The sequence below is a fragment of the Thalia democratica genome, chromosome 8, assembly GCF_965202585.1.
Source record: "Thalia democratica chromosome 8, ktThaDemo2.hap1.1, whole genome shotgun sequence".
In the NCBI taxonomy this organism is placed as follows: Eukaryota; Metazoa; Chordata; class Thaliacea; order Salpida; family Salpidae; genus Thalia; species Thalia democratica.
Window position 1 is genome coordinate 9,409,575 of NC_139172.1, and position 121,896 is coordinate 9,531,470.

At 26.3% G+C, this 121,896-nt stretch overlaps 6 protein-coding genes and 1 pseudogene across 6 annotated transcripts in view; 3 read left to right on the plus strand and 4 right to left on the minus strand.

Annotated features, from left to right (window-relative positions):
• LOC145841963 (acyl-CoA synthetase short-chain family member 3, mitochondrial-like) overlaps positions 1–6,589 on the minus strand; it is a 12,633-nt gene extending 6,044 nt beyond the window's left edge. Inside the window, exons 1-8 of the mRNA XM_082949281.1 lie at positions 6,457–6,589; positions 6,156–6,292; positions 5,272–5,416; positions 4,039–4,122; positions 3,709–3,818; positions 3,437–3,566; positions 3,073–3,294; positions 37–132 (exon numbers count right to left, since the gene is read on the minus strand). Coding sequence (XP_082805407.1) covers positions 37–132; positions 3,073–3,294; positions 3,437–3,566; positions 3,709–3,818; positions 4,039–4,122; positions 5,272–5,416; positions 6,156–6,292; positions 6,457–6,552 — 1,020 coding nt within the window. The 5' untranslated portion in view covers positions 6,553–6,589. The remainder of the gene's footprint in view (positions 1–36; positions 133–3,072; positions 3,295–3,436; positions 3,567–3,708; positions 3,819–4,038; positions 4,123–5,271; positions 5,417–6,155; positions 6,293–6,456) is intronic.
• Positions 6,590–23,909: 17,320 nt separating this feature from the next.
• LOC145842377 (mitochondrial ribosome-associated GTPase 1-like) lies at positions 23,910–31,963 on the minus strand. The gene is made up of 7 exons (XM_082949804.1): positions 31,764–31,963; positions 28,960–29,114; positions 28,140–28,256; positions 26,624–26,833; positions 25,000–25,178; positions 24,342–24,604; positions 23,910–24,237 (listed from the first exon to the last, which is right to left on the minus strand). Exons 1-6 carry the CDS (start codon positions 31,957–31,959, stop codon positions 24,346–24,348), a joined length of 1,116 nt encoding a protein of 371 aa, XP_082805930.1. The 5' UTR covers positions 31,960–31,963; the 3' UTR covers positions 23,910–24,237; positions 24,342–24,345.
• A 26,217-nt stretch (positions 31,964–58,180) lies between these two features.
• Positions 58,181–76,779, minus strand: LOC145842218 (uncharacterized). Its single transcript, XM_082949632.1, has 9 exons — positions 76,584–76,779; positions 72,219–72,522; positions 70,948–70,986; positions 70,401–70,691; positions 70,046–70,276; positions 69,657–69,860; positions 61,065–61,139; positions 60,595–60,705; positions 58,181–59,217 (listed from the first exon to the last, which is right to left on the minus strand). The coding sequence occupies exons 1-9, from the start codon at positions 76,748–76,750 to the stop codon at positions 58,912–58,914; spliced, it is 1,728 nt and encodes a 575-aa protein (XP_082805758.1). The 5' UTR covers positions 76,751–76,779; the 3' UTR covers positions 58,181–58,911.
• An 11,215-nt stretch (positions 76,780–87,994) lies between these two features.
• Positions 87,995–90,184, plus strand: LOC145842886 (ubiquitin carboxyl-terminal hydrolase 14-like; annotated as a pseudogene).
• Positions 90,185–104,297: 14,113 nt separating this feature from the next.
• LOC145842887 (ubiquitin-conjugating enzyme E2 2-like) lies at positions 104,298–104,981 on the plus strand. The gene has a single exon (XM_082950362.1). The coding sequence runs from the start codon at positions 104,298–104,300 to the stop codon at positions 104,979–104,981; it is 684 nt and encodes a 227-aa protein (XP_082806488.1).
• A 5,473-nt stretch (positions 104,982–110,454) lies between these two features.
• LOC145842888 (ubiquitin carboxyl-terminal hydrolase 14-like) lies at positions 110,455–111,924 on the plus strand. The gene is made up of 4 exons (XM_082950363.1): positions 110,455–110,538; positions 111,029–111,233; positions 111,564–111,671; positions 111,890–111,924. The coding sequence occupies exons 1-4, from the start codon at positions 110,455–110,457 to the stop codon at positions 111,922–111,924; spliced, it is 432 nt and encodes a 143-aa protein (XP_082806489.1).
• Positions 111,925–116,083: 4,159 nt separating this feature from the next.
• On the minus strand, positions 116,084–120,667 carry LOC145842890 (ubiquitin carboxyl-terminal hydrolase 14-like). Its single transcript, XM_082950364.1, has 5 exons — positions 120,584–120,667; positions 120,351–120,443; positions 119,888–120,092; positions 119,443–119,550; positions 116,084–116,235 (listed from the first exon to the last, which is right to left on the minus strand). Exons 1-5 carry the CDS (start codon positions 120,665–120,667, stop codon positions 116,084–116,086), a joined length of 642 nt encoding a protein of 213 aa, XP_082806490.1.
• Between the last annotated feature and the right edge of the window lie 1,229 nt (positions 120,668–121,896).

Genomic DNA, 121,896 nt, shown 5'->3' on the forward strand with positions numbered 1-121,896 from the left:
TACTTAAAAAACCTGTTTACAACTGTTTTTTTTTACCTCAAGAAGTACAGATTTCGTACCTGTTAAAAGAGTACCATAACATCCATACGAGTGTCCCACAGCCCAGCCTAAATCAGCAGCTGCCCAAAACACCTTTAAATTACACGAATTAAACAACACTTCAATTGATTGTTATCAAACAAACACTTTAAAATTATGAATTTTACCTGTTTTCATGATAAAATTATTGGAACGCAAATTATTGTCATAATAAATTAAGAAATTGCAAAAATCTACTTATTAGTATGATCTGTTTTCCAATAGAAAACAAAAAATACTTATCCCCATAATAAAACAATAGCCAATTAAATTGCTGAATTATTCGTCATAACAACTTCATACATGCCACGTAACCAGTGCTCTGCAATATTGCTAAGGAATAACTTATTCTGGCCGCTTTAAAAATTAAATGGACATTTCTACATGTTTTTATCTATAAAGTTTCGATTTCTCTTAATAAGTCTTTTATTTCAAAAAGTAAGTGAATTTCTTGTTTGCGGAGCAAATTAAGCCCAAGCAGCTACAACAACCAGGCAAGATGCAGCAACTTTCCAAAAACCTCGAACACAATGGAAGTGTTTCCGTTAATGAGGGGAGCGTGGCAGATGTAGGAGTGACCTACCGTCCATCCGAGGTCGGACGCAGCCCAGAACACCTGCGATTGCTACGTATTCAGTTGTTGTTTATAAATTGTTCCGGTTTTAACATAACTTTTGTTTGCTGTGAACTTTTTCGTAAGCAAGCAGTTAATTGAGTTAATTTTAGTGTATCTTGTCTTTTGGAAGTTTAAACGTAACTGGTTGTACATGTGACAAACTTCGTTTTTATTTTATTAATATAAAACAAATGTATGAAAAAATAAACCTTACTGTTTATTTAAAGCAGAATTTTTTTAGTGTTAAAGTAACAAATGGTTTAATTAAAATACATAATAGTCGAGTTGATACATATTTATATTGAAAAAACTTTTTTTATTTACTAAAACTATTTTTATAGGGTATATATGAGCTGAGATACCTGGATAAATATATATTATCATTATATGCTTAAATCTGTTAAGTCTTATTGAATTTAAAACTACTTAAGTTTTTATAACAAGTTATGTAAAATAATGACAAAAAAGTTTGCTATTTCAAAAAATTATGTGTACTTTTAAAAGAACATTTTGTATTTAATTTACTTATTAGTTTTTTAATAAGTCTTTTGTTATTTTTATATAATTACATTTAGTTTAGTCTCTATATATAGTTTTTAAATTAATAGTACAACCTTTAGATTTAGACATGATTTAATAACATCTCAAAAAAACACGAAGCTATTTTCAAGTAGTTTAAACTCAGTTCAACTTAACAGTTCAACAAAGTTTATTAACAACAACAACTTTCAACAAAGTTATTAAATAATTCAGTTAAGTCATATTTAATAAACTAGATAAAAAACGGTCATTGTTACCTTGCAAAAGTTGAAAAACAAGTTTATTTTAGAAATTAGCTTTAAAAAATTTAAAATTCTAGTAAAATTTTCAACACATTGCAAAACATTTCATAATTTCGTACGTATGCAAAAAATTGCGGCAATAGTGACTACGCATATTTGTCTTTTGTAAACAATACAGCTTTTAACAATATATATTTACAATTAGTAGATTTTTCTCGAAAAGTAATGTTGAAATTGTTTCTATTTGACAAAGAACAAAACTTGTTAAATCTATATACTTATTTTTAGATTTTTTAAGTAGAATTATTTTAATAATTTAGTGATTTTAAAGACAGTTGTAATTAAAATGACACATATATTAAGTTAAAAATAAATAGTGGTCATTTAGAAACCATTCATTAACTGTATAAAATATTATATCAAAACAAACAGTTAGATTTAATAATTACTAACTTTTATGACATTAACAAAACCAGGCTTAATAGATTTTATATTAAAGTGAAAATTAACTTGGCTTTTTTACAAGTAGAAAAAATAATTAAATGTTGTAAAAGTTTTAAGTATTGTAAATTAATTTGTATTTTTAAAACTTATAACTAGTTTAATACATTTTTTTTAAATAAAAACGTAAATTTCTAATCTAAGAAATGCGTTTATAAAAGTATCAAAAAACCTAGTTAACATTGCTTAGTTATTTAAAAGGTTAACACAAAAAAAAAAATATGTTATTAAAACTGCTCTTAAAACTGTTGGTCGTTAACACAATCATAAAAAGCTATAAATAAAAAGTATGTTTTCTTATAGTTATCAATAAAACCCGAAAGATGATTGTAATTAAAATAAACATATATTAACATAAAGTTCAAGTTTAACACAATACTTAAATTACATACGATTGTATTTAAAGTGAATAATTCTGAGAAGTTTTTAGAACACTGAGATTTAGAACAAAACAAAAGTATTGAAAAAATGTAACTATCAATATGCAAATAACAACTACATATAAACTATAAAGAACTTAATCTATTTAAATAATACTTTACTTGCATTTTAAAACATCAAAATGTCTGTAAATTATACTCAAAACTTGTTTATTTTAAATGAGCAGTTCAGAAACTAAGGGGGTTGTTTGGAATTATATGAGTTAAGGTAATGCTTACTTTGACTAATTACTATTAATTTATAAGAAGTTATAACACTTTGATGATTTTTTTCCGAAAAGTGGACGCTGTTTTCCCGTTAGGAAAACCTTTAGTAAAGTCTTATGACTAAATTTAAATTTTTAGTGCATCATAAATTCTTTTTTACATGATAAGAATAATAAAGATTATTTATTTAAAACTTTTCAAATATTGGTTTTGTTTAATATATTACTTTTAATTTCAAAAACCTGATTTAAATTTTAACCGAATAAATTCGTAGCATTATTAAAGAATATAGATAACAAAATAAAAACACTAAGCTATAAAACTTATACATACAAAAAGTTAAAACTTGAACTTTTTTTTAAATATTTACGCTCTATCTTTTTTTACAGTGATACAAACATTTCATTAAATTCATGTTTTGAAAATTCATACAAAACTTAGAACTAACTTCACCAGGCTTCACATCGTAAATAGCTTCCATGGACCAATGCAGCCTGACGCAATGCGGTCCCGTGGGTCGGACCGCGCCCTTCGGCGTTCCGGTTGTGCCTGAGGTGTACAGAACGTACAATGGGTGCATTGAGTCGACCGGAACGCAGTCGTGACCTCTGGCGGTAGCCAACGCTTGTTGCCAGGAAATATCCCTGCCTGGCAGCAGTTCCGCATCGTCCTAGTACGATAAACTTTATTAGACTTCTTACCAGACATTAAAACTCTAAAAATACAAACTTGTGCAAAAGAAAAACGTTTTCATTTTTGAAGTTTTTATTTAATCATAGCTAAACTTAATAAAAAAAAGAATTCTAGCAAACCATGCCCGGTCGTTGATAAATGACAACTCGCTTGGGTTTGTGTTTGGAAATTTTCAATGCCTCATCGAGTATAGGTTTGTATGGAACTTTTCTGCTTGGTTCGATTCCACAACTTGCAGATATAACTGCTCTGATTAAACACAACACGTATTAAAACAGTTAGCTTAACCGCTAAAGTCAACTTCAAACTATTGTGTTTACAAAGAGTTTTTTTGAAGCTGTTCAATATTTTGTAATATCTATATCAAATAAAAACTTTATTAAAGTCTAACGTTGGTTTACAATGGTCGATTCTCACAGAAAGCTCCTTGGCAGCAAAACCACCGAAAACAACTACATGAACCGCACCTATGCGAACTGTGGCCAGCATTGCAGCTATTGCCTATAAAAAACATAACCTTAATAACAGTTAACAAGTATAAACATGTTAAGGGTCAGGCTTATCAAGTTAAAGCTTAATGATAAGCTCTATATTAAAATTATATTTTAGATTCAAAGTTACTTACAAGCGTTATAGGTAAAATTACTATTTTTTTTTAACGTAGTAAAATTTTTAGATATTCTTTTTCAAAATTTGTATCTTCAAAATTTAAATAAACTACTTGAGGTATCATGGGCATGTAGATTAAAACTCTGTCTCCCGTTTTCACGCCATTTTGTGCCAAGTCCCCAGCTAATCTTGAAACCTGGAAATTTTATGAACTAGAATAATTTCAAATCAAAATTTTAAGTTTTTCTTAAAAAATTAAATACAGCTGCAGTAAAAGTTAGAAAACTATTTTATTTAGAAATTTAATATTAACACATTATTTAAAACATTACTATACTATAAAAACAACTTGGTCTTAAATTTATAACAAGTTTGAAATCACGAAAGTTAAGTTTTAAACGTATGATTATAAAAATAAAAAGAAACATTTTTCTATAAAAAACTTTAGACAGATTTAAGAGAGTATTATTGAAAAGCATTGTAAACATACTTTTGGTTAAGACCTTTGAATTAAACTTGTTAACAACTAAAACAAAGAGATAATGCAAGTAACTACTATTTGTCATAATTGAACTGATGCACGTTTCTTTGTGATAAACTAATAACACACAAGTTTTAAGTACTTAGACCTGCATTATGAAAAGTTCAGTTGATTGTGTTATTAGTTTAAAACAGAGGAACGTATATCAATTCAATAAATCAAGTTTTTTGATATTTCTTTATGTATGAAAAAACACTTCTAAAAGCAATATAACCAGCAAAAATAAAGCTAATAGCTATGATATATAACAGTTTACTATTTATTTTTATGTATTAATTTATAACGAATGTAATTGGAAAGTGTTAACCAAAAATATTTTTAAAACTCTCTTATAGAAATGATTTTAAATACTATATGCCTAAAATTAACTGTTACTTAAAAGTTTAAAAAATATTTAAAATAAAAAATTGTAATGAAATAAGCATTAAATAAAAATAAAAATTTTATAAAGAAACAGCTGAAAACAATTTGTTTAAAAAATATGCTATTAGTATTGGTAAGAGATTTCTGCTTGGTAGGCCAGATCTAGCTTATAGGCTGTAGATTGCCCATTCCTTAAGTAAAAGCAATTATACTTTTATTAAAAATTCTTTTTATCAATAGCTTTTAGCTTTCAATTTCAAACATTTGAAATTGTTTATGTTTGTTCTAAAAGATTATATTAATAAAAGCATGATGTTTAATAATCTAATATAAGAGTAAATTTAGATTAATTAAATAAACTCTCCTAGGAATGATTTTTATTTAACTTATACATTTTTTACATGTAAATTATTTAGGCGAATGCACAAAAAATAAAATTACATCATGTAACAGTTGATTGTATGTAATTTTAGTCATAGAATTCGTGACAGGACTTTCGTGAATGATTGCAACCTGATCGCCTCTACCTTCATCTACATGCCTGTCTATCGAGTTGTAGCAGTGATTTATTTTACCTCCAGTAAACCTTTAAAAAAATAGTAAAAACTATATGGGTAAAAATTGTTAATTTTAAACAAATTTTATAACATACAACTTCTTATTATAACTTAATTCTGCTAAGCATACTTGGATTTAATTTTTAGAAATCTTCCCATTTTTAAAAACCGATTAATAAACCAAAACACTCTGCTTAAGAGCTACCACAGATATAAATAAACTCAACATTTTTTTATAACACTTAGCACAATGCAATAAAAAATTTAGTGAATAAACTTTTTATTAGTTAAGAAAGCATATTTTATAAAATTTCATAAAGTGAGATAGAAGTCTAAAATTTATAGTTTGAGTATTTAGAGTTAAACGGTCAAGTTAAACATGCAGTAGCTGTTATGAAAAACAAACAATCAAACTCAACAACAATTAAAATGCAAATAAATTGTTGTTTTGATTTATTTATAAAAAGGTTAACATAGTATTTTTTACTAAAACAGCAAAACAGTTTTTTATAAATGAGAATTTTATTATCTTAACCTAACAGATAAAATTTTTGAAAATTTTGTACAGAAAAACAACAACTTATTGCTAACAAACTAAAATTTTAAAAAAATTTAAAAGTTTCAACTATTCTTAAGAACATATCTATATCAATAGGTTTGATAACTAATGTATACTGTCCAACACCATAAACCTTTGGAAACCTTTACCATAAGCAATTTATTTTTATTAAATAAATACCTAAATAATACAAAAACAAAGATTCTAACCATTTAGTAAAAACTGGACGAGAAGTGTCAATAACCTTGTCCCATTTGTTAAACCACACAAGTTTATCTGCTGCTTCAGCCCAATAGTCACTAGGATTTTTTATACTTTTTTCATACTCATCTCTGTATTTTGTTGTCTGAAAGTAAGCTGAAAATTAATATAAGAAGACCAAAGTTAAGTAAACTTAATTTTAGATATAGTAAAAGTTGATAACTATAAAAGTTCAAGATAAAAAATCTGTTTTTGATAGTTTTTAAATATATACCATTTTTGAACTTCAAAAGTAAATTTTTAACTAACGGAACTGTAAAACTTTTTGGTAGAATTAGTTACTCTGGTGAACTTCTTTAATAAATGCACCTCGTTTTGCAATCTTGATATTTGTTTAAATTTCATTATGTTTGAACTAACTTTTTAGAATAATCTAGTTAATTCTAAAAATAAAACATTTTAAATAAATTACTGAACTATAAGTGAATGTCATTTTAAATAACAATGCAACAAAGTACTGATTTTGAAAAATATTTTGTTTGCTATATTTTAGCATCCATCTGGTTCCAGATTCTGATGTATTTTTTGAAAATTGGATCCAGCTGTGGATCAAAAAGCTAGATCCTGTAGACCCACTATTACAAACTATATACACAGACTTAATCAATATACTCCAAAATTATTTTTAATATTTATATATTAATACTTCAGATTATATGTTGTTTTATTAAAACTGGTTTAAAATTTTCTATACTTTATAGGCCAAGTAGAGGATATATTTTAGAACAAATGTTTAGTATTTAAATGCTTCATATGTTCAGAGTTACACAAAATAAAATATATTTAATCTTAAAGAAGCATAAACTTTGTTCAGTTTGTGTCTAGTCTAGTTGTTGTTATTGAAACATTTGATTTAAAAATGTCAATCTATCTAGTTAAATATTTCAAACTATTTAAGAAGTTATGAAAATAGTTTTAAAAACTAGGGACAGTAAAAAATAATTAAAAAAATATATATTATTAATTGTTTGTAAATATAAAAACATATAACATATTTTTCATTTTAAGAACATCTAAAGTTAAAAATTTTTGAACAAAATATAGGCCATTAAAAACTAAAAAACAATACTTTAAATTAAAACATGAGCTTCAAAAAAATTTTTGAAAAAACAAAATGTATGAAAAAAAAGCTTTCTCAAGTGTTCTAGAAACGAAGTAGTTATTTTTCATCGCGCAACGAACTTGAATTTAGATATTTTTACATTTAAAAGATATCATGGTAAATATTACTTACAAGAACTATTATCATTTTAATAAAGTTTTCATTATACTATTTCATTTATTTTAATTTGTTTATTCCATTTCTTTTTTTATTGTACTAGATTGTATAATTAGTGGTGTTTTCATAATTAATTACTTTATATTACAAGTAGGTAAAAGTAAAAATCTAATTCAATATTTAATTAAATTTTTTTTTTCTTTGTTTCAACTTACGTATATATTTTTTTAAGTATTTTGATATTTACTAAAAAGTTTTATTGAACTAAATGCTTTTTATTACGTATTGGTTTATCTAAATTTACAACAGCTGATTGTGAGTTCACAATGATAGCAGAAAGGTTGTTGATGTAGTTTTTGTTGCAGTGTCAGCAGATACTTGCTTATGAATTTGAGCTTGATGATTTAATCAGACTTCATGGTTTTTAGTATTAAAATTTAAACCTTTTTAGTATTTGCAAATTTGACATTGGCAAAAGCAATTAATTTAGTTATAATATATATAATCTTTTTTTAACAACAAACAAAAACAGTAGTATTACAATATAACAAGTTTTTCAAATTACTAATAACATGTTTGATTTTATAATTTGTAGATTGTTATAAATTACAACTATTAATTAAAGCTAAATATATTCTATCTTATTTTTAAATATAATTTGTTTTTCTATCTTAAATGTATAACATAGTTTAATCTTTGTATTAAAAACTTTTATTTATTCATTTCAGATATCTAAGGAGGACACTGTGTGGTGCCCACTATGGTTTCCATAGTCAATATTAACATTACTGAGTTTAAAAAATCTTACCATTTTTTTAAATTAATCAGTTGCTCTTTCTGTTTAATTTTTAACGTCACGCAAAAAATTTAAGTTTAAATTTGAACAATTGACAAGAAAATATTCAATGTTACAGTTTTTATTTTTATTACTATTAAGACTGAAGGAGCTCAAAAAAGTTTTTATAAACAAATCGTGTTTAGCTTAATGACAAAAAGATCTTTCTCAAGTTGTAGCTGTAGTTGTCCTATCTTGGATGAAAGTCTGGGAGGAAATTCCAAAAAGCTTAAAAGAACAAAAATATCTTATTGCATTTAAATCTGGACTAAAAAATGTATTACATAAAAATCAATCAGTAAAAAGTCAAATTTAATTTTCTGTTTTATATAATATCACATAGAATGATTTCTTGGTTAATTAAGTTTTTACTCTCTATTTTTTTTAGGACTAATCAATGGCAGATGTGTTTGCTGGGTTTGAGCGTAGATGGTTTGGTCTTATAGTTATAGTCTTTGAACATGCAGTTTTTCTTTTACTAAATTATTTTGTTTTATCTTTTTTTTTATGTTAGTTTTATAATTATGTATAATTTTTTTTTTTTTTTTCTAAACAATTGTTAAGTTTATTTTTTAAGTAATAAAAGTTTTTAAACATGTATAGTTTAAATTTATTTTGTTAATTTATACTTGTAAGTGAAATTTATTTACTAAACTATTTATTATTTACTAAAGTAGTTGTAAAGTTTTTTTAACATTTAATTGTACAACTATAAGTTCGATTAATTTATTTTAAATTCTTACATGTATCTGGTATTTATTAGTGTGAGAACTAGTTATTGTTGCTGAGTAATTTATGTTTTAAAAAAGTAAAAGATAATACTAAATATTTTTACTTCTTTGTACTTTTAAGTACATATATCTGTAAATCTAATTAGAATAGGTTGTGCTCTACATTCAATGCTTATACTCATGTTTGTTTTTACATATATATAAGGAAAAATATCTTAGTTATTATATCAACTTTACCACTTTTTCCTTTTTTTTTTATTATTGACCTTTCATTTCCATTTTAGGGTTGCTCTTGTAAAAAGGGCAACAAGAAAATATGATGTAAATGATCATAAAAACGAAATCTTTGGGAAGAGATACTGTGGTACCCATGGCAGACTATGGTTTTCATAGTTAATATTTGCAGCAATGGGTCTAAAAAAGAGTGCATATCATTTTTTATTTTCTTTAACAATTAATTTCTTTATTTAATTTAAGTAAATAAAAAACAAAATTCATTTCTATTGTTATTAAAGTTAAATTTTATTAAAGTTCTAATTAAAACTTATCAAATTTATTTACAAAATATATAGTGTGAGGCTTGATAACCGAAAGGTCTTACTCCAGATCAATCTATTGACCATAGTTGTGAGCGCTCTAGACATTTTGTCCAGGACGTTTTGTCCTGGACATGACTTTAAACTGTATCCTGGTGTATGACTTGATAACCAAAAGATTTTTTTGTACACCAGGTCCTAGAACCAAATATTTGAGCCCATTTTTTTCGTTTTTTTTTCGTTTTTGTTCACATTTTTCTTTCTTTCTTGTGAGCATTCACATTTTAAAATAGTTTTTTTGATGTTTTACTTTGTTTTAGAATAAAAAACTAGTTCATAACAATAATAATAATTATATTTTGTTCAACAAAGAATAAATTTTTGTTTAAACAATCACCAACAGAAAATATTTTGTAAAAATTAGTTATGTTTTTGGAATAGAATATTAAGTACTTTAATTTTTAGCTTCTTCTAGTAATTTGTAGTAAATAGTTTTCTGCATTGGTTATTTCTCTAAGCTGAATGTTGTAAAAAAGGTACTGTGAATATCATATTGAGTAAAACTTTTCAGGTGTGCAACAGCAGCAGCAGATATTTATTATCAAAATAAAATGTAAATCTATTTGAAAAAAAAATCTCTTTTTATTATAATTAAAATACGTTGAAAATTTCTCTTAATAAATAAAAAAGGTATTTCATAGTTTTTTTTTTGAGCTAAATGTATTAGTTATTTTGAAAGAGTTTACGTTTTTAATAAGTGACAAAACAATAAGTTTTCAGGTTTTTAGTGATCTTAAAAATCACTAAACTACTTTTTTTTAACTTGAGATTCGTCTGAAACTAAATCTTTTATTTATTGAATAAATATCTGATCAGCATCAGATTTTTTTTTCATCAAGATTTAGCTAAACTCAAATTCAAAACTAAAATTGTTAAGCAAGGTTCGATTTTTTTTTGTTTTCTACCTATCAGGGGAGACACATTTTTTAGTCTCTAAGCCAAATTTACCAGAAGAAAAATTATTTTTGTCTTGTCGTCATGTAAAAAATAAGTAATGACTGCCGTATGATTTTGTAAAATAATCCAGTTCCAGTAAATTTATTTTATCTCTCAGATCAAAATCGTAACTTACTAGCATTACTGTGTACAAAAAATAAGATTAACGGATTATTTGTTATAAAAAGCTCAGTTTTAGTTGTTTTGCAGAAGTCATTTTACGTTTCACATCCTTTACTTATAAATGTGTTTAGCTAGATTAGAGATCGGTAGGCATTTGGTGGTTGCGGGATAAAATAAAAATATGCACGGGCCGTAGTTGTAGTATTTGCTCTGCATAAAACTCTCGAAATATCTAATGTGAATTAGCATATTTAAGACATTTTTTTTTACTTTTCCTGTCAGATATTAAAATATTAAGTTAACATGCTCGTGTTTTCCCTTCGTGAGCCGCACTCCAATTAGAAAACAGACATGCTAGTTTTCCGACTTCTGACCTATTTACTATTTAGTACATAACAAAAATTTCAAAAAAGAACTTTTAGACTAACAAGGCTTGAGATTTTTTTCTGTAAAAAACTAACAGTTTATTATGAGAAAAACATTCAATAAATTCAGATACAGTACAAAATAACACATACTTATACAGTTGAACAATACATATGAGAATTGCAATACATGTGAGAATGGATAAAATTTGTTACTGCTATACTACTATAACATACTAAAGCAAATATTATTTTGTTTGCATTGTAAAACTAAAAACTTCAACTACTTTACTTTTAAAGAGTAATATATTAAAGCAAAAATTTTAGTTTTCAAATTAATCCTTGAGAACCACATACTTAAAAAACTCAACTTGGTTATGTCTAACCAAGATTAAGTTATCTAAACATACCAACCCAACTAATAAAACAGTGTACTTAAAATACACGCAAAAATATAAAAGTTGATGATAAATACAGCACAACCAAATTAAATATTAACAACTTTAGAGTTAAAAAATTAATAATGTAGTAAGAAAGTAATAAAACATAAAAAGGTCAAATAAATTTATAAGATCGTTAGTTGTAAGATGTTAACTTTTACACTAAACTTTCATTAAATAATTCAATTGAACAAATTTGTTTATACTCTAGATCAGGGGTTGGTAGCCTTTTGTAACACGCGAATCAAAAAAAAAACTGCTTTCGGGCCGCACTGTTTAGAAAAAAGTCTTCGAGGGCCGTAGTTTTCTTTAGATAATTGTAATAATCAATATAAAAATAATGTTATAAATCAAAAATATGATAAACTAAGCAATATTAACGCACTAGTAAAGAGTATTTATTCAATTAAAAGCCTAATTCTAAGATTTTATTACAAAACCAAATATTTTTATGCTTTAAAAAAATATTTAAAAAGTACCTCGCGGGCCGCAGTTTGCCGACCCCTGATCCAGATTAGTTTACTTATCTGTATTAATTAAAAGATTGCTACCCGAATGCAATATGTTTTCTAAAAAATTCAAGCTTTAGTAAATCAAGCTGTTGTTAATAAAATATTTTTTTTTATATAGTAACAAGTCAATCAAGCGTCATTTGTAAAAGTAAATTTACACTAAATTGATTGAATTAAAAAAAAAGTTCATTTAGCTCAGGGATCATCAAACTGCGGCCCGCATAGGGTAAAAAGAAAAGCGACCCGAAAGCATATTTTTATTCTTCATGGGATGCGGACCAAGAAAGGTATAACCTGCGACCCGCAAACACCAAAATAAAACACTTTGAACTGTTGAAACGAACAATCTATACGTTTGAAAGATGGTACTGAGATTTGAGGTGATGAGGAAAACGGTCTTAGATAAATCTACGGGAATTTAGATACTTACATCAGATAATTTAGAAGCGTTAAAACTGAAGCTATGACTGGAATTTACAAAATTTAGTCCACGACCATCAAATACCTTTCCTGGTCTAAAACGAACTTTTTAAGTAATTTTCTTTTGCAATTATTTTTAGCTATTTATTAGGAACATTAGAAATGTATTTATTTTTAAATGCTTTTTTTAATTTCTACTAACCAATAGAAAAAAAATAATGAGAAAAACGGTTTGTTTGTTATTTATTTTTTGTATGTTTATTAACTTGTTCAAAAAAAATAAATTTTATACTCTAAGTTACGTACATGTTTTTTATATATTACATATGTATAAACAGTTATTTTGTTTTGTATTTTATTAGTTAAAGAAGTAATTTTTAGAACTGTTTTAAGCAGCATAGTAAAATATAAGATAAGTGAGAGATTTTTGCATTTTATATTTAACCATATTTTCAAAATTTAATTGAAAATTCAACTAGCTTAACTACTAAATATATTGTCATTTAAAGGTTACTGTAATTTTCTCAATAATATTTTATATCTGTAAGTATACTTAATGATACTTTGTCTCATAAAAATTGAAATTAAATTATAAAATATTGTACTAGCAGCCTGAAACTTTTACAATAAAAGTTTTAAACATTTAAGATATGAGTTTTGTGTAAATAAAATCAAGTGTCTTTTTTTTTCAATAATAAAATATCATGGGTGAATTTAAAATAATGATAACATTTTTTATTACTCATTTTTCTTAAAATTTTAAATAGTATTAAGTACTATGTTTAACTATACTAAAAATAAGTTTTTCTAAACTTCTTCTGAGGCTTTTGGCTACAAAACAGAAAGTACTGAATTAAAAAAAAAACAGTAAGATTGTGGCAAAAAAAAAGCGTGAAACTATTATTGTTGGAAACTAGAATTTATTCAAGATCAAAAACGAAAGAAACATAATAACTCGAAACGAAATTGTAAAATATCAACTCAAACCTTCATCGAGCAAACTTCAACATGCGCCTCGCCTCCCAAGTAATTCTTAAAACACTCAACCAGCCGCTTAATCGACGCTTCGAGCCTTTTCTTCGACCCGACCACCGATTCGTTTTCCTCGGCAAACAGCAAGCGAGTCTCCTGTTTCTTCCTTTTCTCTTCACGCGCGTCAACTGCCGCCATTGCGCAGTACACCGAACAAGCGTGCGCTGTCTGAACCACGTCAACGGCGTGTGACGTCACAAAGTACGCCGCAACAACAACGATCAAGAGCTCGAAGCGGCTGAAGTCTCTGAAGAGCGGGTTGTCGCCGGTGATGTCGGTCGTCGTGTGCGGGGCGAAAAAGGCGATGGCGAAGGTTGAAGAGGCGACGGACAGGATGGGGACGCAGACCCTGAGCAGGGTGTAGTAAATTTGGATGGAGTCCTTCCGCGCGAACTTTCTGTTGAGCTTGACGCACCTGTCCAACGCACTTCCGCCGATAACGTCGTCGCCGAACAACGCGTGTGGTATTATGACGTCACTGCCGATCCTGGCGGTGTAAAGCCAGTTCGGAACCTCGGCAAAGTTCAATCCCATCTTCTTCCACGGCACGATGTTCAGGACTTCGAAGGCGATGCAGAAGGGAAACAAAAGTACTTGCCGGTAGACGGACGTGATCAGCGCCAGAAAGCAGGGCTCGTCGGTGTCTCTGCGCGAAAGAAGCGGGCTTGTTTTTTTTAGCTTACTGTAGAGACAACCTGCAATCAGTTTCTTGTGAAAGGTTCTCACACAGCTTGTAAGTATTATCGCAGTTAGAAAATTATAAAGTAGGAAGTAATAGAAAAACCAACTTTTTCCATCCGTGTCATTGTAAAAGTCAGAATCAAAGTCTTCTTGCAGTGTTCTTATCAGCATAAAAAGCGGTAGAGCCGCACTCAGAGGCATTAAAATAAGTGTCAGCATCAGCGAAAACAACAGCTTAGGTGTCGCAACCACCAACTTGTTTATTTTCAAGTCCGTTTCTGCAACGAGCGACTGCTTCTTCACGTAAACCGCGGTCAAGAAAATCCAAAAGAAGTTAAACATGATCCAGAAAAAAGCCGCCAGCGCGTTACATTCGTTCGTGTTAAACCGAAACTTTTCGCTGATTTTCCAATTTAAAACCGAATCCCCCACCGCGTATAAACAATCCCAGTACGCACCAACCGGCACATACTCAACCATAAAGCGCAACGATGCAAACATTGAAATGGTCAATGACGTCACAACAGCCGCCACCTTGGTATGCGATCCATTGAAGAGAAATATGCCGCAAACGAGCGCGACGTTCATAAACGCTATGACTGAGATGCACGAGACGTAGCGCCACCTTGCGGTTAAAATAACGACCAGCTGCTCGACGATCTGGTAAACTTTTGAGTCTTCTGGAACTGCGGAGCATTCTGCAGGCAGTTCTGCGGTGGTTTCGTTGTTCTGGTATTAAAAAAAAGAATGTATTAACTATGTTTTAATTTTAAAAAACAACTGTATATAATAAAACAATTGTAAAAAATATAATAATTATACCAATTCTTGTTTGTGTTTTGTATTATTTTAAGTTGAACGTAGGCACAGTAAAACTATTTTTAGGAAATAGTACTTTGTTTTATTCATAAGATTAGAGTATTTTTAAAACATATTATATTGATACTGACTTAATTATAATTGATGGGTTAATAATATTATAAAAAAGAAACAGGTAGACTACGAAGAATCTTTTATAAAATTCAAAGTTATTTCTATTTTAGATTTCTTTAGTATGATTTGGTATCAATAAAAACAAGTCTGTAAAGAATTCTATATATTAAGATATGCATTATGTTCCAGATGACTTTTAACAAGACTTCAGATTTTCGTCTCAAATTTTTAATACTATATGCTATAAAGTTATTTTATCTATCAATATAAGTTTAATTTATCTACAAAGACACTATTAAACTTCAATATATAAAAGTAAAAGTTACAGTTTTTTTTTCATAATAAGAATAAGTAGGCTTTTATCTAATGAACACATAATATTAACAGAACTGAAATGTTAAGTCTAAGTATATGTAGTAGCCATAGAAATTTTTGAAGAAAAATATGAAGTTAAGATATAAAAACACTTAGATTTAGTTTATGTGAACTATTTCGATACTTTACTGAAATTAAAATAGAAACTCAAGTTTTTAAAGGTTGCAGCTAATTATTGAAATAAGCTTCGTTATCAATTTTTTTTCTATTATGCATCAAAAACAGATAATGTTGTGTATAATTAAAAGTAGTTTATGCGAAATGCATATTCCAACAAGAACCACTTAAATATGCTTATTCAATCTTCAAACCCAAATTTAATAGAATTACCAATCCCTAATATATTTAGTATTATAATTACAATGATTGAGATAAAAAAGTATAAGTGATTATATTACCGTTGCTGGTAAGGTTGACAAAATTCTAAATGTTTATTAAAGTTATTTAGTTACTATAAAGTGTATGCAGAAAACTTATAAAAAAAGTTAGGCCACAAATTAACAGTTTTTCTGCTCTATTTATTTAATTGAATTTGAAAAAAATACAATAACTTGTATTTTATACACGTTTAATACACGTAGTATTGTTCAGCATGAAAATGTCAAAACTAAATATATTAAAAAGTAACTTTTTTTTATTTTAAAAAATTTCAAAGCGCCACTAAAAGAAAATGCGTAAAATTTGACTGTAGGAACAATTTTTGGAACAAATACATCTGTTGAAAAATACATCCAATAAAGAATGATTTAACTGTTTTCAAAAAACTTTTAAAAATTAAACAATATAGCAAGTTTCCCTAAATATATTTAACAGGATTTATTAATATTTTATATTTATTTTATACTAAATTTTATATACCAAAGAATTTCGTAGCAATCCTGAATAAACAAGAGTTAGAAAAGTAAAATAAGTAAAAAATATCATTTTTACTTTTTTGTTTGTAAGGTTTATCGTCACACATAAGTTATATCTACTAAAACAAAAACTTATTCTCTAATTGTTAAAACTGTTTAATTACAAAATATATAAGCTTATCTAAAAAGCTGCACTACTTTGCTTAGTTAAACTTTTTGTGGTGCTTATACAAACATACAGTGTTTTTAAAACAGATATATGTTAGAAGGCATAACTTAATTATAATTGAAGTTGTAAATATGGTCATCTTGACTTGAATAAGAATTAAATTACAACTGAAAAGCCATACAAAGGGAAGAATTGCTTTATAAGAGAACTCTTTGAAATACTAAATTTTTATTTATCTTTTTGAACTGTAGTTGTTGCTATCAAAATAAATAAAAAAGTAACAAGTATTTAAGTACCTTTCTTTACAAAATGATGCACAAAGAAATTTAATTGCATAATATTTTACAACTAATGCTTACAAAATTGGATATGTCTAAAGAACTGGTAAGTTGTATCTACATATATGAAGTAACAAGTGGCAAAATATCAAGTACTAAATTTAGGTATACTTTTTTTACTATTCAAAACATAAATTTAAGTGTTTGTTTACAAAAGATCCAAGTGAAACAAGTTTACTGGAACATTATAAAAACAAATTGTACAGTAATCTTCCTATACTGTACCAACATATGTTTCTGTATGACGGATTAACACACTTTAACTGGGTTATGAATGGAAAGGAATAACTCAAACATATTTCATTCATGACCCAGTTGAAGTGTGTTAATCCGTTAACACACAGAAACATATGTTGGTAAAATATAGGAAGATTACTGTATAATTTGGTTTATTTTTCTATGTATTTTTTAAATATTTACTTTAATGTACTTGTTGACGTATTTCAAATTTACTTTAGGATATTAAATTAAATTATTTGAATGTAATTTAAAATAAATTATAGTAACATACAAAAATATAAAAGATCAAAATATGGTTATACTGATCTTGTTTCATCTTATTTCATTAAAACAACAAAAAATTAAACTACAGCATTTGGTGGTATAGTTATCAAAATTTTTATCAAATGAAGTAAGCCATTAAACCTAGTAAATTTTAAGTAAGATACGTGAAAAAATAACTGTTCTAGGTTATTTTTGTTATGTAAATACTTAACAGAATAAAGTAACATTATAATAAATAATAATTTAGCCATTTTATGTTTACTATTTCATATGCTTATTCAAAAAGTAGACTGTAAGCTATTTAAATTTAAATAATAAGAAAAACTTTTAAGCAAACTTGCGAAAACTTGTTTTTTTTTTCACTGCAATAATTACAAAAAAGTAGTAACATTGCGAAAGTTACTTTTAACACAAATATAATCAACAATAAATTGCTTTCAAAAACCACCTTGGCATGAAAAACTATTTTCTAAACAACCAACCTCATATAAGTATGTAAGCCGTGAAACGTACCAATACTCTCCTTCCATCTTGCACCTGCCTCCTTGCAGCCCGTAAAATCCGACGGAATCGGGAATGGTTCCGCACAGGAACTTGCTCGTGTCGTTGCTGTGGAACTCGAGCAGATGGCCGTACCCGCCGTCGACCAGCAGCTCTGTGGTGTTTAGGATGTAATCAGGGCACTGAGGCACGCAGAACGATATGTATTGAGCATCACTCCAGCGGGCTTGCGGTACGTACGGCAAGTTCAACTTGAACTGCTTGCCATCTGCCAACCCGCATGCCTTGTTTTTAAAGTCTTTTCCATAAATAAAAGTATTTAAGTTCCCTTCATTCACGAAAGAGATGTTGTAATATAGAGTTGAAGCTACGTTGAATAAAACTAGGATCATAAAACATATGTTGAGCACTTTGAGTACTTTGCAACCCATTTTTTGATTTACAAGCTCTTTAAAATTGTTACTCAGAGGTTTTTTTATATAGACCTAACTTAATTTTCAAAGTTAAAACATGCACAAGCTATTCATGTATAAAATGCCAAGTTTGTAAAATGTATTTTGTCCAAGCTTGAATTATTACGTCATAATATAAACGAATCTGAAACTTTTTCTCTGTAATCCTAAGATAGTTTGCATAAAGAGTAAATAAACTCTAATTTTTTCTCCTTTATAGTATATTTTATCCTGTTAATTCAGTTGTAATAACAATTATAAAATCTTTATTTTATTTTCATGATAATATCTAATTTTAAAGTTTAATTATGGTTTGTGTTGTCTTAAGTATATTTTTAGTTATAAAACTGTTTTTTACTTACTAATAAAACATTTAGACAATATCTTAACGAAAAACATCGGCGAAAGTCTGCAGAGTCGAAGCCTGGACTTTCGTATGCCGTGAGACAAGCTCATGTTTAATAGAAGTTTTGATCATACCAATTCGATCATCAGACCACAAGTGTTCGGTGATTGAGACCGGTCTAAGTCTACCGAGGGCTTGTGGTCTTATGGTCGAATTGGTTTGATCAAACCTTATATAAATATCCAATATTTATATACAAATTCCTAAATCAGTCCAGGACACAGTCAATTTTTTATTAGTGATTTTTCTTATGCATCAATAATTAGAAAAATTAAAAAATAGTTTTGAAAAATCTAAAAATTTTTTGCATATTACATTAGTTCAAAACCTTTTCAGGTATAAAGTCTGAAAACGTTTTGAACTAATGCAATAAATTTTTAGATTTTTCAAAACTCTTGATTTTTTCTAATATATAGACAACATCAAAGTTATAATTTTTGTGTTTTTGGCAAAACTTAATTAAGTTTTGCGTAATTATAGTAAATAAAACATTTAAAAATAAAAGTTTTTTTTATAATATTTATCTCAAATATTTTTATTATAAACCTTAAATTAAACTTTTCAAAACTAAAACTTCATCTAAGTTAGGGGTGGAAAACTTTTCTAGTTGGGCCAAATTAATTAAACAAATATTTAAACAAAATTTAAAGTCTTAGTAGACCGCTTAATTTTAAAACTGTACTACATTTTTTTGAAAGGAAAATTAAAATGAAAAAACCATTTAAAGAGCACTTCGTGTGGTACAAAAATAGAATTTAGACGATTCAAAATATTTGTTGTAACACAGTTCTATTTGATTTGCACAAAAATTTTAAGCTAAAATACGTCGCGGGTTAGTCATTTCTGTTAGCGGTCCGATCATTGTCCACCCCTATTCTAAATTAACAATTTCTAGGCTTTCATGTATAGAATGAAATTGTGATTACTTGCTGTAGTTTGTGGTAATATCAAAGTAGTTTTAATAGAAAAAAAACATACATTATGTTTATGTTGTGTACATGTTTTCAATTTGTCTTCATACTTGCTTAAACTTTTTCAGCCGCGTTATAACGCTAGTCTCACCTACACTCAAAATCTTATTTACGGAAATGAACATTGTTCTTTGAACAACTGTTCATTACAACTCCTGCAATTTGTATTTCTCATCGATGTTAATGATTACTTGTGTAAAAGTATGTGCTTTGTATAAAATTTTTCAACTTATTTATATCTAGGTCTGAATGCACATGGGTATTTGCTAGAAAAATTTAAGTTTGTAAAAACAGAAACTTGCTTACAGTAATTTTTATTAGTTCATTTTTTATTGTGTATGTATATGGTAAAGTTTAACTAGAATTAAGACCTATCTATGTATTGTATTTTACCGCTTTACCTTCTACTAACTTTTTAATTGTGTTAAACTTTTGTTATATTTTGCATTCATTTGCTCAGAGTTAATTTAGATAATTCAATATAGTGCACAGTGCCAGCTCTTTTTTTTTTGCGTAATTAGAAAATAATATTTTTGAATATTAACTTATATTGATTTAAGCATGCAGACTTTGAATATACATTGTGTGAAAAATACAAACAATGTAAATTATAACCTGTCATGGTGTACGAATCAAGAATTTTTTTTTTTTTTTATTAATATCCATAATTCAGTTTACAGAATAAGTACTGTTAAAAAACGGAAAGTTTAAATTAATAATTTAAATAACTATACTTCATTTCTATTACGCTGATGTTTTAAGAAAATAAAACAAAGAGTACGAATACGAACTATTACCATTTTGTCAAATTATAAAGTTAATGGTTTTATCTTTTTTATTTTGTTGTTGCAAAATCTTTAAAGTCTTAAAACTATTAAAAAAAGTATTTGAAGAAACAACAAAATAGCAGGAAAGTTCTACATACTTAATAACACACAACTTTACCGTTTTTTTACTGAATAAAAATTAATATCGTTTTACTAGTTAAAAATAATTATTTAGAATGACTTCAATAATAAATAAATATTTTTTTTAAAAGCTACTTAATCTCTTTTCTTAACTAGTGAAAAAAAAAATTATGTAGTTTAAAACAGAGATCGGCAGCTTTTTCTAATGGCCATTGGTCAAATTTACAACAAAAATTTTTGCGAGCCGCTTTGTATGGTAAATGTCTTCCGCGGGCCGTAGTTGTTAAAATTATTGTTAAGTCCATAAAAATGGTTTAGTTTTCAATAAAATAAGCAATACTAAAGCACTAGTAAATACTAACAACAAAACAACAGTATAAATGTTTTGTTTTAAATAAATGTACTAGGTTTTTATCTGGAAATTAAGTTACATGGCGCAGATTTTTGCTTTAGTGGTCGCATTTTTTCCACGGGCTAAAGTTTGCTGACTACTTGATTAAAACATGTTTGTTTCACAAAACTAGCATTTAGATTTTCGTCATAAATAGCATACAACTTTATTTGAAAATTTTTAATGTAATAAAGTAAAACACTAGAAAATAACATTTAGTTGTTAGATTAACTTAGAGTACTTTTACTCTAAATAAAAAAGAAAAAAATAAGCTTTAACCAGTGTGATATTGAATTTATGTTTCGAAACTAATGCGTACTAAATAAGTAGAACTTTTTATTAATTTATATTGCAATAAAGAATTATATAAAAAACATTAGCATGGTTTTCAAAGTGGCTTCTTTTTTGCTTAAACAATATTGCATTATTTATAAACGAGCGTTAACTTAGCTCAAGCGTTTTTTGCAATTTTTAAAAATTGTTCAAGTTTAAGATCCAATTATTTTCCTTATCTTTAAAGTTGACAAAGATTTTTTTTTTTAATTTTAGATAACGCTCCTTTGTCTTTAACTTAAAAAAATTTATTGATTGTGGTTTGAATTTTTGACTTAGAAAAAATGTTATGGTTTGCAATTTTTACTCTAACCGATGTTTTGGCCAGAAAAAATAAATTTAATACCCCTACTTTGCTGTGTTCTCAAGGATCGTTGTATTTTTTATTATATACAAATATTCCCGATTGTAGATTTCAAATACCTTCAATTTTCTAACGGTCACTGAAGCAAAAAAAAAAATATTTAGCCTATTTTAATACATTTAGTTATGACTATTTAACTGGTCCACGCTTTTTTTTATCTTAACTGTTTTTATGTAAAACGTGACAAATGCAAGTTTTACTAAAATTATCATTATTTGAACATGAAGCCCCTTTTAAAAGAGTAACAAGGGATTTATTTTAGATTTGATTTCCATGAGCTTAGAGCAGGCTTTATCAAACTACTCAACTCAACCACCCAATTTTTACGTTTAAGAAAAGTCATCAGTTGAAGGAATGTACTTTAAGATTTTAACTATATTTAAAAATCGTACGGTTAATTCAATTAGAATCTTTTATAGTGAAATTGTGATAATTTACTTAATAAACAGGTAAACCTAAGAGTTTTAACTATCTAAGAAAACTAATTCCGAAAGGTTCTTCGTGCACCAGGTCCTAGATTAAAATATTTTGAGCGTTTTGTTTATTGTTCAATAATGATTATTCTTAATCATTTTAAGTATGTAAGGTTTATTAAAACTCAACTAATTTGTTTAAAGAAAATATTAACACTTATATAAACTCTAAACTTTTAAATAACTTGACAACTAATAAGATAATTAAAAAATTGTATATAAAACTTGATAGTTTCGGGTATAATCAGTGCTATAAATAATTACGATAGTAAAACACTTAAGTACATTTTTATAAGCTGTAACCTATATTAATAAACTATTTATTTATGTATTTATATTCCAGTGAACTTGTTTCACTAGGATATTTTGTTAGCAAACGATTAAATATATATTTTTGAACAGTTATTTTTTAATATATTAATACTAAAGGCTTAATTTTTTCAAAAAGTATTATGTTTAATAACAAAAATGATAATATAAGTACTATAGTGTTTACTAGTATAGTTTAAAGACTATTTTAGTTTTATTCCATAACTTTAGTACATCCCAGACTTTTTTTTTGAGTAATTTGTTAAATAAACTTATTAATATAAGTAATATACATCTAGTACTAAGGATAGTGTTTTGACAGCACAAGTGCAAAAAAAGCTCACTGATTAAAAGTTAACCTTTTTTTGCCGATTTAACATCTTAATATTACCGAAAAATGTATGTACCAACTGCATATTTTGAGAAACCCTGACATAGAGCTTCACACAAAATAAAAAATTTCATTCTAGTTAAATCGTTTGGCGCAAAAATAGTTTTATAGTTGTTTGCTTGAATCAAATTTCGATAACACATAAAAAAACAATGTTAATTCCTTTTCAAAACATTATTATATATAACACCAAATTATTTTTCAGTTTTAGAAAGACGTTTTAAAATCTATTTTTAAACTAAGTTAACTAATTTAAATATCAATAAACATAAAAAAAGCTCCAAACCTAGAAAATACTCAAAGAAAAATCAATATATCTTGTGATTTCGCACCTAACTTATGATTTAGGTACTTCAATTTAAAATAACAGCTGATAAGTCATATTTTCGCTTACTTATATATGGACGTCAAACTACATTATTTATTTTAAATTTCTGACCTAAAAATACTTTATTTTCTAAAAATATTATTCAATAAATAAAGAACGTCTTTTTTTATTGATAAAACCATATATTTACATCTACTAATTATTATTTACAAGCTAATAAAACCTACATATATAAAATTTCACTTTAGTTTATCTCTTTTTTATTTATAAAGCGTAATAATTTTAAAGAAAAAAGCATCGAACAAAAATATTTTAAAATTCTACTACTTTGAGTTAGGTATCTCATCTTAGAATTGATAATTTTTATTTACTTATTTTATTACTTTTTCTAATTAAGCTAAAGTAATATTAAAACATAAGTCTTCTAAATTTGCATATAATAACTAACAAAATACAATCAAGACAGGTTAGTATTAAGAAAATTCTATAGTTAGTTTTTACAGTCTTAACAAATTTGTAGCAAGTTTTGTATATAATTACTTTTTCTATTAAAAGTTTAAGATTAAATTACTGAATCTAAGTTAAATTAATAATTTAAATGACTTAAAAAAACCTATAAAAATTTATCTTGTTAAAAAAATTATTAAAAAAATTGTAGGATGATAGTTTTTTTTACAAAATTATAAAATAAAAACCCTTTCCAGTTAATCGCAACTATATAAACTATAGTACAAAAAAAACAACTAATTAACTAATCAAATACAATTTTTCTATAAAAAATTCCAAACTAAAAAAAAAAGTAAATTTAATTGTTCCATTTATTGAAAAAAAGTTTTACTTTATGAATAAGAATATATAAACAATGGAAAAAAAACCTAATAAATAATAAAATTCAACCAAATTAATTAATTCGAAGACATATTTAAAAATTCTAAATCGTTTTATAAACATTAAAGTTACTGAAAGAAATCTTCCAGTTCTTTTACGTTTCAATTCTTAGATACTTGGTAAAAATATACAAAAAAAAGTATTTTGTAATATTTTACAAATTATATAACCATCGTGTTGTCTACTAATAATGTTAATGAAGTATTTTCTTCTTTCATCTTTCATTTCGACTTCCAAACTTCTTTTTTACTTCTGCAAATTAAATGAAGATTTTAATAGTTCCAACCAAAGTAAATTTGTTTAGATAACATTAATATTTTTTTTTCTAAAACATTTAATGCACCAAACCAACCAACCCGCTCAATAGTGCCTGACAGCGAACGGTGAGCTGATGTGGTCGTGTTCGGGGCAGTCCAGCATTATCTTTCCCAGCTTTCCCTTCTGAAACGCCAGGGTCAGCCTGCTCGCTCCGTACTCCTGGTCCCATATCCGCACTTCCCTCCGCATCCCCCCACTGCTCTCCACTTTCGAGTACGACTTGTTGTGCTTGGAGGCGACGAACTTGGCCAGCTTGATGATGGAGTCCGTCGGGCCGGGAAGACCCAGGGCTTTCACGTAGCTGGAACAAGAATGAATCAACGCGAATTGTAGGAAGACTAACTAAAATACACGCCAACTAAGTGAGAAGAAAAAGAGTTTTAAACAACTCATGAAGATTAATTGAATTATATTTTAGTTTGAGAACTTTAGATTTTAAAAATTACATTTAAAATTTCTTTAGATTTGCACAAAACTAATGTTATTGTTTAATTGATAATATTTTGTCTTATAAACAAAGGTTAGATAAAAAGGTTAAAGGTGATTAACTTGTATATAGTAATTCGAAAAACCTTAAATGAAAAAAAAAATTGAAGTTCAAGCTTTCACTGTGTTATTATATTTGTAGAAACTGTATATTTATAGTATTTTTTTCTATAAAAGTTTAAGCTTAAGATTTTAACCATCTTAAACTACCTGTAATTTTTTTGCTTGTTGAGGTGGTGTAGCAGATAGTCTGCGACGGGAACGGGCAGAGTGGTGTAGTCGGGAATGGTGTTGCAAATTGCCATCCGCATGCTGGTGTCGTAATCACTCGCCTTCGAATGCAGCACGCCCGGAGTGTCGACGAGGTACGTCAGCGGGTTGTGACATACCTGTGAACAGTTAGTGAATGTGTTGTTATATTAGGGGTCGGCAAGTCAAAAAAGGTATGAATTATGTGCTTTAAAAAACATTAAAAAAAATTTTTTTTTTGAGCAAAAAAAATTAGGCAATAGAATATCCTTTAAAGATAACACAAAACTTAATTTCTGTTTTTTGAGAATATTAATATATTAAACTAGTTGAAAAAAAATTTAATGCGGCCCGCAGTTTGCCGACCCCTGTATTATATAGTACTTGTTTAAACTCGTTAAAATTCACTAGAGTAGGATGAGAAAAATTACTCTGAAAAAAGCTTTTCAATAACATCTAAACGCTTCTAGGTGTTTTTTAATAAACTTGTCTTTCTCAAAATTTTGCATATATTTATTGTATTACACGTGCAGCTGATTTTGTAAACAAAAAATAGTTAACTATAGTTATAGTATACTATGGTTATAGTTAACTATAAGGAAAAACTAAAGAAAGAATTTGTGGTAAATGAAACAATTATAGTTTGACTTTGGATTAAGTTTCAATGCTACAAAACGACCATTAACATTACGCTATAGTTTTAATTTAATAAAAGCTATAACGTTAATTTTAAGATAAAGTTGTAAATAATAGTTAAATAAACAAAGGTAAGCCTTAAATATACAAACTAAAATCAAACTAATTTATGTTTTGCAAAAAATAACTTCTTAAAACTAGTCTAATTCAGTCGGAGTTAAAAAAAGCTAAAAAGTAGATGAATAATAGTGATATTTTTTGAAATTTTAAAATTTAGTAGTGTGAATAGACTTAGCAATTGGCGATCTGGTGTTAAATATTAAAACTCCACAAACTATTTTACGCCACTTTACTGCTTTCCTTGTGTATTAATGTTACAATAATTGTTTCATAATTCAAATCATGCTGTACTATAAACATAAAGATACAAAAACTGTATATGATTTATTATCCTGTATTATCCTGATAAACAACAGCTTATAACAAGCACCAGATGTTATACATTAGAGGCAAGATAAACTTAATTTTTACATTAAATGTATTAACAGATGTTGTATAGATTTTGAGGAAACCAATTTTTATTAAAAATTCATGAACGTGTTTGTATATAAATTCATCAAAAATTCAATTATATGAGTTATAATTTATTAAACAAAAACATAACAAAATATTTGTTTCAAGTATATAGTATTGGTTATAAAGTAATATAAATATTAAAATTTATACTTTTTCAACTTATAAACACTTTTACTTTAGTTAGTATAATTACTGTTTTTAACAGTTTTAAATTAACAAAACAAACAATTGTTTTAAAACTATAGCTATCACACTTTGTATATTCAAAGTAAAGCATTGTACTTAATATAAACCAAAAATAGTGTTCTCAATTCATATGTGAAACATATTGAATAATCGTAGCTTAAAACAAATACACAAACTTACAAGTTACCTTTATTTTATTTTGTACAGCTTTTGTATGGCCCGGGTTGGCGCCAACAGAAACACCAGTGTTTAGGTGGACAAAGTGCCTCCTGGCAGCTTTGATCAGCGACGATTTTCCGACGTTAGGTACGCCAACAACCATAATGTTGATGCTGTTTTCACAAGTTCTGTCATACCTGTCCATGTTCTGAACCAAATCAATGCAGTAAGGTATCACCTAAACACGAAATAAACAGTACTTAAACTTAAGAACAAATACTAAAACTTTGATAGGTTTAAACGTTATAAAAATTACTTTAAAATTAAACTTGTAAATTTAGTAACATTACCGACTTATTGTTTATAAGTGCCACACTTAGCATAAATAAATAAGAAGTTGTTTATACTTAACTTAATATAACAAAGATTATAACGAAAATAATTGTTGAAAGTACAATTTTAAGTTTTACAAGTTACATCTTGATTAAAACTGTAGAATATATCAAAAAATGTCAAATATACACTGATGATTACTCTCAATTGCTTATTTTAGTGGATTTAGCAGTATTTTTGTCAAGTTAATTAATTATTAAATTTATAAACTTTTTATTTTCAATTGTAACCATTTCTATTTAAAACAAACTAATTTTTAAATAACTAATAATAGTAATTTTAATAGTAATTTAAAATATGTAATAAGCACTATTTGATTAAAAAGTATGTAACTATACCTTGTGAAGTATCACTTAACTAAGTATGAAAAATTGCAATGAAGTAGTTTTTAAAACTTTTTGAATATAAAACTTGTTATTGTATTAAAATTTTGTGCTTTTCTGTAAAAAATCTGTCTGACAAAAGTATTTATTTTTATTTAAATTATGCCACTAGTTGACAGCCTTGAAATTGTTTATTGTTTTTTTAAACTTAAACTTCTTTTTATGACTTAAGTCTTTTTGTAAAGGTTAAGCATAAACTAACGTTTTATATGTTATAGTTCATTTATCTATCATTGACTTGTATTAAACATCAATTTATAACATAGTTTTTTCATTTAATTACAAACTTGTTTTATTAATTTACTTTGTTAGTTTAGCTAAAAATTAGAAAAAATATATCTCCTTTCATAGTTTACAACTTAAACGTATTTATGAAATCAAATAAATAAATTAATTAACAAAAGGTAATTTTGTATGGAGTAAAAAATTAAATAGCGAAACGTTTTTTAGACTTGAAACTTACAAAAAAATCTGTTTTTAGAATTCTTTAGTTTAGATGTAGCAAACGTAAGTCATGATATATTATTAGTACTATAATAGTACATTTTAAAATAGTTCGTTTTACTCTAACTTTATAGTGTAACATTTAGAGAAAAACCTTATATTATAAACAAAACTTAGTTATATATTAGTTCAAATAGTTTTAAAATAACATTTTTTTAAACAGATTGTTACTTAGATTCTAAGTTTATAGACTATAAGTTTCTAAATTAAACTAACTATTTGTTACTAAATAAAGATTTTGTAAACTCTATTTATATAAAATACCTTCTTCAGCGATTTTGTTGTTTTGTGACTTTTTTCTCTCAAGCAGGTGAAAAATACGTTCGAAACTCCTTCTTGAGCATACTTTTCACGTATTAAACTTTTATCATTATCGTCTATCTATACAAAAATAATTAAAAAGATCTTTTTTATTATTAAATACTTTCTATAGTAATTGTTTTAAATTTTATTATTAATGTTAATTAAATACCAAACCAGGTTCAATTTTTGAAGTAAAACATAATTACTAGTTACTTAGTTAAATTTTACTTATTTTTACTTTGATTATTGATTTATATTTAGGCTTCAATTTTTTATGAAAAGGCCATGAGAGGTATCACAATTTTTTTACAAAATTACTAAATTATAAATTAATAGTCATATTGTATAAATTATACAACTCAAGTTAACTTTCAAAATAAAGTCTGTCTTGTAAAAATGTTTTTGTATAATTATTACCATTTTCTTTAACTAAAATACATGAATAAACATGTTTGTCAACAAAACCATCAGGGAAAGTCTGCAGAGCAGAAGCCTGTACTTTCGTATGCCAGGAAAATAGTTCAAGTTTAACAAAAGGGTTGATCATACCAATTTGATCATCAGACCATAAGCTTTCGGTAGACTGACAACTGTTTTGTCCTTACTAGGACACATCAATCAGTAAATGACTGTTCTAATAAGGATGAAAACAGTCTCAGTCTACCAAAAACATGTGGTCTGATGATCAAATTGGTTTGATCAACCCTTTTGCTAAACACTTTTGTTTATATAGCTAGAAACTTCAAATTTATTTATTTAATTATTTTTTAATAATATTAACATTAATTAAGTCGCTTTTGTTAAGAAGAAGAACACTAGGTTTTCCACCAGATATATGTTCTAAAAGAGGGTTTCTTCCAGAGTATGGAATTCTTGCATCATGGATCTCAATTACGCAGTCTATCTTAAACATCTTTCTTTTCATTTCTTCTTGACCTGAAGTAAAGAAATTTTTAATTGTTAGAGTATAAGATTGACAGTATGTAACTTATTTATAAAAACTGAAATAAACATCTTATAACCATACAAATATTAAATTACAAACTACATCAAGTATTTTGTTGGCACAGTTAAAATTTTTATTTATTCAGCAACTAATAAATTTACAACAAAAAAAAAACAATAAAAAAGTATTGAGATGTAGTTTTGCCATACTATTTAAATTGCTCTTTTAACAGCAAAAAAAAAAGACCAATTTAAGAATAAAGATACTTGTCAAAACTTACAAAAAAAGGTTCTTACAATCAGTTATCAATAGTATTTATTTACAGGTAGTAATCAAAACGCATTATAACAATAAACTTTAGGAAGTTTATGAGCTAAAGACTAAGGATTAAGGTGCAGTCTTATATAGCAACAATTAATTGTGTTTTTTAGAATTCCACTGGTTGACCTAAAAATTAAACTAAAAAAAACTAACTTGGGAATTATTATTTTTAGATAACCCATTTTACTTTTTATAATCAAATTAAATTTTAATTTTGTTCTATTTATATATTATATTTAGTATAAATGATATAAATTACTGAAAAGCTTCAACCAAGTTTAACTTGTGTATCTAATTATTTACTAAAGTTTTTTAAAACTAGTATTTGAAACCTGTTAAAACTTCAAAATATTTCAGGGTATTGTTAATTGTTGGATTTAGTAAAAAAATAAAATAAAATGTGTTATCAAACAGTTGTTTTTTCAGGATCTGATTTCTTACTAAACAAAATTTTGACTACTAGGCTTTTATATTAACTACTAATTAAATATATTTTTAAGAAGTCTATGTAAAGTAAATAAAAGATTAAATTAATGTTTTTAAATGAATACTTTAAAATTTATAAAATAAAAACAACTACTAGCTCCTATATAACTAGCACTTTTAGATGAAACAATAAGTTATTAAAAATAACAGTTTTTTTTGTTTGAACTAGAGAGATAGTTTAGAGAGTTTTGAGGTTTAAAATGGAAAAAGCTTACAAATTAGAATTTAATAACCAAAACAAAAAACAAAGCAAAAACATTAGTTTAACTTCAAAATAAGTAAATAAATTGTATATATATTGTATTTTCTTTAGAAATGTCTTTTTAAAACCATTTTTTTTAATAATTCTTAGACAAATACAACTTTCTTAACTTGATGATAAAACAAACCCTAATCACTAATTTCCTTAAACTTAATTAAATAACAACTATGATTATTGTGCATTTAAATTGATTTTCAAAATATTAGTAAAATTTATAACTAAACAAATAATTTTTATAGCAAATGATTGTAAATATAATTTAAACCTAGTCCAGTAATGAAGAATAACTCATTTTTAAATCTAATCTTCTTACTTAAACTTGGGTAGTAAGTGGAAGCTATTTAATGTGTAACAACCCAAACTTTAAGAAACTCTTATGTTTTACTAGACATAAATTCTAAACCACCATCATTTGATATTTACTCAGGTACTAAAAATAAATTTAAGTTGCAAGGCTCGTTGTTAACCCATGACGTCCTGTATAAGAAATTTGGCTGGTCAAGGAGTAAATACTTACCAGCCTGACAATATGCCCGACTACTACGAAATTATTTTAAGCGAACTAAAAAAAGTGTTACACTTAGAATTCCCACCAGCGCACAGTTCCCACCCAAAAAACTTTATATTTTCATTAGTTATTTGTTGTTATTTTCAATTTATTTTTTTGTTAATTTTTTTAGTTGATTTTAAATTTAAATTATCTGAGGAAACCATTTGAAATCCCATAAAATCTTTGAAAGTGAAAATCCTGAGGATAGTATGAAAAATATTTTAAAAACTCAACTGAAATTGTGAACCTGTGAAAAGCAACAAAATATATTTTTTAGTAGTCGGAAAATAGATAATACTTAAGGTTCTATTCTATATTACTGTTCTTAGAGCTTTTTTGAGATTCTGTAGATCTTTTTTTAAATTTATTTGAGAGCAGTGAAACGCCAGTAGTCGGAGTAAAGTTTTGACACAAAAACATCTGTGGTATATTTTCCAATAAGCTTAGCTTATCAGGATCTCCAGGAATTAACGCCTTTTAACGTTACATCTTGTAATACTTAGGGTAGATAGAAAGATAAAATTAAACTTAATTTTTATTTAGTAATGAAGTAAAAATGATAATATTGATTCTTATAAACTAGTTAAAAGCATAGTTTTAAGTGTGCTTAGCTATTAAAAACTTGATACAAAAACAATTTTAGTGTAATTAAATAAAAAATATTTTTACTTTTATTCTTTTATTTAAATTGTAAGTTTTTAAATAAACTAGTCAACTTGTTTACAATGTACTTTATAAAAATCTAAAAATAAATAAAATAATAAATAAGTACTTTTATATTTCTACTTGTTCAAATAAACTTACCAACTTAAGATAACAATAATAAAATAGATAAATATCTTAATAGATTGGTTAGAAAATTTTATTGTAGTAAACTACATACTACTACAACTAGTTATATTTATATAGTATAAAAATAAATTAAACATATTCAAATAATGTTGTGGTTTTTAACTTAAATAAGGTACAATATAGATATTTAAAAATAAAATAATAAAGAAAACTTTAAAATGCAACAACCTATAGACATATGCTTTGGAAACCATCTTAAAAAGTTATCTTTAGCTGAGTCATCAGTTTTTTCTCTCATGTCAATAGGATATCCATCATTGTTAAGAAATTTTTTCGTGTGTAGAGCGCAACTAGAACAAAATATAAAACCTGACTTAATTGTCTGGATTTTTGATGAGCACCTAATTAACATAGTTTTGAACATTAAAAGATCTATAAAAAAAAATTATATCTTTATTAACAAACAGGCTTCAATTTTCAAATTTCTACATCAAAGGTTGGTCACAGGTTTTTAGATTTTCTTTTATTTTTTTTAAACAGCAATTTTACATGTCCCTTTTTAATGAAAAACTTAATTAAATTTAAAAAATCAATCATGTAAAAAATTGAAAAGATACTGTAAGTTCACTATAAACTCTTTTAATAATAATTAAAACTCTTAATATTTTTTTATTTTTAACTATAGATACTTTTTTATATAATCCAGATTTCATCATTATACATACATACTTTTTGTTGTTAGTTTTTAACAACTTTAAACAGTTTAAATTCAAAAATTAATGAAAGGCACTATTCTAAAACTATTGCAGCAGTGCAGCATTATACTTTTATAAACATTTTTATATGATGTGATGTTATACTTTGATTTAAGTTTAAATTAAAATGTAAGAATGTAAATCTGAGAAATTTAATTAAGTTATAGGGATGCCACACACTCATGGTACTCAGTATAACATAGGATGTTTTGACTTTTTTTAAACTCTGGATAAATCAGGACAGTTTTGATTTTTAATAAAAATCTAAGGGTAGTTTTTTGAGTTAAAAAAAATACCAGGACAGATCTTTTCCTAGATCAAGAATGAGATTTAGTTGATTCAGTTTAAATGTTTAAAAACTTCAAATAACCAATTAAGAACATGGTTTTTATTGATTTTGAAATGCTTATTTCAAGTTTTTTTTTAGCCTTACTGCTAGTTTTCACTATTCTTAGAAATCATTAGTACAAACAACATTACCAGGTTTTGTTTTAAATCTGAATTTAATACTTGTCATGAATTAAGTTTGTTTATTCGAATGAGTACTTTATGTTGTAAGAATAAATTAAGTCAATTAAAATTTCCACAAAATCAAAACATTTTCTATTATATAGAAAGTTGAACATCATAATTTTTTTTTTATAATCTCAATTAGTTTAAACTTTTAATGTTGAATTTTTAAAAACAGTATTTCTAATAAGTTGAATGAACATGAAATATTAAATAGTGCAATCAAACTAATTAATTTCTGACTAGAATGTTTTTCAACTTTTATACTTTACTGAACAACAAAATAAGAAGCTCAAAATATTTGGTCCTACAACCTGGTGCACAAAAAAACTTTTTGGTTATCAAGTCGTACACCACCTTGATAACTTTAAAGTTGTCCAGGACATACACATTAACACAATCTTTGTAAATAGCCCTTGGTGGATTTGATAGTTGACATTGAAAAACTCATTTTATTACAGGATTAGTACGACTAACTTTAAACATGAGTAGTCGAACAACATTTATTTTTACTTTACAAAACTTTAGAGAGTGATTTATAACATATCAAACTTTTGAGTGAAAGTTTAAAATTGAAATTTATTTTTCTTAGAAGCATGTAAGTTAAAAAAATTCCCTAGCTTAGGAATAGCAAAACAAGTTTATACAAGGTGTATGTACAGTAGGGTGCATCTGTTGCCCCGACATTGGAATTTTGCTTGGTCCAATTTTTTAAAGGTGGGAAATCACATAAATAGACAACACAAAAAAAAGCTCACTAGGTATACCACCGTTACATTATTTACAATTTTCTGAAAACAACCCCTATGTGTATTGTATGGGACCTTAAAATTTCGACCTTCGAGTTTTTGGCTGAAAATTTTTTATATGTAGCAATCATCACAAAAGCACACTATGCATTTTCAGACCATTTAAAAAAAGTACTCCAGAGGTATTTTTAGATTTTTTTGTATTTTTTTTTATCATTTTTCGTCATTTTCAAGTTTTTTTTGAAGAAACCAAATAATTAAAAAAAAAAGAATTCAGCCAAAAAACCGAAGGTCGAAATTTTAAGGTCCCATAAAATTAACATAGGGGTTGTTTTCAGAAAAATGTAAATAGCGTGACATTAGAAAAAGCTAGCAAGCTTTTTTTATGTTTTTTTATGTAAATTGCCACGCACAGAAAGTAAGACTAATTCTACTACTAAGTTTTTATTTTTGAGGGGTAACAGGTGCATCCTAATGCAAAGTTTATTCTTGACAATTTAAGGTAAAAAAAAAGTAAACTAAGATAATCGTTTGATTTAGTAATTTATTTTATAACTGCTCTGTTTTAAAAGTTCAAACTGAAAAAACGCTTAAACAATTTGTATTATTATAAACTATAATAGTTTTTTTGACTACTTTAGGGTGAAAGTAAATTAAACCATGTAATGTATATATTTACATCTAAGCTTTACAATTTATGACTTAAACTAAAAAAAATATATTCTAAGATACGATTGTGGAAAAAAAAGGCAGTTTAAGTTTTTTACTAGTTAATCAATTTTAGACTATTTCGTTAGTGAATAGTTTCTACTATTTTACTATATAGTTTAGTACTCACTAGTATACTACCTGCATAAAATGGAGGCTTGAAACAGTAAACCGAATGCTTCAAACATCTCTAAACCGATACACTCAAGTTAACTCTGAATTTTTAAACGATTTGTTAAGAATTAGGGCAGGGGTCGGAAAATTTAGCCTGCAATCTACTTTTCATTTAAAAATTTACTTTATTAAAACGATATAAAACAGAACTTTTGAGGTATAAAACATAGTTAAAAAATCTAATAATAAAAATTCGATAGTGCCTGATTTCAGTATATAATTGAATTTTTTTGTTGAATAAAAAATTCAATCACTCTAAAATAAGCTTATACAACTCTGCTCAATTAAAAAAAACTTTAAATAGCTACAGATAAAAGATTCAGTTATTCTAAAACTAAAGTTTTGCAGTGGTATTGCTACCAGTGCTCATCAGTTAAAATAAACTTGCAAAATAACTACATATAGCTATATATATTAAAAACTAATTGGTTGTGTTGATTGTTTTTAAGTAAAGTTGATTAGTTTGCTATTGGTAATTAATATAAGTAAAATAGATTAGTAGATTACGTAAACAAAATTCACGGTAAAAACTTAAAGCATAAAAACTTTAACGGAAATTACATTTTACAAAATAAAAAAAGAAATTTGTGGTACAAAAACATAAAAACAGTACAAAAAACATTAAAAATTATAAAGAGCATTTTGATTTTTTCAGTTTTTAAGTAGGTATTTTGCTTGATGTCTACATGTGAAGATTGAACTGGTTCGTTTCTTCGGTTGATACGTTCTTTTTCTCCTCTAGAATTACTAGGGCTTCTGTTAAACATAGACATATATATGACATCTTATTTTCTACATTGATTATTTTTTAATGGACATTCGTTTTTTTCTGCAATTGCACATTTTAACTATTTTTATCTTTATTGACTTGAAGGATCTTGGAGTTGTGACGTTTTATGATGTTTTCAATGTTAATCATGCAGGAGTAGCTGATTCTTAGACTATTTTTATTAATGAGTTTCTTCATTTTTCTCTTATCGCCAAAATATTTATATATTATGTTCATGAAATTTCTGCCTATGTTTGTTTTTACTGCCTTGTCATATGGTGGGTTAATCCACGATACTTTTCGTTTTCTATTTTTACCTGATTAGTTGTGGTGTGGTATTATTCTTATCGATGTATTTGATGTATTTGCTGTATCCACTTCATTTAAGGCTTCATTGTTTACGCACTCTGATGAATCGAATAATTCTTTATTACTTGAGTTTTTGTTAGTCCTTTTTCTATCATACTTCGTATTTGCTTTATGATAGTGTGAGAGTAGTTTAAATTTACATCAATATATTTGATTTCGATATTTGGTTTTCGGTAGACGTGGAATGTTCCATTTTTGGAGTTTAGGTTGAGATCTAGGTAACTAATTTCTTATGCTGCGTTTTTATTTAATTATTATCCCTATTTTGTTTGCCTACTCTTGCATTCTCTTTTTGATTTTGTGATATCTGGCCCACTTGTATTTTTATCAATCGCTATAAGCCCATCACCTCTATAAATACACATTTTTATACCATTTATTTACTTTTTAAGCCATTCAATATGTATAAGCCTACTAATTCGCAAATATTCGCACCGTGCTTTCCTCCCAGGTTACAGTTGTTTTTATTGCTTGTTTTGATCCAACCTTACTGCTGATGGTTAAGTACGGATTCTGTTGCATTCATTATTATTTTGATATCGTGATTTTCTATCTTTTCATACAATTTTCCAAAGTTTATTGAACGACAAAAATAAAATTACTCAAAATATTTGATTCTAGGACGTGTGGTGCATTAAAAACCTTTCGGTTATCGAATCGTACACCACTTGGATACCTTTTAATGTCTTGTCCAGGACCACAAAGGTTAATGCTTTTCTTAATAGGCTTTCACTGATGCTAAGATAAAAATTGACGATGTCAAATTTAAGCAGTTTATATTTTCCTTTTTCTAAGCTTCTGAACCAGGTAAAGACTTCGTCATAGCTTATCTTATAGCTTAATCTTAGGGGTACGCATATTTCCTAATTTTGCGATTTCGGGTGCACAGATTTTGTTTAGCTTGACAACCTTTGGGTTGAAAAAACAGTTTTTGTTAATTGTTGACTAAATCGTAAACTTTAACCTAACTAATTATTGTCTTAACAGTAATTATAGATGAAGTTTTCTTTGCTTCTACTTGAGTCATTCTATTCCCAAAACTTTCTAAATTATTGAATTACATTTCCAAAATGCAAGCACAAAACTTTATTAAAAAAAGTAAGTCACTTCGGAACTTGTCATCAACTTTCTTTCGCTTAAAAACAAACTTTATCCGACGAACTAAAATTGAATTAATTTATATACTGTCCAAGTTCTAATTATTAAAAAATGTTACATGCTTCACATGTTAGAACTGAATACTTATAAAAGTCTCAACACCTAAAATATTTGAATCAGGTGCAGAAGATGACAAAAGTTGGAAATATACCTAGTATGAACGAACACATTTTTATTGTTTTATGTTACTTTTTACCACCGGATTAACACAGTAGTAGATCACTAAAAAAAAACTTTTTAAAAATTTTTAAATGTTTTTAATGTACTCTTCAGTATACAATATACTACTACTTATTAAGCTATCTCAAAATAAGCTCTTGAAAATAAGAAAAAAAGCATAGCTTCCAAAAAACATTTTATATCATCAAAATTTTTTATGCGCACTAAAATACTACTTTAAATAAATATTACAATGACACTTTGATAAGGACTGCTTTTAAAAATACTTTTTGTATCCATAATAAATTATTTTTCTAAAAAAATAGCTAGCAACATACAGTTTCTGAAAATGTCTTTATCTTTAAGTGTTTATTATTCACTGTATACAGGACAAGCTTTTTAAATGCTTTTAGGGACCCATGACCAACTGGAACCAATGAGCGCTGCCAACATGCGCCTTATCTTGGCAGAAAAAGACAAGTTGATCCAAGAACTAAGGAAGGCTCTGGGAGAAAAAGACGCGCAGATTAGAACGCTCCAAGATAAGGTGGCAGGAGTCACTGAGAATCGTGTCTTTGGTGATGTCAAGTTGGCTGCGCTGTCAGATGGGTTGGTTGCGGAAAATGAGAACTTGAAGAGATTGTTACAAGAACAAAAGTTTGATTCACCTACTTTTATTTAACTTTCTTTTAAAACACAGTTTAAATGTTTATAGCAAAAAAATTGACACGGGTAAAACTGCTGTAAAGTTTGAAGTTTTCAATCTAAATGAAAAATTAGAAGCTACAAAAAATATTAACAAGAAAAATGTAGAACTACTAGAGGAAAAAGGTAATGAGGTCAAAAATAGATTTATTAGCCGATAAAAATGAATGACATTAAATGTTGAAAAGTGCTCTGAGAACATTAAAGTTTGTTTTGTTATTATAAATCCATTCTTAACTCACTTGATAATAATAAAAAATTGTAAATTTATATTTGTTAATTATAAACAGGGATGAAAGTGAAGGAAGTATTTGCAAACTTTAAGTTCACTCAATACTAAAGAGTTTTAATCTTATTTATTAAATAGATTGTTACAAGCTACACGAAAAGTTGATGTGAAAAATTAAGAATTTCTAAAAGAAAGTGATGTCAAGTTGGCAGCGCTATCAGATGAGTTGGGTGCAGAAAATGAAAACTTGAAGAGCTTGTTAGAAGAACAAAAGTTTGTTTCACCTACTTTTAATTTTCTTTCTTTTAAAACACAGTTTTAAATGTTTATACCAAAAGTACGGACACGCATAAATTTCTTAATCTATCATAAATGACAGAAACGAACACGAAAATTTAAAGATGGATGCTGCATTCAGAAGGATGGACGATTTATAAACCAATAAAAATGAAGCACATGAAATGCTGAAAATGCTATGAGAACATTAAAAGTTGTTGTATTTTGTAATTAAAAATCTATTCTTAACTCACTTAAATACAATAGTTTTGAATCTTGAAAAAAAAGTGTAAACATTTTTTTTAATAGTTATCAGAGTGAAAGTGAAAAGAAGTTTTTGAAAACTTTAAATTGATTCAATGCTGAAAAGTTTCTAGTTTTCAATCTAAGTGAAAAATTAGAAGCTTCCAAAAAAAGTAATAAGAAAAATGTAGAACTATTAGAGGAAAAAGTTAATGAGATCAAAAATAGATCTAATAGCCGATCAAAATGAAACACACTAAATGTTGAAAAGTGCTATGAGAACACTAAAGTTTGTTGTATTTAGTTATTATAAATTCATCTTAAACTCACTTAAGTACACTAATTTTAAAACTTTATAAATAAACTTGTAAAGTAATGATTTTTCATAATTAACAGGAGTGAAAGTGAGAAGAAGCATTTAAGAACTTTTAGTTCACTAAGTTCTAAAAAGTATGAATGTCATTTACTTTATCAAATGTTAAAAGCGACAAAAAAGATTAACGAAAAAAATAAAGAACTTTTAAAAGAAAAAACCGAACAAAATGAAATACTGAAGAAGTTATTTGACGAAGAAAAGTTTGTTTGAACTAACTTTTAGATTCATTAGATACACTGTTTTTCACACGTTATAGGTTTAAATTTTATAGAATACTTTACAGAAGAGAAAGTCAGAATCAGGAATTCAAAATGAAAAAACTGCTAAAAGCAAAAGTTTTAAAAATTGCCGAGGTTGAGCAAAAATTGAATGCAGCCTAACAAACTAGCAACAAAAATGTTGATCTGATTCAGGAAAAGGAGAATGAAAAAAACGTATTTAATGTTCGCTCTTCGTTCAAAAAGACGTTAGAACTAGTTTCCGTGTTTCATGTTATTCGTGTCACCTTGTTGTTTAGTTTACCCGGTTGAGATCAATCTACATCTTCACTTTAAAACAAATAACTTTGTGGCTAAAAAGATTTAAACCGGCACAGCAACAAAAAAAGTAAAAACCTTTTCGTGTATGTTATAAATAAAAATTATAATATCTACTTGAAAATGGTTATCTTTAGTCGAAACTAGTTGTAGAATTTTAAGCAAAATAAAAGTATTGCAGATTTCTTTTGTAATTTTTGAAGGATAACTTCGAAAATAATTTATTCCGAATAAGAAAAAGAAACCCAATACAAAAAAGACTGTGCAGGAAGGAATAGATTTGAGGTAATTTTCAATTAATTTGTATTCTGTGCATGTTACAAGTTATAAAAAATTATAAAAAATCAAATGACAGATTTGAAAAATCTACAATTTTTTTTTGCACATTACTTAAGTTTACGTTTTCAATAAACTAATAGAGCTAAAACACATTTATGCAACAAGTAAAAATAAAGTGAAAAAACATATTATGACGTAGTAATTAAAACTGTGTATAAAATTAATTTTTAGAATGCTAGAATATTTTTAGTACATTATAATGATATTTTTGTATGTAAAAGAAAATTTAAATGAAATGAAAATAAAATTTAAAAATTTTCCGATATAAACCTAAAGATTTATAAATAATTCGCAAATCAGTCCAGGACACAAGTCAATTGTTTTTTCTAGTGATTTTTTCCCCTGCATCAGTAAATACAAAAAATAAATTAACGATGGTTTAAAAATCTACCAGTTTATTGCACGTTTTCTTCAAATTAATTTCGGACAACCGTCCTTCATCAGTGAAACTTTAAAACTAGTAGAACTAAACACATTCATGCAACAAAAAAATAAATAAAAGTTAAATAATATATTATGACGTAGTAGTTCAAAGCTGTGTATAAAACTAAAATTTTAAAAGCTAGACGATTTTTACATTGTAGTAATATTTTTGTAAGTAAAAGTAAATCCAAATGAAATGAATATAAAAACAAACACTTTACCAATATAAACTTTAAATTAAAACTATCTTAGTAAGGAACTGTTTGATGTTAGTTATTGTTAATAAATAGTTACTGCTATCGGCGAATTATAAATAAAAATAAAAACTTTTCCCAAACAATACTTAAAGTAATTATAAAAACTTTTAATAATAACAACAAGCTGTATCTTACAAACTTTTTATCTTAAAAAAATAGTTTAATCCCTGAATAAAAATAACTATTTTGAAACGAAACTTAAACCTAAATAAGATAATAATACAAAAATTATATAAAGAATTAAAATAACTTGTTTCAGCAGCAAAATATTTTTTCTAATATATTGTTTTTTAAGGTAAACATTTTATCAAATAAACAAACGGTTAAAAACTATTGAGAAACAAAAAATATTCTTTGTGAAACTATCTTATTAAAAACCGATTACTGTAAAATTTTTGATTTTATAAGTTTACTATTATCTATAAAAAGGCAGTATTGTTTTATTTATGTTTATACTTGCTTGTAATAAATTAACCCATTTACTCTCTAAATAATCTAAGTTCGTATGGTTGCTTGTTGAGTCTGTAAAAGTGATTGAATATGCTTCTTCAAAGGTTTTGTTCGATGTTGGATGCTTGTTGGCGTAGTGAAGTTTGAGTGCAGCTCGATCATTTGTCTCGCTGGTGGTCATGTTCTTCCAGTTATGTCTGTGAGAGCACCATCTTTGGGAAAAAGACGTAATTGTCTGTCCCACATAGTGCTCACCACAGATATTGCACTTTGCCGCATAAATCCTAAAATTTTTGCAATTCAAATTCTTTTTTAATTCAATTGTTTTACCACTTTTTGATTTTATTAAGTTAGTTTTTTTCACCATTCCGCCTACTCCCCCTCGGTTGCACAATAAGCATTTTCCACAAGGGTGAGATCCACCAATTGTTACACTATTTTCATAGGCTTGGATCTTATAGTTTGTTAATAGTGCCGCAATTGTTTGTGGACGTTTATATGCCACTAAAACATTCGGGTTTAGTTCTCTTTCTTTCTTAGTGAGTTTTAATAGTTTTGGAAAGTTTGTCGTCCAAACACTTATATTATCGTTAATCTCTCTTGCCTTCTTCATTGGAGGTCCAAACCGATTTTTCCATTCTACTGTGATATTAATCATATCCTCAACTAAAGCCTTACAGAAGCAAGATTTTAAACATTTATCTTTCAAAGACTTTATTGCTTCTAAGTAATCATTGTCACGTTCGCACAATCTTCTTAGTCTTATTGACTCTCCGAATACAATTGATTTGTAAATGGAGCGTGGATGGTGTGATTTTCCATTTACAAATACACGATTTTTTGCTGTTGGTTTTATGTAGTTTTTTACATAAAACCCGCTTATTTCTGTCTTGTCAATGACGTGGTTAACATCCAAAAACTCAAGTTCGTCACCATTATTTTTTGTAGATATTTGTCTGAAAACTAGCTTAAGATTGTGTTCTTCAAACGCACATTTCAATTGTCTTTTAACATTATCTGTAACATCTAATGTCTCAGACAAAAAGACAATATCATCAATGTAGCGTTTGAAGCGTTTTGTAGTTTTAATTGTAGTTGCAATAGGCATTATAACGTGGTGCAGTGCAATATTTGCAATTGACACTGAGTTGTTGTCACCAGTTATAATTCCTTTGGATTGTTTGTAGAAGGAATTGCCGTTTTTTACTACAATATTTTCAAGACAGAAAATTGTGAGGTCAATCAGGATTTTTCTGATTTCTTTGGTGTAATCTGTGCATTTTTGGAGAGCATTTGAAATACTTGCTTTAATTAGTTCTCGACACAAGTTAGGGTACAAACCTTGAACGTCTGCAGCTACTAAGTAAAGAGTTTCGTCTTTATTTTTTTTGTTGCTTAAATTATTTTTCCAGTTAGCTAATTCTTCTAAATATGTTTTACTATCCTTGCAATATTCATTAACATTATATTGACAAAATTTTTTTGAAATCGGTTTAAAAATTAATTCTAAAAAGGTGGTTACTTTTGTAGTGGTTATTTTATCTGCAGACTGTACTAGGCGTACGGGTATGTCAAGAACTCTTGTTTTGCTTATTTTAGAACTTTCAAGTTTGTGAGTTTTAAATAATGGGTAGGCGTAGGCTGGGTCATTACATTGAAAATTTTTTGCTAGTGTACCTTTGATTTTAGTGTAGATTCCGTTCTTAAATGTTACTCCGACTGTGTGTTTTAGGATATTTTCATCTATGCAATTGAGTTTGTGTAGATTAATCATAAAATCTTTAACTTTATTACGTATACTTTCAAAATGTTTTTCAATGTTATTTGAGTTTAATGTGTCGATCTTTTCAAACGTTTTAAGTTCGCGATTCATTATAAGTTTGTAATCATCATGGTTTAAAACAATTAACTTTCCGTCTTTGTCTGATTTACAAATCACTATTTCTTTATTTTTAACTTTTGTATTTAAATCATATAAAGCAGTTCTAAGTTTTGGATTCAAATTATTTCTTTTGAAATATTGTTTGTTTACTTGTTCTTCTAAATTTATTAGTTTACTTTTAGCCATATTACAATAAGTTTTAATTTTGTCGTCAAGTTGTACATTCAAAGGTCGATTGTACTTTTGTATTTTTAATTTAGTTGGTAAATTAATTTGCTGCTTTAAGGTTGTTTCGTTATCATTATTGTTGAAGACATTTTGCCACTCAACCGTTCTAATATGTTTCATAAGTCTTAACCATTCATTATCTTTCAGATTGTTATTCCACTTAGGGGTAGGTACAAAATTTAAACCATGTGATAGTAAAACTTTATGATCATTGTTTAAAACAATGTTCGATTTGATAACAACTGTTGAGTTTGCTTGTTCTAAAATACATTTATCTAAAGTTAATTTCTTCATTCTTTTACGGTATTTATATCTTGCATAACTTTTTTTGTTTTTAGCTTTTTGTTTAGTTTTTCTATTGAGATTAATGATTTGACTTTTTTGTTTGTTAAATCAAAAATTAAATTTTTGAATATAGTGTTTCTTATGTTTGTTTTGTAAATGTGCATAACTTAGTTTACCTGCTGTATCTTCTGGTAGTTTGTTTTCTTTTCTGATTTGTGTTTCATAGTTCTTGATTTCAATTTGTATTTGTTGTAGTTTAGTTTTTAAGTTTCTTTTTTGTTGGATTAGAAGTAAGTCTCTGTCTATTCCTTTCTTGAAATTTGATTGTAAAATTAAATTTGTTTTAAGAGTTCGTTGCAAGAATGTGTTTAGTTCTTTTAGTTTAGTATAATGTGCAATTTCTTTTGACATGTGTCTTTTCTGGAGATTTATAGTCTGGATCATCTTAAAGATTTATAAATAATTCGCAAATCAGTCCAGGACACAAGTCAATTGTTTTTTCTAGTGATTTTTTTCCCCTGCATCAGTAAATACAAAAAATAAATTAACGATGGTTTAAAAATCTACCAGTTTATTGCACGTTTTCTTCAAATTAATTTCGGACAACCGTCCTTCATCAGTGAAACTTTAAAACTAGTAGAACTAAACACATTCATGCAACAAAAAAATAAATAAAAGTTAAATAATATAGTTATCCGATATAAACCTTAAATTAGAAAACATCTTAGTAAAGAAATGTTTGATGTAAACTATTCTTATTGAATGGTTACTTTTATCGATGAAAAATTATTTTAAACTTTTCTAAAACAAAACTTAAAGTAAGTATAAAATCTCTCATAATAAGAAACTGTTTCTTAAAAACTTTTCATCTTAACGAAAGAGTATTATCGATTAATAAAAATTAAATAACAAACTAAAGTGTTTTAACAACAAATAATTTTTCCCAAACTATTGTTTTTAAAGTAATACTTTCTAACTTTTTGTAAACAAACGATTAAAATATTCTGAAACTAAAATTAATTTTAATAAAACTATCTTAATAAAAAATCGGTTGTAGTAAAATTATTCGCTTTATAAGTTTACCACTATCTATAAAAAGGAAGTATTGTTTTACTTATATTTATGCTTGCTTGTAATAAATTGATCCATCTACTCTCTAAATGATCCAAGTTCATATGGTTGCTTGTTGAGTCTGTAAAAATTGCCTCTTTTATTGGTTTTATTGCTAACTAGTAAAACTTTTGTTGAAAGTTTTGTTGAAAAACTTATGTTGAAAGTTTGCTACAAACTAAAGTTTTACATTCCTTAAATATAACAGTTTATTTATTCAATACTTTAATTAGCAAACTAAGTTTCGGTCTAAGACCTCGTCAGTACTCAAATAAAATCTAGAAAGGTACATTATTAATAATTGAAAATGGTATTCAAACAACTGAACAAAAACAAATTTTTACTCATAAACAAAAAAAGAAAATCTAAAGGTTTTAGTATTTTAAACTTTAAATTTTATTTAAGTTTCTGCTTAGTAATTAATAGTTAAAAAGAATAAAAATAATTATCTATTATTGAAAAAAAAAATTTCATACTTTAATCTAATCAATTATTAAAATTGTAAAATTTAAAGTTTGTTTAATAAAAAAAATTAGAGTTAAATACTAGCTTATAAATTAAAGCAATAATTATATATTGTTTATTGAACGATAAAAAAAGCGCTCAAAAAGTTTGGTCTAGGAACCTGGTGTACAAAGGAACCTTTCGGTTATCGAGTCGTACACCACATGCTTATAAATTTTAATTAAATGTTGAATCTTCAAAAATATTATTTCTAATAAGTTAAATAAGCATTAAATGTAAAGTTGTTTTGGCAAAATAGTTGATTTTTGACCAGGATGTTTTTTCACTACACAATTAACACAATCTTAGTAGATTGCCCTTGGTGGACTTGATAGTTTACATTGAAACACTCTTTTACCACAGGACTAGTACAACTATTTTCATAAATTAGTAGTCGAAAATTTTTTTTTTACTTCAAGATTTTTTTACAAAGATTTTGAGAGTGATTTATAACATAGCAAACTTATGAGTGAAAGTTTAAAATTAAAATTTATTTTTCATGTAAGTATGTAAGTTATAAAAATTCCCTAGCTTAGGAATTACAAAACTAGTTTATACAAGGTGTATGTATAGTTTGTTCTTGACGAGTTAAAATAAAAAAAAATTAAATTTGAATATCATTTGATAAAATAGTCAACTTTATAAGTGCTCTGAATTAGAAAATCAAACTGAAAAAACGCTCGAACAAGTTTGCTTTAATAATTTTCTGGCAACTATAAGGATGACAGTATATTAAACTATGTATTTGTAATGTATCTATTTCAGTCTAAACTTTATAATTTATGATTTAAATTTAAGAAAAAATAATATTTTAAGATACGATTGTGGAAAAAAATACAGTTTTAAGTCTTTTACTATTTAATGAAATTTAGACTGTTTCGTACGAGAATAGTTTCTACTATTTTATTACTTTTAGTACTCACTACTCACTAGTATACTATCTGCATAAAATGGAGGCTTGAAACAATAAACCTAATGCTTCAAACATCTCTAAACCGATACACTCGAGTAAATTCTAACTTTTTAAAAGATTTGTTAAGAATAAGGGCAGTGGTCGGAAAAATTTAGCGATCTACTTTTTAGCTAAAAATATATAAATTTTATAAAATTGATTTATTATGATAAACAGTTATAAGTTTTAATGCAAGAAAAACTCAGTTTTAGCTTAATTAAAACAATATTTAATACAAAGTTAATAACTGTTTATTATTCAAGTGCCTATTTAACTTTTTTATACTCATTTAAAAATCTTAAACTAGCTAAAATCATAATATGCACAAATAGTTTTGTATTTTTTTATTGCTGTGTCGATTTGGTGGCACGAATGATACACGGCAATTATTTCTTACGTCGAAGAGCAAACAATAGATATCCTATCTCATTTTCCTTGTTCTGAATTAGCTCAACATTTCTACTGTTAACTTGTTGAGCCTCCTTCAATTTTTGCTCAAGCCAAGCAAGTTCTGAACCTTTTGCTTTAAGCAGTTTTTGTATTTTTATTTCCTGCTTGTGACATTTTTTTCTGTAAAGTATTTACAAAATTTTAACCTATTATGTGTGAAAAGTCTAAGTGTGACTAATGAGTTTGAAAGTTAATTATATTTTCAGCAAAAACAAACTTTTCTTCGTCAAATAATTTATTAAGTATTTCATTTTCTTCTGTTTTTTCTTTTAAAAGTTCTTTATTTTTTTCATTAATATTTTTTGTCATTTCTAGCATTTCATTCAATAAATGACATTCATATTTTTTAGAACTTAGTGAACTTAAAGAACTTAAATGCTTCTTCTCACTTTCATTCCTGTTAATTATGAAAATGCATTATTTTCAAGTTTATTTAAAAAGTTTTAAAATTAGTGTACTTAAGTGAGTCTAAAATGATTTTATAATAACTAAACACAACAAACTTAAGTGTTCTCATAGCTTCTTTCAGCATTTCATGAGCTTCATTTTTATCGGCTAACTCACCTTCCATCTTTCTAAATGCAGCATCCATCTTTAAATTTTCTTTTTCGTGTTCCTTTCTGTCATTTATGCTAATTTAGTAACGTTTTACCCCTGTCAATACTTATGCTATAAACATTAAAAACTATATTTTAAAAGAAAGAAAAATAAAAGTAGGTGAAACAAACTTTTGTTCTTCTAACAACCTCTTCAAGTTCCCATTTTCCACAACCAACCCATCTGGCAGCGCTGCCAACTTGACATCACTGGAGACACGACTCTCAGTGACGCCTGCCACCTTATCTTGGAGAATTCTTATCTGCGCGTCTTTTTCTCCCAGAGCCTTCCTCAGTTCTTGGATCAACTTATCTTTTTCTGCCAAGATAAGGCGCATGTTGGCAGCGCTCATTGTTTCCAGTTGGTCATGGGTTCCTGAAGGTGGTTGGGAAGTTTCTTCCTGTGTAATGTGAAAGATAAACACTTATAAATAAAGATTTTTCTACGCATAGATAAGTACGCATAGAAAACTTTGATGATATAAAATGTTTTAGCAGATGTTCTTGTCTTTTAATAAAAAAAAAATACTTTGATACTGCTTTAGTATATACATTTTAAAATACTTAAAAAGTTTAAATTTTTAGTTATCTACTGCTGTGTTAATCCGCTGGTATAAAGTAACATGAAACAATAAACATTTGTTCATGATTACAGCAGAAGCTTAATCATTTAAGTTTAAACTTTTTATTAAAACTGCGAATCAAATTTTACTTGAGTTAATTTTATAACTAAGAAATAACTTTAAACTTTATCGATCTAGTAAATTAGTTTTATAAACACCAATAATAAGTCAAGTTTCATTTGTAAAAATAGTTAGGCTTTGTTCAACTTTAAATACTATTAGTCTTGTAAACTTGCTTAAACACGTTTTTCCAAGCTTTTTTTAAAATCAAGTATAAAACACTTATAAATAATTTATAGAAGACGTATGTAACTCAAAAATTTTAGTTTTTTACTTAATTTCTTCTGTATATTTTTTATAAATTGTCTTTTGAACCTTTAAAAAATTGATTCATAAAAAAAAAGACAGGTTTTGATCAAAATTAATGTATCACGTGTAGAGGTTTTAAAACTTAGATTTAAGATATAGTTAACTACTAATTTTTAAAACTTTATTCTTTATGTCAAAAGCAACTCACATTTTCATAGAAGTTTTCTGCTTGATACACCATCATTTTGCTTATACTATTTAACTTTTGATGTTAGAATAATACTTTCGATTTCGCTTTTATACTTGAAAAATATATATTTTAAACAAACTTATTACTCATATGACGCATAATTAGTTTCTAGTAGTTATTTTTGTTGAATTTATTATTTTCGAAGTTTTATATGAAAAATAGGTAAAAACTTATAATAATTAAACTTTTTTTTTGATACTATAATAAATTCTTTCAAACAATATAAATAAGACTTAATTTTTCAGAACAATACATATTTCACGCTTCTTTCATCAGTTGTATACTAAGCAGTAAAAATAAAATTTCAAATCTAGCTTATATAGTAATTAACTATAACTTATATAACGTAATTAATAATAAAGCAAAGAGTAATTAACACTACATAAGCACCTCTAATTACAATGCAACTAAAAATAATAATAAAACAGAGCAATAACTTATAAAAAACTTTAAGAAAACATCGAAACAGTATAATCAAAATCTTTATGTTTACACAACTTAGGTTTTCTTAACAAAACACAAATAACCTCAAGTTTAATTAAATCAGAAATGTGAAAACATTTTTATTAATTTTAAATTTTTTCAAATTATAATTACTAGCACAATCAAGGTTATTTACTAAGTGTTCAGCAATAGCAGATCTTTTTGAAACATTTATTACTTTAATAGATTTAGTTTTCTTATTACTCAAACAAAATTCATCGATACTTTTTCGAATATGTTCCTTTTTTATTTTGCCAAATTGTCTTGAGGTCATCCCGACATAACTAGCTTCACAGAAGCAGTTAAACTGGTAAACTACCATACTTTGTTTAAATTCTGCTTTTGGATCTTTGCCCCCAGGTCTAAACATTGGTTTGGATACGAAAATTGGGATCGGTTTTGCCAAATGATAATTCCTACTTACTTATTGACAGATATCTCTTTCTAAAACTCTTGAGTTTTTATTGACATAAGGCAGTACTAAAGGAATCAAGCATTTCTCCGGCCTTGCTGGCTTTATTTTGTTTAAACTATTAAGATGTAAACTTATTAGTTTGTTAACAAGCTCTTGTGGATAGCCATTTTTATTTAGTACCAATTTTATCTGCTTTATTTCGTCATCAAATAATTCTTTTGAACAGATTTTATGTGCTTGATGGCAGAGCTTTCTTATTAAATTTGTTTTTCTCTTCATTCTACAGAATAAATGAATGTTTAGATAGTTCCCAGTGAAAGTTTTCTTTCTATAAACAGATGTCAAAATTGGTTCTTGTGTCGTTTAACTAAAACGTCAAGAAAAGCCAATTCATCGTTATTTTCATTTTCTGATGTAAATTTTGTTGAAGAATGTGTTTTGTTCAACACACTAAAAAATTTATCAATCTTTTCCTCATCTTTTTCTAACACAAAACGATCGTCGACATATCTATAAAAAGTTACCTTGTACTTAGAGATCACCTTTCTTTCTATAAAGCCCATGAATATATTTAACAAAGCTGGCCCTAATGAGGAGCCCATGGCTATCCCATCATGTTGGGAATACATTTGTGAATTAAATGTAAATTGTACACCACTAGTTGATAACTTTAAAAGTTTACGAAAATTATTTTGCTTATACTGGGTGTTTCAAGTCTGTACAAAGTCAACTTATAATTTCTTTAATAAAAATATTTCATTGAGTTTCAATTTTAATTTTTATACAATAAAATGTGATTGAAATAAAGTGTGTTTTAGAAAATATGGAACTACAATACTTTAAAAGAAACTTTACGAAAAACGAATACATGTAGTTGTGAATTTGTTCACAATAAAATATGATATAATTATATTTCTTATAAAAAATCTAATATGTTTAATGCAAAACTTATCTTTTTCAATTTAATAAGTATAGACTCTAAGTATCAGTAAAAGTTTAAAAGCATATCTATTTATATTGAGGATAATAACACATGAGGCTTAAGTTGCTAAAAAATACTTCAAAAAAAAGGAAGTCAAAAAATATTTCCATAACAGTTCTAAATATATGATATGTTTTTGTAGATAGATTTATTTCTAATCAAAACAGATTAGATTTTTATAGCTTACACAGCTACCAAGAGTAAATTAATGGCACGATTGATAAAATTTGTAAAGTCATTTTTGATAGCAGGGACGTAGTTAGCTCAAAAAAATGTTAAAAAACTCCGGCAGTATTCCACTCGCCAACCACCTTGCGCTCACCCTCCCACCTTCCTACCACGCACAAGGAGTGAGGAGAGGATCTGGAATCCGAATTTAGGAGGAAATAAGTACAATTTTGACTTTTAAAATTTTTGTAAAATAATCTCTTGTTATTAAATAAATCAATGTTATTTAAAAAAAAAAATTTAATTTTTGAATTTGTAAAAATTAAGAAACAAATTCAATCAGTAGAGGTTTTAATTTTTTTTATTGTTTGGAACCATAAAAACTTAAATTGTGTTAAAATCTAGAAAAAAGTTGAAGGTATAAAACTTTTGTGACAACTACCAAGCATTTGATTTTTTTTTCCTTAAAGTTATGTTATGAAGTTATCAGAATTACATTTTACTAATCATCAATTTGAAAAAAAAAATGTTTAACTAACTCTCATAACTTTTGTTTTAAAAACTCTTAAAATTCTAAAAATTAACTGCATTAAAACTGTACAAAGCATTCTTAATTTGTTATATATTGTTAAATGTAAATCTGAAAATTGAACTAAAAAATGTACAACCAAAGTTTGAAAAAAAATTGATCAATGCTATTGTTCATCACATGTAAATATTAAAGCTCTCATATGCTGTTTATATTTTAAATAGACGATAACACACAAAGCATTAAGAAAAATTAAGTTTTCACAAATCAAATTCAAAACTTTAGATTTTTAAACTTTTACCTTAAGTTTTTTACAAAGTAATTTTTTTACAAAGTAATTTTTTACAGAATTAGTAATGAGTCTATTATGTAAAAAAACTGGTTGTTTTGTTAAAATTCATTTTTTCTTACTCAGTTATTTATTTGCATTTCTACCGCAATTAATTTAATTATCAAAGTTTATTCAACGATTTTTACTCAGCTGACACTGTTTCATCTAAAAAGATCTTCAGAGCTTTAAGTAACAATAAAATAACATGAAGCACACAAACATAATAAAGTGTGGTCAAGCAATGAGAAAGTAATTAGTGGTTAATTAGTCATTACAACTGTATATTTAAGTAAACTTAAGGGAAATTAATTGGAAAAAGATGTTTTTTTAAACTTTTCACCATACTTTACAAAAACCTAAGTAAAAATAATAAAAAAAATTTAATAATGATAACAAATAAAATAGTTAATAAGAAAAAATAAAATAAGTAAAACTTAAAGTACTATAATAAACATAATAAAAGGTAAAACTATAATTAACACAAAATATTAATTATTTTTTAATACTAAGTACCTTAACTCTATCCACCTCAGCACTGATCAACCTTTCTAGATTGCAAATTAAAAAACTATCTATCTTTCTAGGTACTGGGCTATTTGTTTGATGTAGGTTTGCCATTTAATTTCAGAAAATTTAATAATATTTGAAAAACCGAAAATAGCCAGGGCTGTTGATTGATATTTATTTAAAAAGTCTTCTGTTTCCATTTTGTTTTAAAAAAAAAATCCCGTTGAAGCAATGTATTTCTTATTTCGGATTGTGGCTTTGTAAATACCCTTTAAAAGGCATTCACCATTAATTGGACAATCGAGCTTAGCTCAACAACTGCACACTTAATCCGTTTTGCTTGGTTATTCTAAAACCTTTTTGTAGTGAGAGTTGATACAATTTTTCATGTTAGGTAGACAGCTAAACGAGATTTATATTGTTTTCCTGTCAAAAATCTTATGAAATTTATTGTTTTTGGGAAAGTGTAGGCGAACAAGATTCAAAAACTTCTTTCTTAATAATCAATTTAGCTTGTTTTTAACTAGCAAAAGTTGTCTAATTAAATTTTCTTTCATGACTAATTTCATGTATTATTTTAGTAAATTGTGAAGTTGTGACATAAATAAAGTAATTTAAAAGTTAAACTTTTGTAGTTTTTCATAAGTATGATACCTAAAATTTCATAATTAACAACAATAAATCTTATTAAAATTTCTAGTCTCTTACAGTCCTTTTAAAAAAGTTACTATTTAACGTACTTTTTTCTACATAAAACTTTAAAAAGTTTATAAGTGGTACTAAACTAAAATTATAGAATGAAGCTTAATATAAATGTATATGCTTTGCTTATTATTTGTTTTTAAGATAAAAGTTTAATAAAATTTATCAAGGTCTTTTCTAGTTTAAAATCTTTAAGTACAACAAAAATACAGTTATAATAATAACGAACCGTTAATAACTTATGCGAATTCACAACAAACTTATTCTTAAAGAAAAAAATCAACAACTTTTACTCATAACGAATATAGTTAATTTTTTACCAAATTTCAAAATGTTTGTGTTACTTCAATACTGAAGGTAATTTATGTGCTCAGGTGCAGTATTTTTAAAATTCTTTTTTATTTAACAGCTTTTTCTTTGTTTAATATAAGGTTTTTTTTTAATATAACTTCTTGTTAGATGTATCAAAAAGAAATTTAAATATGCACTAAACGAAACCCTTTAGTTACAAACAAACTAAATTTTCTACATATGTAGATTCTTTCCTTAGAAATATTTAAAGAAATTAAAACCTATTTATTATATTTATGACTACTTTGGTGAATATTTTACAAAATTGGTTAAGTGTTTATTATTTTAACTGTAATGAAAGGCTATTTTATATAGATCCAAGAAAATCTTTTCAAGTTGTTTACCTCTTAATCAAGTTTATTTTTCAGTAAAGTTTTTACTAAAAAGTAAACTTTTATTTTGCAATCATTGAAAACGGTCGTCATACTCAATAACTATACTTGAGAAACAAATTAAACAATATTCTTTTTTTATTACACCAACAAATGTTTCTGTGTGTTAACGGGTTACGAAACAAAAACAGAGCTATGAAAGTAAAAAAATATCTTTTGACTTTTATAGCTCCATGAAGTGTGTTGACCCTTTAACACACAGAAAAATATGTTAGTGTAATAAAGAGAGAATATTATTTAATTTGTTATTAAAACATATTTTAGTGAACTTTTTTTGCTGGGATCTCTTGTTAACAAATACTTAAATCTAAAACTTAAATTTTTGAATAGTTATATTAAGAAAATATGTTTTTCAAACTATTATGAGTAAAAAACACTTTTTGTATATTTTGGTTTCATTTAAGAAAAAAATCAATCAAGGTTATTTTAAATTTTCATTAATAATTCTAAAATAAAAGTAGAACGGTTCAGTGATGACACGACTGTAGATACTAACAAAAAGTCAGATTGTTTTATCTTTTATGTTAAAATATTTTTATTTTTCTACAACTTTATAAAAGTTTTACAGCCTTTTCTAACTCTTATTCATACATTTCTGCAGAAATTTTTATAACAAATAGTTATTCTAATTCTCTTATAACAGACTTAGACAATCGATTGTATAAAACAACCACGATTTACTTCTTTCTTAGGTTTTTAGGTAAACACATTAGTGTAAGTTCCAAGTCTTTAAAAGCAGTTCAACAGTTAATTAAGTTGCTAAATAAATATAAATTAAATCTTAAGATTCTATTTTGATAAGATTTGTTTTATAATTTTAGAAGTACAACTTCCAAAATAATTAATTACGATAAAGAAAAAGAAATACAACAGAGAAAAATATACTGTGCTGGAAGGAAAGATTTAAGATTATTTTAAATTAATTTGTATTCTAAATAAATATAAAGATCAAAAACGCTATTTAAAGATCAGATATTCAAGGGCCTTAGTTTTTGCTAATATATTATCCGGTTTAATTTTTTTAAGCTTTATTAATTTTTATATCAGATTAAGCTAATATCAGATTTAGAAAACTAAATCTATTAGAGTAATAAATGTTTCAAAAAGATCTGCTATTGCTGAACACTTAGTAAATAACCTTGATTGTGCTAGTAATTATAATTTGAAAAAATTTAAAATAATTAAAAATGTTTTCACATTTCTGATTTAATTAAACTTGAGGCTATTTGTGTTTTGTTAAGAAAACCTAAGTTGTGTAAACATAAAGATTTTGATTATACTGTTTCGATGTTTTCTTAAAGTGTTTTATAAGTTGTTGCCCTGTTTTATTATTTTTTTTAGTTGCATTGTAATTAGAAGTGCTTATGTAGTGTTAATTACTCTTTGCTTTATTATTAATTACGTTGATTGCATTTCACTATACATATAAGCTAGACTTGAAATTTTATTTTTACTGCTTAGTATACAACTGATGAAAGAAGCATGAAATATGTATTGTTCTGAAAAATTAAGTCTTATTTATATTGTTTGAAAGAATTTATTATAGTGTCAAAAAAAAAGTTTAATTATTATAAGTTTTTATCTATTTTTCATATAAAACTTCAAAAATAATAAATTCAACAAAAATAACCACTAGAAACTAATTATGCGTCATATGAGTAATAAGTTTGTTTAAAAAATATATTTTTCAAGTATAAAAACGAAATCGAAAGTATTATTCTAACATCAAAAGTTAAATAGTATAAGCAAAATGATGGTGTATCAAGCAGAAAACTTCTATGAAAATGTGAGTTGTTTTTGACATAAAGAATAAAGTTTTAAAAATTAGTAGTTAACTATATCTTAAATCTAAGTTTTAAAACCTCTACACGTGATACATTAATTTTGATCAAAACCTGTCTTTTTTTTTATGAATCAATTTTTTAAAGGTTCAAAAGACAATTTATAAAAAATATACAGAAGAAATTAAGTAAAAAACTAAAATTTTTGAGTTACATACGTCTGCTATTAATTATTTATAAGTGCTTTATACTTGATTTTAAAAAAAGCTTTAAAAAAAGTTGTTTAAGCAAGTTTACAAGACTAATAGTATTTAAAGTTGAACAAAGCCTAACTATTTTTACAAATGAAACTTGACTTATTATTGGTGTTTATAAAACTAAGTTATTAGATCGATAAAGTTTAAAGTCATTTCTTAGTTATAAAATTAACTCAAGTAAATTTGATTCGCAGTTTTAATAAAAAGTTTAAACTTAAATGATTAAGCTTCTGCTGTAGCTATGAATAAATGTTTATTGTTTCATGTTACTTTATACCAGCGGATTAACACAGCAGAAGATAACTAAAAATTTAAACTTTTTAAGTATTTTAAAATGTATATACTAAGGCAGTATCAAAATATTTTTTTTAATTAAAAGACAAGAACATCTGCCAAAACATTTTATATCATCAAAGTTTTCTATGCGTAAAAAAATCTTTATTTATAAGTGTTTATCTTTCACATTACACAGGAAGAAACTTCCCAACCACCTTCAGGAACCAATGACCAACTGGAACCAATGAGCGCTGCCAACATGCGCCTTATCTTGGCAGAAAAAGATAAGTTGATCCAAGAACTGAGGAAGGCTCTGGGAGAAAAAGACGCGCAGATAAGAATGCTCCAAGATAAGGTGGCAGGAGTCACTGAGAGTCATGTCTCCAGTGATGTCAAGTTGGCAGCGCTGTCAGATGGGTTGGTTGCGGAAAATGAAAAATTTAAGATATTGTTAGAAGAACAAAAGTTTGTTTCACCTACTTTTATTTTTCTTTCTTTAAAAATATTGTTTTTAATGTATATAGCATAAGTATTGACACGCGTAAAACGTTACTAAAATAGCATAAATGACAGAAAGGAACACGAAAAAGAAAACTTAAAGATGGATGCTGCATTCAGAAGTATGGAAGGTGAGTTAGCCGATAAAAATGAAGCTCATGAAATGCTGAAAGAAGCTATGAGAACACTAAAGTTTGTTGTGTTTAGTTATTATAAACTCATTTTAGACTTACTTAAGTACACTAATTTTAAAACTTTATAAATAAACTTGAAAATAATGCTTTTTCATAATTAACAGGAATGAAAGTGAAAAGAAGCATTTAAGTTCTTTAAGTTCACTAAGTTCTAAAAAATATGAATGCCATTTATTGAATGAAATGCTAGAAACGACAAAAAAGATTAATGAAAAAAATAAAGAACTTTTAAAAGAAAAAACAGAAGAAAATGAAACACTTAATAAATTATTTGACGAAGAAAAGTTTGTTTTTGCTGAAAATATAATTAACTTTTAAACTCATTAGTCACACTTAGACTTTTCACACATAATAGGTTAAAATTTTGTAAATACTTTACAGAAAAAAATGTCACCAGCAGGAAATAAAAATACAAAAACTGCTTAAAGCAAAAGGTTCAGAACTTGCTTGGCTTGAGCAAAAATTGAAGGAGGCCCAACAAGTTAACAGTAGAAATGTTGAGCTAATTCAGAACAAGGAAAATGAGATAGGATATCTATTGTTTGCTCTTCGACGTAAGAAATAATTGCCGTGTATCATTCGTGCCACCAAATCGACACAGCAATAAAAAAATACAAAACTATTTGTGTATATTATAATAATAGCTAGTTTAAGATTTTTAAATGAGTATAAAAAAGTTAAATAGGCACTTGAATAGTAAACAGTTATTAACTTTGTATTAAATATTGTTGAAATTAAGCTAAAACTGAGTTTTTCTTGCATTAAAACTTATAACTGTTTATCGTTACAATCAATTTTATAAATTTAGTTTAACTCTTCATTTCGTAAAAACCTATTTTGCCTGTTAATATTTGTTTATTAAACACAAAAACTTTATTACAACAAACATTTGTTACGATTACGTTAATATAGTTGGATTCAAATACTTTTTAAATTATTGTTCGTAACGAATACTTTTATGTTATTAATTTTTGCATTTGTAAGTGTGACAGAAATATTTACTTGTTATTAAAATGAAAAATAACTTTATCTCTTTTAGGATTTTTATACCTAATATGTACAATAGGGTTTAGTACTGTTTTATGGAAAATGAATAAATTTGTTTCTTTTTCCATTTTAAACCATTTTATTTAAAACCAAGTTTAACAGTCATCGTTTTGCCACAAAAATATCACTAAAATTTTATAAGCAAACTTGTTTGTCAATAAAAATTTATAATAAAGATAAGGAATTAAAAAGGGTTTTAGGCTTCTAATTCATGATACATTACACAAGAACTCAAATACTAGCTCAGTATTTTTGCTAAAAAACTTTAGATTATTCATTCAATTAATTGTTTTTTAATTAGTCGATTGCTTCCAATTGAATTGCTTTAACTTTATTCATAGAGTTGTTATCCTTTAGAAATGAATTAACATTTTAATGAGCTTTAAAGTACACTAGCAAAAATATTTTTATAATATAACTTTTAAACCTATTTTTTTTAATTACATAGGATGTTTTTAAGGCAATAAATACATTGTTGGCCAGTAATTTTAGTTTACGGACCGTACGTTGCTTAACCCTAATCGTTAAGCTGTAACAAAATACAATATATATACATTATCACCTATTTCTACCTTTCCGGCCTATAACGATCTGGATCCGGCCGGAACTTAACTTTTTTTAAATATCTGGGTCAGGTAGATCACTGCTTGAAAGTACAACTTTTTTAAAAGCTAAATTTTAATAAAGTTAAGTTTTTGTGATCAACTTATAAAGCTGTTCTAAACCAATAAAATTAAAAGCTTTAAGTTATGTTTCTTATTTGAAAATTTTCATAGGTTTCTATAAATATATGAAAATGCATAAATAATAAATTATATACTATAATAAAACAACATAATTAGTTTTAAAAATTTATACTACTTGTACAACTTTTTAAAAGTCTAGTTTTGCATTGGATAAAACTTTATTTACTTTTATGTTGAACAAGCCTTAACAAATTCGTAAATTTTAAGACAAAAAACATTCTGATAAAACCATATATAAGCTTGATTAAAAGCCAAACAAAAACGTAATTTATTATAATCAATGACTGATGCAGTTTTCATAACTTTAACTTTCGCTATAAAAAAAATTAAAATGTTATGTTTATTAATATTGATAATAAATTTTTAACATAATATTAAAAATAATACATTTAATTAAAACTAATAAGTAACTTGGCTGTTATTTAAGTTGTAGAGTAATTTATTTCAAACTTAATTAGCTTATAACAAGAGTCGGTAGTATTTTATAAGTAACAGATCCACTATAAATGTATTTTAAAGGCCTGATATTATTAAAAAAATAGTCGCAGGCAGCCATCATTTGGAAAAATTTTAGTAGTTATTATTTTAACTCTAAATTAAAATAGTCATTTACTGTTTACACACAACTAAGTCAACCGTAAACTTGTGTTTATTTTTAATGAAAAAATTGAATTTGCTTGTTTGAAACAATTTGTTTTCATGCTGATATTTTTGCTTAAAGAGCTGAATCTCGTCCGCAGGCTGTAATTTATCATCCCTTACCTTATGAAGTATAAAAAGCAACTTTTCAAACGAATAATAAATAACCAACAACAAAGCAATTTATTTTTATTTCGTTAAAAGCTAAAGCTTGAAAAAAGCAGCAAACAAAATGGCTGCAAAGAAGTTTAAATACAAATATATTTTAGCGTGTGTAGAAACAATTGTGCAAAAACTAGTTTAAAATGACAAATGGCACATTAAATATCTCGGCTTATGAAAGTACAAATTTTAAAGGACGGAGTATAAAATCAGTTAAAAATGTTTTCAACAAAAATTTAAAAACTAAATCACAAATATAAAAATCAACTTTGTAAACAAAATTGTATATCCTGTTTAAACTGATTAGCAAAGAGTACAGATTGAAAGTAAAAATAAGAAGCTTATGTCATTAGAGTTTCTAAACTCCATTTAACATTTCATTATGAACAGCTTTTAAAAATAATTGTAGTTTCAAACCGCATTAAACTTCTCAAACTTTATTGACTGAAAAAGGCATACTTTTACCGTTCGGAGACAGTCCATAGTTTTTCTCTCAACTGATTCTTCAGACTTCAATATTTTCTTTCAACTTGCTTCTTCGTTCAGTGAGTGACGCACTGCGTGTCGGTGCCGATGTCTTCCGCGTACTTCCTCTGCACCATCCTCCGCATCTCGTCCATCTCCCGCCGCATCTGCCGCACCTGCCGGATCCTCGCCCTCATCCCGTCGCCGCCGCCTTGCGGACAAACTTCCCCGTTGAAGTCCGCCGTCGACGTTCCGCTGTCGGGCGTGCTGCTGCCGTCTCCCGTTCGCTGGTTGGCCGACGTCTCGTTGATGACGTCGTCGACGGAGGAGCGAAGGAGGGAGGAGAGGTCGAGCTCCTTGCCCTCCATCGACTGCTTGACCAGCTGACAAATAATTTAGTTATTTTGCATCTTTATACAGCAGATAATGATGAAAACCTTTAATAGTGTATATTAAAAGTTATGAACAATTTTTAAAAGGTTTTGGAAATTTTTGTATTGCTTATTTATAAAAAATAACACAAAACGTTTACTTTTTTCATAAAATCAAAATGTTTTCGGATAGCGAGTAGTTTTAATAATTAAAACACACAGTATTTAAAACTAACTTTAACAGAAAATATTTTCAAAAAATAATTAGAAGTTTAGTCCTTTTTTAGTTAAAAACTTTATTATTATTTGCAAAGTTACACATTGTGACATTATGTTTTTAATAATAAAATACAATTCTAAACTTTTAAATATTTAGATATTCTATTGTGCAGTAAAAAAATCTTGATAAATAAGTATACATAATAGTTTATAGCTTTATGGTTTTTTATTCATCTTTACTTCAATATAGTAAAGTTATGTCTCGTAGCTCTCAAGTTATAATATTAAAGTTTTAACTAAACGTAAGACAATATAGTATTTCTATAGCAATTATATATTAAGTTAATTTAAGTTATATTTAATTTCATGAAAGTTTGTATTATGATATAACACATTATGTTCAGCTGATAAGGTAATATTAGAGGCATATATTTTAAAAAATACAAAAAAAAGTACAACTTATTACGGATGGGTTGCGTGTAAATTAAGGCTTGCGTATAAAACAATTAATATTTGAAACATTCAGTTTTTCACGGGTCGGTTGAACGATAACCGACACAATGATAATTTGAAATCCAACATTAAACAAACTGTTTCCTGCTTGATAACCAAGCTGATTATCATGAAAGTTCAGCAAGCTGCCTTATTTACAGCTTATCATAATCAGGCTGTGTTGTTTTTGTTGCAAAAACAGCTTTCATTAAAAACAAAGTTTTGCAAGTTTATATATACAGTTAAGATATTTGTAGAATTGAAACTATTTACATTTGGCAAATGTTGAAATTATACATATTTTTATTTTCTTATTTTGATACTTTGAAAGTTATGTTTACGATAGCTTAAAATAAATAACTAACGATAGTTAACAACAATTAAAATTTTACTTTCAAAAATTAGATTTATTTAAACACTTATGTTTAGTTTCTCATATACTTATTTATAATTCATTAATGATGACATAATATGTTTTTGAATCTGTAACGCTTAACTTTGTTACTAATTAAACATTTGACCTAAAATTCATACTTGTGACAAGCCCTAACTATTATAAATATAACTATTAGATAGTTGATAATTTTTGCAAGCTACTTGTCTGATACTAATAAAAGAGAAAAAGTTTAAATTCATAATAAAAGTAGTAATGAAAACGTATGTTTTTATTGTTACTACCTGCACAATACTCTTAAATTCATTCATAGAAGAAACTAGTTGTTGTTGGAGTTTTCCTTGTAAATTTTCGTTTTCGTTTTTATTATTTATTTTTCTTTCTAAAAGTTTTACCTAAAAAAATATTTTTAATCTATTTTATATTCTGTTTTTCATACACTCATAATGTAAGGATATAAATTTAAACAAATAATTAAGCATTGTAAAAGTTATAAATAATTATCAAAAAACTTTAACGTTAAAACAATTTTGAAAATGATATAAACAATACTTCACTGAGTAATTTTATGTTTAAAATACTTTTCTACAACAATTAAATCAAGTCAAATTGCTTACAAGCATACTAACTTGTTTACAAAACAAACATACTAAAACAGAAAATTGCTCACATTTTGTCTAAAGTATGCAACATAAACAAAAATCAATTATTCCAAACCAATTTAAAGTTTACAAATAAGGTAAAAGAAACAAACTTTTTCATGTAAAGTGAGGTTTTCTTCCATGAAATTTTGGTTTTGAGACGAAAATGTAACCATTGCGCTGTTCAACTGCAAAAGAAACTTGGTTATACTTCAAATATGATTTTCATGAATTTGAGATTTAAAGTTACCATAATGGTGCTCTACGCATTTTACAAATCAAACCATTAAAAAAACAAGCACTGTAACTTTTTATAATTATAAACATACTTTATTCTACATAAAAAACAGTAGAAACTATTTAAATTTAGCGCAAACGAACATAAAGAAGTACGTTTTTGTTCATCAAATCAATTCATATTAACTTCAGATAAAATTAAGTGCAAATCATGAATCGTGACACCTGTTTTCAGCTCGGCGTGTGGTGTAATCGTGCAGACAATGCGTAAACACACGGCGCAGGTGTTCACTTGTGTATTCCGTGTCGCATTATCGATAAATATTATAAAAATAATCGCACTCTGCGCAACTTTGTTACAAAAGTTTATTAAGTTTTATCACGGTATTGAAAATACCAGAGAGCTGATAAAAAACTAGTCGTTTATTCACAAAGCTGTAGAAACTTCAACAAAAAAAATTTGTCAAAATAGTCAAAACGTTTTTGAAATAACCGTTTAATGAAAAATGTATAAAGTGTTGTAATTAAGCTTATTTTCAAAATTGAATTTTAGAAATAATGTTTTCCTGTTTGTTAATAAAGTTGAAAAATTTTATCATGTTTTCACACTTGTAAAAACATTCTCGTTAATAAAAACCACTAAACCTTATTGACAGCCATAAAATAACCACGTAGTAAAATGTGTGAGTTTAAAGTGCATAGGTGATAGTTAAAAACATATAGTTCAAATTAAACAACAGAAGAATGTTTTACAAAACAAAAGTATGTTTTAACTGTTTTGAAAACTTTATTTGAAATATATAGTGTTGTCTAATAAATTGTATCAGAATATTAAAAAATACAGCTTCATATTTTTATTTACATTATTTTACATCAACAACTGAATGATAATAATCGTTTGCGTAAGTTATTTTATAAAATTGGTGCGAACTTATCGTTATGCAAACAACAAAATGTTTAATATACAAAAGTTACTGAGACCGAGTGAAATTGTGTAGCGTGACAGTAATCCGTAGAAAGTATTTTAAATATAAATTAATAATCTAAACGAAACACTCCTTGCAAAACACCAACTAACTTTAATTTGTATTTGATTTCTCTTCCTCGATTAAAAACATATATGCTACATTGAAAAATTTAAAACGCTTATGGTGAGCAATTTTTATTTTATACATAAATTACCACGATTGATTACGTTTGGTTAAATGTAGCAAACCAAGGGACCTGCATTTTTCTTTTTAACAAAAATTTTCGGAGCCAATTTCAGTCAACAACATTGACAAATGAGGCATAAATATTTGATGAATGGTTTTTCGGAAGAAAGAACTTTCATGTTGACGGTAATTAAGTAATTTACTAATTAAAAAAGCTGTACAGACGATCATTCAATTTAAAACGTACTTATAAATGTACGTTTATTAGAGGGATTTAGTTTTGGATATTACAAAAGCTAAAAATTTTAAGAAAATTATAGTACGGTTTTATTTTTTTATTTAATGAACCAAAGTTCACGTAAATTATAAAAGTAACATAATTCGTAAAAAAAAATTATAAAATTTAATTAAGCTATATAGAAAAATAAAGATTGAAATTAAACTATATTTAAGTTTAAACATACTCCAACAAAAAAACTAAATGAGATAAAAGTTACAAGTTAAAAAACTTAAAATCTTTTAATGCTTAAACCTCAAGTCTTTAAATACAAAAAAAATAAATGAAACTTAATAGAAACTTAATAGAAACTTCGCATTCTAATAAAAAATATTCTTTAAAAAATGTAATTAAAAACATAGTTTTACGGAGACTATTATACAAACTTTCTAAGGTAAGTATATAAAAAAAAAAACTTTAAGTTTGTTTTTTATTACAATTTTTTTTCGTTTATTTAGAAGTTTTGTTTATCATACAAATGTAAACATGAAAATAAACAAGAAAAAAAAGTTAAACAAAAAATACAAACAAAGCTTTTACTTAGAACTACGTCATGTACAGATGTCTATTTGCAGATTTTTCGTTTTTTATTGCAGCTTAAAAAAAATTTTTCAATTTAAAATTCTGCCTTTATAGACGTATATTATTTAAAATATAGTATGCTTTATAACAATATATAGATTAAGTACAGTAGCCTCTCGCATCTTTACGCACTCGTGACGTTACGCACTCTCGTTTAGTTACGCATTTTAGAATTCTATAAAATTCAAACAATGAAAATTTTATTTTTTTGAATGCACAAATTAGGTTTTATTGTAGAATTTTAATGTAAAATATGTTGTTAAAAACTAATTCACCTCTCTTTATCTTTATACTTTGTAAACTTATGTTCCTTGACTAATTAATATACATTTAGTTATATCTCAGTTTATCAGAAATTTTCTTAGCAATAACAGATTTAATTAAAATTCTGAAAGAAATATGACTGTGTTAAATAATGAAAGTATAATGAAATAATGAGAGTTTGTAATAGAAAAAAATAATACAGTACTCTTACCATATATATGAATAAACATCTAAAAAATAAATTTAATGAAACTTCCTAGCAAAAAGTAGCAGTGATACTTAGTAAATTTAAAGCTTACACTTAAAATAAATCTCAATCGTTATTAAAGTAAACATATCACTAATTTTCATTTAACATTTTTTTTAGTTTAAGTTCTTCTTCTGTAACTCTTGCTTTACACAGCAATTTGCTAAGTGGAATAGAATATAAATGTTAAGTATCAAATAAGTCAGATATAAGTAAAGATAAAGATAAAATCTACTTATTATTAAAAATAGTGAAAATTTTCTACAAGTATTATTATTTTATATAAAATTAAATTTTTCTTTTTTATATATGTATTGTTTTATCTTTTGTTTTCGTATTTATAAATTAAGTAAACAAATTATTAAAAGTAGGAAAGTCCTCAGTCTGCTTTAAACTAGAAGCAATATCAAAAAACAGCCATTATAGTAAGTATATTTGGTACCTCTCGTATCTTTATGATCTCTCGTATCTTTACGCACTTTTTCTGTGGACACAATGTGCGTAAATAAGCGAGAGGTTACTGTAATTAAAAAATAATACGAATAAAACTATAAGCTATGACAGAAATTTCAAACGAAAACAAAATGGTGTATGGCTGCAGTAACTGCTTGCCATAAAATTAATTTTTTACTATACTACCTTTACTATATAGTTTCCCAAATAGTTTGGAGTAAAAAGTTTTACGTAAACTAATAATAATAACTGTTTTAATACTGCGTAACTTCATTAACACTTTTTTAAAATTAAATAAGTTAACTCATCTCTACAAAGAACGTAATTTTCGTTATTCTACTTGATACTGTTCAACTAAAAATAAAATCACATCAAACTTTTTAATTTAAACAAAACTTTAACTTGTTTAAACCAAGAAATAAGTACTGGTAATGCAAAAATTATATACATACATTGATTACATATGTGAAAATTAATTTATTAAAGCAGTTATTTAGCAACAAAGAAAAAACTTTCTACCTTACTAATTATGTGATTACACTAAACTCATTGAAAAGACCAATGCTTTTATAAATAAGTAAAAAAAATACTTTTTCAAACTGATTTAATTAGCAAAATAAAAACATAAAATATCCCATAATTTAATTTTTAAGCTGTTTATGTTTGGAAAGTTTAAAACGCAAAAAATATTTTTTTAGCTTATTGTGCTAATCATGATTAAGAATCAAATACAATACTTTCTTAAATATAATAGAAAAGAAAAACATTTATTAAAATGTTTAAATCAAAAAAGCACAATCAGTTTTTGATGCTAAAATTGTAATAAATGACAGAAACTCAAACATAAAAATATAAAAACATCATTTTTGAATATCTAAAAAGGGTAATTCCAAATGTTGCACAAAGTCACTACTAATTAACTTGTATTACATACAATACAGGGTAGAAAAACTTTCCCAGACTTATTGTAAAATCAAACTTGTAGTAGTTTATCTAAGGCTCATGTTTTACAACTTAACGTAACTTACTTTGTTGCTAAAATTTATTTTAGGCCACCTACACTTAATAAATTCATAACAATTTGCTATTAGAATCACTAAGCGTGATTCCATTATTGGACTTTATTGCGCAGGAAGCCCATATCAAAGACAACAAAAGCCGCTAGAGTCACAAAAAATGTACTTGTAGTAAGTTCATGATTCGGTGAGGATGTACAACAAAAAGGTTGTACCAAAAGCAGACGCTCTCACTCATATCGTACGAAAAGAAACATCAAAGCCGTTTGATAGAAAATAAAGGGAGACACTCATGTTGTTCTGCATAAAACTACTATCAACAGTAGCTGCATATATATTTATTAAAGAAATATATAAATGGTAGTGTTCATATCTTAAATACGAAACAAAATTTTGCATGTAAAATTTCAATAACAAATTATAATAGCAGTTATATTAGTTCAGAATACAAACTAATTGAATCTAAAAAACAAAATATATGTATATATAGAAAACAACTAAGCTTTTTACTTGAATTATAGAAGATTGTAATTTATTTAATAATAAAATTACTTAAAATACTAATCAAACTGTTTAGACTTTGAAGTTTTTTGATATACTTAAAAACCTTACATAATACAATAAATAATCATAAATTATCAACCTATGATCTACTTACATAATAATCGATCATTCTAATTTTTATTAAATTTTAACATGTCAAAAAACTAATAATATGTAAACACACTTTTACACTCAAAGCCGTTTATTATGCAACATAAATGAAACACTCAATCGAATTTTATAAATGTTTTGGTTTTTACTACTTATAATGCGTTTTTTGTAAAATTAGTTTGGTAAACTTTCTTAGTTTGCAAAGTTTATAAGTCATATTATTTCAATTAAAGAATATTTTTACTTAAAAACAATTAATTTCAAAATTGTAAGTTGTTGTAGCAATACAAAATATATATACAGCTAAATTAATTGCTATAAACAATCTACTTAAGTTATATTTCAAATTCTTCCTCAATAAAATCAACAAATTTTTCAAACATTATGATAAATTTTTTATTTATGATTTAGCTAAAACTTTATAATTAAGTTATGCCATTTACATTTAACATCATTTTAAACATTTATCTTTTCTTTAAAAATTCTCAAACTTTAGTAAAGAAAAAATAATTTTACAAAAAAACCATAATTTTCAGATTAATTGAAATGAGCGCAAAAAACAATAAACTTTCTAATGTAAAATTTTCACCCATTGATTACGGAAATTTTGCGTCAAGAAAAAAACCACATTTTAAGGAAGGTAGTGTTATTTTTCCAAAAAAGTATTATGGTGCTATATTATGTTAAAGTTCAAAATTTAATTGACTTTATTAATTATATTTACAATAAAAGCTTTAAAAAAATATTGATACAAAATTTTATAGGAAAAAAAATTCTTAATTAAGTGTTTTTATTTTGAACGAAGGGAAATTGAAACGTCAAGTATTATTTAGGAAACAATTTAAACATATCAAGAAAAATACTCTAAATATTGTTTTAAAGATAAGATTAAATAGAGAACTAGAACTTTTGGTGCAACATTTTGCTGCAATATGAACTAAATTTTATTTTATTTTAATACTTATTTATTTGAATTCAGAAAAACATTAATTTTACAGTCTTTTAATTCACACTATAATGACGGACTTCCTGTTGTATTCAATTATGAACACAAAAATTTTTAAAATCGAAAATCAATTTTACTCAAAGCTAAAAACTTTATTTTTAATTTAAGTGGCTATCAGTTTTAACCAATGGAAATTTCAAGATAATTAATTGATAAACAAACAAAGACAAACACAAATCTTGAAATAGCAATATTCCTGACTTGTAAAAAAAGTTTATTTATGCCTTGCAAAAAAAATAATTTTAATTAGTTTACAAACTAACTTAAAAGTTAATCAATTAAACTCAACAAACAACTGTGATTTTTTTTAAATTCATAAATAAATTTATAAGTGGAAAAACTAAAAAAATATTTAAAAAAAAAAGCTTATATTTATATGGATGAATTTTATAATGCTTAAAATTTGGAGAATTTAAATACCCGAGCTAATTGTTTTATACTAACTTTTTGACTACTTTAGGCAAATAGAATAACAGATAAAACTATAATAAATAGATTACAAGCCTGTTACTATTAAGATTATTAATTAAGTCTTTAATAAAATAACACTATCAGTAAATTTGTTTTTGTCAATGTCTATCAAGTAGAGAAACTTAAAAAAAAAACATGTGTTAAAAAAGAAGCGTTGAAAATCCAATAAAATATCTAATTTTTTTTGCATTTAACTTAAATCAAAAGGTATTTCAAATATACCATATAGGTAACTCAACATTACTACTATGTATTTTTAAACTCAGTTCAATAATCTAATTGTGTTATCAAACAAACACCTAAAATAAATAATTATAGATTAAGCCTAAACTAAAAAACAGAAAAAAATATTACAAAAGTTTTAACTTTTAAGTGATAATGAATCAACTAATAAGGATAATTCAGTTAAATAATAAATATTGTGAGATAAAACTTTAATATAAAGCTCAAGCTGAACTTAAATTTGAAAGATTAGTAAAACAGTACACTGAAAGATTAGTAAAAAAAAACTAACACAGTTTATAATTATTAGAAAATGCTTATATAAAAATAACACTTAAGATTATAGTGGAAAGTTCAATATTCTTTTTATAAAGTTAACATAGATAGTAAATAAAAGTTTCAAATATTAACTACAAATTATTTTTCAATCAATTTAAATAAATCTTTTAGAAAAGAATTTAGTATTCTTAAGAGTATCTTTTATAAGGACCAAGTTTTTTTTCATCATATTTTTTATTGGATATATTGAAACTGACAAAATCATATATTCCTTTAGGTAATTTTTTAAGCTAGTAACCTTATTAAAAAATGTGACAAGATTAAATTAATTTAATATTTTAAAAACAAAGTTATATTACTAAAAGAAGATTTATTAGAAATAATAAGAAAATAAGTTTCTGGACACATAGTACTTTATGTTATTCTTAAATGCCAATAACTTACAATTTATATTGTGTAACATATTGTATAAAAAAAACTTCCAGGTGAATGCAACAGTGGTTGAAGCGACTATTAGAAAGAAGGCACTTAAACATTAACAAAATCGCCTACAACGCTACACCTACACGAAGTTGGCAAATTTTTTTAAACCTAATAACACTTTATATGATATTCTCAAAAAAAATACAAATTTGATGTATAATTATAGTTGTTGTTGAGCTTTCTAGTTAAAAAAGAATGCAAACTACATCACAAAAACATAAACTATCAAAAACGACAAAGCTAACAAGAAACAGCTGTTGTTGTATTTGACAAAAACGACAAAAATTCCACCAACAAAAAACCAGTTAGTACAAATGAAAATAAAAATCGCTAACGAATTTGTAAAAGTTTTAACTATAAAGTAAAAACTTCAAGTGTCTTTTTTATTAGTCAATTTTCATTAATGTCAAAAAACATTCACTTATCAAATTTTTAGACAATTGTATTATAGTTTATATAAATTGATTAAAATTTTTCCAATACTTACTAGTGTTTTAAATTTTTAAATAATTTGTTAGATACACTTAAATACCATGCTAGGAAACAATTTAGTGTTTTTATATTTATTATTTTGTACATTAAATTGACTAGTTTTTTTTCAAATTATCTTTTAATTTTTATCAATATGAAATTAAAAGATAATTTGAAATAAAACTAGTCAATTTAACTATCAATTTAACTAACAATAAGAAACATAACTTTAAGAAGATAACATAAATTAGAGAACACCAAAAATGGGCTGAGATTAATATTTTATATACTAATCAATTTAAAAAACTTACTTTTCACAGTGCATAAAACCTTTCTACTTTCAAGTACAACTAATAATTAGTAGTTCAAATACTAACTTTCATACATACATTAATTAAAAACAAGTCAAACTAAAGACTACAAAAATTAATTTTTTTATAGACACTTTTAAAAAAAATATTGATTAATATTAAACATGAAAACACCATTTGCTTCAAAGTATGTTTTGATCCAGAACTATAATGCTGTGTTTTTTATAACATTATAAAACACTTATATACTTTTTGTCGCTGACTTTTGTTAAGCTTTTTAGGAGTTTTTAATTAATCAGTCTGTTAAAAATATTTAACTTGCTCTTAAGCAAAACAACACCATGAAATAAGTGTTTTATTAACCACAGTAAATAGGATAAAAATAAATTATATGTTATTTGATTAACATTGAACTATTTCAACAATCAAACTTTGAGCTAACCGCCTTTTTAAAAATCTAAATTTGCACTTAAGCTAAAGAACACCTTAAAATACGTGTTTTTTATTTTAATAACTCTTATTTAGATATAAATAATTGGTGTAATTTGATTATAATTGAAATAATTGAACGATCAAACCTTGTCGTTGGTACTTTGCTTCATTCGGATTTCTTCTTTTAAATTCAAGTTTTCTTCTTTGCTCTCCTTGAGCTTTTCTTCTAATTTTCGTAAATCTTTTTTGTGTCTTTCCGCATGCTGACCAGTTATTTTAGCTGAAGATGAAACACTCAACTGCATTTCCAGATATTGCTTTTTTAAGTCTTCGTGCTTTGTTTTCAAGTCCTAAAGTTAAAATAAAAATTCTAAAAACTTAACTTTTTTTGTGAAAAAGTGCAATTAAAGAAAATAAAAAAAGGTTTATCCTCCCTTTTATCAAACTTTAGGCTGAGTTTCTAAAAAATGTTTCACAACTTAACAATAAAATGACGCATTAAAACTTATAAAAATCAATATTTTTATAATTTTACTTGGTACTGGATTTTTTCTTGCTGCTGCATGGGAGCTCGCATCTCCCTCAGCCTGGCCACCTCCTCGCCCATCTCCTCCACCTGCTCCTGCTTCCTCTCCTGCTCCAGCAAGCTCTTCTTCAGCACCTGCTTCAGCTTGTTCGTCTTCTCCCTGCCCTCCTGCTTGCAAACCTGCACTTTCAGCTTCAGCTCCTCCACTTCCGCCACCAGCTGCTCTCTCTCTTCGGCCACCTGCAACGAATTTTTAACTTACAAAAAATAGTAAAGTACTTTTTCATATATATTTGCAACGAATTGTGCATATAAGTTTGTTAACAAAAAACACTCATTTATTTAATTTATGTTGGTAACAAACTTGTTTTGCTTCATTCTCGCTCTGTTCAACTTGAACCTTTGTGGGCAATTCTCCCAAATACTTTTCCAAGCACGACGATCTTTTGCGCCACCTGGCGACCTGAACCTGCAAGTACTGCACTTTCTTCATCGCCTCCTGCGACTCCAGCTTTCTCAGCTCGGCAGCTCTCACGTACTTCTTCACGCGCTCATCCGCCAAACTTTTGTTTGCTTGCATCTGGTTCCTCGCCTCCATCAGCTCTTGTTCAGTTCGCCCGAGCAGAAGCCGCAAGTTGTGATCCGAACATCGATCCTGAATAATAATAAAAATTTTAGATTTTTTTCACTAGTGTTCAAGTTATTTAGCAAAATTGAGCAAAAAAGTCTTAGCTTTGTTTTATACATTTTCTATGAATTTCAGTAACTATACTGTTTTTTTTTAGTTTATAAAAAAACTTTTCATAATTTTTCATGCTAATTACTAAACAATGTTAAAAATATTTCAAAACACAAGTTTTTAAAAAAAATTTATTACAAAACAGATACATAAAAAATTTAAATCAACTTACGTTTATCTCCTGAAAACTTTTCATTTTTTCTCTTCTTCCCTAAAAAAAAGGTAAATTTTCTATAATTAATTGAGAGTTAATAATTTAAGAAAAACTTTAAAAACCAAAGTATACACAAATTGTAGTTAATGAGGGTATATTCAAAAACTAAACAACTGTTATCATTAGTGAAAAAAAACTAGAGAAAAAGTTTATAACGTTTGTAAGCATATAAAATTGAGACCATCAGGGAGTCTAAGATTATTTTTAACAAGTTAAACTGCTCTTTATTTGAAACATTTGAGTATAAACAACATATATTTTAGAAAAAAAGTTTTGAGATATAATCAGTTTTGAAAAGGTTTCTGATAAAAATGTATAGATGAATAAACTTTTATGGCCAAATAATGGAGATTTGTCAGAATTTAAAAAACGAATAAGTCAATCCCTTTCTACGTTTTAAAACAAAATTACCTTAATTATAAAGAAAATTTTCCTTTTAATATCTGAAACAAATTATAAATACAGATTTTACAACAATAAAAAAAATTATGACCAAAAAAAGGAAATAATTCTTTTTTATTAATTTTTTCTTTATAGTTTTAATTTAAAAACTCAATTCTACTAATGTTTCATTACATTATAAAACTTAGAATGTGAAAATTTAACACAATTTTTAAAAACTGTATCAGTAGATAGACTTTTAATGAAATAGTTTTTTTTTCTAGTTCTTAAGCTTTTATTCAGTATAAAAAACCTAATGAAGTTTCCAACTTTGAACACTCTCATCGCAAAAGTAACTTTGAATTAAAAGACAGTAGAAAGCAATTGGTAGTTAGACTATTATTAATGTAAAAAATAAAACTAACTTTTAAAAAATCTATTTACCCTATAGTTATGATCTTGGTTATTATATATTGCTCTTTTTTTTTTCAATTTGATCTCATTGTAAATTAAACGATGGAGTTAATTGGCACAAAATATCAATCACATTAGAATTTAATTTAAGACAAAAAACTTAAAAAACATTAAAATATGCTTTTGACTTTTGAGCTTTGTTTTACTAATGAAGAAAACTAATTTTACGTAAGGTTATTAAAGAATTCATTGCTAAAAAATAACTTATTTTGTACATGCAAATCCTTCTATACTTAATAAAAACTATTTTATAACAATATATTATACACAACTATATATATTTATATAATAAAATAAAGTCGACTATTATTTTTAGCATTAAAAAAAATACTATTATTTCAATACTATACTTTATTTTTAAACTTGAAACTAACACTTCCCAATCCAGCTTGCACTTCCTTCAGCTTGTGCTCCAGCTGCTGGTTTTTCAACCGCAACTTGATGATGGAGTCGTCTTTGTGGCGCATCAGCTGATCTTTGGACTTGATGAGCGCGTCAAACTGATCGGGAGTGTTTCTGGGAGTGAGATTATCGGGAGAGTGAACTTTTGGGTTCAAGTGTGAGGACCTGGCTTTCCTGAGAGAGCTCTCGAGCAGGTTGTGTGTGTTTTCCGCATACTTCATCTCAATGTCCTCCTCTCCCAAGTTTGCCAAAGATGTTGTGACGTAGTGGTAGTGTCTGTTACACAAAGGCATATCATTAACTTTTGTTCTACTTATCATTTAATTAAAAACAAATACTAAAGAAAAATTAACTAAGAAAGTTGTGAGATTTATTTATCTTATGTTTAATAAAGTATTTTGTAGTGTATTTTGTATGTTCAAATATGCACAACATTAATTTTTAGTCAAAACATTTAATTCAAAACAATTGCTTAAATAGTAAAATTTGACTGAGAAAATTATAATAATTTTTTATCATTTTGTGTTTAATAAAGTATTTAATTTTTAGTACATGTAATAATATGCTTTTAGTTCTGAACTAAACATTTATAATTTTTTACTTATATAAATATTAGAGAACATTTTTGACAGGACAAAACATTGTTTTAAAATTAAGCTTAACTTTTTAATCCCAGAAAACTATCATGTAATAAAATTAATAAAAAAACTTATTTTCTTTAAAAAAAGGTTAAGTTTAGTTTCAACATGCAAAAAAAAATAAAATTAGGTCATAATTTGAATAGTTTGGTTTTGGTACTGGTTTTAATTAAAAAGTTTAAACATAACTGACTCATTTTCGAAAAAAAGTTTATTTATTAATTTCGTTTAGCTCTCTTCAGAATAACATTGCTAAAAACTATGAATATTGTAGAGTAATTTTAGTTATATATAATGAATTTGAAAAGTCTAACAAAAAATAGTTACGTCATAGAGTATAAAAGTCTGTTTAGAAAAATTTTGAAAAGTAGAATAAAGCTGTACTGAACTAACTTGAAGCAATTTATAAGACAAAATTGCTAAAACAAAAACATTTAAAGTAGTAGAATTTTTACCTTAAACTAAATTAAATAAAAAGCACATTAAAAATACGACAATAACGACAACAAAAATAATACTACTAAAGACCCTATTTGTAAAGTTTTAAATTGTAAAAATCCCTTTGTTTGCAAATTTTTGGCTCGCGAGATCTAATAAACAGAGATTCTAGAACTGAAAGATGGTAGGTGTTTCTAGCTCGGGATAGGATTTCGAACCTATTATCCAGGTAGTTCTCGGCACAAACAGGGTTGTTGAGGAGATGCTGATGAATAGATGACTGTTCACCTTTAGGCTTCACGTCGTCATTAAAAATAAACCTTTTAAGCTTTTTTGTGACATGCTGCTCTCGCCTGACGTGGAAACGTTGAGATGTACGACCTACGTAGTCATTTCCGCAATGACATTTAAATATGTAAACTACATTACTCAAATCATGGGTAGGTGTGGCATCTTTTACGACTCCGTTAAGTGGGCGGTTGGTGTTGTACACAACACGTAGCGAAACGCTGTTAAAGGTGGATTTTATAGCCAATGAAGCTTGCTTAGCCAGTCCTATTGAGTTTTCACCCATATAAGGAAGGCGGAGGTACACTGGGCAAGGATGTGGGCCGAAAGAGGGTAAGCGATTCATTTTGGACTGAGTTGCCTTAATTGTCTTCTTGATGACTGTTTCGGGGTAACCTAGTGAAAGAAAAATTTTGTAGATGTTGTCAAATTCTAGATTCAAACAGTCAGCAAAGCAAATTTTAATAGCTCTGTTGGTAATCCATTGTATGATCTTCAATTTTTGTTTAGTGGGACAAAACAAATTCCAGGAAATGTAGTGTGGACTAAAATTTTCTTTTCTGTAGACAGAAGTAGAAAAGGTGTTGTTACTGTTTCTAGTAATGTTAATGTCTAAAAAGTGAATTTTACCAGAAACTTCTTCTTCAACAGTAAAAGCTATGCATTTGTGCATCTTATTTAGCAAAGTAAAAAACTTATTGACATTATTTTTTGAAGTAAAAATAGCAAAAACATCATTGACATACCTATAATATACAAGTGGCTTACTGTTATCTAATGAAAGAAGACTATTTTCATAGTAACCGACAAAAATGTTAGCAAGAATAGGGCCTAATGGGCTTCCCATCGCTACGCCGTCAATTTGACGAAACATGAGATTATTAAAACTAAATTATACATTTTTCGTGGCCATACATACATAGCATATCATTGCAAACAGATCTTGGGAAAGGAGGCGGAAGTAAGTCAGAATTGTACAACTGATCTAAACAAATATTTATCACTTCATCAAGTGGAACGTTTGTAAACAAACTTTTAATGTCAAACGAGACCATAAAGTTGTTTTGTTGGCAAAGATTTAAGCTTTTTAGTTTGTCAACAAAACTAAAAGAATCAGGTACTGTGTGAGTAGTGAATTTTTCTAATACTGGTTCTAAAACGGAAATTAAAAAGGAAGACAAATTTGATTGTGGTGATTTAGTCATAGATAAGATGGGTCTAAGTGGAATTTCTTTTTTGTGTGTTTTTGGGAGTCCATACAACTTAGGGCGCTGTGAACCAATAGGTCTGGTTGATTCATTCACTTCTTTTGATATTAGACCTTTTACAAACCAACTTCTAAATTTTCTCTGAATACTGTTTTCAATTTTACTTGTATGGTCAAATTTATCGATTTGTCCAAGTTTTAAAAATTTTGAACTATCATTTAAAATTACCATCATTTTTTCAATATAATCAGCCTTATTTAAAATTACAATAATGTTTTCTTTGTCTGCTTTACAAAGTACTATGTTTGGATTATCTTTTAATCGTTTCAAAGCTTCATTATACTTATTACGCATTAGTTTATCCGAATGATTAACTTCAAGTGTAGAATACGTTTGAGAAAGATCATTTAGTTTGGATAAACATTGTTCAAATTTAATTTTATTTAGTGGCTTATGGTGCTGTAATTGTCCCGTAAGATTTTCAAATTCACAAAAAATAAGTTCTCGTTTAAGTTTATTGGGAGGAACGCAAAACTTACCATGCTTTAAGACAAAGTTTTCATCATCGTTGGGTATGTAATCAGAAAGATTATGAATGTGCGTTTTGGCATTTAAACTGCCAAATCTACGTTTTATTAAAAACTTTAAATTTCTGTCATGTTTATTGTTGATTTTGTCATAGTTGAATTTATCTAAGTTTTTTAAATATCTTAAATTTTAAATATTTTTTAAATTTTTTCTAAACAGACTTTTATACTTTATGACGTAACTATTTTTTGTTAGACTTTTCAAATTCATTATATATAACTAAAATTACTCTACAATATTCATAGTTTTTAGCAATGTTATTCTGAAGAGAGCTAAACGAAATTAATAAATAAACTTTTTTTCGAAAATGAGTCAGTTATGTTTAAACTTTTTAATAGGTCATAATTAATATTTAAAATAATGTCAATCAAATAAATTTTTAATATGACTTTTTTACTTTTCATGATTTTTACTTTTTTAATACCAAGTTCTGATGTAACACAGAGGAACTACCTTTTAATACTAAAATTAAATAATGAAGTATACAACCTACAAATAAGATTATTAAAAGTTCAAGGCATAGAACCCTCCCTTTAAAAAAATTGAAGTAAGGACTGAGGTCAACTAATTAAAACTACTTTTGATAAACAAAATATTTACTCTATAAATTATACTTTTTACTACAAATAATAAAAACTAAACTAACTGCAAAATTTACTTATATTTTTTATTCTAAAAATATTTATTTATAAAATCTCTTGAAGAAATATGAATGCATTTTGATAATAAAAAGACCAACTCTATATTTGACCCAATATGAGCAAGATCTAATGAAAATCTTTGTCAAGATCATGATAAAAAAGACATAAAAAGTTTAAACTACTCTTATTTATTTCAAAATGTTTAACTAAACTTGACATTGAAAATTATACCATATTATGATAAGTTATTTATAAATAACAAAATTACTATGACAAAGTACTTTAAACAAAATTTTTAATAAAATCATTAGAACTCATAGTAAACTTAATATTTACTTTATATAATTAAATAAAAAAAAATTAAAACAACAAGGTATGTTTTTGTATTTATAACATTTCAATATCTAATTAATACTTTCTCCAATTTACAGAAAAAAAAACTTTTTTTTTAAGCTGAGACTGATTCAACTTCAACAAAGTAAAAATTTTTAAATACCTTTTAACAACATAATAGAGTAAATATAACTTTAAGATACCTTGATGAAGATGATGGTGAACTTCTGTTGTTTTTTATATTATTATCACCATAAGGAATTTGGTGGTAAGAATTGGAAATGTTGACTTGGTCATCAAACTGACTGCTTAGGTCATTGCAGGAAACAGATTTTCTTTTACTAGGTGAACTGTATTCAGAAGCATCCATCCTTAAACAAACTGGTTATTTAACTTACTTTTCCTGGAAAATCTTTTTGTTAGAGTAAAAATTTGCTTTTGAAACAAAAAGACAATAACAACAATGTAAAATAACAAAGACTTCTTGTACTTGTTTTTTAGAGCAAAAAATAAAATGTCAAGAAGACAATGATCTCAATCATTATATATCATTATTAGTTAATACTATCAATCATAACTAAATGGAAATTACATTAAAGAGAAGTTTTAAGTATAAGTTTTATGACTATCATTTAAAAACTCAGGTTTTTGTTTAAAAGCAAACTTTTTGTTTAGAAAACTTTTTGACATACTTAAAATTTCCTTACTGTTATACCTGATTTAAAAAAAACTATATGTATATGTGGTATATAATATCAAAGGTTTAATAAAAAGTTCTGGTTGATAGTGCTTGACAAATTAAATTGAAGCTAAATATTTATCAAATTATATAAAAACTATAATTTATACAGCTGTTTCATACATGAAATATTAAGTTTCATGTACTCCTCAGTAAGCTACAGTTTATTATAATAGTTAACAGAAATTTAGATTTTGAAAGTTTTTATAATAATTGTGACTTAGTAATGATACAGTTTATTGTATATAAAGTATTATAGAGTATGTATTGTATTATGTGTACATAATATATATATATATTAAAAGTTTTATAAAAAGTTCTGATCGATAGTGCTTGACAAATTAAATTGGAGCTAAATATTTATCTAATTATATAAAAAACTATAATTTAAACAGCTTTTTCACACATCAAATGTAAAATTTCACATGACTGACGATCACATGAAATTTTACAGGGTTGCCACTCTTTGAGCCAAAAAATTTTCCCTGAGTGACCAAAAATTTCCCTGAGTTTCCCTGAGTATTTTTCAAATTTAAAAAAAAAACCTTTCTATTCTAACACAAATTAATAATACCTCATTCTCATTTTTCTTCTTTAATAACAAAAGGAAGGTTGTATGTGTATGCTTCTGCATTAAATTTACGAAAAAAACTGTTTTCAAAAACTCAACTTAAAAGGTTTAAACCAATTAAAAATTAAAAACTAAATTTTTGCACAACTTTGTGTAAACTTGTTAGTTAACTTTCTACATAAAAGAATAAAGTTTAATTTGTTTGACATTTTAATTGACAAATTTAATTATACTATAATAATAATTTCACATGAAGAACTCACTTAAATGCATACATAATAACTTCATTATGACTTGTATGTCTTTCCTAGCAACTGTTCTGAAAGCAGTAAATAAAACTTAAAAGCTTAACATTATTGTAAAAAAAAACCTGCAAAAAAAAGTTTAAAGAAATATCTCATATTAAAGTACAACTTAATACCTAACAACTGATACAAAATAATCTAGAATTATTTTTTTTTATGTCTTTTAGATGTTCATACACAATCTATTTTGAATAACTGAAAACATAATTTTGATTTTAAAACAATTTCACATTACCTAATTTAAGTTTATTAGACCTTTTCAATGAATTGTTAACAACAACTTTCATTTCTCTAAACTGTTTGATTTTACTTAAGTAAATATAATTTAAAACATAAAAAAACTACAATGTTAATACTAAGAATATTGAAGAACTAGCCGCAAGGCTAAAAAAATTTTAAATAAACACTTAAATAATAAAAATTACTACTTTTGAACAAAATATTGAAACTGGATTAACTAAACCTCATTCTAGATCTAGAAAAAAATTTCCCTGAGATTTTCAAAAACTTCCCTGAAATTTAGAGAAAAAATCAAAACTTCCCTGAGTTTCCCTGAGTTAAAAGAAAAATGCCAAAATTCCCTGAGTTTCCCTGAATTCCCTGAGTGTGTGGCAACCCTGTTTTATGTGTGAAACAGCTGTATAAATTATAGTTTTTTATATAATTAGATAAATAATATTTATATAATAAGGTTATTATTTAAACTTGAACACCTTCTACTGAGCCCACTTAAAGAGCTTTTAAATAATTTATTGGACAATTGAGATTTTGAAAATACTGGTACATATGTTTCATAAGACTAGACACCTTAATCATCAGCCAGTTGAATTAAAAATATAAAGCATTTACTAAACATAGATGCAAAAGTTATACAAAAAAAAACAAAAAACAGTATGACGTAATATTGTGCATAAGATATTATTTATTAAAGATTATATAAAAAGTTCTGGTCGATAGTGCTTGACAAATTAAATTGGACCTTCTTGTATAAATGGCTAACTTGTAGCCACTTGCTCTTATAGTTTCCTAGTATTCTTGGGTTATTTCCTTGAAAATGTTTTGACCGCTAGAAATCTTTTGGATTCAGCTATTCACTGCAACAGGTATGTGTTTTAACAATGCTACATAAATTGTATAAGCATGGTTTTTTATACGGCTTGTGGCTTTCATTTTGTAGATCTAAAGTTACATCTAAGAAGTCTGTTACAAACGGATAGGCTTCAATGGTAACATCAATACCAATGTTTTTGAAAACTTTTCTTAGCTGTTTAACTTTGCTCTCCATATTTAGTCCTAGTAGAATGTCCACCACTGCTAAACCATTGTCACAGTTACCATCACTAAATATCTTTTACTTCTTTAATATACTTAAGAATATAGACCAACCAGTTTGCAATTTTCTGCCCCATGGAAGCTTCCCATTGGTACATTAAAGCTGTTCTTGTTATGCTTTTTCGACCATGGTTCACCTTTGTAGAACAGTACTTATTTGCAGCAATGTCTGAACTGATTTTAGTTTTCTGTGATTACAGTTAGGCCTGCAGCAAAGTTAAAGGAATTTTCCAAAATCTTTGCTGAGATGTCTGGATAAAAGCTAACTATATCAAATTTGATAAACTTTGAAGTTGATTTATTACTTAAGTTATTGAACCAGTTAAATATATATCTTTATATATAACTGGTTGCTAATGATTAGTAACATAACAACAGAAAGCTAAAACACAAAACACAAAAAAGAGTAGCATTACTAAAATTCAAGTTTAAAACAGGGTTGCAAATTGCTACTTTTAATTAAAAAAACTGTTTAACGTGACTAATACTGTCCAGAGTCATCATGAGTTTTTTTCATTTTCTTAAGTCTTTTTTAACTTTCAAAAATTAAAAAAATAAAATTTAAAAATGTTTGTTATAAAATAACCATTATTGAAACTAAATCAACTCAATCTCATTAAAAATCTAGAAAAAATATATCCTGAGATTATCAAAAATAGCTAAAAATATCCTGAGATTTTTATTAAAAATAAACTATCCTGAGTCAGCCAAAGTTTAAAATGAAATTCTAAACATCTTGAGTTACGCTGAGTTATCCCAAAATAATATTCAAAAACCACAAAACATCCTGAGTGTATGGCAACCCTATGTCCTGACTGACCTTAAACTGTCCTGATTATATGAAGTTATAGGACTGTAGAGCATAACATATTTCTATAAAATCTATATATATATATGGGCTTGTATGTATAAAAAAGTAAAACTATTTAGTATTTGCTGATATTTTTAAAACATATAAATCACTCAGCTGCAATAACTATTTCTCACACTAAAAATTGTCAGATGCATTTAAGAAAATAAATAAATAAAAATTAAAATAACTACAAAATTAAAATCATACTTATAAATGTACAACTAAATGCAGATGCAGGGTTGCCACTGACTTTTAGCAAATTTTCTCCAGGTTTTCAAAAGTTCTTCCAGGTTTTTTCAAGTATTTACTTTGGGTCTATTTTTAGTTTAAACTTAATTTGAGGTGAAAAACTGTATTAAATATTATATAAAAATGAAAAAGATATAGTAAAGCTACTTCAAATGTGTATTTCAATAAAAAAATTTTTGATGATGACAAATTTTTTTATCTATATGGTAGATTTTTTTACTTAACATGTAAAATTTGTTTAAAATTCCAGATTTTTTTCAAAATTTCTCAAACTCCAAGTTTCTAGATAAAGTGGCAACCCTGTAAATGCTTTTAAAAATGAATAAAAATAAAACTGAACAACTACTTAAATAAACAATAGATAAACTACTTAATAAATCTACTTGAAAGTAAAAACTAATTTTAATCATACATGTTCAGACACTTTTATTAATCATATAGTAAAACTAACCATTATTTTACAATAAAATAATAGTCATACTAAAAATAAACTGGCAGAAAATATAAATAAATAAAAACTTGCTTGATCAAAAACCAATACCAAACCATTTCGCTCACACCCAGTCAACATAACCACCATTGATTGGTCTATTAATCCCAGTAATTTCAATTATACTTACCCCCACCCCAGTAATCCATGAATCACTAGAAAAGTAAATTTAAGATGAAATTTAATTCAAATATTTTTGTATAAAATACATACTGTCTTAAATAACTTTAATTTATTACTGTGTTTCAATGTTTCAATATGCTTAAACCAATTAAGATTATTCATTCATTTAATTCAATTGTGACAACAAAATATTTATTACTATATGTTGTCAGTTAAATTACCAACTTTATAATAAGTAATGATATCTAAATATGTGTTTTTCCAAATACCTATTTTGCCAGATTGAAATAATAAAAAATAGCTTACAAAATCAGATATCATTACTTTGACTAATAAGAGCTGTAAGCAATATACATTTACTAAACATAAAATTTTATCAATGGAATACTACAATCATTAAGAATTAAACTAAAATGTATAGTAGTTTTTATGTAAACAACATTTTTTTAAATACATACTCAAAGCAGTTTAAATAATTTCACCAAAAAATTGTATTTCGCCCAAAATTATTTCTAAAATCTAAGTAAGCTAATAAAAAAGTTTGTTTTTTAATTAATGCGGACGCGGTTGCAACAGATTTTAAATTAACTTTAAAAAACATGTTTCTTATCAGTTTATTAAAGGATAAAAAAACAATTGAAAAGTTTAGTACTAGAGCCTGGTGCACGAAAAACCTTTCGGTTATTTCGGTTTCCAGTTTCCACACCACTTGGATACGTTTTGACATCTTGTCCAGGACTTACGAGAAAGTAGTAGCCCACAATAAATATTTGCAACGAGTGAATAAAATTTTCTAACTAATATCTTAAAAAAATTTAGCGGTTTTTATATTTAGTAATATATCTTTTACTTTCATTTAAAGCTGAACATCGTACCAAAACATTCTAACTTTAATTGACTCAATGTTGTTAGTAGAAATTTTCTAGTAGAATACACTTTTAGAATAAACTATTAATAGTCTAATGCTGAGTTGTCAGATTTATATAATGGCGTAAATGTAGCGATTGTAAACTATATAGTTTCCTTAGCATGGATTTTCAATTCCTTTTACTTGACGAAATAAGTCTAAAAATAAAAACATATTTTTTTAACCAAACTTTATTCAATATACCTTTGCTTTAAAAAAGTAGTTGAAAATTCGTAAAAAAACTAAATGGTTACGTCAAGAAAGAAAAATATATTATTACTTGTGCAACCGTTTGGTATTTTATGGCTTTTTTATCAATTAATTTTGTCGCTCTGCGAAGCATACTATTAAAATAAACATTATTTGAATTAAGGTGCAGAGTGCAGACAATTGTAAAAAAAAAAATTAAGTTCATTGACTAACCACTAAATCAAAAATTTAAAGTCTAAAGCACATAAAGAATACAGGTCAAATAAATATCTACCGAAAGTTTTGAAAAACGGTTTAATATTTAAAGAGGAAACGCGCTGCTAATAAAATTAAGTTATAGAATGAACCAATTTCTACATATTAAATCAATAGTTTATAAGTTTAAAAACTTGTTAAATTACTGATATTTTCTAGTACGAAGTATTTTTTTTTTAATCAAGTTAACTTAAATCAAAGATGTTCTTTTTTTTTTGCAAAAATTAGTTTTGTTTGAAAGCTAATTATGTTTTTTACATTGACGACTATCAAACTTAATATTTAATTTTTAGAATTCAAATAACTTATATTTTTCCTAATACTTTTGAAAACTAATTTACTACAATTAATTTATAATCCATTTTTGAACCTTATTAAAATAATTAATTATCACGAAAAATTCGTTCAGTCATTTTAACACATTTAAACTGAAAGATAATTATGACTGAACGAATTTTTCGTGATAATTAATTATTTTAATAAGGTTCAAAAATGGATTATAAATTAACTGTAGTAAATTAGTTTTAAAAAGTATTAGGAAAAATATAAGTCTTTTGAATTCTAAAAATTAAACATTAAGTTTGATAGTCGTCAATGTAAGAAATATAATGAGTATTGCAGCCGTTAAAGACTACCCCGTACTTTTTCTTTGAAGAGATTCTATATGGTCAATATATATTTTTCAAGTATGGAGACCAGATTGGCAAGTTGCATTTAAATTTAGGGCGAATTCATATTAAATACAACTTTTCAAGAATATTAGTATCAGTATATATGACACTTGAAAAAATACAGTTAACAAAATTTAGTAATCGTATTTAGTATGTTTGTTTCGTTTATTATTATTATTAAGTTTTAAGTTCTTAAAACCTAAGTGTATACTATTAAATACAAAGTCAAAAGTAGAGGTACAGTTATTTTGATATTTAGAACCTTTTATTTACTTAAACTTGAATTTAATTTTCTTTCTTTTAGCCAACGGTAAATTATATCTAAAGATTAAATAAGATATATCATAAAATAAAATTAACTATAATTGTTAAGTGTCGAACTCTTATTGAATTGTTTTTGTTTTCTTTCAAAATATGATGTATACAGAGCAAAATAAATTTACATTATCATGAAATATTAAAAATTGCATAAAACAGTTTCTCTCGATAAATAGTAAAAAATTCTTTAAAAAGTTTCTTTATATCCTTAAAAGTTATTGTTTCACAGGTTTCCAAAAAAACAAAAACTTAACATTATTAGCAAAAATTAAACATGAATTTATAAGTATAAGTTATTTGATTAATTTATATAATTAAAAAACTTATAATGAAAGAATAAAATTTGTTTGTATTGTGAAATTCTAATATAGGTTTAAATTTCTAATGAAGAAAAAACTCATAACAGTTATAGAAATTTAGAGATGCAAAAAAACACCGAGAATAAAGTCAATAGACTTCAAGCTGGCTTTACTGTAATGAATAAAAAGTAAATATGTTGCCGTCTGAAAAAATAGTTGATTAAAGAAAACAAAGAACTTGATGAAGTTTTTATAAACTTCTGCTTCTAGTTATACTTAGTCTAACTTTAGTTAATTTGTTACTTTATTTCAAACTGTTTTTTCAGTACTTATTTCGATTTTACTTACGTTATTTCAAGTGTTCATATTAAAGTAAAATCTAAAGAATTTTTTGTCAACTAAAGTACTAATTTAAGTCGTAATTGAAACATTTTGTACATATATAGGTTTAAGTGACGGTTTTAAAGAAGATTACCTGGGCGAGATTAACCTCGGACTTGTTATACAAATAAAAATGTCTGTTTAATTACTATATTAGTGACTTTTTTTTCTCTAGGACTAAGTAGAAATTTATTAATGATGTGAAATCAAGACGGTCAATCGACGTAACCTACTTTTGCGGTTTGTTATATGACATAACTGTTCTTATATCTAGGTTATACCTAAAAATAATGCATTTTCACTTAATTTAAGAAATATATTTAATTTCTACTAGTGTTTGTTTGAACTCCATTATGTTAATAGGCCTATGCAAGTTGTTTAACAATTTAAAACTTAAAACTAACATATTATAAAACGTTAATACATTAATCAGCAATAATACAACATTTATAACAAACTTACAATGTAGTTTTTATACCGTAATATTAAGGTTTTTGTATCGAATATTACAATTGTAAAAGTTTACTTTTTAAAAACTTGCTTATATTAAAATTTTTATAATCACGTGAATCATTATAAGATTCAATTTAAATATAGTTATAACTGCTTACTTTCAAATCTTACTAAGAATAGTTCAAAATATTGTAAAGTAAACAAAATAGTGAACTGTATATGATTAACGAAAAACGTCTGTTAAAATAGATTGAAAGAACATAAAAATATAAAATAATGAAAAAAAGTTAAATTATGTGTAGGATAAAACATCAAAAAATGAGGTGACAAAAATAAATCAAACTTATGTTACGTTGATACTAAAATTAAAATTTATACTATCTTTGTTTTTTACGTAACACATTAAAATCATAATGTTTTAAAGAAACTAAAAATAAAATTAGAAATTATTTTAATAACTTTATTAAGACTAGTTAGTTTTTGTATGAAATCCAGAATAAAAAATAAATATAAAATAAACAAGTAAAATGATCAGGTTAGAAACGATCGGGATAGAAGTGATCGGGTTAGAAATGATCGGGTTTGAAATGATCGGGTTAGAAATGATTGGATTAAATCGCGTTAGAAATGATCGGGTTAGAAATGATCTTGTTAGAAGTGATCGGGTTAGAAGTGATTGGGTAAGAAATTATCGGGTTAGATATGATCGGGTTTGAAGTGATCGGTTTAGAAACGATCGAGTTAGAAGTGATAGGGTCAGAAATAATCGGGTTATAAGTGATCGGGTTAGAAGTGATCGGGTTAGAAGTTATCGGGTTAGAAATTATCGGGTTAGAAGTGAACGGGTTAGAAATGATCGGCTTCCAAAAATTCAGACTTTTGTACTAAAATTTTCTTTACTAAAACTTAACGCAAATAGCAGTCTTGTACAGTTTTGATTTCCGACTTCTAACTCTAAAAACACTCTAACAGAAATATAAGTTAATAATTTTTATGTGTTTCTAAGTTCACCTTTTCGTAAACTTGTAAAATATTTCTTAAGTATGTCTACAACATAAAGCGTCAAAAATATTATTTCAGAATGATCTACTTAAATTATTTTTATGGTTCAAACTTAGTAAATAAACATTAACTAAATAATAAAGTAGACAGTCAAATATTTGACTTACTAGTACAAAATAAAAAGGTTTTTATCTTTTTGTTTCATACATTAAACAGGTTATGAACCTCTAAATCTAAAGCTTGTCTCAAGTTTATTACTTCTAACACAAAGTTTTAAAATATCTGCTAAAATATAAATTTTTGTAAGCTATTTTAAAAGTAGAATTGTTAAAAATATCAAGCAGTTTTAAATAGGTTTCTATTAAAATGGATATTAAAAAAAATAATTTAGATACTCTAATTTCTAAATTATTAGAGTTTCACACTCAAAACAAGTTATTACTAAACTTTCTAAGGCTGTTCTTTGTTTTTATTTCATTAAAATGTTCTTTTGATATTTTTTATTTCAAAAGTATAATAGTTGTGTTAAATTGTTATAGAAATATAGTAGTGTAAGTTATTTATAACTATTAAACAACAGATTTTGAAATTAGGATAGGACACAATACAAATTTAACTTTAAAATATTAAAATTAATCTTTAATCTAAGTTAAAACGATAGATAGATAGATTAAACTCATATTTTTATATTTTTAGTCTTCAATTTTCATTTATTTGTTATTTGTTATACTTATAAACAAATTAAAAAACTTATTTATTAGAAAATACTAGTTTTATTTACTATAATTTAAATTTACTTTATATACTTAATTAGAGTTACGGTTATCTCAAAATATTAAAAAATAAAGTTATAAAGTATCACTAAATTAGTTTTCTATAAGGTTAATCATCCTATCCTAAATTAATTTTTTTTTTGCCTTTTCTAAAATTGAATAGTTCTTTTGACAATTTTTTCAAAATTAATTCTTTCACACCTATGTCTTCGGAATACTCCTGAAAATTTTGTCTTAATTAAACGACAAGTGCTTTAAATAAGTCTTTTAAGTGATTTTAACTTCCTTCCTACAAATGTTTATCTATATAGAAATTATATGTTTAAGCTTGTGTTTGTTAAAATATGTGAACAAAATATGTTTTGCATGATTTCAATATTTATTTAACTTATCGATTACAAAACTAAATGTGTATTTTGTTGTTGAATTTTTTTTCACATTGTTTGTATTGTGATTTAATGGTCAAGCAAGATTGTAATACTTTAGTTCGTTTCATGATAAGCAACAATAATGATGGCGAATCTTTAAACTATGTTTAATAGGAGAAAAATTATTTATAAGAAATGTTTAAATAAGCTAAATAAAACTTTCTTGCAGCTAGTTTTTGCTATTTAAGTAAAATTATTTTCAAAACCAAATGCAAAAAAATGTAAGCTATTTAAGTCTTAGCAAAGCTTGTAGTTAATGTTGTTAAATGTCATTACCCTAATACAAAAACTAATGTTTTGATTTACTTTCTTGTACATCCAGTTTTGTTTCTCACCCATCATCTTATTCACCTCCTTCATGTCCCAAAATATTCTCGAGCCATTGTCTGCCTTTAACAAAAGGTAAGTGTTAATAGGATATTTAATTTTAAAACATGTATAACTAGTATGCTATAAAATATAAACATACTATTATCATTATATTGCCTTGGACATGACATTAAACTGTATCCTGGTGTATGAATAAAGGTTTTACCGTCCAGTAGGTCCTAGGACCAAATATTTGAGCGATTTTTTTTTCGTTCAATAAACAATACTATTTATAAAACACTAAATTTAAAAAATAAGTATAAAGTATACTTTTAAACACTTGATCAAAATTAATAAAGCATAAAAATATTAGTTTGAGAAAAGTTCTGTATTGTTATTTTACTTTGTAGTTTTAATGTAATCAATAACCTATTTAAATAAAAAACTTAAAGCAGTTTAAATAATTTCACCAAAAAATTGATTTTCGCCCAAAAGTTATTTTTAAAGTCTATGCTTAGAAGGTAGTTTGTTTTTTAATTAATTCGGACGCGGTTGAACTAGAATTAAAACATATTTAAAACATATTTATTGTAAGTTTATTAATGACAAAAAAAATGCGAAAAAAATTTAGTTCCTGGACCTGGTGCACGAAGAACCTTTTGGTTATCGAGTCGCACACTTCTTTTACTATTATCTCAAAATTAAACTAAAAAAAATAAAAAAAAGAATAATCCTATAAATTTAGTAAAAGATTATGGCAATAATGAAAGTATAGAAAAAAAAGAAGTTTTTTACGTTAACTTAAATTTTTTTCTTTAAGTTCTAAAGTTTGAATAGTAAGAGTTTAAATTACCGCATACCCAAAAGTTAAATGCTTACTAGCTATGGTTAATACCATTCAAACATGAACTGTTCACTATCAATTTAAATATAAAATATATTTAGCATGAAATGCATGGATGAAGGAGCAAAAGACGAAGCGGCAACTCATGGCGTGGAAAATTCACTTCAGCTCAACTGCTTCATCAATCAAGAGGTCTTATTAGAAATTGAAATCATTGCTAGTCGTAGCTTTATACTTACTACCTTATACTTTTGGTGTTCTGCTGAAAATTTCAAGGCACAATCCTGAAAACAATAGTTTCAATAGTATTTGTAATATAATGTTTGTTTCAGGTTAAATATCTCATGACCGGAGTCAAGTCAAAACTCAAAGAAGAGTTAGAAAAAAATTCTCCCACGCTTGGAAGAAATGCTAAATACGAAAAAACTGTTAGTTTTTTAAAATTAAAAAAGCAATATTTTGGTTGTGATCTTTTTAGTTTTTTTAGCTTATGTTTTTTTTATTATTGAAAGCTTTATACTTTTTGATTTTTTTATGTTTAACAGCTTGTAACTGTAAATATTTCAGAGCAAAATAAATCGACTCCCAGGGTATCTCTGCGTTCAAATGTTGAGATTCTTCTATAAAGAAAAAGGATCAGTCAACGCAAAAATACTTAAGGTTAGTCTTGCTTGTTTTTAAAGCTATAGCTTGGAAATTACAGATGTTTCTAATTCAATTTGTAATAGTTAATCATCTAGATGTAAAATTTTATTTTAAACAAGTTATAATTATAACTTATCTTTTTATAACGATATTAAACATCCCATGTTAAACAAAACTTCCTGTGTTGTTGTTTCAGTTGTTGCTTTTAAAAAGTACTTTGTAAAGAAATTGCTGTAATGGTAAACAACAATAACATAATAAAAATTTTGTCAGGATGTGAAATTTCCTATGAGCTTTGACGCGTACGAGCTGTGCACCACCGAACTGCAGAACAGGTTGAAGCCGCAGCGGGAAAAGTTCGAGGCGGTGGAAGAAGCGAAGGCCGAAGCGGCCCTCTCCGGAAACAAGAAACCAAGTGTGAAGGACGCGTGCGCGAAGAAGGAGCTTTTGGATTACGAAAATTACTCTTTTGACAACGGTGAGAGTTGATTGTTGACTTTGAATCGTGCTTGTTCAGTGTTATAAAGTTTTATAATGTAGATAGAGTAGCATGACTGTCATAAAGAAAATATATTATAAATTGCAAAGCACTATTGTAACACATACGTCTCATAAGAAATATAAACACACATGTGTCATCATTAATAGTACATTAGTATGTTTTTATGTTTCATTAGCTTACTAGAGTACTAAGTTTTTTTCATGCTAGCAGGTTGTTATACGCAAATTAAACAACCATGTTATTTTATATAGTTATTTAATTTTATGTAATTATATTTTGTAAAGCTAGTAGCTTTTTTTACATAATTATTCAGATGTCGGATCAAGCAACAGCGGCTATTACGAACTTCAAGCTATCATAACCCACCAGGGAAGATCATCGTCTAGCGGACATTATATTGCTGGCTCCGTGTTCAAGAAGGTAGAATAATAGCGAGTTTTAAATGCTTCTTACCGCAATCTAAAAATAATACAATAATTATGCATAAACAGATTCACAGGCAAAAGTTATACAATTGAGTGTTACATATTAATCATTATTTTTTTTTATTACACAACACATGTTTCTGTGTGTTAACGGGTTTAAAACACTTCATAAATACTGTAAGGATGAATTGAAGCTAAAGTAGGTGTATATTTTCGATAAACAATATATATATATATATACCTACTTTAGTTTCTATTTTATAATATCTATTGGCTTATTTTGTTATCATTATATATTCCAGGGAACTTTTTCGCTCAGATCTATGTTAACAAACGCTTAAATTTATATTTTCAAATAGTTATAATAAAATTTTTACTCTAACTATTTGTATTATTTTTTTAGACTATACAATAAACATGTACTAGTAATTGAAACCTTAAAAAAATCCCTTACAAGAAAATCATTTAATAAATGATAGTTTGTGTTAAAACTCTCACACAACAGACGATTGGGTGAAATGCGATGACGACGATGTGACGGCGGTATCAAGCGAGGAAGTGTTGAAGCTGTCGGGCGGTGTTGACTGGCACGTCGCCTACATTCTGCTGTACGGGCTCAAGAGGATGAGCAAGAAAGATGCTAAGCTCATACAGGACAAAATGAATCAGGACGCAGCCAATCAGGTCGCCGGGGACGCCGTTTCCATGAATACCAACTAAAAAACAATTGAATGTTTGAATGCATCTAAATTTTTCTAAGTTCTCAAACAACTATATGATTTTAATTTTTATGTATCTTAAACACAGTCTAATAAGAATTGTTTTGTTAACTGTTTTTTTAGTTTCTTGTAATGAGAACTTAATGTTGATAAACAGGTTGTTTCTGACCAAAGTAAAATTTAAGTATTTTATAGATGCTGTTTTTTAGAAGCTACTATTTATTAGAAATAATTATACTATTGTTTTTTTCAATAAAAAATGCAAATGTTTTTCATAGCTGTTTTATTTATACAAGTATTTAAAATATAGTTTTGTAAATAAGTTCACTACCTAATTTAAGACAATCATAAACATAAAAAAAAAAGTTAAAATAGTAATTAAAAATCTAAATATGTTATTAAAACATCTTTCGTTTATTCTTTATTCATTACTATGTACATTAATGTTCTCCATAATTATTTTCTGTCTTTAAAACTTGTTATTGTTTATTTTCCTTTTTATGGATCATGCAAAATAGTTTGAGCCCTAGTATCAAAAACCCTAGTATCATGTTATTATTATTATAATGTATTAGATTATATACTAAAGTTTGTATCATAAGTCATTTGATGGGTTTTGTGGAAACTATCCATAAAAGTTTTTCTAACCTTAAGAAATACTATTAAAAAAACGGAAAAAATTGGTCACTGTGTATAACATTAAAATAAAAAAAAATTTTAGCTTTTTTTTACAAAATATTTTTGGAAAACTTTGTATTAACATCTGATTAAAATTCTTTTTGATAAATATTTTACAAGTAAAAAACCCAAGTTTATACAAGTAAAATAATTGAATTGTACTGTATATACTATAAAACTTAACTTCTGTATAGGTTCAATTAGGAAAGTAGGTTGATATACAAAATAGTCATTTAACTAAGAAACCGCTGCGAACTTATTTAAGTGAATAGGTTTTTTGATACTGTTTTTTAACTGGTGAATTATGTATTTTTTTGAAAATAGCAACTTTAAAATTTGTTGCAAATTTTATTATAATTCTACTTTTATGAATATCTCTGTATTTTTAAAGATAACAAAATTTTCACTAAAAAAGTTGGTAGAAAGTGTGTCAACCAGTGTAAAATTTACAAATAAAACTGCCTTATGTTACTATTAATGTATTATCATGATATTTTTACATATTTTAAAAAACCAAGGTAACAAGTGTTAGGCTATAAGTTTTTTAAATGTAAATTATAGTTCGTTTAAAACTAATATTTTGAATTAAAAGGTGGGGAATTTTAACACAAAAAAAAGTTTTTAGAATGCTTAGTTTGTAGTTACCTATTGCTATTGGGTTAATCTATACAATTTTTATATATGAAAAGTTTTTCTAAAATCAGTCCAGGACAAGTTAGATTGTTATGTGATTCTTAAAACAGTTTTATAATTTTTGCAAGCCAGAAGTTAATAGTTATTACTTTCTTCAGTAAACTAAAAGTACTTTAGAAACCCCAAAAAGGTTATACTAAAAGCACTGCTTCACTTCTAACATAATAAAAACTTCAAAGAAAAGATATTAAAATTTGTTCCGGGAACGACAAAAAATATATTATAAAGAATTTAAAGCATAATTGATCTCACTGAAAATGTAGCAACACCATGAAAAGACTATTGACAAATAAAATTTTAACATTTTTAACGGTTAACAAACTAAGTCAAAATTGAAAGTATTGTGAAACTTTACAAAACTAATTCTACCAATCTCCTTTAGTTTTTTTAAGACCTATTAACGATCAAAGGATAAATTTGATTTTCAAATGTTATTTTGAAAAACTAACTTTGAAAATACGTTAATTAACGACTAATAAGAGGTCAACTAAAGATATATTAGTCTCTAACATTTAATAGTCTTCAATTTATTTTTATAATAAAATGCAAATGCTTTCTAAACTTTTCATACAAACGTTTTATAAAAAAGAAAAAATAATGAACAGGTTAAGAATGCAAACATTAAAAGTGATATAATTATATCTAGTTAGCATTGTCGAAATATATTTTGTAAAATATAAATATAGATCTCATTTAACATAGGAATCAAAGAATATTTTCATAATTTTTGTTCAATACTTAGCAAGTTACTGCTTAAGGTGTAAAAGTTTTCTTATCTTTAGAGTTTATCATATACAACGTTTATAAACTAATTTATGTTAATAATTAGAAGCACAAAGAAAATTTATTCCTTATTTGGTTTTAATCTTCTTTAATGCATTAGAATCTGAAGAAAACAAATAAAAAAATTTAAAAAAATTATAAGTTATGATGCCTTTATAAGTAAAACTTTTTTTTTAATTTTTAACGATTTTAGCAGTTAATTACAACATGTTAAGAATTATAACACAAATAAAGATACTTTCTTTTATGCTTTACTATAGTTTTTACTGTGTAAGCTTAAATGTTTCTTTAATCACAACAATTAAAAATTCTAAGCTACAAACCTAACTAAAAACGTTTATATGAGTAAAACTCAGCATAAAAACAAACAAATACAAAAATAAATAATTTCTATTAACATAAAAGACAGTCTAATACACAAACAAACGATTTACAGTAAACTCTTTATGTAAAAAATGTAAAATATGTTTGTTATTTAAAATAAACAACTTCATACAAAGGTTTGGCATGTATTAAATAAAAAAATGTATAATAATATACTTATTGATTATAAAAAAACTATATGTTTTATTAATGGTTAAAGAACGGTTTCAACATAGTCTTTATTATTACTTTATTTAGTCTTACTTATTCACATTAAAATACTTCAAGCGTGATTAACACATTTTTAAGGTATATTAAGTAAAATATTAGATCTTTTGTTTATTATCATGGACTTTATAAGAAATATACGAAAGTTCGAGGGTTTTCGAGCTCTAATTTTCAAGTTTAACGAGTTATTTTTAGATAACTGGTATCTAAATAAAGGAGAATTTATCCGTTGGAGTCACATATTTGCCTTGATGTTTATATACAAGATCGTTTTATAAACTTTTTAATTTAATTTATTTTGAAATTTGGCATCCTAACGGTATTTATAAAATCTTGAAGTGTCGTTAGTTCTATAGTCATGTAACCAACTAAATTAAACCTGCACCTTTGATGACACTAAATAATTTGAAATGTTGATTAAACGTTGAAACTTGAATGAGTTCTGACCAAGTTTTGTTCTTGGTCCTTAATTAAAATGTTTAGTTTGATAAAACTTATAATAGTTTTGGTCACTAAACAAGACTAGGATTTTGTTTAAAATAGCAGCATAAACACTTTTTGTCTTTGATTATTAAATATATACTAGATAATAGCAGAAAAACTGATAGTTTAAAACTCAAGAAAATTGAGTTTTTGAACCTGTGGTATATTGATAACTTTGTTTTCACAATGCTTGTACACAAAGTTTGCTTGTACATAAATTAAAACAAACAACTGATACAATTCTAACTATTGTGTAAAAATTCTTATATTTACGTTTTTAAAATGTTTACAACTTTTGATTCAATGAGTTCTTTTTAAACTTGTAATTTTAAGTAAAACATGAAAAATTAACGACTTTAATTTGCTGAAAATAGAGTTGAAAGCTTATTTCATAATTTTTGTTGCAAACTGTTTTAAAGAAGCTTTACGATCTATTTTATAGATTGAATAGTTAGTAAAATGCAGAGATCTTCTACACTTCAAACTATTTTGACAGTTTAGCTATCAGAAATATGAAAAGTTGAAAAGCTTCGAATAACAGATAGCAGACAAATACTTTTTACTAAGAAAAGTGCAGTTCTAAAGGTTTTTTTTTTTTATTTACTAGAAAATATAACTATTTTTAATTTTTTGAGACTTTTTTTCAAGTTATAATGTGTTTTTTTTCAAGCACTTAATTTTTAGCTTCGATGATTAGCAATTGAGATATTTTTAATAGTTTAAAATAAGATATTTTAAATTCCATATTTATCTAATCAAAAAAAACTATCAAACGGTTTTTCATATTGACAAAGTCTAGATTTTGTTAGTTTATTTTATATGGGTAAAAACGATACAAGTTATTACTTAAACCTATAGTACTAAAGTTGAAAAATGAGTAGTTTTCTGCAGGCCAATGGAATACCACGCGTTGCTACTGGACTCTACTACGACTTCTAGTTTTTTAGTTTAAGTCTAATTTTGATCTAGTTAAACTCGTTCAAACTTTTTTTTGCCTATGTTTAAATACAAGTATGTATGAAATATGCAGAAGTTCGCTTTAGCAATTTATTACTTATAAACACAAATCAAGTAAAATTTATCTAAATTAACATTTCAGTATAGATGAGAAAGATGGAAGTTATTTACAACGACTAAACTGTACGTGTAAAAAATATTGTTTCAATTTAAATAAAATAATCTATTTTAAATTTTATTGTTTTATATTAAAATCAATCTGAAAAAGAAAACAATCAAATGTTTTAAACCTTCACACAAATTAAATAGTAAGGACGTTAAAGTAAAAGCTTTTTTAAACAATAACTTAATGAAAACACTTTACTTATGTTTTTTGTACAATAATTATTAAGAGTCAACGAGTACAAAATAAATCAAGACCCTTTACAAAATAAACTACTCCAGTAAATTAGTAATCTAAAAACAAAAGTTGTTGCAGTACGGACATTGAAATCTGCAGTAGTTTCTATCGACCGGCTCGTACTCAAGTTCAAACGGATTAGAATCGTTTTCATCGCAATTTGACACTAAAGCCATACTTTCATCATTTGATGTGACATCTAAGTCTTTTGATTTGTCACAAGTTGACTCTAAATCCATACTTTCATCATTTGATGTGACATCTAGATCTTCTGATTCGTCACAACTTGACACTAAACCTATACTTTCATCATTTGATGTGACATCTAAGTCTTCTGATTTGTCACAATTTGACACTAAACCCATATTTTCATCATTTGATGTGACATCTAAGTCTTCTGACTTGTCACAATTTGACACTAAATCCATACTTTCATCATTTGATGTGACATCTAGATCTTCTGATTCGTCACAATTTGACACTAAACCCATACTTTTATCATTTGATGTGACATCTAAGTCTTCTGATTTGTCGCAATTTGACACTAAACCCATATTTTCATCATTTGATGTGACATCTAAATCTTCTGATTTGTCACAATTTGACTCTAAATCCATACTTTCATCATTTGATGTGACATCTAGATCTTCTGACTCGTCACAATTTGACACTAAATCCATACTTTCATCACTTGATATGACACTGAATCTTCTGATATTTCACAATTTGACACTAAATCCATACTTTCATGACTTGGTGTATAATTTTTAAAATAGCGTGTTATACAACTTTGATGAAAAGCATGGTTACAATAGAACCTTGTTAATCTTTGACCATTTATTTTTAATTTTTCAGTGCACATTGCACAGTCATCATTTATGATACCTGTTTGATCATTGTTTGTGTAATTAAATGAAAGCTCATCAATTCTTGATTGTGAAACTTTTCTACTCATTAAGTCCTGTGTACGCCTTTGAATTTTTTCTATTAATTCATTGTAAGAATAACAAAGAGTTGTACCTTTTTCATTTTTTAGGAACTTAATTTCATTAAAGATATCAAAGTCTTTTTTGGTCAGAAAATTAAGTTTTTTGTTGTATATACTTTCAACAAACTCTTTACAATCTGATGTGAATTTTGTATTTATGTTATGCTTATATTTATGAAGGTTATTTTTTTTGGAAATTAAGTAACTAAAATCTTTAAATTTTTCATAAGAAAATAATGACTCACTACTCTCATATGATTCAAACAAAAGAATAATCTTATCTTCATCAGACAAAAAATCAAAGCTGTTCACGCGTAGAACTTTTAAATCTTTCACTAGAAAATTGTACAATTCTGTTCGAATCTGGATAAAAAAACTTTTTTTGGCTGGGTTACTGTCTTCATAATTTTCATCTAATTCAAACATCAATCTCAAAAAATGGTGGGTTACATCGAAAACATTCTTTTCAATTTGATCAATAAAACTTTTGTCTTCACTTACTTTAGGGCACATTTTGAAGTTACCTAAAAATAAAACAAACAAAGATGAAGTCTAAATACTAGTTATTTATAAATACAGATAACACTTTAAAATGCTACCTTAGTTTGTTTATTTATAGTGACTTCTTAAGGTACAATATAAACTACTCTATTTAAATAAAAAGCTGTTTATTTTATACAAACTTAGATAAAAATTAAACAAAAAGTTTCTAGTTGAACACCAGCTACAAGTATAGAAATTGAATAGTATTGGCAAACATTATCACTATGACTTAGTTACAAATATGGGCATTATCACTGTTTGTTTTTAGTTTTGTGTATTCTAATGTATTTTCACGATATGTTTAACTTTTTTTCTGTATCTATATGTTTTCATTTACTATTAAATTAATAAAAAAAAAGTTTTAACAAAGTTATTAAAAACAAAGAACTAGGTTTAACAATAAAAAGAATATTAACAACTATTAAAAATGGTCAATAAATATAAAAGTTAAATACTTATACAACAGCTGTGTAGCTGTAATGAGATGCATTATAAAACAGTTTTAAGATATTATTCATAACTTAATAAGCATTGTAAATCAAAATCAACTATTTCAAGTTTTACTAAAAAATCTTAATGTAATCTTTTATTTAGAGCATTAAAAATTTAATTCAATTCATTATAAATGCTTATCTATTGACGTTTGTGGATCAATACACGTTGTAATTATGTACTATAGCTTATGATTTATATAATTTAAGCTAACGATAGTTTAGCTTAGGTTTACTTTGTAAATACAACTATATTTTTTCGAATTTAAGCATGGCGTAAGTTTGGTGGTTGTAAATACTACATATCTTACACTTAAATCTCAAAGCGTCTCAAGAAGACTAGGTAAAAACCTGTTTGGTGTTAAAAAATCCCCGGTAGTATAGTTTTAATTAACATCTTAATTTACTGCAGTCCTACTGCCGGGAATTTTTTGACACTAATCATAGTGCTTTAAATAATTCTGGCACTAGTTTTAACGAATGATGTAAAAGTTTTAAACTATTAGATTTAATACTTGTTATAACAACTTTACTTTCGAAAACCGTTTGAAGAAAATTCCACAACAAAATTTAAACAATTTTTTTTAGGTAGGTATGATATAAATACAACAGCTACGGTTTTAAATTTAACAGTAAACACTGTTTTGACAATTTTGAATTATATTTTTAGAATCTAAATTCAGATATTACTCATATAAAAACCTTTAATATGTGTGTTATTTTTAAACAGTAAAAAAGTCTTCTTCAGTAATAACAATTATTATGCTTTTAGTAAGATATTTTAACAAAATTTTAATAAAGAGACACAAAATAATTTTAGGGATACCATTTAGTTTTTCCGCGAGAATTTGAAAAAGTTTTAATAGTAAAGTTGCAATAAAAGCAGTTTTGTATAATTTCTAAAATTAAAGTGTACGTATACGTTATTTTTAATAAACTTTTTTTCTTAAAAATCTATGCTTGGTTAATTGCGATTTTATCTTAAATATTTTAAACCAGACTATAATAATCTATAGAAATTCTAAACTAAAAATTAATGCTAGAGCCAGACTGTAATACTTTGTTATGTTTTAGTATAGGGGTGGGCAACGTTTTTCAACCAGCGAGCCGGATTCGGAAAATTTTAGTCTTTTGCGGGCCGGAGCCTTTCGAATTAGTGATTTACCGAATACAGTATCCGGATCCAGTCGAATAATGACTTTTTAGATCCGAATTCGTGTGGAAACTAATTTTAAGTCGAGATACGAATCCGGTCGGATTCTAACGTAAATGAAAGTTTCGGATCCGGCCGGAATCTAATTTTATGGATACAGTTGATCACTTTTTTAAATCCTTCAAATTAAAAAAACTTTCTCAAGTCTGTAAACTTAAGATGACTGATTGAGACATGTCAGATGTTTAAATAATATTTATAAATGGAATTTACATTGTAATAGACAAAGGTACTTATGTAAAATATCGTACTTAAAAAGCACTTTGCTTAGGGTAGTTTTACAAAAAACTAAGTTAGAACAACACAAAATATTAGGACAAAATGGTGTATTTAAGAGTACACATTAATTTATAAAGTAACTTTTAGCTTTTCTTTGAAGTCAAATTCTTACAGTTTTGTTTTGTAAAAATGTAATACAAAGTTTTATAAAAAAATTTGTAATATTGAACTTTGCGGGCTTGTAAATTCGCTAACGGGCCGGTCATTTTCATTTGCGGGCCGGATACCATTAGATTTTAAAAAACGGTAGCGGGTCAATTATTTTCACTCTGCGGGCCGTACGTTGCCCGACCCTATTTTAGTATAAAGATATAGCAAGCTATTTCAGTTTCTACTTTACTTATTTATTACTGTGTGCTATGGTTTTTTTGATCTAATTACTTATTTACCATACCATTTAAAATTAAAAATTATTGCTCATGAATAAAAAATGACACACTAACAATATTTTGACGATTAAACATATTGTGTTTTTTATTTTAATTTAGAAATTTGCTATTTAACATGAACTAATTGAAAGTCTCGATATTTCTTTGTAAAAAAGGCACTGTACTAAGAAAATGGAAATTTTGGATTTTAAATTTAGCTGCAGGTATCAAAATTTTATACAAATGAAGTAGAAAGGTCTTAAATGTTTTTTAAGTAAAGTAAATCCTTTGTTTTATTTGTTTTTAGATTATCTAAAATTTATTTTAGCAAGTTTTTCTAACAAAATATTAGTAAATTTTACTAGAGTAACTAGACGTTCTAGCAACTTCACAAATTTAGAATTCAGTTGTGTTTATTTGTATACTTTTATGTTTGGTGCAGATAGTAGTTTTAATAATTAAAAAAATTCCTTCCCTCTTTTTTTTATAATTATTTTGTTACATTTTATTAGCAATAGTTAGAAGTATGACAACTGATGTAAACTAAGCTATAAAAGAAAAACATAATGCAATCATAACTGTATATTTTGCCTTGCTAATAATTAAGTACACTATTGTATTTTTTTTAAAGAAATTGTTTGAATATTTATAAAAAACAGTTTAAAAGAGTACTATCATAACCTTTATTAAATGGTTTTCAAATTTATTCTTATTGAATTAACAAAATGATTTGGTTGGAATATTAACTTAACAGGGTTGCCACTTTACCTGGAAACCTGGAAAAAATTGGAATTTGACAATTTAGGCAAAAATATCTGGAATTTTGAACAAAAATCACTAAAAAACTTAGAAAAACCTGTAACTTTAAACAGTTTTCACATTTTCAGTAGTAAAATTTCGTTTTGACCCAAAAAACTATCATAAAAAAAAAAAAAAATGTCATCATCAAAATGTTTTTATTTTAAAACATATTTAAAGTAGCTTTACAGTATCTTTTCAATGTTTTTATAGTATTTAACACAATTTCTTACCTTAAAATTAACTTAAAACTAAAAATTGACCCATAAATGTATATTTTTAAAAACCCGGAAAAAATTTTGACAAAAAAAGGGGCAACTCTGACTTAATAAAAGCTACTATTTTTTGCAACTAATAAATTAGAATGGCTACTAACTGTAATTGTTAGTTGTCTCTTTTTACATACTTTTTTTTTTCATTCAGAACAATTGAATTTTCAAACAGTTAATAATCTCTAACAATTAAGCATTTTGTAGTTTTATTTTAATTTCAACATTAACAAGAATTTTAATTTAAGCAAAAAGTATAGTAAGTTAAGTAAAAAACTGTTAATAAATAATAACAACGAAGGCTTTTACTGTCTTTATTATCTTTCTATTGGTGTAATTGTTATAAATTTAAAACCTGGAAAAACCTTAGTAACATGGAAAACCCTAAAACTTGATAAATTTTGAAAAACCTGAAATTTTGTACAAAAATCAGTGAAAAACTTGGAATTTTTACAATTTACATGAAAAGTTATCAAATTTTGATAAATACAAAAGTTATATAGCATAAAGTGGTTTTGTATTATTTACAGTTTTGTATGTCATTAAACACGTTAAAAGTAGCAATAGAGCACCTTTTTAATATTCTTATCCTACTAAAGACAGCTTTTTATTAAAAATTGTACTTTCAAAAACTTGGAAGAGGTTTAAAAAGCCTAAAAAAAGTTTATAGAAAGTTGTTAAGGCAAACCTGTCACATGTATACTTTATAATTTTTTTAATTTCACCTTCAAATTAAACAAGAATTTGTATAACATAGGATTAAGCTATTTTTATTTTTTGTAATTTACGATAATGGTTACTTATAATTGTTTTACATTTTCTAACAAAACTCTTGAGTATGTGATTTTTAATATATACATTTAAAGTTTATAAACTCTAATACAAAAATATTATCAATATCTAGTATTATTGCTTTTAATAATATTCAAAAAATACAATAAATGTTTACTTAAATTTTAAATAATTTGTATGTAGTAATGTAAGTTAACAGTCAAATAAGTGTCATCAAGATATTAATTATAAAATTTCATTTTTGTAAATTTTTTAGGGTTGCAAAAAAACCTAGAATGCTGGAAAAACCTGGAATTTGACAATTTAGGCTAAAATACCCGGAGTTTGAGAAAAGAATACTTTAAAAAAAGCCTTGAATTTTGAACAAAAATCACTATAAAACTGGATTTTTTTAACAATACTAACACGTTAAGCAATAAAATTTCGTTTTGACAAAATAATCTATTATATAACAAAAAAATTATGTTATCATTAAAAAATGTTTTTTATTAAAAAATATTTTTGAAGTAATTTTACAGTATCTTTTCAATGTTTTTATACTATTTTACACAGTTTCTTACCATAAACTTAACTTTAAACAAAAAATAGATCCAAAAATGTTTACATTTAAAAACCTGAATGAAATTTTGAAAACCTGTAGAAAAATTTCCTAAAAAAATTAGCATCCATGATTTTCTATATATATATATATTTTATTAAAATGTCTCATTTACTCAGTAGCATGAACTCATAAGTAAAAAATAATATATCTGATAAAACATAAAATTAGAAGTTAATTAGTTGATATTGTTTATGGGTGCACAGCTGTTTAAGTTTGGTAAATTTAAACCCCCACATTTCACTAAAAAGTTAAAAGGACAACAAGTAAAAGGAATTTTATTTTTGGAAAAAAAATAAAAATACTTATGTAGGTTTTATTAATGGGAACGGGTCGATTTAGCTCGATGGGACACTTTTGCATGGAGACACTTTTGCACGAGGGGACAATTTTGCACGGCGACTCTTTTGCATGTAGGGATACTTTTGCACAAAAGGTCACTTGTGCATGGCAATATTTTTGTACGGCAATACTTTTGCACAACGTCCTATTATTATGGCTACATCACTTTTGCATGCATGTCAATTAAATTTTAGCTAGAACCAAATCTGAAACAAAAAAAAACTTAAAATTCATAAAAGACTCATTTCAAAGATAAAAATCAAAGATTTAAAAACGAGAGTATAAGTAAAAAATCAGTCTCTAAGTTTTTATTTAAATTCCACACTAGATTAAGTTTATATTTAAAAGTTGGCGAAATTCAGTTTATTGTTATTTAAGGTATTTAAAAATTCTTTAAATTAGAATTCACAAAAAATGTACTTATCTACTTTACCTTATTTAAGTAAAAAATATTATTGGAGTGATTTGTAGTACGTTTTAATACTGTTCTTTATACGTTCTTAATACTGTAGTTTATACTGTACTTTATACTGTACTTTATACGTTCTTAATACTGTAGGTAAAACTTAGAATAAAAACTAAAAGTTAAACAACAAATTGAAAATCATAATGTTCTAAAATAATTTGCGTTTAAAAACTATCTTTATATAACATAATTAAAATAAAACTTGTATTTAATTTATTTAAATTTTTGTTTAAAAGTAAAAAATTAGAAGTGTGCAATAGTGCAGCTCCGTCCAAAATTGACCGGTTTTTTAAAACTTTTGCGGTGCATAAATATCTCCGTAATATAACGCCGTGCAATAGGTGATGCTCGTGTGAAAGAGTTGCTGTGCAAAATTTTCCACTCGTGCAAAAGTGACGCTCACCCCTTATTAATATCTACAAGACATATTTTATTTTCGTAAGCATTTAAAGATTTTTTAAGGTATGGCTTAAATAAGAGCTAAGTTATATTTATTTTTAGGAATTATTAAACATCTCACAAAATAATTTAAATTTGCAAAAAAGAAATTAAATGGTTTGTGTAGATTAAGAAGACCTACATATTTATTTCTAAATATTTGCAATGTATGCTACTTTTTAAGACATAGTAAGTTAAATATTGTTTTAAAAATCTTAAATGCAGGAATTTGAATTATCATGTAAACATCCTTTATTACCTTGAATTTGGTTATATAACAAAACAAACTATAAGTTTAAATGAATATTTAATAAAACAGTAATGTAAAATTTCTTAAAAATGCAGATTTGTTTTTTTAGATATTTACTGTTAGTTGTAATTTCATTCTAAAAGTTTAAAACATTAACTAAAAAACCCAAGGTAACTATAAATTAGTATAAAATAGCTTTTAATAAACCTTGAATACCAATGTTATTAAGTTTAGATTATTGACTACTGAAATTTACAAATTCCCTATGAAAACTATTTTGATTTAGAATTAGTATTACTGAAAAATATTAAAATGGTAAAATAAAATGATATATTTTAAGTTAAGTATAAATTCCAAATTTATAATCAAGTAGTTTCATTATGTTGATGTCGTAGTCGATAATTTATATTGACACGGTCAGTTTTTATTGAACTATAGAAATAAATCTTGAAAATTAAAAGAAAAACAAATATTAAGCGAAAATACAATTAAAAAAAACGTTTTAAGAAGTACAAAAATCTTTCTAATACAACTTATTTTTAAATATATGTATCAAAAATAGATAAAAGTCACCTTTACAAAAATTAACTTTTACAAGTAATCAGTAATGTTTCACTTAATATATTATTTAATCTAAGTAAAACTGCAATATCTAGTTCAAAAACCACGACAACCATTCTAAAATTTTTAAAAAACGGAGTAATTTTTCTTGTCCCACTTTCCACACTAGAATTTATTTGTTCCTAAAAACTCATTTTTACAGAATTTGTTAACTTACAGCTAAATAGATTATGTTTATTTTTTGAGTTAAAGTTTATTAGGTTGTTGCTATAGTCCATAGAAAAAGTGGGACACTTTGCGTTTTTTTTATCTTACAATATACTTCCAAAAAATGTTTAATTTTTCGACTTTTGTTTTAAATTTTTTAAGAAATAAGCTTTAATGGTTAGTGTATTTATATTTTAGGTTAACTTAATCATTTTCAAGGTATAGGCTATTTTTGGTCCGTTCAGTATTGGTCTTTAATTAGGGTGTCCTTGCTTTGTAAAAAGAAGTACTAAATTTTAGTTTACTTACTAATAACGATATATTTACTCAATCATAAAAAAAACATACTTTAATATTTTGCTAATTATGATACGAGAACTAAGAAAAAATTATAGACCCTTTTGTGGTTTCTTGATTCTCGCACTATGTTTAAAAAAAAGATTGAAATGAGCTTTTAAAGACATAAACTGAAAAAACTAAAACTTTTAAAGTAACAAAACCATTTTACTAATAGTTGTTTTATCTTTCAAAAAGTTGTTATTAAAACCAGAATCAAAAACATAAACAGTTTCTCAAAAAATTTAAACTTCAGTAAATAAATTATTACTACAGCATAAAAAATTATTCAATTAACTGAAGATATCTAACAGAAACAAAAGCTTTAGTTTAAAGAAAGGTTTAGATTTCACTTTCTTAGTGTCTATAGTTTTTTAAAAAGTTAAAATGACATGAAGATCAGTTTTTACTAAACTATCAGTGTAATTTAAAGTCATGATGTTTTATAAAATGTAAAACAGTATTGATACTTTTAGGGCTTATTGGTTCAATGACAGTTAATACTTTATTTATTTAAAAGAGCAATCCTTACAGACTCTTAATAACAAGTTACGATTTTATTTTCTTACTGACAACTTTGGGAAAACAAGATGAAGGGCGAAAAAAAGAAAACTTCACGGTGGCCTTCGGCAGTGGCATCGTACATTTCGAGGACGTCGTATTCCACTGATAGTACCGGTGCAATTGTGTCCACCACCGTCACAAGAAAAATTGAACCGGTGCGTTTTGAAATAATTACCCGGCCAAAACTTTCGGGGCGAGGGAGAAACGAAAAAACATCTTTCTCGCGTGGAAGTTCACCGCCGCTTGAACTTTCACACGACCGCTTGTCAACGAAAAGGCTGCGTAAGGAGCTCGAAGACATCACATCGGACCCCCCGGAGATGATCAGCGCCCGGCTGAAAGGCGACGACCTGCGCGAATGGACGGCCGAAATACAAGGACCTCCGGGGAGCCCGTACGAGGGCGGCACCTTCCGGCTGAACCTCAAGTTTCCGGCCGGCTATCCAGCGCAACCCCCGGTGGTGACTTTCGCCACCAGGGTGTACCACTGCAACGTCGACCGCCGAGGTCGCATCGGCGTGGACGTCCTCCGGTACGAGGGCTGGTCTTGCGCGCTGACGCCGGCAAAAGTGCTGCTGTCGGTGCAGTCACTGCTGACCGACCCCAACCCCGACGACCCGCTGGAGGCCGAAGTGGCGAGGCAGTACGTCAACGACAGGGAGGCACACGACAGGACGTGCAGGCGGTGGACCGAGACGTACGCGAGCTGACTGTTACGTCACTTATTGTTTTTTTTTTGAGCGCACCAATAAAATCTTTTGACCTAAAACTTTTATTTTTTATGAAATAGATGCTTGAAAAGTGTAAAAAGTCACGTCATTAACGGAAACTTAGGTTTTAATTTATAAAATTTACAGAGTATTTTTTTTGTAGATTGTATAATAGTTTTATTTAAAAGTCAAATATAACTTCAGAAATTTTCAAAACATTCTATATCTTCTGCTTAGTTTTAAATTGGTTATATAATAATTTTCTGAATTATTATTGCAATGCTGCATAATATCAGCCAGAAATGGCTGTATTGATGTGCAAAGTAATGCATTTAACAGGTAATAGTATTTACAAAAAAACTTATTATTACTGTTTTTAAATAACTCAGTGAATAGTTAAATTGTATACAACAAAACAAAGAACATTTTTTTACCCGGAAAACCTTTGCACTTAATATATAATTAATATTCTGTAATATATTTGATTTATACATGTTACAGACTTAAGCTGAAGTTATATCTTTAGTACACAAAATATACTAGTTTAAACTTTTATGTTCTTATGTTAAATGTAAGTCAACAGTTTATTAGTTCAAAATATTAACGATGCTTACATTTAATTCCATTAAAGATAACAGTTTATTGAATGGCTAAAAAATATTTTGTCCAAGGACCTAGTGTACAAAAAACCTTTCAGTACACTACTTGGACACAGTTGAACTCCTTGTACTGGACTTTTGTCATTTATTTGAATTTTAGTAAAAAATTTCCAATAATTTTGTTATCAAACTAAACTAATTTTTAAACTATTTAAAAACAGCATTAGTATACGTAGGTTAACAAAATAGTTGATCAAACCACTTCGTCAACTTGTTAAGATCAACGAATTGGTATGATCAAACCTTTTGTTAAACTTGAGCTTGTCTCACGGCATACAAAAGTCCAGGCCTCTGTTCAATGTTTTTGTTGATAGTATATGTAAGAAATTGAGTTATGCTGCTTAAATGAATAAAAATTTCTGTATGCTATTAATTTAACATATATTTTAACTAAGCAATATGCAACTGTATAAAAATAAACATAATTGTGTATTTCTTTCAGAAAAATTTCATAAAAATGTTTTGTATTGCAATACATTGTTTTTATAGTAAAGATTCAAAAAACTTTTCTGCTATTGATTGAGCATAATACTTGAAAGTAAACATTTGACTGCTAGTTTTGCTAAGAGTTCTTTATAATAATTTCATCTTTACACCAAGTAATGACTGTATTTTTAAATAATCTCAAACTTAAAAGTCTATATAACAGGGTTTCCCAAAGTAGGCGATTTAAGTAAGTCGGGGGGCGATAATTAGTAAGGGGGCGAAAGGGTGGGCGATAGCTAGTAAGGGGGCGATTTTGAAATTTTTGGCTGTCATTAAACTTTTAAATTGCTATTTTACTAATTTTAGCTTGCTATTAAATATTTGACCCTGAGGTAAAACTTACCAAAAAAAGTTTATTTTATTTATGTAAAATATAGAGACAAAATTCAAGTGCTTATGACTCCTACTTTAAAGTAAACTACAATTTTTCATTCATATATTTTCTTATTTAAAAGTTACATAGATCATAGACGATCGGAATCCCTCTCACCATTTTATAACCTGACATATATGGTATTTGGGATCATAAACCGTTCATAAAAATCTATGTTATATATTATTAAGTTTCTAGGTAAATTGGCAACGCTGTATAACTTCATTTCTTATTCTAACTTAGTGACTTTTCAAAAAACAATTGAAAATATCATGAGGTGATAGTTATATTACCTCATGATATTTCCAATTATATTTTGAAAAGTGACTGACTTTGAACTAAAATTGAATTTTTCCAAAGAACGAAATAAAAGCTTTTGGACTCAACAAAAACTAAGGCAAAATTATTTAATCATTTGAGAGGAATATAGATTGTTGTTTATAGTTTTTCCTTTTAGCTATGTTGTTGAGAAAGCTTTCAGATCAGATATCAACATCTTTAGCAAAAGATCTAATCTAGATATTTGTAGAGGCTTTTTATTACTGATTAATAATCAGATAAGAAAAACTTGCAAGCAGTCATGAACCTCATCCTTCACATTATATTAGACTTCAATAGCAGACATTATTTTATGAAATTTCTTTTGTTTTATTTAATCTTTTAAAATACTTTTTATTTAACCTTGTTTGTATTGTATTTAAGTAGTCTTTTTCTAATAAATTTTTTTAAGTTATCTATTCTACAACAGGTTTGCATAATGCCTAATAAATATTAATTACGGTAGACTTCCTCTTGAGTTCGCACTTTTTACCCAAAAAAAAAAGTGCAAAGATTTATATTTTCTAAAGTTTAACTTAAATAAAGTCTATTACTAACTAAGTATTAATAAAACAAAAAATACATAATATTTAATATCTTATATAGATCTATTTTTTAATGAATGTTTGTTTTATGTTTTAGTTAATTTTATGTTTATGCATAACGTTATTGCATATAATATATTTAAATTTATAATTTTGTAAAAAAAAAGGTAATAACTTTTGAGTTTGCACTTTTTGATTTCGTTCAAAGTGCCAACTCAAGCGGAAGTCTACTGTATTTATTAAATCATTTATGTTTTAAATCTGATATTAGTTTTATTTTGATCTGGTTAATTTTGTAGTTTATGTTTGTCGTTTTGCATTACATTAGAAGTTTTTATAGCATAGTGATTGAAGTGTTTGTTTGAAAGAAATCTATTTGAAATATTTTTGTTATTACTTGTTTAATCTGTATAAATAAAAAAATCTTGATAACCATTAAAGTTTTTATTTTAAGTTTTTTTTTGGTTTTAAAAGAGTATAGATTTGAGGTCTCTATTTGAAACTACTTCAAATTTTTCATTTAAAACATTTTTAAAATCAATTTTATTTTCCAACTTGATTTATTATCGTTAAAAAACCCATAAATTAAGGAATTTTAAATTATTAAAACAAATATTTTTTGTTTTATCTTAATTTTTAATATATTAGCAATTAGAATGTGTTGTTTATTTTAATAGTTCAACACTAGCTTTTAGTTTTTCACTATTTTCTTCTGGTAAATTATCATAGGCTAATGACTAGAGAAAAAATAAATTTAAAACAGTATTAAATAAGCCATTAAAAAGACTGCTGCAGTTACGAAACAAAATTTTAAGCTAATTAAAAGAATTTTTTAATCGATTGCTTTCTGTTCACAGAATTAACTGTAAAACTTTCAATTTTTTTTTTGAATTTATTTAAAAAAAAAGAAAATGTTAAAATTAAGGTTTAGTTTCCTAAAGGTTATTCCAAGTCAAATACTATTTAATAGTATTCTATTACAAAACATGTAGTTTAAAAAGTTTAAAATTAAGTTTTTAACTTTACAAGTAACTTGCTTATAATATATCTTAGCATTGAAATTAATAACTTTACTTCATTAACTGAAGCTGTTGATGAAACCACTTTTCATGTGAGATAATCAACCAGTCGGTCAAACTTCCTCAAACTAGATCAGAAAATATGTTTTGTTATTTATTTTTTTATGTGTAATATAAACTGTTCATTTTTTTATAAATTCTTTATCTCTGGTATAGTAATTTTAGAATATGCCTATTTATAAAATAATTTTAGTACCTTGTGCGGCTTAAACAAGTTAGTTAGTATTAACTTCTAAATGTCCGAAATTCGTTATATGAGAGATTATTATAATGTCAGGTTTAAATTAAGATTTCAGATGGGTAACGTACGGTTAAGATCCAGTCAAATATTGACATGCTAAGTAACTTGGAAACTAATTGTGCAAAAGAAACAAAATTTAGTTTTTTGATACTAAATATTTTGAAATACACTTTCAATTTGGTTTTCAGTTCACAATAGTATTTCCTAGATCACAATAATACTAAATCATTTTATTACAATTTTGCTCGAGTTTTTTAATTTTCTTATATGTTATTTTTTAAGTTATGCAGCCCGCAATTACATTTTAAACGAGTTGAAACTAGAAAAGATTTTTTAGTAAATATGAATCACTGACTACAAAAGTTGTCCACCACTACCCTAAAAGTTTCATTAGTTACAAAACAGTTCATATCTAAACAATACTAATTACAGATTACACAAGGCTTTTTAATAATTAAGTATTTTAATACATTTAACTGGGCTTATAGGAAAACAAATTTAACTTATTTTCTCAAGCCCTGTAAACTACTTTGAACACAGCTCAAAAGTGCGTGCATAAGAAGTACCAGACTAAATTACATTTCGAACACAACTTTTTCGGCTCAAAATTTCTACTCAAGAGAAAAACTACTTTGTAAAATCGTGGAGGGCGATTATTTTTCGAATTTCTGAAAAGGGGGCGATTTAGAAAATGAGTTTGGGAAACCCTGCTGTATAAGATAGTAAAACTTGTGAAAAAAAACAATGGTTTGCATCCGGAAAACTGCAAAACGCGTGCTAAATGGGTCCTCAAAGCAAAAAATCTGTCGCCTACTTAAAAATATACTTTTGAATAAAAATTTAAAAAAATTGATAAAAAGTAAGCTCTAGGTTAAACAACTAGTACTTACTAGTGTTTTATTATAAATCATTTTGTTACGATTTTGATCAAAATAGTATTTTTTCCAAATAAGTATAGTTTTTAAAACAATTACAGCCCGCGGAAGACTTTTTTTATTTTGAATCAGGGTTTTCAATAGTGCGATACTTCTTTTTCTGGGCTACTAAATTGAGGAGCAATGCAGTACAGTAGCGAAAGAGTAATAGATTTTGAAATTTTAAGCACTATACGGTTGATGACTATAATGAAAAACATTTACAGAAGCCTGAGAGATAGATTGATAGCGAAGAGTTTATTTTAATTTATGACCTGGTGGAAGTAAGGTAAAAAGATCTGTTGATCAGGTGAAAGTTTAAGTCCTTTTTAAGCTTAACTTACTATTTTAATTCAAGTGACGGCGATTCTGATTCCAGTATTTTGTAAAAGCCATGTTCCATATGGCCTTGATAGCTACAAGTTGAAAATTTTTATTTTGCAGCGTACGTTTCTCCTTACACACCGTCGCTGAAGTATAATACTAATAAATTTCACACTTTTTACTATATAAAGATTGGGTATTTTTTACAACTTAGCACACATTACAAATCAGTAAGTTTTTCTTTAATTACACTAAATTTATTAGTAACTTAAAAGCAAAGATGCTAAACTACAAAGTAATTAATATTTGTTTGTTGAAGGATGAAAAAGCGCTCAAAAAGTTTGGTCTAAGGACCTGGTGTACGAATAAAACCTTTCGGTTATTGAATCGTATACAACATGCTTTTACAATTTCTTACGAGATGAAAAATAAACTTTTTCTAACTTGTTCTGCTAAAAATTTCAAGGCACAATCCTGAAAACAATAGTTTCAATAGTATTTGTAATATAATGTTTGTTTCAGGTTAAATATCTCATGACCGGAGTCAAGTCAAAACTCAAAGAAGAGTTAGAAAAAAATTCTCCCACGCTTGGAAGAAATGCTAAATACGAAAAAACTGTTAGTTTTTTAAAATTAAAAAAGCAATATTTTGGTTGTGATCTTTTTAGTTTTTTTAGCTTATGGTTTTTTTACTATTAAAAGCTTTATACTTTTTGATTTTTTTTATGTTTAACAGCTTGTAACTGTAAATATTTCAGAGCAAAATAAATCGACTCCCAGGGTATCTCTGCGTTCAAATGTTGAGATTCTTCTATAAAGAAAAAGGATCAGTCAACGCAAAAATTTTAAGGTTAGTCTTGCTTGTTTTTAAAGCTATAGCTTGGAAATTACAGATGTTTCTAATTCAATTTGTAATAGTTAATCATCTAGATGTAAAATTTTATTTTAAACAAGTTATAATTATAACTTATCTTTTTATAACGATATTAAACATCCCATGTTAAACAAAACTTCCTGCGTTGTTGTTTCAGTTGTTGCTTTTAAAAAGTACTTTGTAAAGAAATTGCTGTAATGGTAAACAACAATAACATAATAAAAATTTTGTCAGGATGTGAAATTTCCTATGAGCTTTGACGCGTACGAGCTGTGCACCACCGAACTGCAGAACAGGTTGAAGCCGCAGCGGGAAAAGTTCGAGGCGGTGGAAGAAGCGAAGGCCGAAGCGGCCCTCTCCGGAAACAAGAAGCCAAGTGTGAAGGATGCGAACGCGAAGAAGGAGGTTCTGGATTACGAAAATTACTCTTTTGACAACGGTGAGAGTTGATTGTTGACTTTGCTTGTTCAGTGTTATAAAATTTTATAATGTAGATAGAGTAGCATGACTGTCATAAATAAAATAAGTTATAAATTGCAAAGCACTATTGTAACACATACGTCTCATAAGAAATATAAACACACATGTGTCATCATTAATAGTACATTAGTATGTTTTTATGTTTCATTAGCTTACTAGAGTACTAAGTTTTTGTCATGCTAGCAGGTTGTTATACACAAATTAAACAACCATGTTATTTTATATAGTTGTTTAATTTTATGTAATTATATTTTGTAAAGCTAGTAGCTTATTTTACATAATTATTCAGATGTCGGATCAAGCAACAGCGGCTATTACGAACTTCAAGCTATCATAACCCACCAGGGAAGATCATCGTCTAGCGGACATTATGTTGGCTGGCTCCGTGTTCAAGAAGGTAGAATAATAGCGAGTTATAAATGCTTCTTACCGCAATCTAAAAATAATACAATAATTATGCATAAACAGATTTACAGGCAAAAGTTATACAATTGAATGTAACAAATTAAACAGTATTCTTTCTTTATTACACTATTACATGATTCTCTGTGTTTATTCATAGGTTAACACACTTCAATAGACCTAAACTTAAATACCTTTTAACGTCTTGTCTAGGACAGGACTTACTAGAAAATAGTCGCCCAGAATAAATGATTGTTAACAAATGAATATAGCTTTTAAACTAATATCAAAATCAAGTTTAGCTGTTTTTATTTAGATAAAATATCTTTAACTTTAATATTTAAGCTGTACATCGTACCAAAACATCTCAATTTCAATTAACTTAATGTTGTCACTAGAAATTTTCTAGTAAAGTATATTTTTTAAATAAACTATTAACAGTCTAATGCTGAATTTTCAGAATAATATAATGGCGTAAGTAAAGCAATTAAAAAATAAATAGTTTTGTAAACATAGATGTTAAATAGTCTAGTCTTGATGACTTAAGGTCTGAAAAGTAGAAGTGTTTAAAAAGATTTTTTTTGCAGATTTAGTCAACATAAAAAATTAGGGAAAGTTAATAAAAGTAAAAAATAATTTTTTCGAAAAAAAACTATCTTATTATTATTAGACTCTAATTTTTTATCGAGGTACTTCTGTTTAAACCTGCATTCAAACTAAACAAAATTGAAAAACTTATTTATACAATGCGACTGAAAAAAAAAACCACCTACTTTTTATTCATGTTAACGATTTTTGAATAAGGTAACAACTAACAAGTAGTAGATTTTGTGCCTTCAAAACTTAGAAGTAAGCTCAAAGTCTAGACAAGACATTCACCTGCAGTCAATTCATCAAAAGAAAATTGTACATGATGTACTTAAATAAGTGATATAGATTACTACTTTGATATTACTTCACTGATGAATTTTAATTTAAGCATCAATGTTTTAACTTTAACAAAACCGTCAGTCTTTTAATTTGTTTTTTTTTTCTGTTACATTACTGTATAAAAAAGCTTAAGTAAACTTTATTTTTGAATAACTATTAAAAGTTTTAATTTATCATAAAAAGTTAATATTATTCTATAACTAACAGAACTTTTGAATAAGTTTTACAAACGTTCTTTTCGTCAATTTATCATACTAAATATTTAAAACCAAATGTTGCTTTTTAATATATTACATTACATGGTACGTATCAATACTTTTATCGATTGCACAACTAGATTTAAACTTAGTAAACCTAAACTCTTAATTTTTTTTCTTAGTTAACCTTTAAAATGATTTTTTTTGCTTTTACCTTTTTTTAATAATGTTGTTCGAATTGTCACTTATTGTATTTAAGGTATGTTTATTTTTTAAATAAAAATTTTACGAATGCCTTAAATCTGAATTTAATAAAAAAAAATTAATGATAAGTTTTGTTTTCGCTTTAAACTTTGTATTTTGCTAATTATTTCGAAAATTTTAATCAATAAAATCTCATAACTGATTGTTAATTACTTTTTTTGCTAAAAAGCTACTATATGAACGTTTGTTGGTATTCTTTTTGAAGCGGTAGACTATTCTTAACGAGTAATAGTTTTATAAAATAAATCTATTAATAAAATTATTTTATCCTTAAAATACTATTAACGTTTCTAATATACAGAAACAAAACTATAATTATCTAAATTGGATCAAAAGGTTTTCTTAAACAAGGTGTGGGGTTTTTACTTTTAAATATATCTTAATGTTTTTAACAAACTTTAATAAGAAACCTGATAAAAATATCATTATTTAAAAGTTTTTTCAGATGTTTTTTTGTCAACTTAAAACCAAAATAGTTTTAACCTAATCTACGACGTCTAAGGGTTTCTGTTTGCTACTCTTTTATTAGTAAAAAATCGTTTTTTTTTTTTATTACTAAATTCTTATTATTAGCATTTTCTTAATTTATACACAAATGACAACACAGAACAAACATAAAGGTTTTTTTTAAGAGACCAACAGATAGGAAAACTTAACACATGAGTTGCTTTTTCTGTGTTTTTTTTACGTATTTATTATACATTAACAAACTTTCAATAAAATACAAAACCATATTTAAATTTTAATTATAAAACTGTATAAGTTCTTATTTTATGCTATAACAAACTTTGATAAAACATTTGAAACATTATGCTTTTTATAAAGCTAGTTTGTAAATACATTTAGTTTTTAAATTTTAAATGCATAAGTAGTTTTACTTTAAGTAGTTTAAGTAGTCCTTTTTATCTAAGGTTTCATTAAAAAGATGATTGTTTCGTTATAGTTCAAACTTTATTTTAAAATTTGATATTCTTAATTCTTGTAGTAACAAAAATTAAAAAAATTCAATAGAAACAATATTTTATACGAGAGGTAAGTAGTAAATTGTAAAAATATTATATACACGCTTTCATTTCACTAACTTGTTCCATAATATTTACACTAGACACTTTGTGCAAAAGTGACGCTCAGTCCAAAAGTAAAGTACAGTGCATTTCTAAAACTTACCGTTTTTACCATTGTTTGGCTTATATTAAAGATTATACAAAAGCTTGTAAAATTAAATACGATAGTAAACGAGAAATCATAAAACTTATACAATAAAAGTAACAGACGTAAAATACTGTATAAAAAAATTTAAAATATTGAAATTTGGATAACAAAAAGAAGTAATTTTAACATTTAAAATGAATTTATTTACAGGAGACATAATTTAATTTGCTTTAACTTAAAAAAATTTATAAATTAGCTGAGTATCTTTTGTAAAAACGAAATAATTTTGCGAATATTTGTAGAGATTATTAGTTTTAAAAGTTAAAGTTTTTTTCTACAGTTAACTAATAGTATTAAAAGTTTATATCGGCTAAACCGCCAATGAGTCTAAATTTGGCAGTCATGCGTTATTAATTCTGAGGGTGTTTCGATTAATGCTTTTATTATATTAATCAGTTTTTGAGAATTTTAATCAAATACTTTTTTTTTGTGCTATTGGTTTTAAGCTGAACAATAAAAAATGGAAATGTTACCCTTTTTCATGTATTTTTTCACTTCGAATTGTTATTTTTGAAAATATTTTCGTAAGCCGGATCTTACTTGCAGACCGTAATTTCTCCACCCTTATTCTATAACAAAGTTGTTAAAACTTAAAGTTTTTAAACCAGAACGTGTTTATCTAACTTTGCTTAGTTTAGAACTAGATCATAATCGTAAGTTAGAAACGGGCAAGGTATGACCCATTAGCTTGATCAGTCCGCAAAGTAGAAACCTTTGGCGAGATACATAGTTTCAATCTTGAGAACAAACCTGTGCAAAGCAACTAAAATTTAGTTTTCTTAAAACAAATTTGCATTAATTTTTTTTTGTACGTGATAGTACTTAAAAATTTATTAATTTATAACACTTTTGCGTTAAAAGTTTTATTGATATGTCGTTCAATAAACAAAATATACTATATTGTCACACAACAGCAGCCTTCATTTCTGATGAATAAACTTTTTGTTCCATGACCAAGGATTTAGTGCAAACGTCAGCAATAATAGTACGAATATTTTCTTGATAGTATCAATATTTATTTGTTTCTCTATATATAATGAAATCTATTTTTCTTAATTTATATTTATGAAAAAAAATACTTTGTTTATTAAGTGTTTTTGTCGATTTAAAGGTCCATGAGTTTATTTATTTTATCTACAAATACTTTATTGTGAAACTTAGAAAACTTCGTAATTGATTGTTCTTAAAATTATTTGCATATACACTAATAAAACTAATTTTTAAATGAGTCTTTATTTATGAATTTAAGGTATTATCAGTCAATGTTATCATGCTTCACGGGTTTGTCTACCTGTAAATTTACCATAGCACACACAAACAGATAACTTACAAAAAGGTTTAGAGTTATAAATTTTTTTAAGTTGTTGGTTTTCATAGCTAAGCTCTTAAAACGATAACACTTCTTTACAAAGTATGTTTATAATGAAAATTATTTTTTTCAAAGATTTATATCTCTTTGTAAAAAGAATGTAATATGAATTTATAACATATTTAAGTCAGATTTTTTAAATATCTTATATTTTGAGTTATAACCCTCTGATGTTATATTCTCGTCTATTTTGTAGGGTTCTGTTTTTGTAATGTTGTTTGTTAACATATGAGAGTCTGTATTTAGCTCGGGGTTACTTTGTTGGGCGCGTCTACTAGAACTTACCGCCTTATCGGCCGAGTAAGCACGCTTCGCGTGCTTCTTGACCAGATTAGTGAGGCTGGTTGTCGAAAGGATTTTGGGTTTCTTACTACTTGTACTCATTGTTCGAGGTGTTGACCAAACGTAGAGATTTCGCAATAAAATTCACCGCAATTAACCGAGGCTGGTATCAGTAATGCGGACTGGAAATGAGGTGTAATGAACCGAATCTGGTCTTGGTGATGAGAACTGGGATTCACCACAATTAACCGAGGCTGGTCTCAGTAATGCGGACTGGAAATGAGGTGTGATGAACCGAGGCTGGTCTTGGTATTACGTTGACGACTTACCGTAGTCGAATTTAAATAGTATATAACTTAATTTAATCAAACGTTATATTTCGTAATTAAAAGGTTAGCTTACAATATACTAATTCTAATAACTTAATTTACTTAACGATATCTTACTGTTATTAGACAACAACTTAGCACTCAAAATTAATCTACAATTAAAAAATACAACACGATATAAAAAAGAAACACTCGCATGTTTACACGTGCAGGTCAGAGCTCGAATGGTTTGTTTGTCAATACTTTACTAGATGGAATACTTTACTAGATATAAACTATAAATACTATTAGTTAACTGTAGAAAAAAACTTTAACTTTTAAAACTAATAATCTCTACAAATATTCGCAAAATTATTTCGTTTTTACAAAAGATACTCAGCTAATTTATAAATTTTTTTAAGTTAAAGCAAATTAAATTATGTCTCCTGTAAATAAATTCATTTTAAATGTTAAAATTACTTCTTTTTGTTATCCAAATTTCATTATTTTAAATTTTTTTATACAGTATTTTACGTCTGTTACTTTTATTGTATAAGTTTTATGATTTCTCGTTTACTATCGTATTTAATTTTACAAGCTTTTGTATAAACTTTAATATAAGCCAAACAATAGTAAAAACGGTAAGTTTTAGAAATGCACTGTACTTTACTTTTGGACTGAGCGTCACTTTTGCACAAAGTGTCTAGTGTAAATATTATGGAACAAGTTAGTGAAATGAAAGCGTGTATATAATATTTTTACAATTTACTACTTACCTCTCGTATAAAATATTGTTTCTATTGAATTTTTTTAATTTTTGTTACTACAAGAATTAAGAATATCAAATTTTAAAATAAAGTTTGAACTATAACGAAACAATCATCTTTTTAATGAAACCTTAGATAAAAAGGACTACTTAAACTACTTAAAGTAAAACTACTTATGCATTTAAAATTTATAAACTAAATGTATTTACAAACTAGCTTTATAAAAAGCATAATGTTTCAAATATTGTATAAAAGTTTGTTATAGCATAAAATAAGAACTTATACAGTTTTATAATTAAAATTTAAATATGGTTTTGTATTTTATTGAAAGTTTGTTAATGTATAATAAATACGTAAAAAAAACACAGAAAAAGCAACTCATGTGTTAAGTTTTCCTATCTGTTGGTCTCTTAAAAAAAACCTTTATGTTTGTTCTGTGTTGTCATTTGTGTATAAATTAAGAAAATGCTAATAATTAGAATTTAGTAATAAAAAAAAACGATTTTTTACTAATAAAAGAGTAGCAAACAGAAACCCTTAGACGTCGTAGATTAGGTTAAAACTATTATGGTTTTAAGTTGACAAAAAAACATCTGAAAAAACTTTTAAATAATGATATTTTTATCAGGTTTCTTATTAAAGTTTGTTAAAAACTTTAAGATATATTTAAAAGTAAAAACCCCACACCTTGTTTAAGAAAACCTTTTGATCCAATTTAGATAATTATAATTTTGTTTCTGTATATTAGAAACGTTAATAGTATTTTAAGGATAAAATAATTTTATTAATAGATTTATTTTATAAAACTATTACTCGTTAAGAATAGTCTACCGCTTCAAAAAGAATACCAACAAACTTTCATATAGTAGCTTTTTAGCAAAAAAAGTAATTAACAATCAGTTATGAGATTTTATTGATTAAAATTTTCGAAATAATTAGCAAAATAAAAAGTTTAAAGCGAAAACAAAACTTATCATTAATTTTTTTTTATTAAACTCAGATTTAAGGCATTCGTAGAATTTTTATTTAAAAAATAAACATACCTTGAATACAATAAGTGACAATTCGAACAACATTATTAAAAAAAGGTAAAAGCAAAAAAAAATCATTTTAAAGGTTAACTAAGAAAAAAAATTAAGAGTTTAGGTTTACTAAGTTTAAATCTAGTTGTGCAATCGATAAAAGTATTGATACGTACCATGTAATGTAGTATATTAAAAAGCATACTTGGTTTTAAATATTTAATATGATTAATTGACGAAAAGAACGTTTGTAAAACTTATTCAAAAGTTCTGTTAGTTATAGAATAATATTAACTTTTTATGATAAATTAAAACTTTTAATAGTTATTCAAAAATAAAGTTTACTTAAGCTTTTTTATACAGTAATGTAACAGAAAAAAAAAACAAATTAAAAGACTGACGGTTTTGTTAAAGTTAAAACATTGATGCTTAAATTAAAATTCATCAGTGAAGTAATATCAAAGTAGTAATCTATATCACTTATTTAAGTACATCATGTACAATTTTCTTTTGATGAATTGACTGCAGGTGAATGTCTTGTCTAGACTTTGAGCTTACTTCTAAGTTTTGAAGGCACAAAATCTACTACTTGTTAGTTGTTACCTTATTCAAAAATCGTTAACATGAATAAAAAGTAGGTGGTTTTTTTTTTTCAGTCGCATTGTATAAATAAGTTTTTCAATTTTGTTTAGTTTGAATGCAGGTTTAAACAGAAGTACCTCGATAAAAAATTAGAGTCTAATAATAATAAGATAGTTTTTTTTCGAAAAAATTATTTTTTACTTTTATTAACTTTCCCTAATTTTTTATGTTGACTAAATCTGCAAAAAAAAAATCTTTTTAAACACTTCTACTTTTCAGACCTTAAGTCATCAAGACTAGACTATTTAACATCTATGTTTACAAAACTATTTAATTTTTAATTGCTTTACTTACGCCATTATATTATTCTGAAAATTCAGCATTAGACTGTTAATAGTTTATTTAAAAAATATACTTTACTAGAAAATTTCTAGTGACAACATTAAGTTAATTGAAATTGAGATGTTTTGGTACGATGTACAGCTTAAATATTAAAGTTAAAGATATTTTATCTAAATAAAAACAGCTAAACTTGATTTTGATATTAGTTTAAAAGCTTTATTCATTTGTTAACAATCATTTATTCTGGGCGACTATTTTCTAGTAAGTCCTGTCCTAGACAAGACGTTAAAAGGTATCTAAGTTTAGGTCTATTGAAGTGTGTTAACCTATGAATAAACACAGAGAATCATGTGCTAGTGTAATAAAGAAAGAATACTGTTTAATTTGTTACATTTAATTGTATAACTTTTGCCTGTAAATCTGTTTATGCATAATTATTGTATTATTTTTAGATTGCGGTAAGAAGCATTTAAAACTCGCTATTATTCTACCTTCTTGAACACGGAGCCAGCCAACATAATGTCCGCTAGACGATGATCTTCCCTGGTGGGTTATGATAGCTTGAAGTTCGTAATAGCCGCTGTTGCTTGATCCGACATCTGAATAATTATGTAAAATAAGCTACTAGCTTTACAAAATATGATTACATAAAATTAAATAACTATATAAAATAACATGGTTGTTTAATTTGTGTATAACAACCTGCTAGCATGACAAAAACTTAGTACTCTAGTAAGCTAATGAAACATAAAAACATACTAATGTACTATTAATGATGACACATGTGTGTTTATATTTCTTATGAGACGTATGTGTTATAATAGTGCTTTGCAATTTATAATATATTTTCTTTAAGACAGTCATGCTACTCTATCTACATTATAAAACTTTATAACACTGAACAAGCACGATTCAAAGTCAACAATCAACTCTCACCGTTGTCAAAAGAGTAATTTTCGTAATCCAAAACCTCCTTCTTCGCGTTCGCGTCCTTCACACTTGGCTTCTTGTTTCCGGAGAGGGCCGCTTCGGCCTTCGCTTCTTCCACCGCCTCGAACTTTTCCCGCTGCGGCTTCAACTTGTTCTGCAGTTCGGTGGTGCACAGCTCGTACGCGTCAAAGCTCATAGGAAATTTCACATCCTGACAAAATTTTTATTATGTTATTGTTGTTTACCATTACAGCAATTTCTTTACAAAGTACTTTTTAAAAGCAACAACTGAAACAACAACACAGGAAGTTTTGTTTAACATGGGATGTTTAATATCGTTATAAAAAGATAAGTTATAATTATAACTTGTTTAAAATAAAATTTTACATCTAGATGATTAACTATTACAAATTGAATTAAAAACATCTGTAATTTCCAAGCTATAGCTTTAAAAACAAGCAAGACTAACCTTAAGTATTTTTGCGTTGACTGATCCTTTTTCTTTATAGAAGAATCTCACCATTTGAACGCAGAGATACCCTGGGAGTCGATTTATTTTGCTCTGAAATATTTACAGTTACAAGCTGTTAAACATAAAAAAAATCAAAAAGTATAAAGCTTTCAATAATAAAAAAACCATAAACTAAAAAAACTAAAAAGATCACAACCAAAATATTGCTTTTTTAATTTTAAAAAACTAACAGTTTTTTCGTATTTAGCATTTCTTCCAAGCGTGGGAGAATTTTTTTCTAACTCTTCTTTGAGTTTTGACTTGACTCCGGTCATGAGATATTTAACCTGAAACAAACATTATATTACAAATACTATTAAAACTATTGTTTTCAGGATTGTGCCTTGAAATTTTTAGCAGAACAAGTTAGAAAAAGTTTATTTTTCATTTCGTAAGAAATTGTAAAAGCATGTTGTGTACGATTCAATAACCGAAAGGTTTTATTCGTACACCAGGTCCTTAGACCAAACTTTTTGAGCGCTTTTTCATCCTTCAACAAACAAATATTAATTACTTTGTAGTTTAGCATCTTTGCTTTTAAGTTACTAATAAATTTAGTGTAATTAAAGAAAAACTTGCTGATTTGTAATATGTGCTAAGTTGTAAAAAATACCCAATCTTTATATAGTAAAAAGTGTGAAATTTATTAGTATTATACTTCAGCGACGGTGTGTAAGGAGAAACGTACGCTGCAAAATAAAAAATTTTCAACTTGTAGCTATCAAGGCCATATGGAACATGGCTTTTACAAAATACTGGAATCAGAATCGCCGTCACTTGAATTAAAATAGTAAGTTAAGCTTAAAAAGGACTTAAACTTTCACGTGATCAACAGATCTTTTTACCTTACTTCCACCAGGTCATAAATTAAAAAAAACTCTTCGCTATCAATCTATCTCTCAGGCTTCTGTAAATGTTTTTCATTATAGTCATCAACCGTATAGTGCTTAAAATTTCAAAATCTATTACTCTTTCGCTACTGTACTGTATTGCTCCTCAATTTAGTAGCCCAGAAAAAGAAGTATCGCACTATTGAAAACCCTGATTCAAAATAAAAAAAGTCTTCCGCGGGCTGTAATTGTTTTAAAAACTATACTTATTTGGAAAAAATACTATTTTGATCAAAATCGTAACAAAATGATTTATAATAAAACACTAGTAAGTACTAGTTGTTTAACCTAGAGCTTACTTTTTATCAATTTTTTTAAATTTTTATTCAAAAGTATATTTTTAAGTAGGCGACAGATTTTTTGCTTTGAGGACCCATTTAGCACGCGTTTTGCAGTTTTCCGGATGCAAACCATTGTTTTTTTTCACAAGTTTTACTATCTTATACAGCAGGGTTTCCCAAACTCATTTTCTAAATCGCCCCCTTTTCAGAAATTCGAAAAATAATCGCCCACCACGATTTTACAAAGTAGTTTTTCTCTTGAGTAGAAACTTTTGAGCCGAAAAAGTTGTGTTCGAAATGTAATTTAGTCTGGTACTTCTTATGCACGCACTT

What these genes read in the sequence shown, in the direction of transcription:
- LOC145842890 (XM_082950364.1), bottom strand. Translation starts at nt 120,667, where the DNA reads ATGACCGGAGTCAAGTCAAAACTCAAAGAAGAGTTAGAAAAAAATTCT. An exon ending in TCAACGCAAAAATACTTAAG is followed by an intron (nt 120,093 to 120,350) that starts GTTAGTCTTGCT and finishes AAATTTTGTCAG; the next exon opens with GATGTGAAATTTCCTATGAG. An exon ending in CTGGCTCCGTGTTCAAGAAG is followed by an intron (nt 116,236 to 119,442) that starts GTAGAATAATAG and finishes CGTAATACCAAG; the next exon opens with ACCAGCCTCGGTTCATCACA.
- LOC145842887 (XM_082950362.1), top strand. Translation starts at nt 104,298, where the DNA reads ATGAAGGGCGAAAAAAAGAAAACTTCACGGTGGCCTTCGGCAGTGGCA.
- LOC145842377 (XM_082949804.1), bottom strand. Translation starts at nt 31,959, where the DNA reads ATGTTCAAAACTATGTTAATTAGGTGCTCATCAAAAATCCAGACAATT. An exon ending in TCCAAAGCATATGTCTATAG is followed by an intron (nt 29,115 to 31,763) that starts GTTGTTGCATTT and finishes TCTTTACTTCAG; the next exon opens with GTCAAGAAGAAATGAAAAGA. An exon ending in CTGTACAAAATAAAATAAAG is followed by an intron (nt 25,179 to 26,623) that starts GTAACTTGTAAG and finishes AACTGTTCACAG; the next exon opens with GTATGTCACAACCCGCTGAC.
- LOC145842888 (XM_082950363.1), top strand. Translation starts at nt 110,455, where the DNA reads ATGACCGGAGTCAAGTCAAAACTCAAAGAAGAGTTAGAAAAAAATTCT. An exon ending in AAATTACTCTTTTGACAACG is followed by an intron (nt 111,234 to 111,563) that starts GTGAGAGTTGAT and finishes ATAATTATTCAG; the next exon opens with ATGTCGGATCAAGCAACAGC. An exon ending in CTGGCTCCGTGTTCAAGAAG is followed by an intron (nt 111,672 to 111,889) that starts GTAGAATAATAG and finishes CGTCTTGTCTAG; the next exon opens with GACAGGACTTACTAGAAAAT.
- LOC145842218 (XM_082949632.1), bottom strand. Translation starts at nt 76,750, where the DNA reads ATGGATGCTTCTGAATACAGTTCACCTAGTAAAAGAAAATCTGTTTCC. An exon ending in AAAGTTTTCAGGAGATAAAC is followed by an intron (nt 70,692 to 70,947) that starts GTAAGTTGATTT and finishes ATTATTATTCAG; the next exon opens with GATCGATGTTCGGATCACAA. An exon ending in AAGAAAAAATCCAGTACCAA is followed by an intron (nt 69,861 to 70,045) that starts GTAAAATTATAA and finishes TTTTAACTTTAG; the next exon opens with GACTTGAAAACAAAGCACGA.